Raw genomic sequence first — 102867 nt, 5'->3', positions numbered from 1 at the left:
TTAGGCAGATATAAAATATTTTATATATTATGCTGAAGATATTTTGCTTTTGGGAGCAGCACAGTGGCGTAGTGGGTATTGCTGACAGGTCCATAGTCCCTAGTTCAGTCTTGAGCTCTGGTTACTGTCTGTGTGGAGTTTTGCATGTTCTTCTGTGTATGTGTGGGTTTCCTCTGGGTTCTTTGTTTTTTTCCCACCTCCCAAAAACATGTAGGTGTGAATGAGTGTGTGAATGTGTGTGCATGGTATCCTGGGATGGATTGGCTTTCCATTCACTGTGATTTCCTGGTATAAACTCCAGATGCATTGCAAATTAATTAATTATTCTTTTCAATTTGTGTACTCAAAAGCAATAGACTTTCCCTGAAATACATGTACATAGAAGACCTCTTTAAATTTGTAGCCACTTTTTGGACCTGATTTAGTGATGTAAGTATATAGTTCATATGTGTGTACAAGGCTGAAAGATCATTACACATCTGATTGTGCTTGACAGTTACTGTCTGGCATGAAGCATTATGAGTTTAGGATAGAGACAAATTTTTGCCTTTTTTTTTTTTTTTTTGGTAGTTTATTATCGGTTGATTAAATTAAACAATTTTTTTAAATAAGATATTGAAATTGATCTATGTTATTTCATTCAGTCAGTGCACATTTCCTAGAATTCCCCATGTTTTAAGTCTAAAATTGTAGAAATAACAGTAAGTGTTTACATATAAATAGTGGAGTAGCATAACAGAACTGAAACCCAGTGATGACTAACAGAGAACAGTATTTCTCCAACTGCCATGTAATATCCTCTCCACTTTGCTCTGACCTATTTTAGCTTTCTACCTCACATTCTTTCTTCCTTTTCACTTTCTCACTCCATGAAGGCTCATTGGTATTCACTAATAAAGACCACAGAGACATAATGCAGGAATCATAGCCTTGTTACAGAAATAGATTTATTACTAATCCATTATGCATAGTAGGTAATGTTACATATCTGATGCACTGGCTCGCAGCAGGAACAGAGAATTTAAGTGCACTGAACATTAGGCTGAAGAGGCAGTGTGAGCAGAGAGGAACCCACAGGCCTCTCAACATACCACCCTGGAATAGACTCATAATCATGCCCTGCAACTATAAGTCCACACAGACCATTTCTCCTCCTCCTATTTTTTTGAGTCTGACAAAATGAAAAGGTCAAGAAAAGCACCAGTGCCCCAAAGTGATTCCTTAAATGAATGAGTTCATTAAATGCTAGGAGGTTAGAATGGCCATTTATAGTGTATGAAAAGGATTCAGCATGCAAACTGGTGCAAGTGAAAAAAAACCCCACACTTCCACTTCCATTAATTTGTCACTTACGTTCAGCTGGAATAATTTTGGACTGTGCATGATATATGTATACACTTCTATATTATGTTAATATATTAGTGGATAAATTGATTGAAAGATACAGAGATAGATACGGAAATAGAATTGAGCTGCCACAACTCATTTAAAGTGATCGTTCAATGATGACAATTTTAAATAACTGTAAAGGTGCATCACTGCAAAGTCCTCGTACATCTCTAGAAGTTAAATCCCAGCCATCTTTAAACATTCAGAAGTTTATGAGGCATTTGGATTACTAGCACACAGTAACCTTCTTGTGCCAAGCTCTTGGTTTAAGTGTCTGTCTAAATAGCACTAAACTCCTTTGAATTTATATTAACTGTCTTGTCTCATTCTGTGTTAACTTTATTTACATTGGGATTTAAGTAACTGTGCAGTGAAGTGTTGCCAGTGTCACAACAATTACTAGTGATATATTGGCGATAGGGGAAGTTCATTATATTCTAATGGCCACTGGGAAGGAGAGGACAGGGGTTCTATACTTAGCTGTTTGTAAACCTTCCCCCAAATGTAGCACCTCACCTCTGCTTCATGTCACACATGCCTCAAGGTCTCAGTGCCCTTGTCACAAATCCAAATGAGAGACAGATGGCTGTTAACAGGGGGCTGGGAAAGTGTGACAACACACAACAATGTCCACCAGGGAGAGGACTGGTAGATTGCTTGCTTTTTCCACGGGATGATACAAACTGATAAGAGATGATTTAAGATCATCTGAAGCCTATATTCTGGTATTTGTGGAAGAACATATACCAGAGGTGTAGACTTACTCTGAATTTACTACATTATGTTCATTTGATGGCAGAAACAATATTATTTAATTTCTAAAAACAGGGTTAATATAATTATATATGGTTCTGATGCTAATTCTCAAAATCTACTACAATACAGTTTCTATGGCTTACACATCTGTCACAGTAAAGTGCATCACTTCTCATATAAATTTGTTTCCAGAACATGATGATGAAATACTCAGTCAGATGCACGTTAAGTAAAGAAAAAGTGTGAGTGAAAAAAAAATCCTCATAGTGATGTTTTGTGAATGCAAGTGTGAGTGTGTGTCAGTTTGAATGATTTATGTATTTAGTATGACACACAAACAATGTGTTTCTTCATCCAAAGTGAGAAGGGTAAGATGATATCATAGCATTTTCAACATGTCAGAGAGGCTGATTTATTCTGTCATTGATAATCCAGTGGTGTAGGTGTGGCACTGTGGCTATGGTAATGTCATTACTGGCAGGCAACTTGATCATGAGCACCTAAATTCCACTACACTGAAAGAAACACAGATTTTATATATTCCCAAGGCTGCAATTTGTCTATTGTCAAAGCAAAACCATCAGTGATAAATTGTCTCCTACAATTAGCTATAGGAAAGGGAGCTTTTAAAATTTTCCCCTGATAATTTTACAGTATTGTTCAATATGAAATTCTCCTTCTGGGTGGAGTAATGGATTTTTCTTTCTGTAAAGTAGCAAACACTTATGTCATCAGATCTCCTCTTTCTTCTTTCTTCATGCCACTGAATTACATTATTAATGTCAAAAACAGTTTGTTCATTGAAGCAAAATATAATTAACTATATCAATCCCATATCAGTGGAATTCAGCAATGAATGGAAGCATTCATGACATCGCATACTTTGAGGTAAAGGACTCCTCTTAAGTAAATCATGACCATTCGGAGATTCATTTAATTTTTTTTTTTTTTATTCCAAGCTATCCAACTTGCAATATATCTATCATTATCTAGTTATTACATTAATGGACTGATGTAAAGCTAAAGTATCCAAAGTACTATCATGAATTATTGTGTATTGGTCTGTAAACTTTTGGTATATTTCGGTATATTTTGGTATGCTGTATTGTCTCTTGGGTTATCCACTTTGAAACAACAGAGCCTGAACATATGGCCATTCTCAGAATCACAAGATTAATCCAAGGCTCAGCGCAGTTTTGGCACGAGCTCCCTCTCTACAGAAGGGTGTTACACATTACACACGCTCGTTGAAGGAAATATCTCTAGGTTCCAATACGTAATGACCATCTGTTAGAGTCAGATTGTCTCATGCTACAGTACACTGATCTCACGGACCTCCATGCGCAGTTAATACACCCCCTGACTGTAGGCTTCTTGGGATGCATTTCACAGTGCACTGAAATGCAGTGTGGAGAAGCAGAGTAATGAGTAATCTGTATAACTCAGCAAACAAAAATCATAACATTTCAACTTTGATTTAATATAAACATGAAAATAATATGCTATAAACAGTAATATTTATTGTACTTGGTATTATTTATTATACTTGTGGATTGGCTATGCTGAATCGACCTTAGAAGTCAATGTTTATGTGAATGTGTGTGTGTGTGTGTGTGTGTGCTTGGTCTCCATGGACTGGTGTCCCATTCAGGGTGCCTTACCCCCGGTGGTCCAGGGTAGGCTTCAGATGCACCACGACCCTCACCAGGATGAAGCTGATGAAGATAATGACAAAAAAAACATCATATTAATAAACACTGTAACCCTTCCAACTTCCAGTAATGTAACCATTTGCAAACGCTGGAATTGTTGATGAATTGCTCATGATTGTTGAGGAAGAAAGACAAAGAATTATTTAGACACAGGATTTTGTTGAAACATAGCATGGCATTTTTACTTTATTGTGAGGGCTTTAGACTCACAGTAACCCTGACTTAACCTCCAACTTTTAGAAGATATGAGTCATAGGCTTAATTACATTGAGACAACACAAGTTTATTTGTCTGAATTCACATACTTCTATTTGAGAGGGAGGATGTAAGATTTGTCCCATAAAACTATGTGTGTGTGTGTGTGTGTGTGTGTGTATGTAGTTTTTGTATCATGTAGGAGATTTGTTTATAAAAACAACTTCATTATTTGAAGGTAATTTGTGTCAAGAACATTTTATGTATGTAATTTCAGTATGTTGCAGTATGGAGGAAACCCTATTCTGGTTTTTATCCATATGAATACTGTGTTCATACATTCATTGATTCTGCATTTGTAATCTAATGACACCAGAACCTAATGCATTTAACATTAATGCATAAAAGGAATTTTTCTATACTCTTTTAGACTATACTGTAAGACTGTAAGACTGTAAGACTGTTTCTCTCATTATATACATGCCCATGCTTCTGCATGACTATTTGTTCACTCAGCCCTTTGCCCAGTCCAACTGTGTCTTAGTGTGTACTTCTTTTGTGTCACCCGGGACAAATATGCAGCAATGTGAATATTCATTATGGCTGCTGTCCTCCCCCAGAACAAGCTTTGCAGCACGCAGTGCTGGTATACGAACAATTGATCCAAGTGTGCATTGACCAGCTACGGACAACGGTCGTCTTATGTGCTGCAGGGTGTATGGGCGTACAAGCGCTGTAAGGGTGGCGATATGGTTCGTCACTACCAGCTGGTATGGAGGGTATCTCTGGGTGGAGGAGGGCCATTGTTCTTACACTGTCCAAACAATGGCACATTTGAGAAGGACACACTGTCTCCGAGAGACAAGGCATGCTCTGACTACGGTGAGGGAAGGTCAGAGACAGGGAATGCATGTGATTTGAGCCTGCTGACCACAATAGATGACTGTTGATAGCTGCTTTGGCTTTCTGTTATCACTTTGCCTTGGTATGGTTCCAGTATTTGTGCCTACTTGGCTTGAACTCAAAAAGGTTGGGTCATCATTCATAGGAGAAATAACCATGCATTACAAAACACATACATACATTTTAAATCTACTTTTGATGAGTGTCTTGAACAGTAAAGATTTTGTGCAAAGAATGTGCACTGACTGTTGAGACCATCCATATTGGGACAGCAAGACACACACACACACTCACATATAGAGCTGCAAAGCTCTTCACAAGTCCCGTTGTGTCTCATACTAATAAGACACAATGGAGATCTACAATAGAGCGGACAGATCAATATTTCCCATTAACGCTCTCTAGCTGAAGGCTGCAGGTCTTCTGTTTTTATCTTCATCAAACTACTTTCCCCCTGCTCACCCCACAGCGCCACACTCTCTCAGCGATAAGAGGGAAGATTCAGGAAATTCATTTTCAGATAAATATGTTGCCTTTTTATATGCCCGAAATTGTCCATCATACACAAATGCAGTGGAGCTGAAAAAGCCTGTCACTCATCTTTATACACCAGCAACACCATTACCATGAGCTTTGTAGCTTAAACAGAAATATTAGTCATTTATGTACGGCCAGTGGTCTCCCTTTAGGACAACATAGATCCTTCCTTGCCTGTTTTAGAAGACTTTTGTAGCTGTCGCCCTTCCGCCATCCAACAATTCTCTCTTTCTCAATCCATTAAACACAAACAGAAATTGTTTTCTTGGCAACCTGAGTTGCCACCTGAGAAATGGGACATATAATCTGCCAGTGGGATTGATTGAAGGAGGTATGACTCTGGACTGTGTGTGTGTGTTTGCTCACTTAGCTGGAATCTGATAATAGTACACTTTTTTCTCGACAGAGTTAACATATCTCACTGGCATTCACACAAAGCCATCCTCCACGGAGGAAACATTGCTCTTCAAACATTTTGCCATTGTTTCTCAACTTGACTGATTCCTGACACAGACTTGAACTTGTGTCTTTTTTGTCTCTGCGAGGCATTTTTCCTGAAGCGGCTGACTGTTTTACCCTCCTGCCTCAGGTTCTACACAACTTCAGTCAATCAAAAATGACTGAACATTTTATTTGAAGAGGCAAACACACTGAAAACTGGAAAAGTTAAATAAATAGACATGGAAAATTTGTAGCATACTCAATATAGTGACAATCGAGGCTCCTATAGGAGGACAGAGCAATTTTGGCAAGAAGTAGACTGGACTGGGGTCACCTCTGCTGTAGCAGTGCTGTGGACTCCTGATTATTGCTAAGTAAGCAGTACTGCACATGCAGGCAGTCCTGTTGTAAATCATTTAATGAAGTATTCCCATGAAGTAACACTCTGGCTGTTTAGTGCTGCTCTCTGAGTCAGATCCAGCACTCTGATCAGATCAATCGCTGTGGTTTTACCCTCCAAAACACATACACATCTACATCCTACACCTGCCAACCACTCTCTCTCTCTCCCTCTCTCTGTCTCTCTCTCTCTCTCGCTCTTCATGCTAGCTGTACATTCTGCAAATGTGACTAGGAAGGAAAGGCACCTGGAGACATGTATGTATAAATATTTGATAAGATGCATTACTGTCTAGCCAAATAAACTACCTTTGAATTAAATACTGTTTCTCTCTGTTGTGTGTGTGCGTTTGTCCTTTCTTAATAGTGCCAGGGGAACACTAAAACCATGGGAACACTGCCCCCCTGAGGAATGATAGCTGATGCACATGTTTACTCACCTAAAACTGTCTATCTTGACATTGATGGAACCCACCTGACACAAAAAGACATCAAAGCCTGGAATATTACTAAGCTTCACTGATTCAAACATTTCAAATATATATATTCTATTCACTCATACATTCCTTATACTAATATTGAAACAGTCATATGACACCTGAGACTGTCATAAATGGGTCATCAGATGTAACTGAAAAAAGCAATACAAAGAAGTTGATCTGTCTTGTTGACTGAGAGCATCATAATGTAAACAAATCTAATTTTATAACAGCACTCCCATATACTGGGACAGCCCTGATGTTACATGTAGTGTAACCAGCAAACTTAACCCCTTTATTATTTAGACTGGGCATGTACTCTATCTTTATTTATTATATTATTTAGAGTGAATATATAACTAAAGCAGTGACGGGTCTGTTATACTGCATGGTAAACCATAAATCAAAGTATCACACATTTTCACAAAAACAGCAACACTAGCCAGTGTTGATGGCTCACTCAAAATCACTCGAAGACACTATCAAAGTACAAAGAGTGGAATAAAAAATAGCTGGGAAAAACTGACAGAGAGATTAGCAAAAATCCAAAACAGAGAGCAAAACCTAGTCTTTAAAATGAAGTCGAATAGTCTCCATTTACATCCTATTATATCTCCATGTTAACATACACATTTCCCAATTCTTATAATTTAATGATAACTCATTTGTAAAATCTAACTCACAAGAAATGGTCTGCTGGTTTTATTTTAGCTGATTTGAAGTATGGGTAAGCAAACTTTTGAAATCAAATGTAGATGTAAATATTATATGAGATAATATTATAATATTATTGGAGACCTGACTTATATACAAAATGCTACTTTACAACACACACACATACACACACAGAATGTAAGACAAATACAACGATCTAATAGTTATTCATTCTTCTCTCTTTTTTTTAAGCATTTCTTTACCTAGACTGTGATTTCTGTTCATGTATTTATTATACAATCTGGTCATGTACATTATAGTAAAACTTTTTTGTGTGTGTGTGAATGACACAGATTGTTGTTTTTAGTCACAGTCACCATTATTTTGTACTACACATATCATAGATATATCAATATATAGTATATTTTAATTATAATTCTAGTAAATTACAGGTATATGTATATACAGTATATGTACAAATATTTTCAGTTACAGTTTACAATATTTAATATTTTCAGTTACAGCCTATCTATCTATCTATCTATCTATCAAACTATCAGAGAAGACAATTATTAACCTTTGAACCTCTTAACTTCATCATAATGATTACTATCATGAAAGAAGGTGGAGTTTTGTTTCACGCTTCTGTTCTTCATGAGGCTCTCTGTGCCAAACCAGTACAGTCTGATATCATATCATTTCATCTAGTCCTAGATTGTTGAGCTTCAGGTGGTTGTCGCAGTCATGTGTACAGGAAGTGATGTCAGAATGAGGAGAGTGCATAGAGATGTGAGCTTTAGATTTGGACAATAAGGGCCCAATAACATATTTTTTATATAGAATTAGATAATGTGTATGTTTTTGTACTGCAAATTGTAGCCTGGGATTATAATCCTATGTTATGTTCCACCAGTAATGTCCCAGTGCTGGTTCCTGGTTTAGTTTTTCCACCACAATGTAACTAGAAATGTCTTGCACTTGGTCTGGACCCAAGGAACTGGTGATGACAAAGGAGAGGTTATTGAAAACTGAAACACAACTGAAAACCCTCACAGAGGTTTGAAAATTTATTTTATAAGAAAAAAATTATTAACTGTGACTCAAAGATCTGTGGAGAAACATATTCTGTCATTTGAGCATTTGGAGAAACATGATGCCATGTTGAGCAGAAACACATTGAAGAAACTGATCAAAACAAGGAGCTACATAACAGCTGGACATGTAGGATGGGTTCTAATGGTTCACCAACACTGCTTTAGTGTTTTGACGGGGTATGTGTGTGTGTGTCTGTTAGAGTGTATATAGGTATTTTGTGAGGACCAAAAAGGACCAAATGTCCTCACACAAGAATAGTTTTTTTCCAGCTTTTATTTAAAAAACTAAAAGAGCCAAAGGGTTTCTTTTGGTTACTGAGATTAAGGTGTTAGGTTTAGGTATAAGCATTAATTACTTCTACAGCCACACATCCTGCAGAATAGAAAAATGTCTCTGTCACACCACGACCTGCCCAGCAGAGGGAGGCAGAGAGCACAAAACCAACCTGCTCCTGACTTCCTGTTCATTACCCCATTACTAGTTCAGTGAGATCACCTGTGCCTGGTTTGCTAGTGTGTATATAAACCCTTCAAGTGTTTATAACTTTGCCTAGTCTTGGAGGTTCTTTGGTAAGGTGTTTATGAGCTGCCTGGTCTTTGTTGGCCATTCTTGGACTTATTTTTTGGAACTTGCCTAACCCTTTTGGGCTTTGTTTAGGATTTGGACTTTATTTTTCCCTTTTGGGGATTTTTGGACATTGGTCCCTTTGTTAAGTTGTTCTTGGATTGTTACCCTCTTCAGTCCTGCATCGGATGCTTGTACCTTTTGTTCCTATTTTTCAATAAACTCTAAGTAAAAACTGTTTGTTTATTTTCCTCAAAGCCCTGCCTCCAGTGTTTCTCTACACTTGGGTCCTCACTCCTCTATAGTGTAGTGGTTAGAGTGCTGGGTTTCCAGCACCACATCCTGGGTTAGGTTCTCACCCTTAACACACAATTTTAGCCTTTAAAATAATATATTTATATTTTCAATATACAATATTTTCTCTCCCATGCAACAATATAAACACACATTGCTGATTAAAAAATAAGAATGAAAAATGAGGGAAAGCTGTCATTGGTATGTGATATAATAAATAATTATTATAGAAATTGAACACAGCTGTATGGATTCAGTTTCAGTAGCAGCTCTAATAAACTGCAGCTGCACATCCGCTTCAAATCATGTGCAAGCACAAAGCAACTGGATGATGATCAGATAACACACTTGTATGAAGTGGAAGTTGTTCTGTATTAAAACTATGATTCAGATTCAATATTTTCTGAAGCTAGCACAGCCATGTGGTATTACATGATGATCTGCAGCTGGAAAACTGTAAGACCTGAAGAGCAGGCAGTGAGTAGTCCATGCAGAAATATGTTCAAGTTAAGTGTATACATACATATCATATACATCCATACATCACTGGTCACTTTAATAGGAACACCTGTACACCTATTCATTTATGCAGTTATCCAATCAGCCAATCATGTGGCAACAACACAATGCATAAAATAATTCAGATACAGTTCAAGAGCTTTAGACTTCCTGTCAGCTCAGATCAGTCTGGTCATTCTCCTCTGATCTCTCTCATCAACAAAGTGCTCGCACCATTCTGTGTAAATTTGAGAGACTATTGTGTGTGAAAATACCAGGAGATCAGCAGTTTCAGAAATACTCATATCAGCCTATCTGGTACCAATATCCATGTCACGATCAAAGTCACAAAGATCACACTTTTTATTCATTCTGATGTTTGATGCGAACATTACCCAAAAGTCTAAATGATTTTATGCATTGCACTGCTGCCACATGATTGGCTGATTAGATAACTGCATGAACGTGCAGGTGTACAGGTGTTTCTAATAAAGTGGACAGTGAGTGTGTGTGTATGAGAGAGAGAGAGATACTTACTTCAATATCTCCAGTTTATTTATCAACACTGTTAATGTCTACAGTGTTGACTCTTCAGTGCACCAGAGAGCAGCATCACGCCTGAATCCTGCAGGTTATTGTTACTCAGGTCCATTTCTCTCAGACTGGAGGAGTTTGAGCTGAGAACTGAGGATAGAACTCTACAGCTCCCCTCTGTGAGATTACAACCACACAGACTGGAAGAGAAATGATGATATATTTGAATATCTGATTGTTCATATGATTTAGGAAATAAAATGTCTACTTGATCACGAGGAATTAATGCAAAGATGAAAAATATAAAATAAAGAGCCTGTGTATTTGTACATTGACTGCAGCTGGACATATCCATCTGTCTCAACTCATATGAGACAATGAAATTAACTTTGTTACAAGATAATAAAATAATTACAGAGGCCAGACTGAACAAAAAGGTTTCCTTAATTCTAAGAAGTGTTTGAGTTTTTCATACAGTCTGCTCAGCACATTTACATGCTGTCCATCACTGCTTCATTGCAGTGTGGTTAACTTCAGTTTATTTTAGAGAAGAGGGGAGGAAAAGACAGAAGAGAGAGATAAAAAGAAAGGGAAAGATAGTGATAGAGGTAGAGACACAAGCTATAGACAGCAATGATTACAATAATACAACATAACATTGGTTTGGTTAATTATTTAGAAGAATCACCATTCATTTCAACATTAACCTTTTAAATAAAAGTTATTAACAATATTTATAGCTTATTTAAAAATTTTACAGCTACATAAAAAGAGGTTTAAGTGCATCTTTGAGTATGATTTTTCTGTTATAACATATAATCAGATAATAAATACATTCACACAATCAATTCTGGTGATAAAGTGATGGTCTAACCTCAGTATCTCCAGTTTACAGTGTGAATGCTCCAGTCCAGCAGAGAGCAGCTTCACTCCTGAATCCTGCAGGTTATTGTTACTCAGGATATTCTCTCAGACTGGAGGAGTTTAAACTGAGAACTGAGGACAAAACTCTACAGCTTTCTTCTGTGAGACTACAGTCCAACAGTCTGGAAGAGAAATGATGATACATCAAAACACTGATCTCAAACATACAAACACATCCATGATATATTTAAAATAAATCTCATTTAAATCACCAAAAAGAAAATCACCAGCACATTTACAGGATTAGGACATTTTTTGGTGTCAGGTAATTCTGTTCATTTGCTATAGTTGTTTTCATTTGTTTAAGTTAGTTTCACAACCCAAAAAATTTGCAAGTGGTGTCAGAGTGTGCTTAGATGGACACTCTTGGTTTATACTGAGGTTGTTTTTATAAGAGAAATATTTTATGTTAATATTATATTACTGCATTTTATTACAGAAAACACAAAATTATGTAACTGTAAATTACCAGCTAATAACATGCAAATAAGAGTCACACTTTACAGTAAGGTCAATAAGCTAAGTACTCTGATGTTATATGCCCTATGGAACTGTTACAGAACTGTTTCTATTGTTCTTTGGGACAGGAAAATTCCTTAAATATATTTAAAAATATTTAAAGGAAAATAAAAAATGTTTGCAATGTATATTGATCTACATGCTCTATATATTTTGTTCTGATGTGCGAGGTGAGCTACATTTTCCAATACTAACACAAAATTAGTAAAATAGTTAGTGTTTTGTGTTTGGTGCACGCCTGAGTGAACGGAGTGTTCACATAAACTACAGATGGTTTGTTTAAAGATGATTAGAGAAACTATTAACAATATTAATTCAAATAGTGTGGTTCAGTGTTACATGAAAATAAAAACAACAGTAATACACTTATGAATGAAAATACTCACACAGCCTTTCTGGATGCTTTGACCACTGGCAGTAGCTTCAGAAGACATTCCTCTGATGGGTAATATTTACACAAATTGAACACATCTAACTCATGTTCTGAGTTCAGTAACACAAACACCAGAGCTGACCACTGAGAATGAGAGAGTCTGGTTCTACTGAGACAATAGTCACTTCCTCTGTTTAGGTGCGTTTGGACTTCCTGCACTAGAGAATGATCATTCAGTTCATTCAAACAGATTTATCGATTTCTCTGGAGAAGGATTCTCTCTGATTTTCTCCTTTATATATTCGACTGTTTCCTGTTTGCTGTGAAAGCTGCTACCTGTTTGTGGCATTAAGTCTTGTAAGACAACCTGATTGGACTCCAGTGACAGACCCAGAAGGAAGTGGAGAAAAAGGTCCAGGTGTCCAGTCTCACTGTGCAAGGCCTTGTCCACTGCACTTCTGAGGAGATCAGACATGTTTGACTGGCTGAGAAGATCAGACAGATGAGTGGTTTGTTGTTCTGTTAGATTTTTGTTGATAAAGGAGAGAAAAACATATAAAGCAGCCAGAAACTCCTGAACACTCTGAAGCACAAAGCTGAACACCTTCCCCAGGTGAAGCCAAAACTCCTCTCTGAAGATCTGAGTTCACACTCCTGAGTACACTGATACTTCTTTGACATCAATGCCACACTCTCTAAGGTCTTCCTCAGAGAAGATCAGGTTGCCTTTTTCCAGCTATTGGAAAGCCAGTTTTCCCAGTGCAAGAATACTTTTGTTCCCTGTGTTTGATCTGAAAGATCAAGAAGTGTGTGAACATTTGAGTCAGAGTCTTGGAGATCTCTCCATTCTCTGCTTCACCCAACCTTCTGTCTACAACAGTAGCTAAAATCCAACAGAAGACTGGGATGTGGCACATGATGTAGAGACCTCTGGAAACTTTCATGTGTGTGATGATTTTATCAGCCAGACTCGGATTACTAATCTTCTTCCTGAAGTATTCCTCCTTCTCAGGATCATTGAACCCTCGTACCTCTGTTACCTGGTTTGCATACTCAGGAGGGATCTGACTGGCTGCTCCTGGCCAAGAGGTTATCCAGAGGTGAGCAGAGGGAAGCAGATTACCCCTTGATGAGGTTTATCAAGAGAATAACCCCTGAGGCATACTCTGTTACATCAGGCAACACTTCATTGTTTTGGAAATTTAGAGGAAATCGACACTCATCAAAACCATCAAAGATAAACATTACTCTGTAGGTTTCACAGTTTAATAATTTCAGTGGGAAAAAGTGATGGAGAAGTTTTGTCAAACTGAGGTTTTCCTGCTTCAACAAATTCAGTTCCCTGAAGGGAAGTGGAAACATGAATACAATGTCCTGATTTGCTTCTCCTTCAGCCCAGTCCAGAATGAACTTCTGCACAGAGACTGTTATACCAATTCCAGCAACTCCTTTTAATCAGTGCAGCGCTGATGGACTTTAAAGAGGTCGTTACTTTTAATGGGTGTCTCCTGTGATGCTGGTCTCCTGGACATTGTCTCAATCTGTCTCACTTCATGTTCATTACATACATCTGTATTCCAATCCTCTGTGATGTAGAGCTCTATGTAGATCTCACTGAGAAGTGCTAAGCTTCCATGCTGTGAGATCCTTCCTTAATTAATTCTTTAACAATTTTCTCTCAGTTTGCATTTGAGATTTTGCACATTGCAGTAAATGCAATAAACAGAGGAATAAAAATATAAAAATTGACATTAAAATTTATTATTCTGAAAATACTAAATTATTGAGTGAATTTTAAATATTAAATAGCCACACTGCAAATGAAAACTCTAATGATAATCTCTATGACCTATTAAATGGTTCTGACACAGAGGTCCATGTCTATCATAATTAGAGTACTATATCATAATATCAGTTCCCTGATGGCAATACAAGTGACTTCGCTTCATCACACCACCCCATTAGGATGAAAATGAGATAATGAGTGATGGAGTGGTGTGATGAAGCAGAGTTACTGCTACCATCCTATAGTTATTTTCCTATAATAGCATGTCCCCAAGTGTTTTGTTCCTGAAATATGCACCCAGAACATTATACCTTCACACCAGCAAAAGTCCCCCTCCCCAGAATTCTAAGGACTCTACTTCTGCATGCATATATTCCATTTACGTCTAGCACATATGGATCACATATCCACATTGCAAAGTCTTGCCTATCATTAAGGGTAGCATAAGTTCTGAGCATTCTTCTAGTGACTGCTATTTCTGTGTTTTGACCCCATTATTTTCTTGGGTTTACCCTTCAGGTGGATATATCATGTTTTTCTGTGTATGACCTTTGGCCTGTTCTTGACATTAAGTTTTAAATCTGTGCATTATTAATCTTAGATTATGTGAGCTGTTACCATAATGATATTGTATAGAAACGATAATGTATCAGAGTGAGTGCATTATTATAAACCTGTGATTTGCGGATCATGCAGGTCCTCCTCATTCTTCACCTCCCTCTCAGAGCATGCTGGGTAATCTGGACTCAAGAGCTCATTATTTAACTGTGTGTTGTCTTTGGGTTCCAGCTCCTTGTTAGAAATAGACAGTAGTCTGTGAACAAACAAAACACATCATGTAATAATGACTATGTGGATTCATAGCACAATACACATTTAAAGATACAAAGACAGACGTAGCAATGGGGGCATGGTGAAGCACCAGCTATGTATTGGAGGAGGAATCGCAAAGAATGAGCAGGTAATGACTGAGCGTCTACACCTATGTGGTATTAATGTTAACCTATTTTTGTGCTCCATGTCTTGCAGTGAGCTGCGGAACACCAGACAGAGAGCAGGTGCACATCAGAAGGAAAACAGGGCACTGCTGAACTTGTGTGTCAAGTGTCATACTGAGTTTCTGTTCTTCTCTGCAGCACCTGATGAAGATCATGAAGGGCTTAATAATGAGATGAGTGAGTGTGATCAGGTGGAACACAGCTGTAGACCATGTCACTACACTGACCTCTGATCAGTAGTACAGTCTACATCTGTGAACTTATTTGGGGTTTCCATTGCCTGGTCACTCTTAATGGACAAACAGCTGGGTTCTGGTGAATCTGTTCTCTGAACCACCATCATTCTATAACACAGATATTATTAGCACCAAAACTTAAGGGAACAATCAATGGAGTCATTGGGAAAAAAAAAAACGTGCAATATCTGAAGTTGAAGTTTATTTCATGTAGGCAATTTCATACAATCAAGCTAGATATCTATATACACTATATTACCAAAAGTATTCGGTCACCCATCCAAATGATCAGAATCAGGTGTCCTAATCACTTGGCCTGGCCACAGGTGTATAAAATCAAGCACTTAGGCATGCAGACTGTTTTTACAAACATTTGTGAAAGAATGGGCGGCTCTCAGGAGCTCAGTGAATTCCAGCGTGGAACCGTCATAGGATGCCACCTGTGCAACAAATCCAGTCGTGAAATTTCCTCGCTCCTAAATATTCCACAGTCAACTGTCAGCTTTATCATAACAAAATGGAAGAGTTTGGGAACAACAGCAACTCAGCCACGAAGTGGTAGGCCACGTAAACTGACGGAGAGGGGTCAGCGGATGCTGAAGCGCATAGTGCAAAGAGGTCGTCGACTTTCTTCAGTCAATTGCTACAGAGCTCCAAACTTCATGTGACCTTCAGATTAGCCCAAGTACAGTACGCAGAGAGCTTCATGGAATGGGTTTCCATGGCCGAGCAGCTGCATCCAAGCCACACATCACCAAGTGCAATGCAAAGCGTCGGATGCAGTGGTGTAAAGCACGCCGCCACTGGACTCTAGAGCAGTGGAGACGCGTTCTCTGGAGTGATGAATCACGCTTTTCCATCTGGCAATCTGATGGACGAGTCTGGGTTTGGAGGTTGCCAGGAGAACGGTACATTTCGGACTGCATTGCGCCGAGTGTGAAATTTGGTGGAGGAGGAATTATGGTGTGGGGTTGTTTTTCAGGAGTTGGGCTTGGCCCCTTAGTTCCAGTGAAAGGAACTTTGAATGCTTCAGGATACCAAAACATTTTGGACAATTCCATGCTCCCAACCTTGTGGGAACAGTTTGGAGCGGGCCCCTTCCTCTTCCAACATGACTGTGCACCAGTGCACAAAGCAAGGTCCATAAAGACATGGATGACAGAGTCTGGTGTGGATGAACTTGACTGGCCTGCACAGAGTCCTGACCTGAACCCGATAGAACACCTTTGGGATGAATTCGAGCGGAGACTGAGAGCCAGGCCTTCTCGACCAACATCAGTGTGTGACCTCACCAATGCGCTTTTGGAAGAATGGTCAAAAATTCCTATAAACACTCCTCAACCTTGTGGACAGCCTTCCCAGAAGAGTTGAAGCTGTAATAGCTGCAAAAGGTGGACCGACATCATATTGAACCCTATGGGTTAGGATTGGGATGGCACTTAAGTTCATATGTGAGTCAAGGCAGGTGACCGAATACTTTTGGTAATATAGTGTACATGTAAATATAGTTGAGTGTAAAAATTTGCATCCTGTTTTTTGCAAGAAAATGAATAAACTGTCACTATACTGACCTCTGATCAGTAGAGCAGGCTTCATCTTTGAACTTATTTGGGGGTTCCATTGACTGGTCACTCTTCATGGACGCGCAGCTGGGTTCTGGCGAGTCTGATCTCTTAACCCCCATCATTCTAGAACACATTATTAGAGCCAAAACTTAAAGGAAATGATTATATGATATTGCTTGTCTATAGACAATTTTATATTAACATTGAATTAGTGTTGCACATACCGCATTAAAAATTCCCAGCCTAACCTAACAAGACAGGCAAATAAGAAAACAAACAAAGACAAGACAAAAGCACTGTGGTTGTATGAAAAGGAGAATTAATTTCTTAATTGAAATTTAGACATTAATTAATTAATATACCTATTACCTAGTGTCTAATAAATCCTAAATGTTAAAAATTAAATGAGGCTGTATCTTGTAACAACACAACAAAAAAAGAGTTCAAATAACTGAACTTATTGCTTATTGCTTTTTGCTGGGAAGTGGACTTTATGAAAATAAGTTTGAAAAGGTACTTTGGCTGAAGGAATCTCTCTTTTTATTTTTTTTAAGGTAAATATTGCCTTGTAGAGCTATATTTCCATCAACAGAGAAATTAATTCGTTTGCTCTGTAAAGTAATTTGCCATCAGTCTTAAAAGCCAACATAATAAAATCGACGATCGTATTTCTCCCTAATTTGGTCATCTGCCTATGGGCTACTTGCACATTATAACATTCCCACATTATATTTACCATGATGACTAAATGAGCTCTAAAATGTCAATGATGTTCATGCAATATGTAAAAACACTTGCGAAGCCCCTTGCAAGCATGAGAAAGTGCCTTTCTCTTCCACATAATAACCAAAACCACTGAGGTTCGGCACTGCGCTTTTTTCCAGTCTTTGCCAACCCTCAGTGGTTTTGGTTCAACTAGCTGATCTGTTGTTGAAATGTCTATTACAGTCTTTCGTATGGGCGGAAAAAGTGAAAAAGGTTTGCTAACCATCTTCTCTTGAGATTACTCTGAGCTGGGAAGCTGAGGAATCTTAAAGCTGTTAAATTGCAGAGACACTGTGCACAAAGGGACACAGCAGTGCTTGGTATATTTCTTCATTTGTCTTTGAAAATATTCATTGTTAAATAACAAATGGCTAACACTCATTTTGATTGGACAAACGGTCCATACGGTCTCATTTTGAGAGAACGAATGGTACTGATGAATGAAATATTGCTACCAGAATCTCAAGAACTGAAATTTCAAAATGGAAATGCATCATAGCCCTGAGTGCAAGTAGTTCTTTCCTTCCCACCAACCAGCTCTCCCCATAACAGGACAGCTACCAACCGGGAAGGACAAAAACCAACACATGCTTCCTCCAAGACATGTGAAGCCCCCTACCATGTGAAACTACCATCCGCATATTTTCAAACTGCTGCTCATGCTGCATCACATGGCAGCGTAACACATTCAGAGATACAGTACATGCACTCACAGATGCCCATGATTGACTAAGGTGGCATTGTGGGGATGCAAAAATTTAAACTGTTACCATTTCATTTTTTTATTTAAAGTATTAATTCCTTAACATACACTATTTTACCCTTTTTGTTACTGTGACACATTAAATGTCATTTTTGTCTTAAATACATTTATATGTCTGTTTCATTTTATCTTAAGGGAATGTTAACTTTTTCACTGAACTGTTCAATATTTTTTTCTCTGCAGCTGGATCTAATTGGGTGCACTACCAAAATTCCAAATGAGACTGCGTATTTATTGCTGTTGAATGTAAAAGCAACTCACCTCACATCTTTATTAAAGTCCTGTTTTCCAGGTACACTCATCATAAAGATCATGTCTCCTTCTCCATATTATAGCAGGACACGTGTACTTTGCTCCATCAAAGCCTGTATCATCACAGAATTTATTTACAACGAAGTTTCACCTTATCAAGTCATAAAACAACCTGTGTACATTAAATGTTCAATAATAAACCCACAAAACTGTTCTGCATCCAGTGTCAATTCACAGTGCTATATATTATAAGTTTAGATTTAGATACTCAATGTTTTTTTTTTCCTGTTTATTTTCCCCTCGTCACAAAATGGTGATGAGGCGTTTCACTTTCACTTGTTCTCTGCAGAGTTTGCAGATCATAAACACAACCCATACTCCTGGAGGCACACACACACACAGTACCAGCAACACACAAATAATTGCTGTCCTCTGTTCATCTCATCAATTGTCCCCCAATATAGATAGAAACAAAACAAAAAGCAGATATATTCATTTGATAAAATAAAATTATGTACACTATATGGCCAAAAGTACAGTATGTGGACACCTGACCATCACACCCATACATGCTTGTTGAACATCCCATACCAAAAGCATTAATATGGTGTTGCACCCCTCCCCTCCGCCCTGCTGTTATAATAACCTCCACTCTTCTGGGAAGGCTTTCCACTAGATTTAGGAACGTGACTATGGGGATCCTATATACACATCTATATACAACCTACCTATAATATGTGTTTTATATATATTATATGCTGAACATATTTACCCATATAAACCATAATATATGTGAAGTACATGATTTTCTGTCACAATAATCCAACTGAGATGCATTTTGTGAGTTACCATGTTCTGATGCTGCAGATAACAGCTCTCCAGATCACTACTCCAAATCAACTGACAGCAGGCTAAGCTGTCTGCACTATAAAGCTGCTTACTGTTTTTTATCAGCTTTAGCAGCAAAGTTGTCCTTCTTACAACTGTCCACCTTCATTTCTCCTGTGGGTTTCCTTCTCCTCTAGTACATACTGTACTGTATGTGACAAACATGTATACGTGAATGCTGCACAACAATTATGGGATTCTTTACAGGCTAAATGTGATTGGATTTGACCCATTTAAGTGTCCTTTTAAAATCATCATTTGAAAAGATAAACCCGAAAACTTATACTTGGTTTCACCCAAGCACAACATTCCTTTGTATATAATTTTATATATCACTTTCTGTCAGTTCAAGAGCTGAGATACATTACTGACTGTTATGCCCAAAAACCTCCACTTCACCTTATCAGCTTGGAAAAATAACAAAAGGGAATAAAAACACAGTAACCGCTATCCCCATTACTACATGTCAAACAGAACGGCATGTGAATAAAGCAATCACACAATTCTCACACTAATCCAAACACTTAAGCAGACCTCCTACAGAGTTCCCAGAATACTATACTGTGTCTATGTCTTAAAACCAGAAGAATATAATCATAACACTCTTAATCCACTTATCGGAGTTTGCTACAGTACTTTTTATTTACAGCAAAATGTAATACACATAAACACTACCTCATATTTAAATTAAGATTTGTTTACATTTATTCACTTGTACATTTAGAAAAGTAAAGAAACATAGAACTCTAAACTATTTACAAAGATATGAGTACATTTATGTTTGAGTCTTTTGTGACTACTCACAGAAATGCATGAAAGCATATTTTAAAGCATGGGGACACAAACCAGGTGAAGCAAAGAAAGTTCAGAGGTCTCAGGTTAAAGTTTAGCTGCCACTTCTAAAGCATCCTGCTGAACTATTCATGTTATCTTTTCCCTTCTGAACCTGTTTCATATTACTCCGCTTGCAGGATGATCCCTTTCCATTCCTATAATTTGCTCAGGGCTGAGTGTCCCAAAAGCATCACAACACAAAGATCATTGTTAAATGGTAGAGCAAGCATCACATTGAACACTCTCTCTCTCCCAGTTAAGATGATCTTAACTTTGCAATGCTTTTGGGAAACTCAGTCCTGATCATTTCCTAAATCCATTTCTTGCATCAATAGTTTGAGCTTGCATAATCTCTGCACAGCTTCTAAGATACACTCTAACACAAAGCATTTTGTAGGAGTATTTTGAGAATAATAGAACTGATATTTACTGCACCTATGTGTCAAAACTAAGTATCTCATGTCAATATGTATACCTATTTGAACCATTTCTATATTTTAATTCACTGTGTTAGCACCACAGAAGTGTTTTACCAGTTAAATCAGCAAAGTGGTGGCTGAATAGGATATACAGTAGGTACACTCTCATTTAAAAAGATATTTAAAAGATATCTGATCGACTTCCATGATCAACGTAGTTGCAGTGTTACTCGATTTGTATGTATGGTTGCTCTCTGAGTTGTATTTTTAAGCAAATGAGGCATGTTCATTCTGCATGTTAAACCAGTATTGCTCACTACAGAAAGTAGAGGCAAAGAATGCTGTGTGTAGCTACTTTCATGGAATGTTTTCCTCATGCATTACTACACACATTACTCTGATCAGCACAGGAGTTGGATTATTTGCAATGTGCCTTCTTTTGTAAAAAAAAAAAAAAAAGAGAAACAAAGTATAAAGTAATGTATGTAATTCATTTGCTCTCCATGTGCACCACATTCCAATCTACATATCAGGAGTTCCTATTCCATTGAGAACAAATCTCAACAAACCAACCATATATACTGGAAACTTAGTTGGGTTATAGTATTTGTTTTTAATAAGTGTTTTGTGCGTAACTGTTTTAAAGCTATTATTAAATGATACAGGTATGCTCTCTGTTTTACATTTTAAAGCCAGCTAATGCCATCCAGCTGTCCACAAACTATAAGCAGAAAAACTAAGATCACTGTGTAACTTTGTAGTGGATTATAGCATAATGAATGATGTCTTGAAAATATATAGCATGAAAAGAAGCAAAGCATGAAAAAAAATGGTTTCAGGTAAAACAGCTCCCACCAAGGAGAGAAATTTCCATTTGGATTTGGACTCATATTTCTTTTGTAGGTCTCGGTATGTAGATTTATCTTCAAATTAATTATATTAAACCACATAAAATGTAGCTGACTTGACTTCATGCTGTATAATGTCAGGTAGGCAGTCTCTACTTTGGTAGGAATGGAGTAGTCAATGTTCTATAGGCATAGCATATTCAGCTCACTGTAGAAACTGCCTGCACTTCCACCCCCTCTTCCACCTGATTGCCTTTCCCCATTGTCTTAATTTTGACTATGATGTCTGTGAAAGTTTCCTTGACTGTTTTCTCCAGGATCCACCCCTCACTTTCACTCTCAGGGTCTTCTGGGTTGACCAGTGTAGATAGAGATGTGTTCACATACTGTAGTCCCACCATCACAGCAACCTGAGACAGGAAAAAGTAAACAAACAAACAAACAAACAAAAAAACACCATAAATATAATCATAAGCAAAATCAAGAAACTAGACAACATTAAAGAAAAGAAAATCATAGGTGTTATTAGTGTTATACTGTATGTGTCCTGATAACTGATATGGTTTTATCCACAGTGTGTTGGTAAATTAAAGGGCTACTTTAACACCCATTAAGGTGTAAAACATAGTACATTTATAAACTATACCTCAAGAATAGTGACGAAAAGCACCAATACACCAATAGTGTTCATCAGTCCTCCATAGTAGAAAACTAGAGCTTCCCTGCAGCCACGTGTCCATATGTTCAGTTCTTCAGTATGGTGGTCATAACTGTAGTGAGCAGAGTTGTTGGTGACTTGGTAGTGAATGCAGGGCCTTGGGGAGCTTGGATTGCAGCAGCTGAAAGGGACTCCATCTAACAAATATTGTCCGTCAACATTGCTGCTGATTCGGCTATAGATAAGAAAACCAATATGAGATGTATTAATATCACAGAACTGCTTCAACATGATATATGTCTACAACCATTGACATGCAGATATTTTAAAATTTAAACTGTTTGAAGAAAAACAGATAAGCAAAAGTAAAAAGGCACATGTACTTAATTGAATATCTCAGTACATTAAAATTGGAATTTTTTAGATTTGTTGATTTACTTGGGCATTGATCATGAAATATCAAATGTCACTATATCAAAACATGATTAAATCCTCAGCAACATTAAGACTTAAGGTCTCTCTATGACAGCCTGATCTATTCCCAGTCAGTCAGCCTAGTCTCGAAGTGATTGAAAAGGACATTAAGCTCTGAAAGACGTCGAAATGTGATTCAAGAAGATTACAACTAAGTCTGAACTGGCTCACGCACTTGATAGCATTTAGTCAACTCACTACTTATACTGCAAAATGAACAGTGAAAACAATTTAGTAACAAGCATATTATTGGATATGACTGAAATATTACAAATTTTGACAGCCGTTTATGCTTGGGCTTACCAATATTTCATTCAATCTACAACACTTCAAATCAATTATAATTAATAAAACTGAATTTCAGTTACCACAAATAGAAAGAGTCTCGTCATTCTATACTATTTATTCGTGTTCCACTCTCAAATAGTTGATGACAAACACTCACTCTTTGACCTCTTTAGAGCTGAAGTCCAAGTAGCGATTGCTAATCCACTGGATCTCAAACCAGTCTTTGTAGTTGTTGTTTCCACAACAACGAAACTCCATCTGCATTAGGTCCAGAGTTCTCTTCATGTAGCAGCGACCAGGTACATCTGTGTCCTTGTAGTATTTCATGCCATTCTTCAGGCCTTCTGCCAGGGTAAATTGTAGAGGGATCCGCATGGTGAAACACAAAAGCGCAGTGAAGAAGAGGATAACGTTGAAGAGCAAACATAAGATAAGGTATGGGTTTATAATTGTCTTCCACTTCATAAACTTGGAGGAATCCAATGAGTCATAGCAGATCTTGCCGCCAAAGGCACTGATGCCGCAGGCTAACAGTCCCACACCAATTAGCAGGTTGGGCACAAAGTGGCTTTCCTTGTTGTCCATAAGCTCACTTCGCTTCCGCAGTTCAATTTTGAGGAAAAGGCCCATGCTGAAGACAAGCACTCCAGCCATGATAGACACCCAATACATGAGCCATAGCATCTGGGCCAGCTTTACCCGTTTTTTCAAGTCAAACTTCACTTTCCAAAGAGCCATCTTTTGGTGCTAGTATCTATAAAGATAGAAAATGTCTACTCTTTTGTTCACCTGTATTTTTCACTGTTAGATGACCTCCACCAACAGTATTTAGAGCCAAATTATTGTCTCAACCAAAGTTTGGTCTGTCTTAGATATAAATCTTCAAACAGCAATTTGTAATCCACTCCAGTTATTTCCATGTCAGATTTCAGCTGGCATAAAGCTGATCTAAAGTCTTTTCCTTTTCAAATAGATTCCTTCCTAAACTAAAATGAACTAAAATGAAGTAGTTTTGATAAATACTGTTGTCCTGTCTTCAGTCTAAGGAACTGAATGACCAATGAATGTTCAAACACAAAGTCATGTTACATCATGCTAAACCACTAATCAGCGTTATCCCATTTACAGAAATCCTTTGCCAGCAGATCAGCCAATCAGTAAGCTGCTATTGTAGTATCTGATTGGTTTGATTCGTCATGTGGTCTCACAAACAACGCTCAAAAGTCACCAGGGGACCAGAACTTAAGAGGACTTAAGACCACACTATTTCTGCTCTGAGGTCTTCGAGTTCAGTTCAGTAACTGGAACTCGTACATCAGTGTACAGGGTTGTTTAAAGATGGCTTTTGTACAGTAATGTAAAGCAGCTGTTGTGATGCATGTGCTTTTTTCTATTATCTATCTATCTATCTATCTATCTATTTATTTATTTACAATTATCTGAATGTCATGGCTAGGCACTACTATGTCACTATGTCATTACACTAGCTATAACATATTGTGTAGTAAGTTGTGAATACTGTTATAAGCCTGCAATATGCTAATAATCAATTTTAGTGTCCATAGCACACATCGACACAACATAAAATTGACATAAGATGATGTAATTGTTCTTCTGTCCTATTCAAAAAATATATATACTATATAAACATATTACACATTTTATCAAGATTTATTACACAATCCACAAATGTTTTATGTAATACTGTTATTTACATAAAACGTGTTTATCTATGTGTGCCACATAATAATGTGTTATATTCACATAATAATGTTAAAGGTGTTAATGTATATGTGATTCCATGTGGTCACTTAGAATGGTTTTTCCACCGTCATCGAACAACCAAAACACCAAATAATGGCACTGATACCACACTTTTCAGACCTCTACCTCTCAAAACCACTTTTCCAACAAACATTCAGTCATTTGGTGTTTTTCTCATGTTAGAGTGTGCTTTGATCCTATCATGAATTATCTGCATTCTCTTCAGAAAGGCTGAGGTTGGAATTTGGATTAAATGATTTTCACCCTCACCAACATCTCAATCCCTGTAGGTAGGGCCTGGAACAGACTGATGTTTTATCGTAGGATATTTACAGTGGATATAAAAAGTTTACACACCCCTGTTAAAATGGCAGGTTTTTGTGACGAAAAAAAACAAGACAAATCATGTCAGAACTTTTCTACCCTTAATGTGAAATTACGACATATAAAAATAATATTATATAATTATAAGTAAAAAACAATCAGAAACATTTTAGGGAAAAATAGGGAAAAAAATAAAAAAGTTACAACAACCTTGTTGCATAATTGTGCACACCCTTTTATAAGGGTGAAAGACTGAGTGGTGTAATAAAATCATAAGGTGCTTCAACACAGTATTAGTATAGGGTGGTGCACACTTATGCAACTAGGTTATTGTACGTTTTTTATTTTTTATTGGGGTGTTAGGCTTTCCTTCAGGTAGGACAGGATACCTGTGCAACTAATAAAAATTAACACAGCATCTGCCTCAACAGGCAAAAGGCATAACTGAAATTAATTGGTCCTGGTTGGTTCAGGAATTATTCTGCAGCTTTCCAGTGGGGTGAAGGAAAGCCTAACACCTCCAATTTCCTATTTATTTATTTATTTTATTTTATTTTTAATAAACAAAATCTGAACGCAGGATAAATTATTTTGAGATCACATCTAAACTTATAACATTAAATTCAAACTTTCAGTCACTGTGAAACCTATAATAATAATAGCTGCTTTAATATGATAAGTGTTTGCACGTGGTTTTATATGGGTTTCCTTAGTGAACTTTGTAATTCATGGTCATAAAAGTAAACATCAGTGTTCCACACATCTGTGTATGAAGCTAATCCAGGTCACATTGTACCACACTGATTCCTACCTTTAATGTACAGTATCAACTGAAGGACATTATAAAACATTCATAATACAATATATATGCAACTGGCTTATAAATAAATTATTAAACATGTATGAAATCTTATTAATAAAGGCAGAGGTATAACTGGTAGAATAAAAATCTAAAACCAATGCATGATGGTGAAGAATGGTGTCTGTCTTCCTGAGCCTCAGTTAAGTGGACCTGTAACTCCTAATCTTAACTGTTAAAGGTGAATAATGAATAAAGGCATAATGCATTCAACATGGCCATGTTTATTTTTAAAAGGGGGTTTAAGACATCTCATTAAGTAGAGCAATCTGTTAGTATGGGCAAGACAATCAGAAGTTAGCTCCATTAGTAATTAAAACATTTCAATTTAGAAGGATTAAAAGTTCCAGATCATGCTTCTGGCTCTGCAGCGTCCCAACAAGATGTCCTCTCAGACTCTGGAATTACAGTCCAGTTAGGCGAAGGCATTCCAGCAGCAAGCCAGTTGAAATCATCCACCTGAGACCAATTGTTTCTTTTGGGGTCCAGTCCAGACACTTGAAAATCATCATCCAGCTCACGATACGTCCAGTTAAAAGGAGCAAAAGAGACTCCGTGACAGTCCTCTATTATTGCTCGGCTAGTGACATGGAGGTATATTTGGGTCGATGTGGTGTTGTGGGTGCGCAGCTGCTGACAGGCCAGTACCAACGTGGAGTCTTTACACTCATCAACGAAAACTGAACTGGACACAGGCCCACTGAGGATCTGGCAACCCTTCACATTTTTAATATGCAGGGTACTTGGTGAGCCGTATAGTCTGACCTTGCAGTTGGTCAGGTGAGACAACAGGACGTCCCTGTTCTGGATCTCTTCTGACTGCTTGATTAAAACTTCATTGTGGGCATTTGAGAAGCCACACTGTTCAGTAGTGATCGCAGAGTCCACCACAGAAAGCCCGGGATCTGCTCTGGGTTTTCCTTCACTGCTGGAGGGAGGGAGTGCAGGCTGCTGACTCGCACCGGCGGCACGCGACCGGAAAGCGAATTTCTTTTTGGGCATCACCTCGGCTCTTTTCTCAGCTATGGAGCCTTGCAATTTCTGCAGAGATTCTTGCGCCTGTCTTAGTTCGTACTGTGTGAGAAATACCGTGCTGTCGTTCAGGAACTTTTGGAGGTGCTGAAGCTTGTTTGTCGCCTCCTCTAAAACCTTCGTGGCTTTCTGGTGGTCAGTCTGTGTGCAGCTTGATAGCAGCTCCTCTATAGCAGCCTTCTCCGCGCTAAAGCTAGCGCTGAAGTAACTGATCTTTTCCTCCGAAACTGTCTGGCTCTCTTTGGCATTTTTGCGGCGCTCTAACTCTTCCAGTCTCGCCTGATCCCGGCGTAAAACGCTTTCAGGGATTTTTACAGCGTCACTTGTACACAGTTCCGTTGTAATTCCATCCATGTTGATCGCAAATAATGCTCCTGCTCAACCAGGAAGTAAATAGCTGAGCTCATGCGTATTCTAATAAGCTGAATGGTGATTGGACAAAAAACCCCACCGCGCCTCTTAGCTTCGGTTTGATTGGTGAATTCAGTCTTATAGCATACACTGACACGAAAACAGGGAGACCAAGGAGCCAGGAGTCATCTACACATCTGTACATCTACACATCTGGACATCTACACATCTGTACATTCTGTAATTGTAAAATGATTTTGGTACACAATTAAATTCTGACAGGATTTTTAAATTTTTTTTTTTATTTTTGAGTTTTGTTTTTTTAATGTGATTTGAATCCCTTGAATAAGGTTCAATAAAAAAAAATTAAGATTTTTAAAGTTAAATGTTACATTCACAACATACACTCACCATCTACTTTATTAGGAATACATATACACCTATACACAGCTCTTTTATGCATTTATCCAATCAGCCAATCATGTGGCAACAGCTCGATGCATAAAATCATGCAGATACAGGTCAAGAGCTTCAGGTAATGTTCACATCAAACATCAGAATGAAGAAAAAGTGTGATCTCTGTGACTTTAACCGTGGCATGGTTATTGGTACCAGATTGGCTGGTTCGAGTATTTCAGAAACTGCTGATCTCCTGGGATTTTCACACACAACAGTCTCTAGAGTTTACACAGAATGGTGCGAAAAACTAAAAACACTGAGTGAGTGACAGTTGTGTGTGTGGAAACGCCTTGTTGATAAGAGAGGTCAGAGGAAAATGGCCAAATTTTTTTGAGCTTCCAGGAAAGATTATATAGTAGCTCATATAATCACTCTTTACAACCGAGGTGAGCAGGAAAGTATCTCACCATGCACAAAACATCAATCCTTGAGGTGGATGGGCTACAACTGCAGAAGACCACATTGGGTTCCACTCCTGTCAGCCAGGAACAGGAATCATCATGGGCACAGGCTCAGTCAAACTGGACAGTTGAAGATTAGAAAAAAATCACCTGGTCTTTTTCCAGTCTTCAGCTGTCCAATTTGAGTTTGCGCCCATGATAGCCTCAGATTCTTGTTTTTGGCTGACAGGAGTGGAAGCTGATGTGGTCTTCTGCTGTTGTAGCCCATCTACCTCAAGGTTTGATAAGTTGTGTGTTCCGAGATGCATTTCTGCTCAATACGGTTGTAAAGAGTGCTTATCTGAGTTACTACAGACTTCCTGTCAGTTCAGACCAGTCATTCTCCTCTGAGTTCTCTCATCAATAAGGTATTTCGGCCTGCAGAACCCCCACACACTGGATGTTTTTTGTTTTTTGCACTATTCTGTGTAAACCATGCCATGGTTAAAGTCACAGAGATCAAATTTTTCCCCATTCTAATGTTTGATGTGAACACTAACTGAAGCTCTTGACCTGTATCTGCATGATTTTATGCATTGTGCTGCTGCCACATGATTGGCTGATTAGATAACTGCATAAATGAACAGGTGTATAGGTGTTCCTATTAAAGTGGACAGTCAGTGTAATTTTGTCTGTGTCTTGGAATCCAAACATTACTTTGTGTCAATAAATTCTTATATTACAAGAAGGCTATAAAAACTATCACACTTCATAATACAAACAATTTATTTATATAATGTTTAAATGACTTTTATCCCATCCTAACTGGTTGGTTATTATTTTCTTATCCTCTGTGTGCACTTCTTTGTATTGTTATGATATAAAAGAAAAAGGGGATAAACATCTACAAATACTCTCCTCAAACACAGACCCCAATGCTTCACTGAATTACACCGAGAAAAAAGTAATACTTGTAAAAAAGAAAAATGTTAGATTTGTTGCTGTGACAGTAAAACAAGTCAGACATTTTTATTTCTCTGCCACTGTTAATTTTATTAAATGTCTGAAAAAAATTTATACAAGACTGTAAACATGTAAGACTGTAAACACTAAGAGAATATAAGAAATAAATACAAAATGAAAAAAATAATAATAAAATAACAATTTCACATTTAATTTTTAAATGAATGCATGTCATTGTGGCCGTGAAACATTGATGTCAATGTGGTAAGAAATTGCATTATTATTATTATTATTATTATTGTTATAATTAATTACAATGAAACAGTAAATACATTTTGCAAAAAAAACATGTTAACATCATTGCCTACTTATATTTATTGCAATATTTATTTAATACAACAAATAAAATAAGACAAAAATAAGAAAAAATTAATCCATCAGTATATTATTTAATAAATAAATAAATACCCTTCAGTGAAACTGTTGATAAATTCAATATAGTATATTTTTTGTCACTTTCCAAGCCCCATTAATCTGAGGCATACGAGGCAATGTAATAATTACAATAGCACATAATGATTGGCTATTTTGGGTGTGGTCCCAGTCGAGACTCCGCCCCCTATCGCTGAAATTCAGCTAATAAGCCAACTGAGGATAAACGATAAACTAAACTCTGACCTGATGGTAGGGCGTCAGAGTGACCTGAAAGGTCAGGCATGTTAGCCTGTATGTGTTTATGTGAAGTGTTAAGGTTAAAGTGGTGTGTGGCACAGTGTTTGTGAGTGAGTGTGGTGTTTTGGGGCTACGGTTGGTGGTGGTGTTTCCCTCAGGGCTGCAGATGCGCCTTCTGCTGGAGCAACGCTGCCTCAGCGGCCCGTGCAGAGATGGCGAGGAAACCCCGGTGACACGGCACTGCTTTTTCATGACGGTGAGTTTCCCTTTGAGTGTATTATAATTTTGTGATAAAAATTTCAAGGAAAAAACACACACGGCCTCCTTCCACCCCTTCCTTCGGGGAGGGAAGAGTGAGCGCGGAGAGAAAAATCTATCTGAGACAGCAAGGACAGTGAGGGGAAAATATATGAGTGGGAGAGGGAGAAGAAGAAGAAGGAGGAGGAGGTGGAGAGGAGGGGGAGCAAATTAAAAGTTGCCAAATGGAGATATTGGGTTTCAAGAGGAGTGAGACAGGAGTAAGGGTTTGCCTCTTTTTCAAAGTCGTCTTTATGTTATGCAAATGGAAATAAATATTTATTGTTCGACACGGCTTACTTCGTTATGTTTTGTCGTCGAATTGGACCCGTTTGTGGACAGGAGGGAAACCTAACGTAGCAGGCTAGCGTTCACTCCTGAGCAGGCCATTAGATCTGGGGGAAAAACTGCTAAGATTTCTTAGGTTTATCTGCTTTCCAATCGCAGACGAAAACGACAACATAGATTGGGTTTGTTTAGCCAAGCATCCGAAATGATGCCGATCAGATCAAACCTGAGAGCGGTCGCTAGTCCAATGGTGGCCGTGTCTTTGCTCTGGGAATCCACCTGAGCAGGAACACAGCGCAGGACCTCTGAGCTCTCCTCTGTCCTCTGCTCTGTTTCTGGACAAAACCAAAGCCTCTTTTTGGTCGTTTTTCCCTTTCTCAGAGCTGCTTTTGTGTCCATTCGAGACTATTCCGAGCCTAATGGCTAAGCTAAAAAATGACTAAAACGACAGAGCTTTCAGTTTGAGATCCGACTCGACTGTAGATAGAGTGAACAGTCCCCCTCTCTGCCAGAGTTTAAATTAGGATGTATATTGAGGGTTGATGTTTTTGCTGCGTCTCCTTTCCGCCCCCCTGACTGCAACAATCGAAGAGCTAAAGCTTTGCTAGCTGCCTATGTTTTTTTTTTTTTTCTTCTTCAAAGAGAGAGGAAGGAAAAGAGACATTTCTCCTCCCTTTGTTTGTCTAAAAAAAGTATTAACGTTACTGGGTCTAACCAAATAAGTACTGTTTATATATATATATATATATTTATATATTGAGCTATAAATATGTAGGAGCCTGACTGGGTCTTGGACTACATTCACAGTGAATGTTATTTTAGTGCAACAACGACGTGAAGCAGCCATTACACAAAACACAAAGTGGCCAAGCCAGCCGGATACACATCTCCGACCTTAAATATACAGAAAACCCCTAAACAAAATTAACAAACGAACATGAACAAATACGCATTTTATTGTGTTGATGTGAAAGTGAAGACGAATTGAACAATTTATCAACAACTGCCTCTAAAATAAATAAGTGATCCAGTTTTACACTGGTAGAGGACTTTAAACCGGTTTCTGCCTCAAACAGTCGTTTTTCAGTTGATGAGTGTGTGTGAGGTTGTGTTTCAGCGACAGATTATCATTATAATTTTATTTAAAAATTAAAAATAACCCTCATCATCGCAGCTTCCTGAAGGTACGTCAGACTCGTTAAATAGCTGATCACCATGTCCTGCCCATCCCCCACATGTCTGTGCTTTAGTCCTTTATATCATTTCAGGTTTGGTTTTTTTAGCCACACTGTCGTATGCCAGTAAGTTTCTCCTGCTACTCCAACAGTGTTTGTTTTGTGAGCGATCTAACATGGTGGTGTCCGTACATTTTGTCTGCGGTTTCTGCAGAGTGGCGCAGTTTCAGGTGGCGGCCGCCATTTTACACTCAGCACGAGGTGCTGCTTTGTGCTGTAGGAAGATATCGAGGACGAACGTGCACAGTCCCACACAAACACTACAGTAGCAAGCCTTTCACATGTTACTGCACTGCCAGCAAAATCCCAGTGTTGACCCACAGTCTTCTTACAAAGCAATGGTTCAGTACACCGTTAAGTTTGTGCTTATTATGATTGAGTTTGATAAACATACCAGAAACTCCTCACACTACATTTCACCTCTCACATTGTTAATTCCTGGTAAAACACTGTGATTATTCCCCATGCTTTCTTTGTACTCATCATGCCTAGCCCCTAAATTCAGGTGTTACTAGTGCAGATGTGTATTTTCAAAAAATGTAAATTAAGAGTACAATAAAAACATATTTGGATGTAATGCCGATAATGCTTAATCTGTCAATTTGTTAAAGAAATGAACTGGATTTCATTTTATGTTGTTGCACAATTTTAAAAAGTACTGTAAAAGGGCTATCTTTCCTCCCTATAAATAAAAAGGGGGCAAGATATCCCCATATTTCAGGGGAAGAAGCTCAGAAGTGTGTTTTCCCTTAACATTAGGTGTCATGGATGATGAAGACGATCGCCGTCTTCTGGATTTTATTGGGTGAGCTGGATTATTGAAGATTATTACTCACCTTTATGATGTACTATCTGGACAAAAATTTGAAACATGAAAAGCTATGCCACTGTTACAATATAAAAAGCAAATAATTACTAATTACTAAACTTGATGAATATAAATTTGTTCCATATATTTTTTTTAAATCAGGGAAAACTTTGAATTAATGCTGCTGTTAATTTAAAAAAAAAAAAAAAAAAAAAAGAAGAGTAAATTAATGGGTTTGAAAAAAAAAAAGGAATTTTTCCTATTGCACAGAAAGATTAAATAATGCATGTCAGATTTAATGATACATGATTTTAAGAACAGCTTTTTGCTGTGATCATATCCTCTAGCCACAGACCATGTTATGCATTTTCTTTTTCTTTTTTTTAAACAGAGATGTACAAGCTCTAAATGACTATCTTCATGGCTCCAATAGCAAATCGGTAAGCTTGTCAGTATTTTTTCAGTGGTAGTGAGTATGTGTTTTTTGTAATGCTCTACAACATCCTGTTTTTGCATTTTCCTTGATCTAACACACCATTCACCATTCATTAGCTAATAAAACCCTTCAGGACTTCAGTTATATACAGGAAAATATGTGCATTGTGGTGGTCGCCCTGGATTTTTTGGCATTCATTTTGTGACCTTTGAACAGATAGAAGAGGATGACCTGGCAAACGCAGCTTATGAATCTGCAAGCTCGTTTTTCACAAATGACACAGTAAGGCTGTTTTATGTTAGAATCTAGATTATCAGTAAGTTCAGTTAAATACAGTTTAGGATGCTAAAATTCTATTAATTTATTTTCTCCTGCTTAGGGTGGCTCAGACGAAGGACTTAAAGATGGCCACAATCATCTGGAAGAGTTTGGTGAGGCTGGTGAATCTGGACTCTCAAGCAGCCTTCAATTCATTGAAGATGAGCTTGAGGGTGGTGTCTCCCCGAGTGGCGGGGTTGATCTTGGTAGTGAGGACCAACCTTTTGATATTCTCCAGAAGTCTTTATTGGAGGCAGATATCACTGAACAGACATTGGCCGAAGAGGCGTTGCTGGACTCTCAGCCAGCTCTGTGTTCTGCCACTGCAACTTTCCCCCAGCAGCTGGTCTCTGGAGGTGTTTCAGGAACTGGACTGGTGGCTCCAATGCCCCTAGCTGGGGCACAACCTCAGGCTTTTATTCAGCAAGTTCCCCAGCTGCCATTGCCAAATGGACCAGCAGGACACATTCAGTTAGTGAGCTCTCTTAATGGAAGTACTCCCTCCATGATGACTATCAAGAGCCTGGAGCGGCCTCAGATCCTCTTGAGGCCTGGTGGAAATGCAGTGATGGGCAGTGCTGGGCAGGGTGCAGCTTTCGTTCCTTCTACACCCGGGCAGGTATCTGTTCCCTTTAATAAAGGGCCAATACAGCTGCAGAATATTATCATTCAGAGAGGCCCTGTACCACAGTCTTTGGTCAGACCTATTCAGCCTAAGGCCCTCCAGACAGGTGGACAAACTGTGTACAATATAAGCAACCTAGGGATCCAACCCAACACCACTACTATTGCAAACCCAGCCAATACTATTGCGTACACAGCCAATGGATCGCCACAGACTACCCAGCAGGTAAAAGTAGTGAGTCAGGCCACCAGCATTGTAGTCCATTCTCCCTTTGGACAGCAAGGACAACCACAGGTCCAGGCCAGTCTTCCCCAGGGGCAATTTTTGCTACCCACTGGCAGCACTGTCCATGGGCTCCAGGCGGTGAATGGCCAGGTGCTTCAAACCAACACTCAAGTGAGTGACCCATCCTTAACTAGCACTACTACGTACTCTATCTTGACTAATCAGAATACAGCTGTGCAGATTATTGCTGGGCAAAATTTTGCAACTGGTGGGCAGATGATAGTGAATCAAGGTGTGGTTAGTGCAGGTCAGATTGGGCAAGCCTCTCCTACAGGGGTAATGCAGGTTGCTCAGAGGCCTGGTGTCACAGCCAAAGTCTGGACCACCAACCCATCACCCACTCCAACCGCTGTACAGTCTTTGCAGGCACCAAACCGTCTCACCATGGTAAACTCCACAGGCCAGACTCATCTGCAGATATCTGTTAGCCCAGGACAGCGTCTTCTGGTGCCTGTGGCACAAAACAACACAAATTCTTCACACACTGCAGTCCAAGAGCTACAGTTTGAGAAGCAGCAGGTACCTCTCAACCAGGTAAGACATTTGTTAGTAATTTCATGCTTTTCCCACTAACATTTTCTCTTCTTTCTGTATCAAATTTATTATTAGTAACTCTAAACAAGACATTTTTCTGATTTAAAAGGACTCCACATTACCAAAACAGAAAGCTCAGACACAGCTGGTTAATCTTCTTGGTACTAAAGGTATGACTAATATATTACATATCCATTTTGTTTTCTTTTTCTGCTAATTGTCAAGTTTAAACATTGTGAAATTCTAATGTTTAAATTCTCAGGTGTGAAAACTCCTGCTAACCAGGAATCCCTTCTCCTAACTACTTCAAAGAGACCTGAAAATCAGCAACTCAGCAGAGGAGGAATGTGAGTGACCCAATAGACTACTCAATTGCCATTTTCCTACCTTTGTTATATTGATATCTACTATTGTATTGATATCCAAAAACATTATTATTTAATCTATACATTTTTACAGGGTTCTTGAGCAGCTAAGGAGGGATCATACCAGGGTCATGTCTCCAGAACGTACACCTTTCACTTCACTAAATGATGTCATTGACAGATTGCTGCCCTATCATGTGTTCCAAGGGGAGCCACCCTGTGAGGAGGATTTTGCCAAAGGTATGATCTTCTACACTGTTAATCCACATTGAAAGTGTATCTATGGGAGGTTTATAATGCAAGCTTTTTGTGCTGTTTGTCTTTGCAGTGGATGAAGAATTTGAAGCAGTTGCTACACAAGTGTTAACGAGAACACAGTCCATGGTAAACAAATACAGGCGTTTGCTCATGGTGGAGGCTGAGGTAGGTTTACTTCAAAGTACCTTTTTTTTGAAGAGAAAAAAAAAAACCCCAAAGCAATCACCAGTCCTGTTCCAGAAGTGTTTTATTTCAAGGAGTTTGTACTTCAGGGACCTCTTCTGCCTATGATTAGGAACATAACCTATAAACATTCCTCAGATCTGTATTTTAGAATAGAATACAATTTTACTCTATTTTACTCTCACAGCGGTCCAGCCCTTCATCAGAAATAGTGATGATTGATAGGACATTCAACCAAGAGGAACGGAACAACTTGACTCAAGACAAACGAATGGTACTTGTAGACCCAGGTAAAAATATGCATTAACTGTTTAAATATACGTTAGCTATTTTAGACATTTATTATGACTGTATCATACTGATCTGTCCTCTGTGTTGCAGATGGCTTTCTGGAGGAATTCTGCTGTGGACCTAAAAAGTTGACTTCAGACTCAGGGGCCATGGATTCAGTTGGTCATGAGGAGATCCCCACTTTGATGGAGACTTCCCCTAGCCAAGATACACCACACATACAAGGATACAGAGAGAGGACAGAATGCCATATAAAGCCTGCTTATAGGACAGAAGCCTATTCAGCTTTTGAGGATCCAGGGGGTGGTGGACATGAAGAGACCTTCAGTAAGAGCAGCCTCGATATGAAGAACAAGAAATCCAACATCATCAGTAGCAGCAGCAGCAGCCAGCACCATCAACACTTTCACCCTGCCCACTACTCCACATCTCCCAGCCACTCTCAGCACAGTTCTGGCCATTTCTATCCCTCTGAACAGCTCCCGTCATTTGATCATGGGCACGTCCAACTATCTGACACCGACTCTGTGCTTGAAGCTGCGGTGAATAGTATATTAGACTGTTAGCATTTTTTTTTTGTTTGTTTTATTGTGTTAGATACTGTCACAATTGTGAGTTGAATCCTGCAACATGTGAGACTGAAGGATGCACTTCAGCAAAACAAATGTTTGTGCACACAGTGTCCCTTTAGTACATGATAAGCAGTGTAGAGAAAAAAAAATGACTGTGCCTACTGTTCTGGAAACGTTTACATGAGAGCCTTTTTGGAAGTGCACCCACACAAAGCAGTAAGGTCTGATGTTTGAAAAATGCTGGTTACACATTATTCATGTGTATGACGTGTGTGTGTTACTGTCTATCTGTAGCTCTGGAACATACCTACTCATAGAGATGCTTTGATCAGATCAAGAATACTCTTGTACCAAGTTATACTATTTGTGGAGGTTTTCTGTGTCCTTTTAGTTTAGGTGTAGGCGGGTCTTGTGTGTCTGGAAAATCATCACTTCGTAAGACTTACTGCTTATGGCTTTTAGCTGTCCTTTATCTTTTGATAAGATTGTTGCAGTAGTTTTTGACCAAATAAGGCATCTAAATATAGGCACTCTTAGTTGTTTTAAAGTGGTAGTATTTAATCCCAGTCCCGCAACCTCCTTGCACTGCACATTTGTGTTTTCATTATTCTTTTAAATTTCTGATTTACTTATAGAAGAGCTTGAAAATTAGCTGAATGACTGAACTGGTTGAAATCCTAAACTATGCAGTCCAGGTGAGGAATTGAATACTGTTGTAAGAGCAACGACTATGCTCGTTTTCTTTTATTTAGCATTTAGTTTTGTACCTTACAGGTATGTGACCTCCTGTCCACAGAGACAAGCTCACTTTGAGTGTTTTTTTTTTTTTTTTTTTTTTCTTTTTCTGCAGGGGAAACTAAGTCCTCAGATTGAGGGTACAATGTTACATTCTTTTATGCTTTATTCATTTTTTTTTAAATGATGTTTTTTTTCCCCCCTTTATGCTGCTTCTAGTCCTGGATAGAAAACCTGCTCGTGTGTAACTGTAGGTTGCATTTCCATGAGCCCAGAGAGATACTGTCCCCAAAATTTTCATTTCCCTTGTGGCTGGTGTTCCCTGCTGGTCAGGCTATGTTCTCTCTGTGGTTTTCATTCTTTGGTTGTAGCAACTAACATTTGCACACACAAACACAGTGTCTTTTAGACAACAGTGTTTTCTGCAGCTTGTTGCTAGTCACTATTTGGTATTTGGTAAGTGATTTGAAGTACCAACATCATCTAATGTGGAAGAGACTTAAAGCTTTGCCCACCCATTTGGTGATTTGACAGAGAGTGACGAGTTACCCATGTGTCCACCAAGTTAATTTTATCATGAGAACATATTTTAAAGCCACAATCACAAATTTTAAAGCTACTTTATATAATATGATATTAGTTCAAAGAATTAGAATTATCTTCAGTCATCAAATATATTACATGTTAAGTACATAGATTTCTACATTATACAACTGCTGTGAGCCAAAATATTTTTAGAGAGACTTTTGTAGTATTTCTAGAAATACAGACAAAACTGCTTAGATCTTCTTAGAAATGTGGTTCTTTTGAAAACATTTTTAATATTGCATTCAGAGCACTTTTTAGGAATTTTAGGTGGCAAACTGGATCCCTCATGCAGCATTTAGGGATTTCTTTGCCACCAATTAGTAGTTCTGAAATTTCTGACTGTGGCTTTTTTCTGACTGCTTGTAACAAGTTAATAACTTGTTTACTCCAACAACAGGAGTGAGACCAATGCAGCATAAACAGCAGTAAATGGCTTGATACATTCATGTGTATGTATGTTTTTGTGTCTGCATGTTGGTATTGCTTGTGCCTAAAATATGATTTCCTTAATCAACAACACTATACTGTATATCTTTCCCAGCAGTTCAACCAAATATGATGAACAAAATAAGTTGTGATGTGATGTCTGTGATCTGAGCTTGTGTGGGTGAAGGAGGTTCAGCCTGAAGACCTATTTGTTTGAGGGGCTTCTTTGCCTTAGGAGAGTGTATGTGAAAACAATTTGAACATTGTTTGTTTTACGGTACTTATGTGGCCTTCAGTTAATCCCAACACCTTCATGTTGAAAGTTTGAAGTTGTCACCATGCTTGTAACATTTCATTTTCATACAAAAGTTTATTTGCAACATTTGTTTTGTATTAAAAATGAGAGTACAACAAAATATTTATAATTTTTGTAAGAAAAGTATGGAAAACAAAACAAAAAGGAAGTTATTTTTTATGTTGGGTATACCTTGTTTATGTGAAATCAAAATATATGGTCAGATATTGATTTATTGTTTAATTTGTGCTCACTACAACAGCAAAGATCAATCAATAATAAATTCACTTTGAATACAACAGTTAACTCATGTGGTATTTGATTCACATATTAGTTTATGTATCTATCATTTTATAAATACTCTGACATTGTGATTATTAATTAAGAGGAAAAATGTGTCAGTTGTGTTAATTTAAAAAAAAGTGGAAACTTCTGTAAATGTATCACACCAGTTCTTTAACCAAGTTACAGCCAGAATGACTTTTAAAACCAAAGCAAAACTAATGTAAGTCAATGCACTACATTCAATGTACATTTCAAAAATGAATGAAAGGAATAAAAATTTGGACATTCCTGACACCATCATCTTCCCCAAAATACATGAATGGATGTTAATGAATGGCTTCTTTCACAGTTTACTCATATTTCTTCATTAAAGTTATGATTGTGTTTCATGTGGTAACACAAGTGCAGTGGCTTGGAAGTAAATCAACATGGAGTAATGAAGTAATAGATCTAACACTTGATTTGCATTCATCATTTATTAGTATTCACACTTGTTTGTGTATGTCAAAGTTTGTAACAGAAATTCATTATGCATTACAAAATTCTAAATAAATTACTTTATAAAATATCTAGTCTCTAAGTATTGCAATTCACATATTGCAATACTCTGAGGTCAGTGTGATTTGAAATCCTATGAAGTCCTCCAAATACTCTAGTGGTACTTCCTCCAGCGCTGTTTCTCTACAAACCCACAGAACACACATTAAGCACATATTAAATTATCATAGACAAATAGTATTATTGTATTTGTATACACCATTCAAGATGAAATGATATCTAAAATTAACTTACTGATATGGGGGTAACTCCAAATGTAACTCAGGACACAGTAGCTACCGATCAACATTGCAATCCCTCCAATTCCTCCTTTCTGTACATCAATGTACTTCCTGTAATACCACTGCCAACCTGGTAGATGGAGAAGTACAGAGAATTAGTTAGAAGCTTATCGTCAAAGGGCTGGTGTGGCTGCACGTTTTCGTTCCAACCAATCAGGAGACAATCCCATGTCTAAACATAAAGGCTTTAAAACACATCTATAGAATAAGCGTATGTGTAGCCACTGGAACAAATATAAGTGCTTTAACTGTCTAAAATTTAACAGTATCTGTGAGAACCTCACACATTAGGTGCACAATGCCATGTGTCACATACATTAGTGTTTTCCCTGAAGTCATCAAACAATTAGAATGACATTTCCTAGGTAAACACTAAACTGTATAGAACTTAGATTAAATTCATGCACTTTTTGTCTATATCAACTCATATGGAATAATTTTCCAAAAATGAAATAGAAATAGACCTTTGTTAAACATTGACACAGCCTCCCCGGGTGATTTTGGTGTTCGAGCACCAAGCCAAGAAGCAAGCTCATTCAGTCTCACATCTCCAAGTCTCAGCTCTGTCATTAAGCCTGCCCAGACAGATACAGAAGCTCCATAAATCTCTGTACAAGTGAGAATTTGTTCACAGTATGCACTGTGCTGTAAAGGTCTTAGACTTAACAGACCTATATCATGAAGACTTAATCTAAAGCAAGTTAATGAACGAATTAAAGAAGTGGTGGTTCAACAGGTAAACAGGTAAGAGCTCTTTACATCTGCAGAATCAAAGCTAGCCAGGAGCGTTCATAATCAAGGGTAGGGTCCCTAATGCAAACATGAAGTAACTAAATATAATTACATTAATGCTCTGTAATATAGTAGTAATAACTTTTTAAAACTGGCTGTTTAATATCACTGTTATATGATGGAATGATTACTAAACTTTTTTGTCGTATAGTAACTTTTCTATTTATTTTTAATAGAATAATTACTATAGGACGAAAAAGAACCAATGGGGCTTTTTTCTTATTTCTGGAGTCACTGTGTGTTTTGTGTGTATCATTATAGTAGTAAACTTTTACTAAAGAGGATACTCTACCTTGCCTCTGTGGTGAAGGCTTGGAGGTTTGGCACTTCGTCAATAAATTCTCATTAGAGGAGATTTCTGAATGAGATGAGAAGAAAAATGTTCCACCATAACCTGTAGCCATCTCAGGTGAGTATGCCATAACGGACTTGTTTTGTAATCGTGAGCTGAGCACGTCTTCAACTGGCCTTTGGCTCAAGGTTTGGAAAATTGGAAACTGTACAGGTGAAGTCTTCATAGTGACATTTTGATCATTCCCTGTATGAGGCTTGAGTACAGACTCTAAAGTGTTTACACACTTAGTAAAAGACACATTGTGTGATGAAACTATGGGAAATGTCATTGGAACACAGTCATGTCTCATTTTATAAAGTCCATGTTTAATGTGGTCCCACACACAAGTCTTAGTTTGAAATATAGACACACCTTGCTCTTTTACTCCTGAACCCGAAGTATATTCTTTGGTCAAAGGCTTTGGGCTATTTTGTATCTGCTCTGATACATTAGAATTTTCTTTGCACTTTGGTATATTTTGCTTAACCTGGCAGCCTGGGGTCCATGAAGCTCTTTGTAAAGGATCAGAGGCAGTGCAATTGATCATGTTGGTGGTTAGTTGAGAGGTCAGACTGGTTCCTGTAAGCTTTTTTTGCCCACTGGCAATTTCTTTTTCTAATAAAAGTGTGTCTTTTTCTCGGTTTTTGTATGTTTCATTGTTATGCTTTTCCTGCTGAGAAACTGAAGTGAATTCGATTCTTGTCTGTGTTTGCAGTTTAGCTTGTTTCAGCATCTCCTGCTCTCTTTTTGCAAGCCACTTGGTTTTGGGCTTCAAAGTGTCTGTGTTCATTCCTTCTGTTGATGGGACTTTGGATGCAGTGCTTGTGAGTGTGAAGGAGGTGTTGCGTAAAAATTCCTTATCCACGCTCATCTTTTCAACTTTTCTAGATTTGGATTTCACTGGGGATTTTGAGTTTGCCTGAAATGTCGGATAATTCAACTTAGTCTCAGTGTTTACTTTATTTGTCTTTTCCTTATTACTTGTGTGTTTAAAAGTAGTAGTTGGTATTTCTTTAGGTTTGTTAGTGATTTTGGCAGCCTTGGACCCAGGGGACATTTTGCAGTGAGGAAGATGAGATTTGAGCCTTTTGAATGGCTTCCCACAAAACGGACATGTCTCTGTTTAAGAGAAACAGAATAAATAGCATAGATTATGTGGATTGAAATAATATTTCAGTCTGTAACATGAAAAAGTAATGATCGTGTGAGCTTCAAAATATGCCTTCTTTTTAGGTGTGTGCAAATGTGGACGTTTATATATATATATATATATATATATATATATATATATATATATATATATATATATATATATATATATATATAAATGTGTGTGTGTGTGTGTGTGTGTGTGTGTGTAAATAAATAAATAAATAACTGAATAAATACAAGAGAACATTAGAACATTTTTGGGGCTGAAAGTCAAAATAAAAATAATTCATTAAAGGTTAAAATTAAAAGATTGTGTTACAATATTAAAAACAAAAACTCGTGTTAGTATGTTTCAGGATAATACTCACCTAAGCTCATCTTGAGCTTCACTAATTGCCGATTGTCACTTGCGTTTGATAACTACATACCACAAACACATACATTCACCATAACTTCACTCAGAGGCACACACTTGTCCTGAACAGCTTGCGCAGCAAGGAGTTTTCAGCAAACACGTTCGAAATGAAGGACCCATTTTGGTTGTATTCGCAGCGCCTGTATATAAATAAATATTTACGCACGAAATTAATTCATTAATTCAACCAAAATAAATATTTACTCACGAAATTAATTCTTTATTTTTTAAATAGGAATGTTAACCTCAAAATGGAAACATATAGAAATGTTATACATTTCTACGCAACCAAAATTTATAGTATACAGTGACACTTTTTTTTCTGTTTTGTTACACACGCAGCAGGTACGTCACGAAAACGTCAGAAGCGGAACCCGGAAGTTTCCACCATGTAATTTAGCTGGAGAGAAATGATAGCTGTCACGCAACCTGCTTTCGAGGCGTTCAGCTAAGTGGTCTATATTAGGGTTTATTTTTCTAAACAGTTACGTTTATAGTGCTTACCAGATCAAATTTATCTTGTGGTAAAAGGAAATACACAGTCACCAGGCACGGGCTGACTGCTTTACTGTATTGACCCGTTGGTCTATCTGATAAAAACACTAAGCGTGTGATATTTGGTGTTCAGATGGACCAGGCTGAAGGTGTTAATCTCAGTCTGTTTTAAACGTGGATTCAGAAGGTCAATAAAGTTACATTTAAACACAATAGTTAGTGCATTTGTATATAACCACTAGCTATCCTGAACAGTAAACGTTAGTAAACTGAAACGGATACATCACCGTGTATATAACTAATATTCACATTACATTGGGTTTATGGATAGCTAGCTAACAAAACTGATTGATTGATCTCGATTGATCTATATTCAGTCGACTTAAGTTTTCAAGGTTTTCTCACAGGAAGTGAATATGTGTGGTTAGATCCCTGATTATATAGTCACAGGGGAGCACTCCTCGGGTTCAAGCACTCATCGGCGAAGCTGGTGGACGATAGCCTTCCTCCTCACTCTCAAATGCACGGCTTACCCATGCCATCAGAAAACAGGTAAGAGTTTAACTTCATCTTTTATCTCGCTTATGATTCAGTTTTCGGTTGCTGTGTATATCTGCAGATCTAGACATCCAGCACATATTACACTAGCACTGTACATAATATGTGTGTGTGTGTGTGTGAATACACTGAACACCCCGCGTGCTACAGGTGACTATTATTAGATATTCAGTCACTAAAAGTTAGTGTTCAGTGTCAGCAGGATTCATGAGTCGTCCTCAGCCTCTATGTTAGGGTAAAATTAATCCTTGTTAAACTAGCTGAGTCATAATCCTGCAGTGGACATTAATAACTAATAGCTATGAGCTCTTGTGTGAAGAAATGTGAACTGATGTGAATATTAAAGCAGCAGTGATTCTTATAATCCTTACGAGGAATATTCTGTGCACTGCCTCTGTAGCCATCAAAAATAATGTGATTATATAACAGATTCAAAACTACAGCCAGTATACCTTAACAGTGAAGGGCTTGGGATGAGAAAGACATGAGAAAGTCTTTTCAGTTCAGTTCTTATTTAATATTAAGATTAAAAGATTAAACACAAAGATTAACAGATGCAAAACGTGCTGTTATTTACCAAAGAATAATGTATAATTGGTGATCTTGTGAAGCTTTCTGTAAGGAGACATTTATTTAACATTTATAGAAGGAGTCTCCAGTGTCAGCTCCTTGTAACGGTCAGTAAGGTTTCCGCCACAGGAAAGTCATGAGAACAGACTTTTTCTGGGTTTCTTGGTAACATGTCTTATTTACTACAAGACTGAGAGAAAAAAACAGGGACTGGTAAGGGAATGACTACTTCTAAAACGAAAGTGATAACGGGAACTAAATTGTTTCACAGACATTCCACAGCATTAAACGTAACTATAATAGGTTAAAAAGTACAATTTTGTTGTTCATGTAAATTAACAATTGTAATCATTTTCCTTTAACAGCATATCCTGAAGTGCTTTAGTCTGTACTTTTAAAGTCCTTACTTTTTAGACTTCCATTATATGTGTCTGGAATAAACTGGTTTTCCATTCTTTTCTCAGGTCAGGGAAACAAATCAAACTTTTTGCCTATAGTAATCATACGCTACAAATGTGGTAGATAGAGATTAGGCTGAACAAGCACTTCAGTATTCCTCTAAAGATTTTTAACTGGATCTTGAGGTGCCATGATGTAGGCTGTTATGGAAAATTACTCCCAATTACCACTGAAAATGAGCATCATCTTCTCCTAACAGAAAACGGCATCACAGCTGTAATGCTGAGGAAGAGCATCTTCTGCCTCAAGCCAAGAGGATTGCAGGCCATCCTTTCTTGTCAGAACTAGCACATGATGTTTGGGACTCTGAGGTGAGGACGCTGATCAGTTTTTCCTTGCCTTAATCAGTAATAAAGCATGCAAAACATAAACGATATTTGCCCACATTTTTGAAGGATGTATTTCTTCACTTCTTAACAGTCTTCCAGTAGTGATAGCAGTTGCATTAGCAGTCCAGAGAAGCTGACAGGAGCCGGCTCCATCTACCAGTCTGTAGAGCAAAATGGAAAGTGCGTCCTAGAGGATTCCTGTAGCCCTAGCACCTCTGGTCAGTTTGGCGAAGAGGCGGCCTTCCCACTGTGCAAAGCTGATGACTCTTACCATCATATCAACCGCATCCTTAGAGAAGCCCACTTCAACAGCCTGAAAACTCGTGGCCAGCCAGGAGCAACCTGATCACCATTTGCTACCCGAACATCTACCATCTAATGGCAGAAAGAACGGTGCACAGGGAATCTTTTACAAGGGAAACCTACATCAGTGGCACAACATGAATCTCTCTTCACTTTGGCTTAACTGCTTTGGTACCTATTTTTACAGCGCTTTTGCATTTTCATTATCAGTGTCAGGTATCGTTTAGATCTCTACTTGGGTGCTACAACATAAAAGAAATCTCAGACAGCATGCTATATGATTGTTAAATGTAAATCGCTATTCCTCATCCTGGCAGATGTACATGGTGCTACATGCTAAGTAATACAGTCATACAAGGTCATATTAAGTAAGAGAGTGTGACACAAGACGTGCATTGTTAGTGTACCTTGTGATGAGTAGTGAGCTAAGTGGAAAAGGTGCACATAGAAATTATGCATTTTTACTTTCTTCTTCCTAAATACCTCTGGGATCACAGAGATGGTTTAGCTAAGCACATGGGAGCATTAATGCATAATGACTTAATAATAGTTATATTACCAGTTCTAATCTGTATAAATAGGATCTGAGGGTAAGTGTGTTGTATTTGTTTCTTTTTGAGTTTTGAATCATTCAGTTAGATTAGTTTTATCTTGTATATAAAAAAAGCAACTCAGGCTTTGTGGTTTCTTCCCCATGTGCCATGAGGTCAAATTGGTGGCAAGTATATTATTACCTTCAGTCTTTTTCTTTTTCAATTTGCCTGTTACTTAGTGCAAACTATTTATGTCACGTTTGGACTTAACATTAGCAGAATATCTGTATTTAATTATTGGATAATTGTTTAACTCAGGTATGTTGTAATGTACCCTTCTTCAGGCACTTTTATTAGTGGAGTTAACAAGAAATTCAGTGACCTTTAATTGATGTGTCAGTGTATTCAAATTGAGATGACAATATCATTTTAACTCACAGATTAATTTGCTGAGACTGAAAGGAATCAATTCCTATTGGCTTTTCTGTATATGATTCAGCTGTTTCACAGGAACACAGTAAGACACCATGGTCTAAAATTAGTCTTCTCCTAAAATAGCAGCCTAGGGCCCCAGTACAACTACCACTTAGTCATAAGAGGTATGGGATGGTTTTAGTATGTTTCCATACATGCATAACAAGAAGTTTTTTCCCCCCATCTATTTATCATTACAAGTCCAGGTGAATAATGGACAATTACCAGAAAGTGCTACTTCTTGACCACCCCAGAGTCTGCAACTTTGTATGTATGTATGATTACCTGAGGTCATACTCGAGCTTCCACATGAAATGTTTGTACGAGAGTTTGTCATTGTACATCAAGGGTGCTGATATAGCTGTTAACTTATTTGTGCAATGAGACACTGCAGTACGTACATGCGAAGGACCATCGGTCCACATGCCTATATATTTAAGAACATATTTTTGAGAATTACTGTTACAATGGAATTAAATGCATGTGTGCACCCTTGTATACAAAGGTCTCTCAAGGCTACACAGATGTTTGTGGATCTGACCATCATACCCCTATGTGCTTTTTGAACATCCCATTCCAGAGCCAAAAAAAAAAAAAAAGTAGTTTGCAGTGTTGTATGTTCTGAAATGCTTCCTCACAAAATCAGCTGGGCAAAATAGCTCTTAAATGAACAAACATGAAATTTATTTGAACACATGGAGTGTGCACTCAGGCAGCAAAACAGAAATAGACTACAATACTCAAATGTGAAGAAATGTGTGTTGCTTGTAATGTGTCTCAGGGGAAACACATTCAGAGGGAGGTGCACGAACCCCAGCCTATGTTTTTGAATTGTTTTTGAGAGGGTTGCAGCTCAAAAAGGTTGAGAGCTACAGTGTAAGACTATCAGTTTTGATGATAATCATTACAATGACCTTCATGTTTTGTATGTAGAATTGTACATAACATAGCTAACACATTTACAATTTATAAATGGTTATTTTCTCAAATGATCTTCGTACAATATCAACAATAAAAGTTTTTAAATAATTTTATTGTGTTGGTGTCTATGTATAATTAAAGATATGATTAATACAGTGTATTTGACACATGTCTAATTGCAGATCCACATCTCACACACACACACACACACACATATACACAGCACAGTTTGCAAAACCACATGTAGCTGATTTCATCCATCTAATTATCGGTGAAAAGGACATATACTGAAATGATTTTGCATGTTAATACTTGTGTTTTGTGATCATTTTTAAAGGTTTTAAATAATTGGAAGACTTAAGTAGCTTTGAGCAATAACTCCATAGTGCAAAACAAAAGTATCATTAAATTATTTGTAAAGAGACACACTATGTGTCAGGCAAGGTAAACACTGGAGGAAATGAATCCTGAGGTACGTCTCCTATCGGTTTTCTCTCATCAGCAAAACACTCAAGTACTTAACTGAATGTACAATTTGTTATGATTGATATACTGAGAGCAGATGGTGAGAACTGTGATAAATGTCTGGTCTCTGAGGATTCACTCACTCTCTTTCAGTAACTGCTTATCCTGGTCAGGGTCGCAGTGGATCCAGTGCCTATCCCGGGATCACCGGGAGCAGGGATACACCCTGGACCACCATGCACACACACATTCACACACTGAGTCACACCCAGGGGCAATTCTTTGGCCAAACCACCTAACGGCATGTTTTTCGGAGGTGGGAGGAAAACAGAGAACCTGGAGTAAATCTACACAGACACGCTGAGAACATGTGAAACTCCACACAGTAACCTGAGCTCAGGATCGAACCTGGGGCCGCTGAACAACTTATATAGAATACTGACACTGTTTGGCCATTTTCTCAGGTAAACCTACTAAATGTTTAGTAGGGATGTAACGATATGCAGAATTCTGATTCAATACAGTGGTGTCTTGAAAAATTACATTTTCAGCACTGCAAAAACCAGCATTGCCGGATTATGTGCCTTACATTTCCATTTTCAACTGATTCAAAATTTCAACACTGTAAAGGTATAAAAACTTAATAATGACAATTTGTTTGAACCATATAATTAAACAAAAGCTGTGCATTAGAATGTAACAAAATTAAGCACACCTAATTAAACATTAACACTCAGAGAAGTGACTCAAGAGAAGCGACTCAAGGGCACAGACAAGCCCTGTCTGAAGCACAGAGTTTTGTTTTTTTATTTCAAATTCTGCTGTTAGCCAGTTGTGCTGTCAGAGTCATTGCTCTCTGTATCTCAAACGTGTTTCTGAATCCTCCTATACCGAGTAGAGTCTCATACCTGCGGCTATTAACTTCCCAATCATCGCAGTGATTTCTTCAGCCCAGATTGAGTCAGTCGGTAAAGCTTAGGATTCTAGTGTATTAGCTCGTGAAAAACAGCTTCCTTAAGAGAGGTGTGTTTTTTTTTTTGAACCCCTGTAGACTCTCCTGATTCAGGATCAAGAGGAAGCTTCTTTTTTAGAGTGAGGTAGTGTCTGCTCGATTAAGTTTAAATGTTTATTACACCTCACGTGATATAAGCGGTATTTTCTGACAAATAGTCTACGTTATTATACGCCGTATCGTTACACCCCTACTATACTGCCTGCAGCTCACCTGTTGCTATACACAGTTTGTCAGCAACCTTCTACCCAGACCAGAAATGAACATACGCCCCATTAGACTTGATTATAAGCCACTAGCAGCATTTGGACACATAAATATTACGTAAACACCAGTGTCACACTTGACTTTAAGTATGCATACTCAAGAGGGCAACCTTATGTATCCTAGCATACTAACATTTTTAATCTTTAGAACTGAGTAACCATATAATCTATAATCTGCCCTTGAGTGGATATCACTTTTAATCCTAAATATACATAGTTACTTGTCAAGTATAGGACTGGACGATTTGATAACGGCATTTTCGTACCTTCAAGCCTCTGGTACAGGCTTAAATTTTGCAGGCTTCACCCATATTATTCCATTCTAGTCATATTTTCTCATAGGACCATTGATTCTACCAAAAATATTGAAATCTACAACAGAAAGTCATCTAAACAACGTAGGAGCCAACACCAGCTCAGAGGTTGAGGAAGGAGAAGGCAGACACTTGTTCACCACTAGAGGATGAGGAGGGCTCTGCTGTTCTTTCCGAGCTCTTCTCCATAACCATGTCGATGTTTTCGAAGGCTTCTGCTCCAGTCTGGGTTTCTGGTTCTACAGGAACAGGCTCAACCAGACACACTGGTTTCCCTCTGTTTATCAGCTCCATGCCACTAAACAGTGACAGTCTGGGATGGTTTACAGATGGATCAGAGCTCTCACAAGGGCCTGTGGTTCTGTCTTCATTTTCAAAACCAGTCTGCTCTTTTTGTATGCTCTTCTCTACAGAATTTGTACAAACGTCCTCCTGGTCTTCTTTTCCAGCAGAGGGAGCCTGTAATTCACTTATGGATGGAGGTTTCTTTACAGCAGCATCCAGTGGTGCTGAGAGAAGAGGACTAGTGAGGGTTGGATTTAAGGGCTGACCTGAACGTGAAGAAGCGGATGATTCAGGACACACAGTAGCATCATGCTTGCTTCCTTCCAACGAAGTACCCAAAAGAGCTTCAAACTGCCTAAGAAGCTAGACAGACAGAAGGCATCCAAGCCTTGTTGCATTTATTTCTACACAGCTGATTATTTGAACACAATACTCCCTTGTATACTTCCTCTTTTACCTTACCTTGCTTGCCTTGTTTGTTACAGGTCCTGCTGTCCCCTTACTCAACTGGGTGAGGCGTACATGTGTAACACTGAAAATCTGCTCTAAAGATAGCAGATCTGTGCACATTAGGCATGCAAGACCACATAGCGCCCTCTGGAGATATAAGAATGCAATGCCAAAGATGTTACTTAAGAGGGATTATATTGTCTATTTTTTTCAAACACGAACCAACATCACATATAATAGATGTGCTCAAAGTAACAGCAGGTTTAAATCTCACACGTATTGGTTAGAAGTAATAGATCACAAAATAATACCATTTGGGTGGTCTGTGAGGGGTCCTGTAGTTTGTGACAGAGAAGTTCTACCACGACTTCACAGTTTAAAGTAGAACACCTGGAGTAAGAGAGTAAGAGAGAGAGAGAGAGAGAGAGAGAGAGAGAGAGAGTGTGAGGGAGAGAGAGAGTCATTGGGGATTTGCTTGTGATCATGTTAAAGAAACTACCACTTTCCAATCTAAAGTTTTCCTGTACTGAGGAAAGAATGGAAATGTCTGAATATGCAACTGTATGACAAATTCACTACACATTACACTCCAAACAAAGCTGTTCTCAAGTTGTTTCAAAAATATGTGCAATACAATAAAAAAAGGCAATCACTTTCAAAAGGTTTTGGGAAATCCATGTTTGATCAAATTTTGGTAACACACAACCACAAACTCTTCCGTCCAAAGTACCGCTATTGATTATAGGAGAAATTCTACAGACTTACAGCTTCACTCACAAGAACATTTGACCAGAGATTTTACGAAATGTTTACTGACACATTAGCCCTTAGACGTCCATTCAGTGAATTCTGAGTAAACAATTTTTCAGTTCTTTTCTCAACACAGGAAAACATGTTGTAATTCTCAGCCTACAGCTTTCTGAAACATTTCAACATGAACACTTACTCTTTGATGAAACGTTGACTCTCATGTCTGGACAGGAAGATTTTAGATCCATTTGTCAGTCTGCTGATCAGCGCCATCTCCTGGCCACAGTCTCCCAACTGTACAGCCTCCACACTGAGAAAGAAGAGCCAGAACACAACAACCTTCGAGCACAGTGACATCTGAGTGGTATCTCAATCTAATAGCTCTGAATCTGAAGATGTAGCTAATAAAGATTTTCAAAGAATTACCAAGGTTTAACATTAATTCAGAAGTTGTGTTAAATCTCCTTTATTAGTGTATATATACAGATTAAGGTTGATTCTGGTGGAAACTCAAAATTCATATAAATCCATCCAACATGTCTATGTCTGAAAGCCTGCACACTTGCAAAAGAATCTGAATCTCTGAATCATGGCACAGTGATGGACAGGCAAGTAGAGACATTCCCTATCCTGACTGGTTGCATATTGGAGGGTCACCTCATAGTTTTGCCCCATTTACAGAACCTGGAGCACAACAAAGACCAAATTTCACTAAATATTAGAAAAATTGTCCTGATTTTAAATGATTTTAAATCTTAATTTGAAAACCGTAATATAGCTATTGATGAATAAGCGTCAGTGAACACAATCTCTCTCACATAATATACAAGCAACTCCTGTTAGCTTTCATACATTACTACCAACTTAACAATTTTTGGGGTAAAATTAATTTCTACATTTATAATGTCATATTTACAGCTTTACTTCTTCACTCCTAGACTGTACAGTGATCTGGCTTTTATAAATCCACCTGCTTTACCGTTCTGATACGCTGTCTCCGCTCTCTCGGCTCGCCCCGGAGTGGCTGCCTGTGTCTCCTGACTTACTGCTTCCCCTCAGTGATGTGTGAACGATCGGCTCGTTCTCGAAAGAGGAGTTGTGAGAGGAGCTGTGGCCACTGCCTGTTTCCTCCCAACCTCCACTCGCCTGCCCCGGGCACCTGTGAGAAGCTTAAAGACAGGAGATAAATAATCATTAATGCAACAGCTAATGCAGTTAACACCATTTACCATGCAGTAAACTGTACCAACTTCTATAAACTGTAACAAATTAAACTGTACCAAAATTCGTATGCAATAGTCTGCAAGGAGAATAAATACTAAATGACATGCAGGTCACACCCATAAGCACACTTTCACTACAGATTTAACAAACGGTGTGTTATGATCAAGTATATTTTTGCCACACTGTTTAGATGATCTCTCTCATTTTATACATACATATATATATATATATATATATATATATATATATATATATATATATATATATATATATATATATATATATATATATATATATAATAAATATATATAAAATATGTATATTTATATATATACACACACACACACACACACACCTCACAAGCACTACAATTACATAACTTATCCAAGAAATGGCCTCGGATTATACTTTATTTCCACTGCTATTTCCACATTCCAAATTTTTCCACATAAAACACATTGTCAACTGGCAGACCACAGTCCGGATGCAGACCTGCATCCCTTTGCATGTATTTGCATACCTTTGCGGTTGCCTGAAGGGACACTGTAAGCGCAGGCCGGCACTGCAACCTCCACAACAGCAGAGGGCGCCACCACAGCCCGGTAATGATTATCATGAAGTCGAATACCAGCGTGCTCTGTGGGGGGGAGAACAGCGCTGGCCACCACCTCTGCAGCCTTCTGAATCTTATCCAAAATACCCACTGTACCTTACAGAGAAGAAGCAGAGGGGCTGTATGAATTGAAAATGAAATGAAAACAAGAGAGCAATCTGGGGAATGCGTCACAAAATTGAACAAAACTCTGTCTTACTGGATGATTTTCTTGCTGGGCTATTTCCAAATCCCAGCATTCCTGATCTGAGAAACTCAGATCCCATTCCTACATATAAAAAAAAAAAAGATCCAATGTGTAAAAATATGACATTTGACACAGATTTATCACTCAAGTCATGATTAGTTTTTTTCTTAGGACTTTTGTGTTGCTGATGGAACATGTCAGTGTTTTAATGAACATGCATATAAAGGCAAACAAGCATCTCAATGCTTAAAGGAACAAATCAAAAATCATGTGATGATGGGAAAATGATTAAACGAACATCTACAATTCACAGATTTTCAGCATTCAGTGAAAATAATTCTTGAATATTCATTAATTCATTGGCCAATTCATCATCAGTTAATACTTTATCCTGGTCAGGGTGACGGCGGATGCGAGCCTGTCCCAGTAAGACTGGGCCCGAGGAAGGAATGTATCCCAGATTGGATGCCAGTCCATCACAGGGCATCATGCACACACACTGACACCTGGGGCAATTTAGAATCACCAATCAACCTACCGGCATGTTTTTGTGAGGTGGGAGGAAACTGGAGAACCCAGAGGAAACCTAAGGCGGACACGTGGAGAACATGCACAGAAACTCCACACAGATGGTAACCCGAGCTCAGGATCAAACTGGGGACACTGGAGCTCTGAGGCAGTAACACTACAACATACCACGCTAAATCCTGAATAACGATGCCTTTTTGTTTAAATGTACAATGATGCCTCTTACTGTACTGTATGTTGACAAACCTTTGAAGTGCATACACACTGTGACTGTAACTGTAACTACTAGGTTGGAAAAGGGCGAATCAGCAATAATGATACATCACAAACACTTACTCACTTACCTGTAGTTGGAGATGCTGCTTTACAGGGAGAGATACCAGACCCCGTGGGCATCATGTCACTGAAGAGCACACTGGCCAATTCCTATAGAGAAGGGATCAAGGACAATATAACAGCTCATCTCTAGTCAAGATCAGTGCAAAAAATGAAAGTTTGTTAAGTGTATTAAAGGAACCCAGTGACCAGGGGCATCCAGCAACAGTGTAGTTGGATGTGATTATTTTCCTATTTACACACTACATGGAAAGATCTGAAAAACAGGAAATACTGAAAGTAGTAAGGTTCAAAATATCGCACCTGTGCCAAGACCCGGACTTTCTGATAGAGCGCATTGCCATGAACGGAGTCTGGAGGGCCACTGTACACTGAAAGACACACCAAAAACAACAGATTTATTGCTATTCTTTTTTTTTTATGTTGTTATTTTGTTTGTTTGTTTTTTCATTTTTCTCTGTAGTTTGGTCACTTGCCAGTTCCCACCAGCCAGCTCTCGCCCATCATACAACAGCTACCAACTGGGATAAGGTGAAGGCTAACACGTGCTTCCTCTGAGACACGTGAAGCCGGCTAACCACACCTTTCCTACTGCTGCTCATGCTGCGTCACAGGGCTGCGTAACACACTTAGAGGAAATTGCTATTTAACCTCTTCCACATACATGAGCTCACAGATGAGCATGGCCAATTTTGCTCTCTTGTCTCCCGGCCACGGACTGCTGTGGCATCTTCGGGATTCGAACTTGTGATCTCTTGACGATAGGAGAAAGCTTTGTTGCACCACTCAGTAGCATTATTTTTACAATTCTGATCTAGTAGCTGTAAATGAAGGTAAGTTGAAGCTCGAAGACTAATCCAGACTGATGTTATCAATAAAGCAGTGACATTCTTCGAGTCTAAATCTTTACACTGTAAAGTGAAAAGTAAATTGCGCATTCTTATGCATAATTGCTATAGTTTTAGAGGCATGTCGAATCTCCTTACCTGTTACTTCCTGGATGAACGTGGCATTTCGCCTCAGCTCTGTGACAAAGTGTGGAGGACTGTGGCCACAGAGATGCAGCAGGATCTTCAAAACCTTGGACAGACAACAGAGCGGAAAAAGCATGCATTAGAAAGATGAGGAATCTATTTAAACAAATCATGGCGTTATCAGTTTGGAAAGGCTTTTGGATCTAGGTTTACTCAAATATATATTCATGTGTTATTCCTTCCTCTGTCAGCAGATGTTTATATGCCGCCACAGTGAACACTTACAGTCTGATGTTTACACACGTTAATATGCTGCAGTTTATAAATAATTCTTCTGTTTGAAGACTTTTGCATATTACACCACCTTGGGCACCTGCATGGCGTTCCTGTATACACATACATGGACGAAATCACCCTAACAATCTGCTTGACTTGTCTCTGAGTTTTTGTTCACCTTTAGTTTCACATGACAGGACTCAACCTGCAGCCGCTCCAGAAGGTATTCAAGAAGACACTGGCAGCAGCCCAGTGACTCATGGGAAATTTCTGGGATGTTTTACAAGTTAAGGGCTTTATTTGAAAGCAGTTGTTGTAAACACAGCTCTGCAGCACTGCTGGAAAAGGATACTGCTGATTTCCTCAAACAGGTATCCAGGACAGGGCGCTTCGTCATCTGCCGTCGCCTTCATAAGAGTCGGCATCTGAACAAGCACAAGGAGCAGAGAGATGGCAAAACGCACAACAGTCCACAACACACAGCTCTATCATCCGACCTAGCACACCTACTTACATCTTAAAATCTAGTACATAAATTAATGCACTGGCCTGGACAGAGAAACCTTCATGTCTACCTTAGGAGCCTGCTAGTTAGCTCCTTACCTATAGATAAACACACTAGCCATAAACATTTTAAGGTAAAACTCAAACTTGTTAGAGCTACATTTCCACATGAATTACACTGTATGATGACACCCACTTTTTGCAAGAAAGCCAATCGCTCCATTAATGTAGCCATTTGTTAATGATCTCGGATTAATCCCGTGTCTGTGTAGCATTGCTGACTGGATTAGACCGAATCACCGTGCGCTGTCATACCACAAACCTACGCTACTCGTTTATTCTATGTCATTGGTCCGACGCCTTTACGTCACCATTAGAGCTCACCAATAAGCGATCAGAAAGTCAGTCAAAGGGGCGGGTCGTTACGGGATTTTTTTCCCACCCGTATTCACACAAGTCTCACTTTCTGTGCTAGGATTGGTTGGTAATTCTCATTCACAGAATAGGTCAGGATTTGATAGAGTCTAGTGTAAACCAATCATAGAGCAGGAGGTGGGATTAGTCTGAATACGGGTAGGCCAGTAATGCTACCTTCAAGTGCTATGGACGTTGCCGTGGTAAATTCGAAAACCTAAAAGTTCAGTACACGAATGTAAACTTTTCGGTTACGAGTGACATGATTTTCAGAAATAATTTCCGATTTGTTACTATCCTTCATCCTCACATTATAGCTGAGCAAATGCATGTCAGTTTTCTATGTATGTAATTACTTTATATTGGGTGATTACTGACTATGCCATAGTCACCGACTTATGTATGTTACTGCTGCATCTGTTGCACATTTTAATCATAAACTCATACACGATGACAAGAATACTGAAATATATCGGATAAATGAACTAGCTAACTAGCGGTCAGCTGACTGAAAAAAACTCACTATTACTTCACACATACGGGCATTAAAACCACCGGGAATCCGAGGAGCACTTGAAGAGAGCATAAAGCCAGTCCTGATGTACGTCACTGGGTCAGGGGTCACAGAAATGGCGCTGCTCTTATAGGTTATGTTATGTCTTTCGGATTTGGTTTGTAGGCTCATATACTTTGTGATAAAATTGATTTTTGCGACGGTGGCCTTTGTTAAGACACTATGTACATTCGATATCGATGGAATCACAATACAATTGTGAATCATTGTAAATAATCAAACATAGCAGGTAGTTAGTTAGCTACTTTGGCTAATGCTGTAGCATACGGTCTATGACAGAGTCAGTGACGTCGATGGTAACTTTTCTTCCGATTGGTGATATGCTTTTGAGTATGAACTATCAGCCAATCGCAGTGTAGGAGGCGGGATCTTTGATGGTACCGGTCATGTCGGGGAGAAACGTTTGGATCAGTAGCCGGGAGCGGATGAGGAGATTCCCTGAGCTGTTAGCCCGGTGCTCAGTAGAGGTAAATGAAACCATGCGTCACAGTTCATCGACTAAATAGCAAACCTCACTGTATCTCTCTGAACTAAGGTCTGAACTGTTTTGTGTTGCAGGCAGCTGCTTATGGTAAATGTGTGGTTTCCACTACAACAGGCAAACAGGAGCTGAAGAAAGATTTGTGCCTGAAAGAGTTTGAAGCTCTGAAGACCTGCTTCATCAATGCTGTTAGTCATACTGACATACTTATTAACATCCTGACATACTGCTCAAATGTATTGTGTATTTAATATTGAACTATGCTTAATCATGATGTAAGTTTTGTTACAAGTTTTTAGATCTTAGAAATACTTTGTATACAGTTGAATGCAAAAGTTTGCATATTTCTGGAACAAAATGGAGAAGTTAAGGTATGATTAATGCAACAAAAGTACAAAAGTTTGCATTTTCCCTTATGAATGTGATATAAATATTCTCTAATAAGGTGTTTTACCACATTTTGCATTTGTAGCTGCCTCAGTGTTCTGAACAGCTCTCTGTTCCTCTGAGTAGGAAAATACACCTGTTAATTCTTCTTGAAATGACATCTCTGTTAAAGCTCTTCAAATGAGACCAGAGTGGGTCCTGACCTTTTCCTGGATTTTTCTTGTTACTTTGACCTTATGTTTTGGAATGTTGTGTTTTTTCACCCAGAAACTGTGAAGGATGCAGACTTGTGCAAGCTGCTGTTTACTGTACTATAGTCTATAGTGTACACTTTTTAACTATATGGAAAAATAGTTACCAGAACAAAAGTAAAGTGACAAGAAATATGTATGTATACAAATATGTGTATTACATACATATACAAACGTGTGTGTGTGTGTGTATGTGTGTGTGTGTGTATATATATATATATATATATTATTTATTTATTTTTATTTATTTTTTTTGTGGGATCTGTTTTTTTTTCCTTCCCCAAATCCCACCAAATCTGATTTTAAAAAATCTGTCTCTGTCTTTGTTTTTCCTTTTCATGAGATTGATTCTGTTTTACTAAATTACATAAAACACAGTTGAGAACTTGAATCAGAATTCTAATGAATTAATTTTTCTTTGCAGGCAAATCAGGGGATGAAGTAGAGGAAGAATTCAAACCTGGCCATACTACTCGTTTGATAACTACTTGCTGTTGATCCATTCATTCAGTCATCTTCAGTAAATGCTTTATCCTGGTCTTGGTGGATTATGAGCCTTTCCCAGGAGCACTGGGCATGAGGCTGGAATACACCCAGGGTGGAAAACTGATATACACACACATTCAAATGTAGGGGCAATTTGGCAAAGCCAGTCCACCTAAGAGCATATTTTTGGACAGTGGAAGGAAACCAGAGGACCCAGAAGAAACCCATATGGACACATGGAGAACATATAAAACTCCACCTGAGCTGAACAATAACCTGAGCTTCGGATCAAACTGCCTCCCTGCTGATAATGTGTTTTTCTATTTGTGACTACCATCATCTGAGATGTTTTATTTAAATATTTAAATAGTATATGAACATACATATCAAAATATAATGTTGATATTGTTTTGGTGCATAAAAATAAATGATCTATATGGCTCAGGTTTTGTGTGATCAGTGAGAAGTGGGGGTGTGGGGAAATGTTCCCGCAATGTGCTTTTCTGCTGCTGCAGTAAAGCATGGACAGGTCGTTCTGCCACACACTCTTTCTGTCTCAATTAACTAGTGCAATTTAATAGATTAGATCAAGATGTGGATAAAAGACTTGCGGGAACCAAAAGCAGACTATTCATTTGCTTTAGAGAGAGACAGAGAGAGAGAGAGAGTGCACTGGGGAGTTTGAGTGGGTGTAGAAGCCGAATCAGGCCGGATGAGTAATGAGGTGTGTTATGGCTGTAAGGGTGGCACAACCTGGCCTTCACTCCTGATCTCAGAGCTGCTGTGAAGAGACACCTTAGAAAGACAGAGCTCTGAAGAACAGATCCTGGCTCAGTGAGAACAGGTGATAAACATAAAAGGCTTGATTAATGTTTTGCCATGAGCTTCATGTCACACACACCCTGAAAGCTCACACAACACAGATCTGCACATATGGAAACCTAGGCTGCAATGGTGTTACTGACGCCCTGCTCAAGAACCCACACCCTTGTTATCCACATGTTAATTGATGGGGTGGCCATAAAGTCCAAGTCACTAATGACTTGGGATCAACATACAATCCAAACAGCCAATTAGAGAATTTACAACAGACTCTGGTTTATAAATGTTTATAGCTAAAGTTGGGGTGACTATGTAACACTGCTTGATGTATTAGTAGAAAAACACGAGACTGAAACATTGCAGCTTGTCTTCATGTGGAGTAAAAGGTGTTAATTAGAAGGATCTGGCCCTGTGAAAATACTTGTGTTCTACCAAACTTAGTTTATTAAGTTTAATGGTTGAACAAAGCTGGTTCATTTCATTGAGTACGGTTTTCTTCATTACTGAGGCACAGTAATAATGTCCCAAACCAGTATGAAGGCTACATTCATTTCTTTTTTTGTGCAATTATCTGCAATGACATTGCCACATATATATTTTTTCTTAACAAAAATGCACGACATTTGTAACCTACTCTGATTAGTACAATTTTCTTCACACTATACTCACACATATGCAAACATTGCATTTAAATTAATTTACAATGATGTTATAGGATTTAACTTTGAGAAAATTTGAAGCATCAGTACATCAAGAGTAAGAGTAATCTTTTGAAAGGTATTAAATATAGCAAATTAATTATAGCTTTTGTGAACTTGTGAGAAGCAACATTGTTAACTCTTAAAAGGCTTCACTCTTAGTGAACAGACAACTAAGGTTGTTTTCTTCATGAAAAGGAAGGTGGGACAAAATGTTTCTTACATAATAATTCTGTGGTATATCAAAATATTATAGCTATATGATATATATTAAGCCCATATAATATAATATAATATAATATAATATATATATATATATATATATATATATATATATATATATATATATATATATATATATATATATATATATATATATATATATTTATATTAAGCCCAACAATACACAGATTTTTACAGTGTTCTTCAACAAAGAAAGACATAATGTTTGCTATGGTTTCACAAAATTAAATATAACTATAAATAGACAAAAACTATGACATGATATTCTTTAATAAACACAAAATGTAATTGTTGGAGAACTGCTGTGGTATAAGAGGAGTAAAACAATGTGACATATGAAGCACATTTTACAATGCCTAACCAATACACTGCATTAAACATAAAAATAAATAAACTTCATTGCTGAAACAAGATTTACCTAACATTTTTATTTAATTACCACCTGAGAGAAGATGGTATATCATTCATATGTATATCATCTGCAAAACACTTTTTTTTTTAATTGAAAAAGGGTCCGGTGTCTGAATATTTTCAATACTCTGAAACAGCAGGTTCACTTTGATAAATGTACAGGCTGTAGAATTTACACTAAACACATACGTTCTGTTAAATGTGGGCCAGAACAACATGAATATAACAATATAGTCAAACCACAAACATACAGAGGCAAAGATAGAAGAAGCAAAAATGTCACCCTGTCAATGACACCCACAAGACAACAGAAACATGCAATATTTATAGGCAAGAGCAAGGAATATAGAGCAAGAGAATGATCCAAAAAAAAAAAAAAAAAAATCTATACATTGACATGAATCATGCTTTGTAGAATGGTCCAATTATATGTTACACTGTCTTTATACATACCCCCAAAAAAACAAAACCCACAACAACAGCTGTGAACTAACTATTGCCAGTTAGTATAGCTCATCTGTACTTTTTTTTTTTTTTTTAACAAAGTCACTCCAAAAAGGAGAAAAATAAATTATAATCTGGTAGGCCTAGAAAAATAATTATTCTACAAAACCTTTCATGGACAATATTACTTTTTTGTAGTTGTGCTTTTGTAAATTGCACTTTTGTCTTTCTACAAGCATTAACAAAGTGCTTCAAGCAGTTGCAAACATTCGTATTCAAATCATGGATTGAGCCGCAAGCTTTATATATAAAGAATAAACACACTTTTAAAGAATAAACACACATTCATTATTTGGAACAACCTATGGTCGTTGTTTACTGCTCACTGAATGGACCACTATGAGACGGAATAACTTTAGCCTTTACCTCCAACTGAGTTTAACGGCATTGGTTAGCAGTTAAATGCTGACCAGAAATATTACCCAAAAATATCATAATCAAGAAAGAAAAGCTTGGGTTCTTTAACAGTGTTTGGTCCTTGATCTAGGTTTATAAAATACAGGTCTATTACTCATCTATACTATATGGCCAAAGGTTTGTGGACACCTGACCATCAGACCCATATGTGCTTGTTGAACATCCCACTCCAGATTTAGTCCCCTTTGCCCTTATAATAACCTCCACTCTTCCAGGAAGGCTTTACGCTATATTTTGGAGTGTGGCTGTGGGGATTTGCTCATTCAGCCACAAGAGCATTAGTGAAGTCAGGTATTTATGTTGGACAAGAAGGCATGGGTGCAGTCATCATTCCAGTTTATCCCAAAGGTATTCAGAGGGGTTGAGGTCAGGGCTCTGAGTTTTTCCACTCCAACTTTGGCAAACCATGTCTTCATGAACCTCGCTTTCTGCACAGGGGCAGTGTCATACTGGAACAGGTTTGGGCCTCTTAGCTCCAGTGAAGGGAAATTGTAATGCTACAGCATACAGAGACATTCTATACAATTGTGTGCTTCCAACTTTGTGGCAACATATGGGTGTGATAGTCAAGTGTCCACATACTTTCAGCCATATAGTGTACATCTTCAAAAGACATTTTACACACATTTGCCATTAAATGAGCCTTTAAATTTGCTTAGCATAAGCTGATATTTAAAGTAAGCTCAAAACACCTGGAATACTGCCAACATAGAAAAGATACCAGAAATTGAGTCCTGACCTCATATAAATAATACAACATTAATAGATAGATGGACACAGTTTGAGTGGATTGATATTACTGAATGCCACCCAAACCACACAGCAGACGAATGAATGTGAAGAGAAGAACATGACTGTAATTTGTCCCTGCAGCTACTGGAATTCTGGGGTGTGTGTATATATACACACCACTTAAGGCTAGTTTCAACTAAAACCTTTGGTCTTTACTTTGTAGAAAAATCACTCAAAAGTGGAAGTAGCACTCAGCTTTCACTCAAATGAAATGAGAGGAAGAGTATTATCATTTAAAGAATGTTAAACAAAGATGTTTATGGAAACTTTGGCAATTTAATGGTTCAAAATTGACCTGCTGTGAATAAATTTCAAGAGAATCTTAATGGAACCACTGCATCTTTTAGGATGAATGTAGAATATCCAATGACCATGTACATGTATACATATCAGCAGTGATCAATGTGATTCCACCCATTTTTCAGCATTTTAACAAACGCAAGTTAAAACACACTGTTTGCGCTGACATTTCCAATACAGTCGAACAAATCTGGCACCTTGGCATTAAAACCTTAGTATATAAAGCAAACAAATATTTAACATGCCCATTTATGATGGTTGGTTTGATATTGAGCTCGGCGTTCTTGCAGGTTAGGTTTTACAATGCGGATAAGAGATTTCAGAAGAAAAAGCCAACTGTCTTCTTTTAGATTATAGTGCAAAAGAAATCACTGTTAACAAAGGCAGATGTCTGGAGTACAGAGTCCCCTAGAAAGCTACAAAAGTCCAGTAAATAAGGAAACCCCACCACTGTCTAGCTGCAGAATAAACATGTCCTTCAGTGTGGATGTACACACTCTGAATAAATTTTAGTCCTGGATTTAAACTCAGTGGCTGATGCAGCATTTTGTACTATAGGAACTTGTAACAGTTGACGTTCATATGAGCTGAATGAGCCACTGATGTGTGTGCGCACACATGTTCACACTGTTAGGTGAAAAACTAGTCATCTGTGTTTTGCTTGTGTGAAGTCTGTTTAATCTGGCGGGAATGGACCACAGCTCCAGCCAGCAGCTGAGCCTCAAGTGCTGCATGGAGGTCTGACCCTCCGAGCTCCAGCAGCGGTTCCAGTCCAGGAACTCGTCTCTCCTCAGACCCCAGAGCCCTGCGCCGCCTTCTCAGGTCCATCTCTCCCTCCTCTCTACTCTTCTTTTCTTTCTGAGGCACCTCTTCTTGAGGATCCAAATTCTCCTTTAAGTCCCTGCCTCCTTTCTTCAGAGGTTGAGGTACTTGCTGCTCTTTAGCGATGACCTCATTCTGATTGGTGCCTCGACTGTCAATTATCTGCTGCAGCTGGACCAGTTTTTCTCTCTGCTTTATCAACTTCTGCTCCTTCTCAGCGTGCTGCACAAGTTGTTGATCAAGCTTTTCCTTCTCTTGTTTCCACCTCTCTGCTTCCACCCTCTCATTCTCAAGCCTCTCTTCCTCCAACCTTTCTTTCTCAAGCCTCTCTTCCTCTAACCTTTCCTTCTCGAGCCTCTCTTTCTCTAACCTTTCCTTTTCGAGCCTCTCTTTCTCCAACCTTTCCTTCTCGAGCCTCTCTTTCTCCAGCCTTTCCTTCTCAAGCTTCTCTTTCTCCAACCTTTCCTGCTCGAGCTTGTCTTTCTCCAACCTTTCCTGCTCAAGCTTTTCTTTCTCCAATCTTTCCTTCCCGAGCCTCTCTTTCTCCAACCTTTCCTTCTCGAGCCTCTCTTTCTCCAGCCTTTCCTTCTCGAGTCTCTCTTTCTCCAATCTTTCCTTCTCAAGTCTTTCTTTCTCAGCTTCAAGCTGGGCTAACCTCTGTCTTACTCTCTCCTCTTCCTTGGCAATATCTTCTGGATGAAGCTCTTCCAGGTCTCCCTGCCCAATTTGCTTATCTTGGGGAGGTTCAGGCTGATGCTGGCGTAATGGCACCCCTCGTGCTCCAAGGTCTCTCTGCAAGTCTCCATCTACATGCACTGCTACTTGAGGAGGCTGTTTCTCTTGTTTGGGTTCATCTTGTGCTGGTTTGAGAACTGGGTCTTTAACTTGCTGCTTTTGTGCATCAGCTACAGGTGCTAGCTTCTCAGGTTCCTGGTGGTGGTCTGAGCTCTGTTCTGGGGCTTTCACCTTCCCGTCTCCATCTGCTGGGTCATGCTGCTGTTGCACCATCTCGCCCGTGTCAGCTGCATCACCACCTACACGCAGTACATGATGCTTATTGTACTGCATTCAGACATACAGTGGGGTCCAAAAGTCTGAGACCACATTGAAAATCTGGGAGTTTTTAATTTTAAAATTGGAAATAAACAAAAGGTTTCAGAATTTTGAAATATTTAAAACAAAGAAAGTAAATGTTGAATATTTACTGTTAAAGATTCTGCACTATTTCTAGGTCCCTATGTAAATGTAAGCAAATGTGAGATACTGACCACGGTAAGTGCTTTATACAAAAGGTCTGATTTTCCTCATGCCTAATCTCTTCTATTGAAGCATGTGTTCAGACGACACTCCAATGGATTTGATATAAATTGGACGATTGGAGTGCACACTGTCATTAAAGCAAAAAAAGGGGACATACCAAATAATACCAAATACCAAATTAATGTAAATATTTCAAACATTCTACTTTTCACTCAAGTTGTTGTCAATAATATAATTTATAATAAAATTTGTTGTATTAATTTAGAGAAGAATAGAAGCATTTTAACTAGTGGTCTCAAATTTTTAGACCCCACTATACATACAAGCTTTGCCCATTTTCAAAACACATTTTTACACCTTCTTAGTATTGATGCTTTTAGTAGATGTAGGCCTATAGAATGAATTATCGGGCACTCAAAAAAAAAAAAAAAAAAAAAAAAAAAGGCTGCACTTCCAACTGACCTGCAGCTTTGGGTTCCCCCTCTTCATCCTTTTTCTGATGGATTTCTTTGTGCTGTTCCTCAATGACGGCCAGGAGTTTCTCCTGTTGGTCCAGCAGCCTCTTCTGTTGCTCCTGCTGCTCTTTGATCACCTGCAGTAGCACGGCATGGTCCAGCACTCCCTCTGAGGAAAGACACAACATAAGAGACATTTAGAGAAATTTATACTCACAGTTATCAGCTATTAGTATTGTAGATCTAAGTAAAATTAATTATTTGAATTTGGTTGGCCTTCATTTACAGTAATGATCTAGTGAAATTAACTAGAGGCTTACTGTTACTTAATTGATATCCATGCAAGCATTTGTGCATTCTATTAAAGATTAGTTAATCAACCTGTGGTAAACTTCTTTAAAAAAAAAAATCACATCAAGATCAGCTGGTTGTTATTTGAATCAGTGTGCTTTATAAGCAGTAGCCAAAAACACAGGAAAATTAAAAAGAAGACGTTTAAGAAAGGATATAGAAGGGAAGGATATTGTGTAGTGTTAACGGCAGGTGTCTAAGGTGCTACTGTCAAACACAGCATGTTAGAAGTCAAAGGCTAGAGAGCCTCATACCTGCAACGATCTTTTTAATCACTGTGGCAGGAGTCCGTGGCACAACAGAGCAGTGGAGCAAGAGACAGAAAGAGACAGAGCAAAGAGTGCCTTAAGAGCGCCTTAATAAAAATCAAGCCAAGCAAAAGAAACAGAAGTAAGATTCACTGTGCTTTTGCATGATATTTCATCATGATAAAGCAAAACACCTGTCATGCAGGGTCACCTTGCAGTGACTTCAGAAAATAGCTTATATCAGGAACAAGAAATTCAAGAAAAAAAAAAAAATTGCCTATTGACTACTGCAGGTTAACAGTATCATACGAGTGTGCTGATTAAAAATCAAACAAAATGCGTATTATAGATATATCCAAACTCTTAAACATACAGCTTTACACAGTAACCTGCAAATAGTTCCAAACTCTTGAAATAATCTGTGAAGGCCCAAAATAAAGGAAAGTAAAAATGAGTTCCTCTTATTACATCTTATTCCACTCATTACAAACAAAATGCTCTTTCTACAAAACCTGGTCACAGTTTTTTTGTGTAAGGTCAGCTGCATGTGACCACTCAAATGGAAGAAACTCACTTACCTTCCATCTTGTCTCCATCTCCTTCCTTGGTGTCCTTCCCATCCTGTTTCTTCTCTTCTTTATGCTCTTGACTGGCAGCCCCATCATGCACCTCAGCCAAATGGTCCACTGGTTCAGGATCTGTGCAGTGGATCATTCAGTGAGTAAAGTTGAATAAACATGTTAAAATCCCTGGTAGTTTAAACCATTTCAGACCAACCAACTTTCACATGTTAATGTCTCACAGACGCTTGGTACACGTATGCGCACTGACATTACTTAATACTATGGTTGTGAATCTCCCTCTTCATATAATATGATCTCAGTAATATCATACAACATGATTGAAAAATGATACAGTTAAACAAGTAACACTGATACGCTTCAATTCAGCACTGATCAGATACAATTCAGTTTAGCACTGATAGAATTTGATTCAGGCCCGATACAATATGATTCAGTTCAGTATAATTTCAGTTGGCAAAATCTTCAGGAGAGAGGGCTTTGTGCTTTCCAGTTTCTTGGTAACTTGACAAGCTGCAATCTTGAAAAAAAGAAAAAAATCTTGAAAGAAAAGAAAAAATAAAAGCAGCCACTATAACCTAAGTGAAACAGAAATTAACTTGTATTGTGGAAATATTTTGTGGCCATGTTCCAGGTTTTGGATATAGCAGGACTATATTTCCTGCTGAGCTTTTGTATAGATTTTCAACAGTAATATCAATTTTTAACCATTTTTCTTTTTGATTTGAACTAGATCTAGGCTTGTTAATCAATGCAGCCGTACTAGAGACTGTTTTCCAATTCAAATTTGTTTTTCTTTACACCCCTACTTAATGTATTCTGAACTGTTGCTTAAAAGGTACTCACGTTTCACAGACTCAGATTCAGCTGCTTTTTTATCACTTTCCTCTGATTTCTTATCAGCAGGCAGTCTGTTCTCAGCTCCCTGGTCCTTCACTACAGACGGCTGTGCCACAGACTTATGCACCACCACTAACTCTGGCTGCTTCTGTTCATCCACCTTCTCATGGATCTCATTGGCCAGGTCCTGGGCCATCTGGTTCTTCACAACATCCTGCTTTTTATGCACCACCTCTTTCTTCATTCTATCTTGTGTCACCTCCTGCTGCTGGCCTGCCCCCTGTTCTGCCAACTCCTCCTCTTCTTTTCCAGCAACTTGGTTTTTTTCTTCATCGAGCTCCTGCTGGTTCTTGCGCTTCTCTATCTGAACTTCGTCATGAGGGATGGGTGGTTCGTGGCGGTGAGCCTCTCCATCAGGCACTGCAACTTCTGGGAGGCAAAGGTAGCGTATATATGGGATGCACTCACAAAGACAGACATGGTGCTTTAAGGACCATTGCACACAGCATGTGTCAGTGTTGGCAGACAATTATATGAACACTTGTAATAGCATATTGAACTATTACAAAGTTCAACATGTACACCAAGTAAAAAAAAATTGTCGCTCATCATTTTTAAGATCAAACCAAGTGATTTTGAACTGTTTAAAACTGATTGAGCTGCTTAAAAACAGATCTTAATGATTTGAGTTAAAACATTAAAACAAAAACTAAAATAATGACGTGAACCACATGGGACTGAATCACTGAATGACTTGACAAAACAAATATGGAGTTTTTAATCTATTGCTATTAAGAGCATGTTCTGGGCTAGTGTATAGTTTAAGCTCTTAAATGAGTAGAAGCAAGTGTTTCTAATAACCTCTCTTCTTTTCTTTTAACTTTATAACATAAAGCAATTTGAAATTTTAGAAACACATTTTGTAATTTTCAAGGATCTGTGGTTAAATTATTATACTTTATTTTCACCATGATTATAAAACTAAGAATGTACAACAAAACAGACCAGCAAGCTGGCACCTTTTTTATGCTGAATTACCTGCTCCAGGACGGTCCAGCTGAACTTCCTCATTCTTCTTCCTCTCGGGCACTTCTATGGGTACTTTTATCTGTGGTGGCTCAGCTGGCTCCTTCTCCTCTGGGACCTTTACCTCCTCTGCAGGCAGGATCTGCTCCACAGCCGGCTTAGGTTTGTCCAGTTTTCCTGGTGCCACTGGAGCCACTGGGGTTTCTTCAGCTGAACAGAAAGAGGGAGGGAGGGAGGGAGGGAGGGGGGGAGAGGGAGAGGGAGAGAGAGAGAGAGAGAGAGAGAGAGAGAGAGAGAGAGAGAGAGAACACTTAGTACCACGGCTTCAAAGCGCTATAGCTTATGGGATACGGACACCTGACTTAAATCATAATGTCGGTGCTTTCATAATGACATCACATGCTCATGATTTCAGTAGACTGCAATGCCATTTAAATAGATAATATGCTATTTAAATAAATACAAGAACCGCAAGTCACCCTATCTATCTGAATTTTTACAATGAATTCACAATCCACCTGAGAAACAAAGGCTTTGATCAGCAGGGGGCAGCAGAGTATGTGTGACCACAAAAACAGATACATAAACTGGAATTCTACTTCAGATAAGCACTAGATAGATGGATAGTACTTTCCATATAACCTTGCCATTTGTCCTAAGGTAAAGGAAAAGCCTTTGAATATTTACACTGTTCACTTCTTTTGTCCTAGGGCTATGGTTTTCTTCACAGCATAAGGCCAGGTATTTTAAGATCCATTTTAGGTTCTGTTGCCGTTTACATAATCCATTGCAAATAAAAATTTATTAAATGAATATTGTACAAAGTAGACCTAAAGGTTTACATAGTAAAATAAATGAAAATTAATTTATCCACTATTTACATTTTATTAAATGATTGGAACCGGTGTTTTATTTATCAGATATGCCACTGTGAAGAAATCCTGGAATCTCAAAGGTGTCTAGTTTACCCACCATGGCCTCCAGGGAAATAACACAGCAGGGAGGAGTGAGCAAGAACAAGAGCAATAGAAAATGTGAAATGCAAAGCATGGAATTTTGGTCTCTTGTGCCTGCAGACACACTCCTTCACATGTCTTCATGGCTGTTCTACTCACTCCCCCGTTCACACTCACTCACTCGTTCCCTGAGTCCTGTGTTTCCGCACAGCTGCCCTCACCAGCACGCCGTAAACAGGAAACAGGTGTGGAAGTGGGTGTCCACTCAGTGATAAATGCCAGTGTCAGTCAGAGGGGGGTGGGAGGAGGTATGGTGAGAGAGGAGGGAGGGAGAGGGAGAGCAGCAGATAGAAAGCAAGAAGAAAGAAAAAGAGTGTAGGGACATAAAGCTGTCTGAACTGCCCTTGTGCAGTTTTTTTACAACCCTCGTCCCTTTTTACAGTAGGGGGAATTTGAGTCCCTCCATCATTTCCTTTGCCCTATTCTGTATTTGGATGCCCTCCCATCCCTCTCTCCCTCGGCTGGAGTGTGAGCAGGAAAACGCCAGCGGCTGTCTCGGTACTGCTCTGGGACAGAGCGCATTTAGGTTTGAAGGGCATCATTTAGGTCACGGCAGCACAGAAAAGGCCTAATTCTGGAGTTTGTCCTGCCCACTCTACACCAGCCTTTTCTCTTTATGATCTGTTTCTCACTCTCCATTTCCTTCTTTTTCAATCTACATTTGTCCCATTGGTCTCCTTCCTCTCACTCTCTCATTTCCTCTCTCCACATCATTGACTTACCAGGATGTTTGGGCAGCTCTGGCACAGCAACAACAGGAGGTTTGTCATTAGTTTTGGGGACGATAGCAGGAGGCTGTACTTGATCTGGCTCACTAGACATGGACAGAGTGGTGAAGGTGCTTAAGAGTAGAATCCCAAGCCCAACCCATAGAACCAGCTAGTTAGATAAATAGATAGATAGATAGATAGAGAGAGAGAGAGAGAGAGAGAGAGAGAGAGAGAGAGAGAGAGATTAACATCTTAAATTTTTTTCCTCCTTAACAAATCCATTCAAGCTCCTCCTTCCCCTTTTATTTATTACTTTGTAGCATTAACAGCATTTCAAACTAAACTTAAATCTGTTAATGAAGGTTTTACCAAACATGGTATTTCAGCACAAGTGGCATAAGTTGCTCCAGGCCACTTGGCTTAGAAAAAGGGGCACTATCCTGGCAGGGGGGCATTACTCTCTCATGCCAACCCAAACACCTGCTGTGGCCATTATGGACAAGAAAAAAAAACAATTACAAATTATCTTTTGTGCATTCCCCCAAATTAGGACAAAACCCTTTTGGACAGACTCTATTGGCTGGCAAACTCACTGGGCAACCATGGTGATATAGAGACACAACACAAACAGCCTGTGACCACCAGCACTGGGCACAAGTCACATCTGCATGGCAGTACTGATTAAAAATATATACTATGGTGCTGCCTGCTGTGGAGTTTAGAGTAACTAAGGTTAGAGATGGAGCAGATAGGAGCACACTGAACAACCTAAAATACACACAAAGTCAGTATCTGTACATTCCTCTATAGTAACAGAAGTCTACAATGTCAGAAATATGTGTATATGCACACACAGTCACTGTGTAAATGCATCTCTCAGACTTGAGCACTATTCACTCTCCATTTCAATAGATTTCATGCAGAGACATCAAATATTCTCATTTTATATTCTGTTCCTACCTCAATTGCCCAATTCAGCAGTATGCAAGATGTGCGTAGACATGCTACGTGTGCAGTACCTGAGCAGCAAGGCCATTCTTCATGATCTTCCTGTATATGAGAGCAGGGCAGATGAAGCAGATCAGGCTGCCCATAGTGGCTCCAGTTAGACCTAGGATAGTCTCCACTACAGTACACACACACACACACACACACACACACACAGATTAATCATCCATCATAACACACTCATATTAGTAACACAGACAAATATAAATAAAATTTCTTTTGATTTTAATAAAACTAAAACTAATTCAACACCAGTATGTGAAGAATGTTGAACCTAATGTCCTGAATCACTGTTGCTATCTTTTCTCCATGGTGCCCCCACGTCACCAGACTGGGCCCAAGGCCCATAATACATCTTTCATCCTGAGAGCAGCCATATTGTTTTACTCAAATTTATGCCCTATGGTGTCTGTTTTCCTACAGCTGGATTTGTGGCTACAATGACACTGGCGGGCAGTGGAGCCATCACTGTGGACAAAGCTATGCTTCCTTTTCAATCCCATCTGAGTATCTCACCCTCTTCCACTCTATTAGCCTAATTGGGTCCACAGAGCCAAGCAGAACCCATGTCAACAACAGCTCCAATGTATGAATAAAACATAGATCTTCTCCCTAAAAACGCATGTCTTTGTTATCCTGCTTTGCTATTAAGGAATGAATGCTGCAGAGTGGGAAGGGTTGGTGTGAGGGAGCATCTGTTACCATTTTCTAGAATGGACTGAAGTGCAGTGTGATGTCAGTAGAAGTGACAGTGCCATTAAGGCCATGCTGACTAAACTTGAGCTCTAGAGATTTAAACAAAACAAAGATATGTGCACACACAGATAAGCAGACATTCACACATGCAGATACTAACCATTCGGAATGAGGATACCTCCCAGCATAGTGCCGAAGACAATACACAGAGTAATGCTCTTGAAGCGAAGGGGCGGCATGTAACCACCAGCAGCAAAAGTGCCATCCTTCTGCTGAAAAACACCAACAAAACAAACACGTGCAGTGACCGTTCAACAAGCAGTTACATAAGAAAGGTCTTTTAGTGTTTATGTTCCTAAAGGACCTGCATAAAATTAAGTTTTCTCAATGGGACAATACCCTTCAGTGTGCTTGCATGGCAGAGTTTGCCTCTCCATGCTGGCATCCGAGCTGATTCAGCACAGCAGCAGTTACACAGTGAGCCAGTGTCTCAGCAGCTTTATGGAGCAGCTCTCTCATTCTCTTCATCAATCATACAATTTTATTTCCCTCCTGAATCTGTCTGCTCTGTAGCTGCTGCCTAACTCCTTATATCATGGCTCCTGTTGCCACAAAGGTCTGAGATGATTTTGGAAGGGGACCCTGAGTTTGATGGGACCCACCAAGAAGGTACAGACCAGAATGATAAACAAAACAAGTGGGTTTGTGAAATTTGCCGAGAGTTCGTTTAGTAGGAATTCTGACATGGATCCTGTTTCCCAAAACCTTTTGTGGTGCAAAATGGTATAGTCTAAAGCACAGTTATGGTTCAGTCCCGTTTTACCTGCTGCTCAAACAGCATGGTGTTGATGGCCTGCCTGCAGGGCAGGATCATCATGGGGAAGCCCACGGCCACAGACATCATGAAGCCCACTCGGATCATCTCGGTCACAAGGTTAGAGGGAAAATTCATCAGAACATTCCCAGCTATGGTGTCTGTAAAACTTACATAGCCAAAGAACCCCACCTGTAGGAAATGAAGCAAAGACAGAAGTAAAAACAGGGAGATTAGACAATGCTGGATAAGATGGACTACACACATTCAATTCTGTGTAATATGTTTGTGTTCATCCCAATATTAAAATTCTTTTTCGACAACAGACTGTGTAATATCACTCTGATGAGCTTATAACTACTCCAGATGGTGCAACGGTAGTGTTTATTTGACAACACAATAGTGCAGAGCTATGCAAGAAACATATTTTTTCAAAGATCTTTTGATCCCATTGGCCCCTGCACACCCACAGTAAAGAGAAAAAGCAACAGAACCCGGCTTCTCAAATCGGCCTTGATCTATCCACAGAGGTAAATAGAGGGTTCCTCTAGGAACAACACCAGACAAAAGTCCTTGAGCGCACCACAAATCTCCTACACTACTCTGTACACAGCCCCTCCTTCCCTGCATTTGTTCAGGGTAAGAAAGCAAGGGGCTATGAAATACAAAAGTGGAAATGCAGGAGCAGCTGAAAAACACATGAAAGCACTATTATCTCTCAAGGTAACATTTATTTGCTGCTGTATGAGAAATAGAACAAAAAAAAAATCTGACATGGTCTTAAATAGCATTCCACCTGAAAATATTTATGGAGGACTAAAAGAGGGTGGCGTCAGAGACTGATGAAGTGGGCTGATGTTTATGTGGTGGAAGAAAAGTGCCATTCAGACTGTTTCTGTCATTCGCACTCTACCTATTTCTTTCTGTTTAAACTGAAAGAGTGTGCTGCCACACTGAGACAGAAGAGAGTAATCACCTGAGGCACTAGATGGAAACTACAGCAGGCGAGAGGTGAAGAGACGCCTGATCTCTCCGGATGACAGAGGAGGACTTCAGGTCTGAAGTCCATGAATGCAATGGCCACTTAATTAGAGCTGTCGCCTGATGCTTTTATCATTTCAACCACAAAAACTGAGATTCTGTGATTCTCTAATGCTGAATGCCAGGGAGATAAGAAGTAACATTTTTGATGGAAAATACTAAAAAATGATGCATCAATACAGAAAACAGGTAAAGCAGTTTTAAATTTAAGTGATGTATTAAAAGAGATTTGATTCAGTGATTCAGACTTTCTGACTTCAAAAAAAAAAGAAAAAGAACAGTTTTCTCTACAGTGCAAAGGGGTCAACTGAGAGATGTTATAAAATAATTCTGTCTTGAAAATTAGCATTTCAGTTACTACACTATTTTGACCAAACCATTAGGAAAATGCTAAAATACATTTTAGCACTAAAGCCCTGAATGAATTTATTGGAGCCTTAAGCTCATACACGTATTATATCCAAATTAGACAAGAGCCTCCTGCTAAATAAACCAAATTCTACTGATAACCTCAAACACAATTTGGAAGAAAGCAGTAGCATAGCAATTTCACATTAAGATTCACATAAAGATTAAGATCCGTAATTCGCAGTGGAAATGCCCTAATTTGCATGTATGGAGAGAGCTCAGTGGGATAAGTGTTGTTCATTTTTTTTTTTATTATTCCCAAGCAGAAAGCTTGCTTCACTGGGAAAAAAACAGATGCTAGAGACGGTGTGGGAAACAGGAAGCTCACTACTAGTGAATATCCTGGGAATGTCCAGTAAGTAGACTCTTGTGGGTAAAGGTACACAACACATTGGGGAATATATTTAACATTGCACTGCCCTTCCAGTTTGAAGAATTGTTCTTGTTATTTATGGAGTGTTATTTTAATTGCATGTTACAAAAAAAAAAAAAAAAAAAAAAAAATGCTCCAACAAGGCAGCGGTTACTTCCTCATTCTCCCACAGTACATGACTGCATTCATTTGGACAATAAAACATATTTAATGAAATATGTAAGGTGAGTTTTTATACAAGCACAGCCTAAATGAGCATTTATTTCTAGCTTGTATTAGTGTTTCAGTCTGTGTCTGCTATACTAAGAAATAAGAATAAGACAAGTGTGTAACCCTAATCGTTTCAATACAGTCCCTGGTGTAGCAAAGGGGAAATGGGAAAAACATGTCCTTCCATCATAGCTGTACACCATTGCTGTCACCAGAAAATTAGTCAATATTGCCATCTGCGATATCATTTGAAATAGAAGCATCTTTCTCACACATTCACACACAAATACATGACCACATACGTACTGTGATGTAAAAGGTGGTAACAACATTGAGAGAAGAGGTGAAGATGGTGCTCATTCTCTTGACCGAGGGCTCATCCAGGCTGTCGTAGGTAGGCAGCACCTGCCTGTGGAACAGAGGAGCTTTTTTTTTTTTAATGTACACATCAAGCCCCCTACACACCCCCACAAACACCACAGAACTACAGATCTCTTACCTTATGTGCTTATGCACTTTAATGTGAAATTCACGTGAAAGCACTATAAGAGTATTGGTAGTCACAAAAATTCTATTTTACGTACTTAAAATAAAACATACTACTCTACTGCGGAACTTCAGTATAAGTTAGCTTAAGCACTAAGGTGACAGCAAAGAAGTGCAAGAAAAGAAAAGCAAGAATTTGATAGAAAAGCTCAATATTTGTTTCACATGAACTGAAGACCAAACTTTTAAAATTGCAATGGGGGGAAAGACAAATGATGGGATGGGCAAATGATGAAGAGCTGGCTATCTCTGGGAAGCAAAAGGGGAAAAAAGCACAAAAAGAACGAAAAAATCCATGTGTCATCAAGACAACCAATAAAACTAGAGACCGATGAAACATTAAATGGGGAATTTACTATGGCTATATATTAGTGACTGAAGTCCAAGCCGGATTTTTAGAATGTTATAAAGTTTTCTGCCAGGTCGGGCTTTTGTTTGGGTCTTTTTTCTCTCACCCACTCACTGCTCTCTCTCTCTCTGACACAGTCTGAGCACATTCTCAGTTTTATTGGAATATACAGCACTGTGTTATGTGCTCTTTACCCAAAGCCTGGTCCTGTGCCAGAGGCCAGCCAACCTCATAGCTGGAACCTGCTCGCAATAAAACCCAGGCACGGGAGTAGACGGGAGAGAGAATCGCGTCCACTGAGTAGTACCGACAATCAATTGCATTTACAGCCATCCTACAAGCACAGCATTGAGACGCTTATTATCAGAAACACTGGAAATGAACAGTAATCCCCCACTTTACCATATTTCATGGGGAGGGGTACATTTCAGCAATTACTTCATAGTACTAAACTAAACAAATTGTTGACAGTAATAATTTTGTGATTATTTAATAATCACATCTACTAGAAAGTGTTACTCAAGCGTTACTCAAGTGTGTATAACATGTCATAAATATTTTATGACAGAAATTACATCAGTGTTTACACATTATAGTGTCAACACCTTACAGCACTAAAACTGGGATTAAACAGATTCTGATTTTTTTTTGCAAGTCAGTTCTACTGACATCTGTACACAATCTACTACCTTCCAGATCCACTAGGAATGTTTTTTTTCCCCACTGGAAAATAAGGTATTAAGCTGTATTTGATCTTTTATGTGAGATATGGGGCATATTAGTGTGAAGTAAACCTAATTCGAAATATACATGGGGTGCTGAAAGGACTGTTTTGTGGTCAGATTGAGAGTCAAATGTCCTCACACAAGAGAGGCTCGTCTTTGCTCTAATGATTGGCATAAGTGGCATCATGTGTCACACTTTCTGACCACTGTCCAAAGATCCTTAGCCAAGCATCACTCATCACCCCAAGAGTTTTGTGTGTGTGTGTATAGAGAGAGAGGGGCTAAGAGTCAGCCACTAGGGCTGCATTACATCGCTGTACTCGTTAACACTCTAACCTACTACTTATACTTCCGTCATTCTATCACCATCTGACGCGCGCACACACACCATCCTGAAACTCTGACACACCTCTCACACACTTATGTTGACAGAAGAAAGCAGGCTGTGAAAGAACATGCAAATGGAGAATGGGAGTGAAGCGGTGCTGAATGAACAGAGAGAGAACACACAGTTCTCCCTTTCGAAACACTGACTCAGAGGAACATGGACTGAAGTTACCAAAGTCTCCTCTACAACAACATTAACAACTATACAAAAGACACCAGCATTAGCTTTGCCCGGAGGTATACAGAAAGTCGTAACATTTTAAACAGATTTTTGCTGTCTCTTCTACTCACTTCACCCTACATCGGTACAATGAGGAGCACTACATAGAACACTACTGTAAAGAACAGAATTCCTAAATGGAGTAAAAGATTGCACACTACATCACACTGGTTTTGCACATCACTCTGCAACATTCTGTCACATTAACATTAACAACATTAGCAAATTTGTTATCCACAATATTATTTGTCAGTTATCAAATCTAAAAACAATAAAGCAATCAAGCCTCCTATGAACTGAACACATGTGACTATAGAAATGATTAACTCATTCCTTATATTTGTAAACAATTCAAGAAGTCCAAAGAGATGTATCCATTTTAGCTTGCAGCCTTCCTCAGTAAACACGCATGGGAATTAAACCAAACAAAGCAGTGCATTATGGGTATCTTGTGGCTGTTAAGGTACTTTGTTGATACACTACTTATTATGGGCCATTATGGGATTAATAGAGTACACTAGGTGTTCTCCACTACGTTTTCATGCCACTACAAAATGGAAGATCCCAAAGATCAGTACATTATAGACTAGTTTATTTGATATGCAGGCACGGTGTCTTGTTCTCAGTCACACCGCCTGCTGCACTACACACATTGGCCAAGGCGTGATTTGGTTGGTGGTAAAACAATTTTTACTAGTTGCATTCATTAGTGTGCATGGATGACAGGCAATCTTTTCAGAATCAGAAACACACAGGTATGTGAAAATACTGCTTAAGCTGAGCAAATACAGCACAAAGCTGTCATAACTATAAAGCTACAGAATAAGTAACATTCTTTAAGTACCATACAGCTTGCAGTACAACATACAAAAATTGAGAGAAAATTAAGACAAAAGTAAGTCAAAGTAAAAGTATGGTGGCTGACTTTTTGTCGAAGGCATATACATGATGTGCTACACTACAAATTTTTTTTAGAAGAGTCCATATTAATGTGCTCAACTAGCTAACTAGCTCACTTAGCTAGTTAATCTTAGTTACCACTTATTGGCCTAGTCAGTTACGTTTACCTGCAACCTAAACATGGGACTTGGCATTGGAGCACATTGGAGCTTTTCTTTCCCACTTGAGCTCTCACATATCACTAGACATCATTTGACAATGAACATGTTCTTCTAGAAGTACTAAAAACTACAAAACAGCAGTAATGTGCACTGTCTATGATTAAATCAGAAAAATGCCAAAATTTGTTTTCTTTAAAACATGATCTGAAAAGCCTGACTCTGTGTAAACTCTGTTAGAACGGAGGGTTTGATTAATGGCGACTGCAGTGGCAAAGATCATTTATCGCAGTGAGAAAGTTAGTATCATTAATGCCACACTGCAGTATTCCATATACAGAAAGAGAGGAGAAAAGGGATGATTTTTGCTGATTGTTTTTGCAGAAGGAGTGCAGTGCGGTTGCTGCTAGCAGTTGGGGTCCATTTTCTCAGTGCATAACACGTGACATACCAACAGATTCCTGCTGCCTACATCACAAGAAAACCACACACTCAGATTAATTCTGACAAAAAAAAGCTCAACACCTGCACTGAAGCTGGCCTTTTTGCACAATGAAAATGGAGCCCCAGTTATAGCCAACATTTAGTACTTCATCCCTACATAAAAAGTGACAACAAAAAAAAATGTCACTACAGCCCAACATGTACACAGGAAGAGGGAAATGGAACAGGGAAAGGGGAGTACTTACGACTGACAGGCGAATGCCATGCCACAGATAGGGATGCAGCGAAAGACGCCGTCCCAGCGTACGTAAATGACCCTGCTGAGCCACAGGCCACTGATGAGGCCATGTTTGAAGGACGAGAGCACCATCTGTGGCGAAGGGGAAAGCAGCAGGGTTACGGCACATCCCATTTTGAAAAGGCTGAGAGGGAGACGAGGGGAAACAAACTTTGACCAGGCCATCGGATTGGCCATTGGAAAGAGAGGAGACCCCTAGTTAAAAACAGGAACTAAAAGAAAGGGCTAGCTAATAAAACAATGGTGAACACTACAGCACAGAGTGACGGATTCACCTGTATCTGTGTCTTCAATTACTGCCTAGCCTTGATATTTTTAACACGCTTTCAATCTACATTGCCAACCACCTGATGAAAACAAATGAGGAACAAACTTTTCCCACAGCGAGAAAATAGTGATTCTCTGGACAGCGCAACATGTCATGGGAAAAACAAAGGATGAAATGAAAGAAGTGAGCAAGAGTTAATCACTTTCCCTTAAGACTCCAGAACATCTTTTCAATGAACCACAACCATAAGCCCTGCTTAGCAAACCATAGAGTATGTCATTTTACACACACGCATATACTCAGACAAACAGATGAATATAAAACACAAAGATGTTTGATTGGGTGCAGGTGGAGAGAGTAGGGGGAGTTGTGGGGAAATGCAGTGATCAGGTTGAATCCGTGATGGTAGAATGCTTCAGTCCAGGGCGTAGGCTACTTACGGGTGGCAGCAGAAGGTAGTGGCGATAATTGGCAGACATTGCACGACCCCCTTGATGCGCCACAGGTGCACTCTTTCCACCCATGACCCACTGATAATGCCGTAACGCAGAGAGGACAACACTATCTAGAAGCAGCCGAGGCAGCGCCCATCAGGGAGGCAGGGCACGCCGGGAGTAGAGCGGTTCAGAGAAGGGGGCAAAGGGAAGACACATTAAGGTTAGAGGGTTAAAGGCCAGACCAACACGGGTCTGGAAGGGTTCTTGCCCAGCAGACTGGCTCAAGTATCAACACATAACGAAGCAACTACAGGCATGGCTTGAATCCACACATTAAAACGTCATTCACTAAAAAGCTGTCAAATGACTCGATGACAGTTAAGCTGAGGACATAAAAAAATTTATGACATTAAGCATCAAATACAACTCTGTAAAACTATTGTATCAGCACTGTTATTGCAGTTGGTGGTGCAGCCAGAATGCATTATATCAGATTTAAACCATTATCAAGACTGAATTATGAGTCATTTATGCCTGGCCAGGCCATTACATGAAATGAAACTGATGCATTAGCTGTGACTGAGAAACATTCATTAGCTTGTGATGGATTCAGCTTAATATTACAGTAACTTGTGCTAATATATGCGTAATGATTTTCACTAAAAGTTTGTATTGTTGAAGGGGAGTAGGAGCAAAAGATGCATCAGACCCCTCAAAGCATGATGACCTCCTTTGAATTAAGAATGGACTCTGTTATGGTTAAACATGTCAACTGAAAAAACAAACTGGATCAGAAGGATGAATATGAACCAATGAGGCTCTGCTTCCACAGCAATGATCTGTGAGTTGTAAACAGCACCATATACAGTACAACATAGCAAACACAACATATAACAAGATGAAACTAAAACCTGAAATGTCCAGAGGTACATTAAAAATCAGATTTCTCAAGACACGCTGGACCACAGGACGGAAGCAGGGAGAGCAAAATAACACTAGGTGTGAAGACAATCAAATTCAAAATGTGCCACACGTAATCATCTAATCACTAGATAGTGAAAATTCTTTTCTTTACTCAAGTGTGTCATATAAGCAATACATAAACGTTGTTAAAATATGAAACAATACTGGTCCTCTTTAAAAGGCTTAAAATAAACTAAGTTGTATGTCTTGTCTGCCACTCGTTCCCTCAGGGCAAAATATAAAGAGACGAGCCCTTAACAAATGTGAATACCGTAAAAACACAGTGTAGGAGCTACACTTTATTGAAAACTATAATGCAAGCGACTCACCGTGAACATAAAGAGTGTGTAGAAGATCAGTGCCATGGCTGAAAACGACTGGATAGATGACATCATGTTTCTCTGCAGACTCAGAGGTAGCACAATGAACAGTGACACGGCAATGAGCAACAGGACACGGAAACTGCGTGTTACCTGAGGAGGTGAGAGGAACATGGACTAGCATCACATCTCTCAGATAGAGACATCTGCTTACATTTATCACATCTGGTCAATATACCATCTGTTAATTATTATCATAAGTCTGACCTTTGCTATAATGATAAGCAATATGCAACAGAGCCCTCAAACAAACCATATCTGTCATGTTTTCTAAGCATCGATGCATTCTAAATATGTCTTCTGTCTGTGTTTCAAATATACTGTGGCATAGCTATGATCCATTACAAAACAAAAGAAATAAAAACATGTATGGACAAATTAATAAAGGCTGGTCTTTGATCATGACACATCCCAGGCTGATCAGTTTGTATAAGGTATTTTAGTCCATTTTGTTAACCTACACCTGCCCCTCATGTAAGAAACATTATTTCAGAACACAGCAAAGCATATTTTGAAGAAATGTCCCCAAAATCATCAAACCATCAATATAAATTTAGGATGGAGTATAAAGATCAAGATGAGAAAAACAAATGTGATTTCAGAGCTAACCTAGTGTTACACTGTTATCTAAAAGGAAGGCAATGCTTACCTGGAGGCCTAAAAGTTGGGCAAAGAAGTTTGATCCAAGGTCTGCAATGACCACGTAGAATGCAATACATGTACCAAGCATTAAGCCTATCATACTAGAGAGAGATAAAGAGAGACAGAAACAAAGTCTGTCAAAGCCTGATTGGAATGATTTGGTGGAAAAAACTAACTTGAGTAATGATCACATATCTGACCTCAGCTCCACAAGTGCCTTTCCTGGTTTACCAAAAGCATGAAAAGCTGCAGAGAAAAAATATATTTAATCTGGGCACAGCTGGTGTGGTATTTGAGACCAAATAAAAAAAAAAAAAAAAAAAAAAAAAAAAAAAAAACTAAATATGCAGGGCAACCATTGTGATAGAACCACCAACGCAGTCCTGTTGCCAAATGTCATTTTCAAAAGGTCAGAAGTGTGTTTGTCATTCTTACCCAGTCCAGCGTAAGTCCTGCGCTTAGTGTTGCTGGCTGCATGGACTAGAAACATGCAGGACTGATGGGTCATCCACGAGCAGAAGAAAAGCAACAGAGTGCCTAGCACTATACCACACTATATGAACAAAAAAAAAAACAACAAAAAACAGATATTATAGATATTATAAATAGATATTGAATGAGGCAGATCAAGTAGACACAGGATTTTTCCCTGCTAATATCAGATATCAGGGTTGACACTAGCCTGAAACTCTGGATCTATACCAGATCAAATCTGGCATATTTTCCATTCTATTCCACTGTTGTGTTTTATGTCCTGAATGTGACAGTCACTGACACCACACAGATCACGCATGTGAACACAGGACACCATCACACATCTGATGTTTCACATAACTTGAGCTGCAGAAGCTTGCAAAGAGTCGGCTCAGTTCCTGTGACTATATCAGTATTTGATTAGTATCGGCTGATGCTCAGAACTCTGATGTCAATATCAGCTGAAAAGGGATATGAAAAAAGATCCATGCATTCCTAACTACAGTAGAAATTAATCACTAATGAAACTGAGTTTGCATAAGTAACTCTTCTATGTGCACCAATCCCACTTCCATACATCAGGAGTTCTCAAAGTTTTTTCATCCAGGGACTTTAGCTGTGTTTTTATTTAAAAAAAAAAATCTACTGCCCCCTTTTGCCCAGTTCATTATTAAAATGTGTACAATAATAATCTGCCTATTTATTACAGCCACTGAGCTTTTTATTTCTGAAATTCCGACCAACAAAACATACTGGGTTCAAGTTGACATATTTATAGGCCTACTTGTTTTTCAGTTATTAAGGTTTAGATTAAACCATTTCAATTCAGGCAACTAGTCAAACAGGCTATTAACTATAAGACCTCAATAATAAACAAAGGTTTGATAATGGTGGGTTGTGATTTCCCCCACTGGTACAGAATAAATAAAATCACAGTCCCCCTGGCTCTGATATACCATATCAGAGGTTTTCAGAGAATTATTTGGTACCTGAGAATGATTTTGATATTGACATTATTACAGGAAATTAGATGAGACTCTGTAAGCCTCAGTTGTCAGGTTATGCAAAACATTGCAGGTTCAATGGCACCATACATTACAATGTATCCTGTGTTCATGTGTACAGCCTGTATTGTGTCAATCTACATCACACACACAAAAGGTGTCAGTGGACCCCATCGTAGATCCTTTTGTCTGTCCATGAATTGACATGAATTTACAAATACCAAAATAGACACAAAACTATCCAATGGCAGAGCCATAATTATTCACTTAATGAACACTATAATAATAATGCCTAGGGCCTCCCTTTGCTCTCGAAACAACCTCAATTTTTCGTGGCATGGATTCCACAAGATGTTGGAAACATTCTTTTGAGATTCTGGTTGATGTTGACATGATTGCATTCAAAATTTATGCAGATTTTTCAGGTGCACTTTCATGCTGCGAATCTCTCGTTCTACCACATCGTTAAGGTGTTCTACTGGATTCAGATCCGGTGACTGGGAAGGCCACTGAAAAACACTGAACTCATTGTCATGTTCATGAAACCAGTTTGAGGCAACTTTTGCTTTGTGACATGGTGCATTATCACGATGAATTAGAAGGTAAATTGTAGCCATGAAGGGATGCACATTGTCAGCAACAATACTCAAATATGCTGTGGCATTCAAGCGATGATTGATCCCAAAGTGCACCAAGAAAACATTCCCCCATACCATTTGACCACCTCCACCAGCATGTACTGTTGACACAAGACAGGTTTGGTCCATGGTTTCATGCTCTTGGTGCCAAATTCCGACTCACCATCTGTGTGCCTCAGCAGAAATCAAGATTCATCAGACCAGGCTACGTTTTTACAGTCTTCACTGTTTTGGTAGTAAGCCTGTGCGCACTGCAGCCTCAGCTTTCTGTTCTTGGCTGACAGAAGTGGAACCTGACGTGGTCTTCTGCTGTTGTAAGCCATCCAGCTCAAGCTTCGACATGTTATGCATTCTGAGATGCTTTTCTGCTCACCACAATTGTACAGAGTGGTTACCTGAGTTACTGTAGCCTTTCTGTCAGCTCAAACCAGTCTGACTATTCTCCGTTGACCTCTCTCATCAACAAAGCATTTCCGTCTGCAGACCTGCCGCTCACTGGATGTTTTATCTTTATTGCACCACTCTGAGTAAACTCTAGAGATGTGTTGTGCGTGAAAATCCCAGCCGTTATAGAAAACCAGCCCGTCTGCCACTAACAATCATGCCATGGTCAAAATCACATATTTTCTCCATTCTGACGGTTGTTCTGATGAGAACATTACCCGAAGCTTTTGGCCTGTATCTGCATGATTTTAGGCATTGCACTGCTGCCATACGATTGGCTGAGTAGATAACTGCATGAATGAGTAGGTGCACAGGTGTTCCTACTAAAGTGCTCAGTGAGTGTATATTCTGGCTATGTCACAGGTAAATGAGTGCACTAAGCATATGACAGATTGCAACATGAGACTCAGACTGTGGCTTAGAAACACCCTTTAAAAAAATCCCAGTGTTTACCTGTTTGAAGCAGAAGGGCATAGTCAGTACACTGACTCCCACAATGCTGTTCACCACGTTCATTATTAAACCCCAGTTAGACGACGTCATTTTAGTTTTCTTGAAGGGTACAGCTTTTCTATCCGAGTGTTTTGAGAGAACCAGCACTGGAACAGAGGTGTAATGCAGGCAGGACCCTGAGTAACTGATGTTTCCTGCACTAGTCACTGACGTGGCGCTCTGTGGTGAACAAACACAACACACACTGAAACGTAAACCATGTAGCATACGTAAATATTTAAACTCTGAGACACACGGCATTTAAATTCATATCAGATTTAAACTAACGTTACACAAACAAGCAAAGCAGCATTAGCTACATTGCTAAACAGACAAAATTCAGGTAACGTTACATACCACGTCCTCACTTCCCCTCCGACATTAAGTCCTATGTTACCATCAGTATCGTTAATGTTTTTAATTTTTCGTTGTCTAGCAATAACAAACAGCCTGACTACTCGGATTAAAATGAACTTTTTTATATATATATTTTTTAAAACTACACGCGTTATAACTGACGTAAATACTTTGGTCAGAAATTCGCAACTTCGTATCCAATAACAGTATTTCCTCGATGCGTAACCAGGAAGTGGACGCGACAGCATCAGGCTCGCGCTACGTGCTGCCCCTTGTGGCCAGGAGGAAGAAAAACACCCTCCGGCCATAATAACTTACTACCTTTTCTGTGGGATATGATACATTTGTTAATACAAATGTAGGTAGTACATTCCCGAGTCCTCTTACACACAGTACAGAACTGATAATTGTGAAAGTCACATCATTTCCCCAGTCTGTCATCACTTAAGTCTTTACATGATGTTGTTTCATTTAGACAGAGATATGAGCAGGAAAGCAGGAAAGGGAAGCAGGAATGAGGGATGGGGATCTGCAACAGGAGCTTTGTGGAATCCCGGCTACAGGCACCTCCTGCAGTGTTAGTGGCCCAGCTGGAGCAGTGAGGTTGTGTCCGGTGTACACCAACCAGGCATTAACATAGTCTCTAAGGACAGGATTTGAGACTGCAGGTTTACAGAGCAGGTTTAGATAGAAGGCAGGAAAAGTCTGGCTATTGTATACCACTGGCCTCTGAACCAACCTGACTATTCAGCTTATTGGCTAGATGGTCTTGTCAGTCCACACATAATCCCTGAAAATTGGAATTAGGTCCCAGAAGAACAGGAGAAAAGGGGGCAAGACTGCGGACCAGTGGGGCAGATTTCTGTGTCGATTTGAGGGGTACTCTATCCAGGATGAAATTAGACACAGGCATCCGATTGAACTGCTGACCTCAGGGGAAGCCCCTGGTCAGTGTGGGGTCACGCGAGCACAAAGCCGAGTGCTGAACTGTGAGAGGTCAAGCATGCGTGCAACTGAATGGGAGTCTTTGTGGACTCAGGCATGCACAAAATTTCCCATGAGCCACCAAACCTCACAGACTCCCTCAGGAACTGAAGGAAGGGGGATGAAACCTGCTGCTACCCTCAAGTGTGTGCGAGTATGTGAGCATGCATCTGCGACCTCAGAAAGGACGCACACAAACTGCCTCAGTAATCACATTTAATTACACATCAACCAGGCCTGTGAATGGGGGTTTTAATGCAGGACTTCTCCACACACAAAAAGACTGACATGCCCAACTAAACATTGCCTACCTTTGTTCTCCTGAAATCTATTAATGCATTCTCTCGTAACCATCAGTGGTGCTAAAAGGCTTCAGATAACGCCTATTATGTTGATAATCATGAATAAAGGGAAGACAAGAGTGGTATGCCATTCAACCAAAGGTCACAACTATTTATTACGGAAGGCTGAGAGGATGTTAGGGTCAAATCAAAATCACTATTCAGAGTTTTCTAATCAGCTAAGTCCCATAGTAGAAGCAATGGCTCAGCAAACATATTATTGGTATATTATTACAAACTATGCTGTTTACTCTTTTGCCTAATGGTTTTAACTGACAAGATATAACTGTTTAGAATGTGGTTGTTCTCTAGAATCACTATGGGTTATTATTCTGAATGTTTTGATTTTACGTTTAAGCCATAGGTTATTTATTTATTTATTTATTTATTTATTTATTTATTTATTTATTTATTTATTTAGTTAGTTATTGGTTCAGAAACAGAGTGGGTTGGATAAGTTATTCATGAACAGTACTAAGTGATAAAGCTATCACTCAGTAAGGGTCAGACAGATGATGCGAATTTTGTCTTCTCAAAGTCACACTCAGACACGGCTCATATTTTTGGAATGTGTGACTAGACAGTAAAACTGTCAGTGCGACATTTACACCATTTGCTACAACTCAATCCCATGCGTCATTCATACTGTAAGAAAACCATAGACACACTAGAAGATAATTTTATATAGGAAAGTGCATTTATTTTTAAGTCCTTGACATTTTTAATATTGCGTGCCCCTACACTTAAAGGTGGGCAGTAATTAAAAATAAGCTTTGTTTTCTTTCCAGATTATATATTGTGGCCATTTATCAGCTGTTTATCTGTGAGTGCATGTGTGTGAGAAGCTCTACTTGAAAGTTGCGGAGAAAGCAGAACTGTCTCATTTCATTAGAGGGTTCTCAATGCAGACATGGCAGGCGTCTTCGCCTGACAGTCAGTTATTTTACAGGCCTCCCTCCTCTCTCCCTCCTTCCTTCCTTCTTTCCTTCTGTGCTTTTCCATACATCGAACCCTCCCCCCACCTCCTCCAACTATTGGGACTGTGAGGGCATCTCAATTAGGTCTTCATACTGAATTAGGCTTAAGTAACTCCACTCAAACTCCCATGAAGTAGAAAAACTGCCATAAATCTCTAGAGAAAAAAAAACTCATAAAAATGGAGGGGTGACAAGAGCTGTGCTGATGGGTTGATCTATATAGCCTCTGCTCCTCAACTTGCTACAGCTAGACCCTCAAGTCCACCATATATCAGCCACCAGGGATGCAGAGAGTCGTCAAAGGCTCAGCCTGTTACCTGCAGACAGCACAGAAAGAGCCCCTGTGTTTGGTTCTACTGAGTCACTCCTATTAAAATACCTCCATACCTCCATGAAGCTTGGTGGTGTGAATGCCAACACCAGACTGATTTTTGATATACAGCCTTGGTAGGGGGCTTTTGCAAAGAAAGAAGGCATCTCATGACTGCGTGGTGGTGAGAGAAAACTGGTATGTCTAGGAGGTATTGGATTGCTCAGAAATAAGAGGTCTTTGAGGACTTTGGGGCAGAATTTTTTTTAGAAGCTAAATGTTATGATAAAATGCTTTGGATTTCAGCACAGTTTACCTATTAGTGTGTTGTGAAAGAACTCACCACTGCACATCACTAGAGCTGTTTCTGCTGTTAGTTCACTGCTTTGGGGCCTGACTCTTTCAGGAACTGCCTGTCTGGCCTTTATCTTGCCAGGAGAAAGTAGTCAGACATCTCTAGTTCACCCCGTGTCTATATTTCAAGTGAATTTCTACTGGCTGGTGTATATAGCTGTTTTAAGTCCCTGCTCTGATACTGACCTGATTTCAGCCCTTAACTTTCCCTCCTTCTGTCTACAAGGAACAGATAGAGCTCAGGAATACCTTTCGTCCTGTTCTCCTCTAACACTCAATCCCATCGCCATACCAGGGTTTTATAGTTAATTTTATAAATTAATGACCCCTGCATTCTGCTTTCTTTCTCAAAGGATGGTTTCTAAGAACAGTGACACCAATTAATAGTTTAGGTCTGGGTTTTTTTTTTTAATTAAATAAATATATAAAAATGGTGATTTTGCTTCCAATTGTCAATTTTCATATTTTGCCTAGTTTTATTAATAAAATTTTATTTTATTAATAAAACTAGGCAAAATATGCATTTCTCACACATGTGGATACTGTTATTTTTTAAATAACGCTATGCAATATTATTAAAATTATAGATAAACTGTCATGTGACAATCTGAACCCTGAGATATCACTATAAAAAATCATTTATAGGTTCAATTATTTTATTAAAAAATCATTTTGTAGGAATTAGTGGATATTTCTCTATTTCCATGTTTGGATATAGTAAGCAGATTTTAAAACACAATTTTAATCCAACACAATATTGAGGTAAACTTTCAGCAGGTTAGGTTTAATTCTGGTAAGTATAAAAAAAGAAAAGAAAAAGAAAAAGCCATTTAGCAGAGTCTTCTCCATCTTATAAGCAACACTAACTGCTGCTTGGGGCTCCATAGATCCAACAAATAAAAAAAAAAACATGAAATGAATCAACGAGTAAAAATGATTATAATTATGTTTGTTTTTTAACCTACTATTTAATGTAGTAGTCAGCAAATAACCATGTAGCCAAAAATATGCATTTGGAGCAGAAAAAGGCAAAAGCTTACTTACTTTTTAAAAATGGTTGATAGGGAACATTCATGGTTGCCTGTAAAATATTATATCTTAATTCTAATATCAAAAATGCATTCATATCATCCACTGACCAGTAAAACATATCTCATTTTTGCCTGATAGTGTCAGTTTTGTTATTATTATATAATTTACACAGCTTTCTTGGTAGTTTTTCTGTTTTGTTTTTTTTTGGTAATTATTAGTTGCACTCTAATTTTACAGTGTAGCACCTAGCAAGACAATTAGCTAGATAACCTTGTAATGCTAGATTAATGGTAACATAATACTAAAAACATAGAAACATTCCATTTTGCTCCAGAATTTTTTGCTGATGTTGTTCCATATCAACAATGTAATTTATATCAATAAATTAAAAAAAAAAAAAAAAGTCTGTAAAGTTTGTGAATGGAGAGTATCCATAATTGTAGGATAATCAGCCTGATGTCAGCTAGGCTTTAACCACCTTAAACACTTAGACTGCTGCTGTGGTCCTGCCAGTGTATATATTTTTACAGAAATTTCACTTGCTAAAATGTGTTAATGCTGAATGTGTGAATCTCCACAGGCCAAGTATTCTGAAGTATTCAAAGACACAGGGAAGTGGCAGTAGATAGCTTATATTGTATGCAAGAATTTGTAATTTGATCAGTAATTATTATATAATTCATTGTTTAATGAGAATTTATTTGTTAAATCACAATCAATGATGCACTGAATACAGTTATTTTTTCTGCCTGCACCTCAAACTTACCTGAGGGTAAAATAGTGCTTCATAGTGCAAATCTTGCTTAGAAACCCCAGAAGGCTAGAGCTGGCCCTGCCTACTATAGAGTGGTACTTTGGCTAAAGTCAGAGGAAATATAACACAAAATGTCACGACATCAAGTTGATGGGAAAGCCAGAATGTTTTTGTCTCAACCAATCTTCAGCCTCTGTATTTGGGACTTGAGTGCAACCTACTGGCACATAAAAAGCTTTATGAATATATCAATATATTATAAACATATTTTAATATAATGCATTTTTTGTATGGTAGACCTCAACTAACTGAATTACTCACAAACAAGATATACTGGTACAGCCATCTCCTAAACCCTTTACTAAAACTAGCCTTGCTGTATTCAGCACACTTTGTACTTTTCTTCTTTTTTTCATCTGAAAACTGAACACTCTCCTTCTCTACTTTCTAGATTCATTTTCTCTCTTTCATAATATAAACCTTGGTCCACACTCTCTTCCCTTTTCTGCATAGTTTACATATCTCTCACTATAATCTTTGCCTGCACTCCATTCCCATTCACGTCAGACCAGCAGTAGAAGTGAGAAGGAATCAAAGACACATCAGGGATTTTATATTGGCCCAAATGGCCACACAGTGGTGACAGGTTAGAATCAACATCCATCCATTTTCTCTCCCAGTGCACACACACACACGCCACACACTCCCGCCTGGAATCTCAGACCCCCTCCTCGTGCTCTCTCATTCTCTCACTCTCACTTTTTATTGCGCTGTTTCCTCCTCCTCTCTCGTTCTGCTGGTCCGAAATATGAGCAGAGTGCTATAGGACAGCTGGTGGTTAGAGTTTTGGGGTTAGCCAAAGAAAAACAAATTATGCTGTTCTAAACAGGAAATGTCTTTTTAAATAGCAATAAGTAAAATTCATACAGGATAACTGATTCTTAGTACCACGCTACTTTTATATTTCATGCTGGAAAACTATGTGTATACACACGCAAATCCAACGATTGCACAAATTTCTGGTCTTCAGAATTTTTTTTCGAGCATGGAAAATGTTATGGCTGTGTCCATATGAGCTCTGAGGATAGTACAACCAGGTAATCAGAGTGCGTATGTGATTTTCACTTTGTGCTTGTGTCTTGTTTTGTGCACGAGTGAGTGCCCTGCACATAGACATCAAGCACGCACATGAAAGACTGCTCTGTCCTCCCTATCTCCCCTTTGTTCTTACACTGGTCTGATCAAGAGCAGGCATTGTGTACTCCTTCAGCCTGGCCTGAACACACTTTCAAGGTGATATTTCTCCATTATGTCTTCTCCTTCACTTTCTTCTCTTCTTTCCAAAATTTACTTCTGTAATGCTTTTCTTCTCTGTGCAGGATAAGTGAAGAGAGCGAGCCACTCTGTGTGATGTGTGCTGTTGTTGTGGGAGATGGCCTCGTAGAGCAAGCTGGGTCAGGGTAAAGAGCTTCAGGAAAGAGCGAGGCAGAGGTGGTCAGTGTGGTTGCAGAATTAAACTGTCGTCCCTTTGTCATTATGTTTTCCTCCCTGCTCTGTTTTTTGAAGTGTCCTGAAACAAAGCGGCTGCTCTATGTTTCCTGTAATTGTAGTTATTTGCTTTGTTTTGTTCAGCTTGTGCCAAAGCCACATTTTTTCAGCACGGTTTTGAGCTCAAAACCATACAAAGGAGAAATACGCCCACTGTGCGTATAAATATTTGGGTGATGGGTTAATTGTGGGTGGCCCTCTCTGTCTGTGATGGGGTGAGAATGCTGCCATAGGTACAGGGTTGTGTCCAGCATCCCCTGAACCACTGACATTTACCTGTAGCCCCTTTATTAGCTCTTAAGGAACAACCATCTGAAATTCATCCTAATAAGGTGAAAATTTGTAATTAGGTACTTTGGCTAAAGAAAAAAAATCATTTATTGTTATTCATGTAAAAGGACCCTTTCAGCAGATAAGACATTCATGTAATGCCATGAAATATAAAATTACTTTCACTGCATAACTGTGTGTTTTTAATTACTTTCCAACACTACACACAAGTACACACACACATGCAGTTCTAATCTATTACCTCAAGGTAGCTTATATGCTTATATGCAGACAAGATTTGAGCATGTGAAAACACGTATAAGTACCAGTCCTCATATTTACGTGTAGTCATTAAAATGAACAGACCTTGCACCAATATAAGAGGTAGATAGTCTATCTTTCAAATTTATGTTGAATTATATTCCACTGGTCAGCTGTTGCGTGTAAAACCTCACCATTTTTGCTGTAGACCCACAGTCTAAAAAATATATAGAAAATTAAATAATTTTAAAATGTTGTATGTATGAGTTGTGGGATTTGGTTTCAGCTTTACAATTTAAAGTAGCATAGATTTCTTTCTGTTTTAAGAAACTGTGCAGTACAGGTCTGCCCCAAAACTGCAAATCCGAATGGTGCTAAATGATGAAAGAACCTGCAGGCCTTTAATAAGCCACAGCATGTTTGGTACATCTCTGCATGTCCCTGCTTCAAGTTATGGACTCATTCACTCACTGTACCCCTCCTGTCTACAATCTACCCACTGTATCATTTAAAAAGAATGTAATTACATCCTTGAAATACAGAAGATTTCTACCACATTTCTTTAAGGTTAGGAGCACGCAATATATGCATCTGAGTAGAATAACATAAAATCCAATGAATCTATGAGGTTGTTTATCCTGTTCAGGATAAGATTGGGTGACAGAAGGGTCTCGGGATGTCAGAGGTACGGTGTAAATACCCACTGGGCAGATGGACATGCAGCCCTTGAACATGTGGGTGTAGTTTTGTGCGACCTGACCAGCATCACCCTAGCAGCTCCACTCTAATCATGGTCTTCATGTCCTCGAGCTACACAGTGTGGTCCGCAGACATTCTGGCTGCAGCCGAGAAACCGCTCTCAGCCATATAAACTTCTTTTGTTTTACCGAACCTCGCTGGTGACCTCCGTCTGGCCTCACGCTCACCCTGACCTCTGAGCTTCCAGCGCTGGACCAGAACAACTTAACATTCTACAGGTCTCTCTCCTCCCTAAACAGCCAAGAGCAGAGCCAAGCTTTTTGCCTGCGCCTCTCGTAGAGTTAAGGCAATCATTTCATTTCCAAGCAATAAATCTGAAGTGCTTTCGTTCTCCCTGCTCCTGGCTGGTGTGTACATGTGTGTGTGTTTGTGTGTGTACATGAGTGTGAGTGTTTGTTGGTTCACCACGTGCCGCCTGCTGTGCGCGCAAGCCACAGGTTGCGCATTTGGTTTTAATTGTGGCCATTTCAGCCCCCTGTGCAAATGGAAAGCACATGGGCACTCCTCCACCTGCCTCCAGTCAGCTACTGACAGAAAGCCTTACTGACCAAAGGAGGAAAAGTGGAACAGGAGAGATTTGAATAGCTTGTGTAGGTAGAGGGAGTACCTCTGGATGTTAGAAACAATAGTAGTTCATATCTGAAATGTAAAATATAATCTACAAGAGATTAAATGGAATTGTAAAACTAATGCTATTTAGTGGCAGATGTTGGAAGCTGAGTGTAATGCAGCTCTGTGTCTCGCAGGCAGAGGGAGCAGTGATTTCTGGGCCTCCTGTGGCTGCGCGGGCCCCTCGTCAGTGTACAGCTCGGACATGTGTGTGTCTGTATGGCTTGATAAGAAACACATGCAATCTCGTCAAAGCGACTCCTCTTGTATGTTTCCCTTTGCTGAGGCGAGAACATAAACAAGCTGATTCAGATTAAAGAACACTTTGTCAAAATATTTAAACCCACACAAGCCAGTCTGAACTGAAATATCCACGGGAATATGATGACTGCTGCCCCATGAGATACCTGCCTAAATGCTCCACAAGAAAGGCACTTTGATGATGAATCTGTTTCCAAGTCTGAGGCAATTATGTGAAGAAGAAATGAGTAAGATTGCAGAAAGCTTTCTATCAGTCAGATCTTTCAGTTCAGGGAAGTCTGAGTCTTATCGTTATCAGAAGATTGTTTAAATATGTGTAATATCATTGCTGTGGAGAGAAAACCTGGAAAATACGTTGGCCCTAATTATCACAATGTGTTTTCAGTCCTCAGCTATAAAAGGGTCTCTAGAGGTTATATAGTTGGCTTGTTAAATAAATAAATGAATAAATAAATAAATAAGGTTGGAAATACAGGAACAACAACTGTATGAAGGCTTAAAGTCATAAAACCAGATGAATGAGTGAACTAAACAATGTGAACTGAGAGAATGTGAACAAAATTGTTGTTGACATAATGTGGGCTATTTGCATGTCTTCTTGTCTGATCACAAGAAATTTTAGAAGTAGTCCCTATAGTTCCTATAGTTCCTCTATATGACGTATTTATAAGAATTTGTTTATTAGTGAACTGGACTAGAGGAGATAGCTTGTGTTGCTACTGTCTGGATGAACAAACAATGCTACACACAAACCTTCAACACGTCTTGGAAACTTGAATACACACAAACATGGACATATATTCAGGCACCGAGGAAACAAATTGTCACATTTTTAATGTGCCTTCTTCTGAGACCAACTTCTGAACAGATACTTATTGACAAATGGGGACTGGGACAGTTTTCCTTTATCATTAATGAATATATATAAAGTGATGCCTCCAAATGTACTTTGGGATAATGACTTACAGATAACTTTCTAATTTTCCATGGCAGGGCCAGCGCAATCTTTAATTGGATAGAAACTGTAGCAGCTGTTCAAAATCAGCTCCAAGTACTCATGATTGCCTTTATGAAGTGGTGCTTCCCTTCATACTACACAAACCAGCTGCCGTATAAAGATCATCTTCCATTTCATTTGGAGTCACTCAGCTCTGAGCATCCCCCACCTCCCCCCTCTCTTATTTATACCCCTCTGAAGAAACCTCAACCCTTTCGAGGTCACTGCCAGCCAACCAAATGAGTTTTGAATGTTCGCGTTATTTATGATTAGGTATCAATTCACAGTACAAATCCCTTGCAGATGTTTGCATCTTCCCTATATGTATGTATGCATGTGTGTCTGTGCATGTGCACCTGGTGTGTGTCTTGTGTGAGTGTGTCTTGTATGAATTATACATACAGCAGGTGTTACTGTTTACTGCTAAGCTCTGCCTTTAGGTCATATAGAGACACCATCCCTTTAGACATGTACATCCAATATGTAATGAAGAACCTAAAACTTCTTATAGTTTAATATCCTCTGTAAATAACTATAAGATCTATTGGTGCTGTAACTAAATGAGGGTCCTTTAGCTTTTGTATCTCAATTCAACTGCCTGTTTGTAAATTAGCTTTTTAAAAATTCTATCCAGCTAGGCTTTCAGGTTCAGGTGAGGTGAAGGTGGTCTATTTTTAGTGGTAGTACCATAAACACGCCTACCAAAAGGGAGAAAAGCTGACCATGAGGGTGAATATTTTTATTGAGTATTGTCTGCAGAGTCTGAAAGCAAAAGCCCTACTATCTATATAATCTTGCGTATAGCTTTTTTGAGAGGTATTGAACCCAAAGGACCCCTAACCCAACAACTCCACCCCTCCACCAAAAAACACAAAAAAAACAACAACAGAATGACAGTTTTACCAAAATTAATTCAGTGTGTGGTTGCAGCAACACACCTATCTGTGTTACTCCCTTATAGAGTCATTTGGTTTCCTTTCCTTCTGACTTGCTTGGTGCATGTGTCTGGTTAGGGTGAATATAGGCCAATCCTTCTCCTGAGTATAGGATGACCCATTCATCCTGTTGGAGTGACCACTAGCACATTCTCTTTACTTTTAGATCAAGAGTTTTGGGAGAACGGAGACACAAATTCAGATTTACTACCATTTTTTTTTCATCTGAACCATGGATGATGTTTGATAAGACTGCAATGTGCTATCAGACCAGCAGATGGAGTCTTCAAAGCTCTGGTAGTCTAGTCTAGTCTAACAGTAAATCCTTCACACATCCGACTTCCATACATAAACTTAGTCTGGATTTTCATCTTCTTTTTTCTCTGAGGTTCTAGTGACTTAGGTGACCCGTGTTTATTTCCATTTTCCTAGCTAGGAAATAGTCTTTTTCATTTAAAAATTCTTGGTTTTGTTCGTAGGAAAGGTTCATTTACACAGCCATTTCTTCTAACCTGATTGTGAGCAGCCACTCAGTAAATAGACCACGATCAACTACAACAGCTGAACAGACACCACTCATGAACACATGTCCTCACATGCACATGTAACTCTGGCTGCCGTGTACATTGAAGTGCAGCACACACTCATACACACCACCCAGTGTGTACAGGAGGTGGAGAGGGTGCAGAATGAGAATGAGACGAGGCTAAACACTGAGGGATTCAAAGGACAAGAGAGGCAGCATGCATGACCTTGCTCAGCCCCTCCCTTTCTGCTCCAACATCTGGTTTGTCCATCGTTAGCCCTGGATGTGCTCCCTCTGGCACACACAACCTTCCACATACACTTATTCAACACAGGATACTGAACACACACAAACACACATGCATAACTTTCCACCTAATGCCTTTTAAATGTTCTGCCATGCCATCATGTACTCCCATTCTAAAGGTAAAGTAAAGCAATGATGTGAAAATTATGCATGAGCTTTAAGCAGCAGAAACAACTGCTAACCTTACCTGCACCCTTCCCCCTCTTAGTCCCTGTCTCCCTCCAAGAAGGACCCCGGTCCTCTCTCTAAAGCCCTGCCTTCCTCTGGGCTGACACACCTGCCCCCCTTGATCTTTTACAGCACTTCAGAGGCAGGAGTTTTTCAACCCTTTATTTGGGATCTGTGTGACAGAGCTTAGAAGAACCTTCCATGGAAATACGTTCTGCCTCCTAGTGAGCCACCACCCTGTGAGCCTGCATCTCATAACACTAAGAAAAAATGAGGGTTTTAATACATTTACAATACATTTAACTGTGCTATTGTAGCTGCCATGGGAAAAAGTATTGCTTCACACATGTAGTCTAAACTTTAGTTATTGAGAGTACAGTGATGATGAGTACAGAGAAATCTGTACTGTAAACACTAATGAAGGACAATGAAAGCATATAATCTATAAGCACTATCAGTCAGTCCAGGAAAATTCAATAAAATTATGGTTTGTGTTATCTCATGATCATCACAATTTAGAATTAATTAAGATACTTTGTGCATGCTGAATGTCTGCTTTATTTATGATTCCAGATCAGATCTTGATCATGCACTATTTTTTCATTATACCATATATATATATATATATATATATATATATATATATATATATATATATATATAGATATATATCTATATATCTATCTATATATATATATATATATATATATATATATATATATATATATATATATATATATATATATATATATATATATCACCAAACCCCTTCTTTCATGTTTTTGGAAAATCAAGTTCCAAGACTGCCAACCTGATTCTGGTTTTAAAAATTCTGAAACTTTCTTAAGCATTTTTTTCCACTGAGGTATTGTGAATAATATTATTATATTCCAGGCTAGTTATTGAGGGGAAAAAGCCATATAGTTACAGCCAATTTAAATTGAATTACAGGAAATTTAAAAAAATACAAAGAATTAACTATATAAGCAACTGGCTAAAGCATATAATTTATTTATTTATTCATTTATTTACGGAAAATGCTTCAATGACCCCAAATACACCTTAAAGCTGTGCAGGAGAATTTTGGAGAGGAAAAAGGCAGTGCTGTCTATGAGGGAATTGCCTTCCCAAGCATCCGACCTTAACCTTATCGAGGTGCTCTAAGAGGAGTCAGATAGAAAGGTAGAAGAGAAAGATCTGTGGCATCCAGTGCCACAAACCTCTGGGTTGTTCAAGAGACAGGACAGATCATCTCTTGTAAATGCTTGGTAAAACTGACTTTATAATTTTAAAAAAAAAGTAAATATTCTCACACTTTTGATAGGCAGTGAACCTAAATAGAAATGACACATTTAAAGAACTCATCTTAGGCATGTCGTTTGGTGACATGGCCCATTATGTCCACACTTTGGCTCCCCAATACCACAAAACATGCAGTCCACAGGACATATATGTACACTTTTGAGACACAGCCTTCTGGTTTAGAAAGATTTCAATGACCTTAGGATTAAAACACTGGCCATAAAGCCAGTTCAAATGATAATAGTATCTTCACTTGCCCTAAATGCCATATTGCTTAAGTCAGAGTGGGCTGAACTCAGGCTTGCTGTAGTCTCGACTTCCCTGTTCTTTATTCGTTGCATGCATATAGAGTCGATACACTATGATACAACCCCAGGAATCATAATTACATTAGTTGGAAAAGATGTTGGGGGTAAGTGTGTGTAAGGGAGGGGGCTCATCCTATTTTGTAGAAATGCTGAAACTCCAGGAGGTCCGACAGCCAATTAAATAAGCACCAATCCAGCTCCTCCCTACCCCCACAGATCCTGCGCTCTCAAACTCTTCGTCCCACCCCTATTCAATACTCATTCCTCACTGAGAGTGTGAAAGAGCAGGAGAGAGGGAGGGAGAGCTTTTCCACTGAAATCTCCTGTGTCTCTGTCTGCTAGTCATAGCCATGGGCCACTGGAGGTAGAGCAACCAGACCAAAGAGCAGAGGAAGGGGGTTGAGACTTCAGATATGCCCGGTAGCCTACATGTCAGTGGGGTATTGTCTGCTGAGAGTCCACAGAGCCCAGTTTAGCCCAGAGCCCCTCAAATCACAGGCCTGGCCATCTACCTCACCAGCTGTTAAGGAGGAGCTGATGATGGAATTTTTTTTTATCACAATAATATCAGCATGACAAGATCATTGCAATGACTGGATAAAACATTTTAAACAATTTTGTGATTTCTATTGTATATTTTTGCATTTTTAAAAGGATTATTTTTTCACCTTGCGAATTGTGTAAATTTCTTTCTACATAATCATCCATCAGCAATCAGGAATTACTAATGCTCCCAGACTATCTTAATCCATGAAATCCTTTACGTATGATGGTATGTGTGGAGGCATGTAAATAATCACCTAAAACAAAAATATTGTATTTTAAGAAGAGAGAAAACAAATGAATTATTAAATGTGGATACCTACAATTTGTAGCAATGTGTAATATAAATGTGCAATTTTTGAAAAGGGGAAAGGCATGTCGGATTCACATGCTCATATTTTGCAAAAATAGTTTTATTACTGTCAAAACATTTGTAGTGGGATTAAATGCAAGGGTCTGAAGTGGGAAACCAGCCTGGCATAAATTAGATATACAGATAGATCCTCCATACGGGGCCTCTGCAGTCTGAATGGCAGAAGAATGTCACAAAAGAGAAAAATAGACACAGGGCAGCAGCAAAGACAATCACTGCATGAAATATCATTGCCTTGATTCATCACTGGTCATCAATCAATATTGCCTTCACATGAACCCTGAAGCAACACAAGTTGCATGTAAAACACAAATAAATTATATATATATATATATATATATATATATATATATATATATATATATATATATATATATATATATATATTTACACATGTATGTATATATATGTATATAGTGTTAGTGTATAAGCAACCTTGTCACTTATATTTGTTTTCCTCCAACTTGGTTAGTTAAAGTCAAACTGTACTGTATATCTAAGATAAAATTTGAAACCTTGGCGATTAGGAAAGTACTTATTCTGGACTATAAGGATAGTCAGGAAGCAGACAAAGACAAAACCCTTTATTTTTAGAACATAAAATGCATATATAAAGTCTTTTCCGGGGTGTGTTCCCACCTCGGGCCCAGTGTTCCCGGGATAGGTTCCAGATCCACCCCAGATCCATTACCAGAATAAAACACTTACTGAGAATGAATGAATGAATACAAATAAATATATATAACATATGTTTAAAAGACACGTATATGGTCTTGCCTTATTAATAAAGTAGCCTACATTATTGTAGTTAATATCCCCATACTACGTCTCAATCCAGGTTACAAGAATTAGAAGTCTTATTAAACTCGCATCTATACATATATATATATATATATATATAGTCTAGTACATGTACATATATATATATATATATATATATATATATATATATATATATATATATGTACTAGACTTATATGATCCCATGGTGCGCACAAACGCTTCAGTTTAGCAAAATGCTTCTTTCTATGTTCCTGGGCACACACACACACGCGCGCGCGCACACACACACACACACACACACACAACGCGCAGAAGAGACGTATAGATTAACTCGAAAAACCGCACACTGCCGTACTAAATAAGTATGTCCAAATAGTATACCACCGCTTTTGACATATTATATTAGTAGTGCAGTATGTGGTTTTGAAGGTTGCCGCTTAACTTTTGTCCCGACTGTCAATTATAAAAGATTAGCACTTTCTAGGAGCAAAATGTCACATGAGCACTTCGGCCGTAGGCTAAAGCTTTGAACAGCTAAACGAAGCTGACCACAAAACGTATCCATGTCCCCCAAAAAAGGTAGACCGACTGCTACACTGAAGTCTGGCGAACTGGAACAGTGTTTTGTTTTTCGGTTCATCTAAACGAGCAACACTTCGGGAAAACGGCGTCCAACAACCACAATGTTTGTCTTTAGCCTGGAAGGAATTTTACAAATCTTGCGCAAAATGCAGCTCGAGGCTCAGGAATCAAAAGGACCTGAGAATGGGCTTTAAAACGGTGAGCTCTGGGTGTTTGTTAAATCATTTCCGAATTTAACGGGTTGAAATGGTGAAAAACCCGTAGCTGTGCCATGCTATTTGCGCCCAGCAAGAGCCATGAAATTAAAAAAAGAAGAAAATGCTAAATGTTTATAGAGACAGCGTCATTTTCCCTCATGTACCAACATGCAATTTCCTCTCACGTCTACACGAGCCACCGTTTGGAGCTTTGACAATGTCCATGTTTTCAGTTTATTTTTGGTCCTTGGAGCTTCTCCTTTCACCAGGTTGTATGGGAAGCTTAAATGGTTTGCGCAAGACTCTATAAATACAACACATTCTGTTTATACAAAATGCAGTTGTATTTAGGCACAGGAACTATCACTTTGTAGAAAAGGAGTGACTAAATAAAGGTTCTGCGCGTATGACCGATGTATAGCCCAAATTAATGGCGGCCACGTCTGTAGGTTGTGTCTCCACAGCGTTTCGTGTTTGGGCATGATGGAGCTTAGAGCAGAACAGACCCATGTGCCGTGTGTTATATAGCTGCAGCAGGGGGGCGAGACACGCTTCACTCCACACTCAGCCCTCCCCGTGGACACAGCCAAAATCACTGACGTTTAATCTGCTGGAATTATAAGAGCTTTTATCAATTATGAGTGTTGGACGGTTTGGACCACGTTGACTGCAGCTCTGTCCATGGCCAAGCAGTAGGCACATCCAGGAAACAGCCTTGAATTCATGACATTTTGCATTTTGTCTTCAGTGGCTTCATCGAAGCTGCTTTATACCTAAGCAGTGACAACCAAATGAAAGATTTCCAGATCAATATCTATGAATTATCACTGAGGGAATTAATTGGAGTAGAAATGTAAAGAGTATTTGTCTACAACTCCAACACAACTGTATGTCTCCATCCCGTGTTCCTTTTTGGCCATGAAAACTTTATTTCCACAGGGTAAGTGCCTCACTGTACTGGCATTTATATATATATATATATATATTAGTTACAGCTAATATATTTTTCTGCAACTTTATTTAACCTATAGGTAAGTAAATTCAGAATAGTTTCTTATCCTCTACATTTTCTTCTATATTATGGTGTATACACACACACACACACACACACACACACACACACACACACATATATATATATATATATATATATATATATATATATATATATATATATTTATTTATAAATGTGTGTGTGTGTGTTCACTATATAGATGTTTGAATAAGAATAGCTAAATCTAAATGTAGGAACAAATGTATAATGCTTTATATATATATATATATATATATATATATATATATATATATATATATGTATATACAAATCTCTTATTATATAATTAAGTGAATAATAGGCTAGAATATTTGGAAATTTAAAAAAAAAGTACATAAATAATAAATATAATAAATAATCATTCCATGTTTTGCATGTTTTGCAATTGCATCCTAAACTAAAATCTAGCCCTAGACTAAAATGTTTACAAATGGAGAGCCTTCAGTAATGTTTTGTGCAGATCATTGTGTGTCTGGAAAACAGGAACAACAGGTTGTCTCCAAATGATGTGTGAAAGACATGAAAAATGTCAGTAAAGTGAGGGAAGTGTATGATAAAACAAGGGGGGAAAAAAAGCCACAAACCTTTTTTTTTTTTTTTAATAAGAAAAGTTTAATCAATTAATACAAGTTGTTTCTTTATGATATTTTGTAGTAGAAGTGGCTTACCTAAATGCTGCAGATGAATACATATCTGGTTTGTAAGTATATGGTTTATTCCACCCAGGACAGTACTGAGTCCACATTAGGTAACATGTAATCCACATGCGTTCTCGCCCATCACTAATCTACAGTCCAACTCCTCTCAGGCTCCTCTGTTAGCAGCCACGTGTGTAAACTCGTCTTTTTCTCATGATGCACTCCAAGAGTTTGGTGAAGGAAACGTTCAGTTGGACAAGCATGAAAGATTGTACAAGAGCAAACAGTGCTGGACTTTTATATTAAAGATGACAAGGCCTAATAATATTATTAATGCAACTACTGTTGATTTACTTTGCGTTGAGACTTTTCCTTCAGGATTATTGGTTGTGTTGTTATCGGCGTGCTCATGGTCATACTGCAAAGCTCCCCCTCCTGCTCTAGTCATCATGAATTAAGTTCACACACACGATGCTGCACTGCAGCCCTGACTGTTCTGCTTAACTACACTCACAAAACTCAATATTGTGTGTATGTGTGTGTGTGTGCTCATTTGTTCTTGTTTTTTTAAAGAATCTGTGCAGAATGCGAAAAAAATTAACAACAACAACAACAATAATGCCCAGCCGATGATTATAATTAATATTAATAAAATGTATCTTATAGCAATTTTCATTATTGCTGCATTATAGAAAGTGGATTAGCTATTTTCAGAAGTAGTTCTACACTTTTAGAAAATTGTCTCTCTGGAAGAACCCATAAAAGTTCTATATAGAACCTACAACAGAGTGTTTCTCTATCAGAAAGGGTTACAGCTAGAACCCATTTGGGAGAATCCTTAATTATTCAATGAACCCATAAAGAACCCCCTTTTTTTCTAAGAACATTCTTGCCAATAAGAGCAGTTTACATCATATGTAGAATAGTTAATCACAAATTTTGATTTCTAATGTTGTCCTAATGGCTTATTCATAATTAGGTCTATGTTAGAGAAGTTATTACAAGACTGAAATGAAACTATTACACATTACTGCCTATTAACAACATTTCTTTCAGTCACAACACAGAAATCCTATTCAAAATACAGCATTATCATATAATAATACATTAGTATGACAAAGTTAGGGTTAAATGTAATTGTTATTAATTATATATAAAAGTATATTTTTTTTAATAATTGTTTTAGTATTATTGGATCCGTATTGAATTTTAAATCTAATAAAAGCCTACTGCGTTTGAGCAAGTTGCTTATCTATGCTGCGAGTCTTTTTTTTTTTTTTTTTAGTTTCCTTAATATTGAAATTTGCTTCTTCCTTTTGCGTCTAAAGTTTTCTTTTCTTTTTTTTTTTTTTTTAAAAAAAGAAGAAGTAAGAAACAGCTGAATGATAATCGCTTGGTCTATATTAACGCTAAGTGTAGATCTGAATTCCTGCTTTCCTAACAACACTAAACACCAACATGTCATGTGGATCATCAACACAATAACAAAAACAATCACCCAACAAAAATACACTTCATAAAGATTTGAATTTTATTCATAGTGAAAAATGGAAGGAAGTAACTGTGTAACAGCATGTCCTGTGTTGCATACACTGAATACGGCCAGATGAATGCAATAAACCTACTTCAAATTCATGTTCAGTAGGAACACAGCATTTTGTAAAACTGATTTGGACAAAACCATTACATTTCACAATTATAGAAAATTAATTGTAAGGTTGCTTTGCGATATTTCACGAATTTACTATAAAACGGACATGTGTCTCTAAAAATAGCATTCCTGTTATTTATTGGAAGGATGTGAGATTCTTTTCTCACAGTTCACTGAAAGGAAAATCTAGCAACATATTACACTTTATTCCAGTAATTTCTGAAAAATGAGTTTGTGCATAATACTGAAGCAT

The 102867-nt window shown here is 38.6% G+C and overlaps 8 protein-coding genes across 15 annotated transcripts; 3 read left to right on the top strand and 5 right to left on the bottom strand.

Annotated features, from left to right (window-relative positions):
• Positions 1 to 20049: 20049 nt before the first annotated feature.
• prph2a (peripherin 2a (retinal degeneration, slow)) lies at positions 20050 to 24237 on the bottom strand. Its single transcript, XM_026915700.3, has 3 exons — positions 23198 to 24237; positions 22267 to 22513; positions 20050 to 22030 (listed from the first exon to the last, which is right to left on the bottom strand). Exons 1-3 carry the CDS (start codon positions 23776 to 23778, stop codon positions 21821 to 21823), a joined length of 1038 nt encoding a protein of 345 aa, XP_026771501.1. The 5' UTR covers positions 23779 to 24237; the 3' UTR covers positions 20050 to 21820.
• Positions 24238 to 26191: 1954 nt separating this feature from the next.
• Positions 26192 to 27438, bottom strand: tbcc (tubulin folding cofactor C). Its single transcript, XM_026915426.3, has one exon. The coding sequence runs from the start codon at positions 27371 to 27373 to the stop codon at positions 26339 to 26341; it is 1035 nt and encodes a 344-aa protein (XP_026771227.2). The 5' UTR covers positions 27374 to 27438; the 3' UTR covers positions 26192 to 26338.
• A 2376-nt stretch (positions 27439 to 29814) lies between these two features.
• Positions 29815 to 38682, top strand: bicral (BICRA like chromatin remodeling complex associated protein). 3 transcript variants are annotated; one of them, XM_034309503.2, is made up of 12 exons: positions 29815 to 30100; positions 32424 to 32469; positions 32864 to 32912; positions 33125 to 33190; positions 33288 to 34247; positions 34494 to 34670; positions 34780 to 34840; positions 34933 to 35017; positions 35130 to 35275; positions 35364 to 35458; positions 35664 to 35766; positions 35858 to 38682. In XM_034309503.2, the coding sequence occupies exons 2-12, from the start codon at positions 32429 to 32431 to the stop codon at positions 36331 to 36333; spliced, it is 2259 nt and encodes a 752-aa protein (XP_034165394.1). In that variant the 5' UTR covers positions 29815 to 30100; positions 32424 to 32428; the 3' UTR covers positions 36334 to 38682. The 3 variants fall into 3 exon arrangements, with proteins under 3 accessions (XP_034165394.1, XP_026770934.1, XP_026770935.1); XM_026915133.3 differs by having other exon boundaries at positions 33288 to 34670; XM_026915134.3 differs by having other exon boundaries at positions 29815 to 30362; positions 33288 to 34670.
• Positions 38683 to 39125: 443 nt separating this feature from the next.
• si:dkey-21c1.4 (ATP synthase subunit f, mitochondrial) lies at positions 39126 to 43237 on the bottom strand. Of its 2 annotated transcripts, none has more exons than XM_026915135.3 (6): positions 43101 to 43237; positions 42154 to 42340; positions 40592 to 41752; positions 39972 to 40082; positions 39461 to 39577; positions 39126 to 39349 (listed from the first exon to the last, which is right to left on the bottom strand). In XM_026915135.3, the coding sequence occupies exons 2-6, from the start codon at positions 42161 to 42163 to the stop codon at positions 39321 to 39323; spliced, it is 1428 nt and encodes a 475-aa protein (XP_026770936.1). In that variant the 5' UTR covers positions 42164 to 42340; positions 43101 to 43237; the 3' UTR covers positions 39126 to 39320. The 2 variants fall into 2 exon arrangements, with proteins under 2 accessions (XP_026770936.1, XP_034165395.1); XM_034309504.2 differs by having other exon boundaries at positions 40592 to 40657.
• On the top strand, positions 43124 to 46950 carry si:dkey-21c1.1 (uncharacterized protein LOC100150256 homolog). The gene is made up of 3 exons (XM_026915205.3): positions 43124 to 43247; positions 44482 to 44593; positions 44703 to 46950. The coding sequence occupies exons 1-3, from the start codon at positions 43216 to 43218 to the stop codon at positions 44955 to 44957; spliced, it is 399 nt and encodes a 132-aa protein (XP_026771006.1). The 5' UTR covers positions 43124 to 43215; the 3' UTR covers positions 44958 to 46950.
• On the bottom strand, positions 46926 to 55371 carry tepsin (TEPSIN adaptor related protein complex 4 accessory protein). 2 transcript variants are annotated; one of them, XM_026915204.3, is made up of 13 exons: positions 55223 to 55371; positions 54875 to 54947; positions 54701 to 54792; positions 54259 to 54352; positions 53576 to 53643; positions 53281 to 53362; positions 52421 to 52489; positions 52129 to 52317; positions 51364 to 51553; positions 50581 to 50694; positions 49946 to 50024; positions 49647 to 49781; positions 46926 to 49547 (listed from the first exon to the last, which is right to left on the bottom strand). In XM_026915204.3, the coding sequence occupies exons 1-13, from the start codon at positions 55259 to 55261 to the stop codon at positions 49002 to 49004; spliced, it is 1770 nt and encodes a 589-aa protein (XP_026771005.3). In that variant the 5' UTR covers positions 55262 to 55371; the 3' UTR covers positions 46926 to 49001. The 2 variants fall into 2 exon arrangements, with proteins under 2 accessions (XP_026771005.3, XP_053094484.1); XM_053238509.1 differs by having other exon boundaries at positions 52129 to 52311.
• Positions 55372 to 56037: 666 nt separating this feature from the next.
• ndufaf8 (NADH:ubiquinone oxidoreductase complex assembly factor 8) lies at positions 56038 to 58080 on the top strand. The gene is made up of 3 exons (XM_026915556.3): positions 56038 to 56481; positions 56573 to 56683; positions 57558 to 58080. Exons 1-3 carry the CDS (start codon positions 56389 to 56391, stop codon positions 57576 to 57578), a joined length of 225 nt encoding a protein of 74 aa, XP_026771357.1. The 5' UTR covers positions 56038 to 56388; the 3' UTR covers positions 57579 to 58080.
• A 1554-nt stretch (positions 58081 to 59634) lies between these two features.
• slc38a10 (solute carrier family 38 member 10) lies at positions 59635 to 84027 on the bottom strand. 4 transcript variants are annotated; one of them, XM_053238705.1, is made up of 18 exons: positions 83792 to 84027; positions 83396 to 83614; positions 80818 to 80935; positions 80583 to 80628; positions 80390 to 80483; positions 79690 to 79833; positions 78401 to 78525; positions 73972 to 74074; positions 71643 to 71825; positions 70980 to 71091; positions 70135 to 70241; positions 69128 to 69284; positions 67402 to 67599; positions 66370 to 66792; positions 65521 to 65640; positions 64949 to 64969; positions 64351 to 64512; positions 59635 to 63662 (listed from the first exon to the last, which is right to left on the bottom strand). In XM_053238705.1, exons 2-18 carry the CDS (start codon positions 83483 to 83485, stop codon positions 62449 to 62451), a joined length of 3417 nt encoding a protein of 1138 aa, XP_053094680.1. In that variant the 5' UTR covers positions 83486 to 83614; positions 83792 to 84027; the 3' UTR covers positions 59635 to 62448. The 4 variants fall into 4 exon arrangements, with proteins under 4 accessions (XP_053094680.1, XP_026771732.3, XP_053094681.1 ...); XM_026915931.3 differs by lacking the exon at positions 78401 to 78525 and adding an exon at positions 77640 to 77764; XM_053238706.1 differs by lacking the exon at positions 64949 to 64969 and having other exon boundaries at positions 83792 to 84026.
• Positions 84028 to 102867: the final 18840 nt, after the last annotated feature.

The sequence above is a fragment of the Pangasianodon hypophthalmus genome, chromosome 12 (assembly GCF_027358585.1).
Source record: "Pangasianodon hypophthalmus isolate fPanHyp1 chromosome 12, fPanHyp1.pri, whole genome shotgun sequence".
Classification (NCBI taxonomy): domain Eukaryota; kingdom Metazoa; phylum Chordata; class Actinopteri; order Siluriformes; family Pangasiidae; genus Pangasianodon; species Pangasianodon hypophthalmus.
The sequence above is the reverse complement of the archived record's forward strand: the minus strand, read 5'-3'. Positions and strand labels throughout refer to the sequence as shown.

What these genes read in the sequence shown, in the direction of transcription:
- prph2a (XM_026915700.3), bottom strand. Translation starts at nt 23,778, where the DNA reads ATGGCTCTTTGGAAAGTGAAGTTTGACTTGAAAAAACGGGTAAAGCTG. An exon ending in AGCTCTAAAGAGGTCAAAGA is followed by an intron (nt 22,514 to 23,197) that starts GTGAGTGTTTGT and finishes TCTTATCTATAG; the next exon opens with CCGAATCAGCAGCAATGTTG. An exon ending in TTTTCGTCACTATTCTTGAG is followed by an intron (nt 22,031 to 22,266) that starts GTATAGTTTATA and finishes TTCCTGTCTCAG; the next exon opens with GTTGCTGTGATGGTGGGACT.
- tbcc (XM_026915426.3), bottom strand. Translation starts at nt 27,373, where the DNA reads ATGGATGGAATTACAACGGAACTGTGTACAAGTGACGCTGTAAAAATC.
- bicral (XM_026915133.3), top strand. Translation starts at nt 32,429, where the DNA reads ATGGATGATGAAGACGATCGCCGTCTTCTGGATTTTATTGG. An exon ending in AGCAGGTACCTCTCAACCAG is followed by an intron (nt 34,671 to 34,779) that starts GTAAGACATTTG and finishes CTGATTTAAAAG; the next exon opens with GACTCCACATTACCAAAACA. An exon ending in AATGGTACTTGTAGACCCAG is followed by an intron (nt 35,767 to 35,857) that starts GTAAAAATATGC and finishes TCTGTGTTGCAG; the next exon opens with ATGGCTTTCTGGAGGAATTC.
- si:dkey-21c1.4 (XM_026915135.3), bottom strand. An exon ending in TGTGTCAATGTTTAACAAAG is followed by an intron (nt 39,578 to 39,971) that starts GTCTATTTCTAT and finishes TCCATCTACCAG; the next exon opens with GTTGGCAGTGGTATTACAGG. An exon ending in TTGGAGTTACCCCCATATCA is followed by an intron (nt 39,350 to 39,460) that starts GTAAGTTAATTT and finishes GTGGGTTTGTAG; the next exon opens with AGAAACAGCGCTGGAGGAAG.
- si:dkey-21c1.1 (XM_026915205.3), top strand. Translation starts at nt 43,216, where the DNA reads ATGCACGGCTTACCCATGCCATCAGAAAACAG. An exon ending in CCCATGCCATCAGAAAACAG is followed by an intron (nt 43,248 to 44,481) that starts GTAAGAGTTTAA and finishes TTCTCCTAACAG; the next exon opens with AAAACGGCATCACAGCTGTA. An exon ending in ATGATGTTTGGGACTCTGAG is followed by an intron (nt 44,594 to 44,702) that starts GTGAGGACGCTG and finishes ACTTCTTAACAG; the next exon opens with TCTTCCAGTAGTGATAGCAG.
- tepsin (XM_026915204.3), bottom strand. Translation starts at nt 55,261, where the DNA reads ATGGCTACATTAATGGAGCGATTGGCTTTCTTGCAAAAA. An exon ending in CCCTTCAGGCAACCGCAAAG is followed by an intron (nt 51,554 to 52,128) that starts GTATGCAAATAC and finishes CCTGTCTTTAAG; the next exon opens with CTTCTCACAGGTGCCCGGGG. An exon ending in GGAGACAGCGTATCAGAACG is followed by an intron (nt 50,695 to 51,363) that starts GTAAAGCAGGTG and finishes CTTCTTTCTCAG; the next exon opens with TGTGGAGGCTGTACAGTTGG.
- ndufaf8 (XM_026915556.3), top strand. Translation starts at nt 56,389, where the DNA reads ATGGTACCGGTCATGTCGGGGAGAAACGTTTGGATCAGTAGCCGGGAG. An exon ending in TAGCCCGGTGCTCAGTAGAG is followed by an intron (nt 56,482 to 56,572) that starts GTAAATGAAACC and finishes TTTGTGTTGCAG; the next exon opens with GCAGCTGCTTATGGTAAATG. An exon ending in AGACCTGCTTCATCAATGCT is followed by an intron (nt 56,684 to 57,557) that starts GTTAGTCATACT and finishes TTTTCTTTGCAG; the next exon opens with GCAAATCAGGGGATGAAGTA.
- slc38a10 (XM_053238705.1), bottom strand. Translation starts at nt 83,485, where the DNA reads ATGACGTCGTCTAACTGGGGTTTAATAATGAACGTGGTGAACAGCATT. An exon ending in AGAATGGCCTTGCTGCTCAG is followed by an intron (nt 69,285 to 70,134) that starts GTACTGCACACG and finishes TTATCTAACTAG; the next exon opens with CTGGTTCTATGGGTTGGGCT. An exon ending in GGGGGAACCCAAAGCTGCAG is followed by an intron (nt 63,663 to 64,350) that starts GTCAGTTGGAAG and finishes TACTGCGTGTAG; the next exon opens with GTGGTGATGCAGCTGACACG.